Genomic DNA, 144179 nt, shown 5'->3' with positions numbered 1-144179 from the left:
AAACGAGATTAAACATGTTATACCACACATCACTGAAACAAAATACAATCATAGGATCCAATGATCCTAAAAAACACACACTCTATATTTGACCCCAAGCAGAGATTTGTCAGAAATGTTGCCATACCTTTTGTGCGTTGATAAATACCCCAAAATCACCTCAAGCTTCGAGTCTTATCGCTCAAGGTCTACTAAATGTGTCCGGTTCACTTGCAAAAATTTAAAGTGATAAGTTTTTCCATTCACTTTGCTCTAAAATGTATTTAGGCAAGAGGTTAGACCATGGAGCTGTAGCTTATCGCTTCATGAGGCTGCTAAAAGGTAGAACAAGCCCGTAGAACCCTCCAATAAGTTTTTCTCATCTTTTTGAGTTTATGATCGATTGATTAACTTTAAGACCTCGATTCAACCCATCAGTAATATGTTTCTCAACTTGTTTTCTTAGTTAAGGAGCAAGAGCATAAACTTTATCGAATTCACATGAAACGAACATCATTATCACACCCTAGCGTATGCTCAAACCCTAATAGTTTACACTTTTTGTTGTCTCTACGAAACGTAATTCCATATGCAATTCAACATTCCCACAAACATCGCAAATTCCAATAACAAATAGCATCTCTACTATGTCGATGTTTTCTACACACTCAATCTTACTAAAACTTGTTAGTTCTTGCAATTATAACATATAAACAAATAAGATGCTCAATTTTTTGAATGGAAAAATAGACTCGACAGACACTACATGCCACAAATGTAAACTCTTCCTATTGGTGGCTATAAGCACCGATATCCATTGTTCAACATAACCAAGAAAAACACATGGAAGGCATCTAGGCTTTAACTTGTTTATTGCATATTCTCCAACGAAAACACTTGCATTCGAACCTGTGTACTATTGAGTAATTTGGAGCTTTATGGAAGACTTTTTCATATGGTAAAACCATTCTAGGAGTAGGTGATGGCAGGCTATTGATTATCCAAATTAGCATAAAGAGCAAGAAAATGATTGTGAAATACTAGCGTAAGCCCAAGATCAGTTATAAATCGGTGGCATCGCTCAGCCATGTCCTCTTGCTCAGACATTTTAGGATAGGCTTTGTAGCGTGTAATCTCATTCTTCTTTAAGTTAAGATTTCTCTCCATTGACTCCTCCATAGGTTTGAAATATTTTAATTTTTTCCTCAAATTGGTTTGCAATCAATGCATGTAGCTTACAAAATTTTGCAAATACATATGATTTAGTTTTTAAGGGATAAAACCATGTCGACTGAGTGTGCTCCCAAATCTACTGTAAATATTTATGAAAGCTGTTAGTTAGGAAAAATGTATTGTCACACTTTTCTTGACATTCAAGAGAATTAAACAATTCCATTTGAAAACATTCAATATGATTTTTTTGGGCCCAATGCCAAGCATGAATATGTCCAAATCTCTCATGCCACGTGCTTCAATAAATTCATATAAAAGGGATAGAGAAGAGCACCTAATGACTACCACTTTGAATCCCATAGAGGAAGCTCATTCATCATCACCACATTCTTTGTCATTTGATTCTCTGTCACAAAACTGTTATTGTCAAGCTGAACATAGTAAAATTTTCTGATGTCAACTGCCTCAGAAAAAAGATTCATTTTAATTTCAGGATGAACCAAGACATTGTTGAGAGTAAGGGTCTGATTTTGCATTGAAGTCCCTGTTTCCCCAATGTGAGTAATGGCTATTTTATCACCATCGCAACTCAACATGGATAATGGATAATTTATTACCATTTCAACAATGACCTTCGTATTTATGCAAACAAAAAAGACTACATGCATTAGCTATGATGTGGTTTGCTGCACCAATGTCAAGGAACCAGGTTTTGTAAGTACCATCAAAAGTCCATTTTGCCTCACTACCTATGGCTAACCAATGCTAACAACTAGGGTTGGCAGCACAAGCGATTCAACTGTGATGGTTAATATATAACTACATATCTATATGAGTCATCATAAGCTACCATTAACACATCTCGAAAACTAAAAAAATAATACATTTAAAGTTAAAAACAAATTTTACCTCATAGGATGGAAGCTGTTCAATATTGGAGGAAGAAAGGGACGTGGGAGAGGGAGAGAGAGTAAACTTTCATATTGCATTCACGTAACCCTAATCTCATATTAAAAGAGATTAGGGTATTGACTACATATTTACAATTTCAGTCTACTAAAATATAAGAAAACAATAAGTAGACCATTGTCCACTTTCTAATATTTCAGAAAGACTCAAATTGAATCTAGAAAACTTTAACACTCCCCCTCAAGCTGGAGCATAGATATCAATCATGCTCAGCTTGTTACACCCTCTCAAGAAATCTCCAATGGAAAGAGCCTTAGTAAACATATCAGTTGCTTGATCTTCAGAGGAAACGTGGATCGTGCTAATGACTCCTTCTTGTACCAAGCCTCGAACATAATGGCAGTCCACTTCAATGTGTTTCGTCCTCTCATGAAAGACAGGGTTATTTGCAATGCAGGGTAGCTGTTCTGTTATCACAATACATCTTCATAGGAAGTTTCACCGAAATTCTCAATTCTAGAAGCACTGATTTGACCCATGACATTTCAATCGCTGTTTGAGCCATAGCTCTATATTCAGACTCAACACTCAATCTAGCAACCACATTCTATTTCTTGCTCTGTCAAGAAATAAGATTCCCACCAATAAAGATGCAAAAACCTGTAGTAGATCTCATATCATTTATTGACCCTGCATAACCAGCATCACTATATGCTTCTATGTCAACACATTCTCCTTTTTTGAACCATAACCCCTTTCCCGGGACTGATTTCAAGTATTTTATCACCATTAAAGTAGCCTCCCAATGAACCTTCTGAGATTTCTCCATGAATTGACTAAGCTTATTTACAGCAAAGCTGATGTCTGGACAAGTGATTGTCAAATATAAAAGTTTTTGTATTAGAGATCTGTAAGAACAAGAGTCAAAAGCCTATTATTCATCATCATGCATATGAATTCGATGATTCATAGGAAGTGTAACAGGTTTGACTCTCAATAACCCTGTTTCATGCAGAAGTTCAAGAATACATTTCCTTTGAGACATCACAATCCCTTTACTACTACAAGCCACTTCAATACTAAGGAAATATCGAAGTTGACCAAGATCTTTTGTGACAAAGTGTTTCTGTAAGAACTCCTTTATCTGAGCTATCTCTTGATTATTTTCTCTAGTGAAGACAATATCATCAACATATACAATCAATATCACTATACCAGAAGTCCATTGCTTGATAAACAACGAGTGGTCAAGCTGAGATTTTCAAAATCCACATTTAGAGACAACCTCACTTAGCTTATGGAACCATGCACGGGGACTTTGTTTAAGTCCATAGACAACCTTTTTGAGTTTGCATACCTTGAAACACTCCCCATGTCGTTTAAAATCAGGTGGTTGTTACATATAGACTGTTTCAGAGAGATCACCATATAGAAATGCATTTTTCACATCAAGCTGAAAAAGAGACCAATCTTGCTTAACTGCGAGAGATATAATTAGGTGAATAATGCCTAACCGTGCCACAGGCGAAAACGTTTCGAAGAAGTCCACCCCATAAGTTTATGTATAGCCTTTAGCCACAAGACGAGCTTTGAATCGCTCTACTGACCCATCAGAATGATATTTGATGGTGAATACCTATTTCGAGCCGACAACATCACAATTCAACGGTAGGTCCACCAAGTCCCAAGTCTCCCTAGAAAGAAGAGCATCCATTTTTTCCTGCATAACGTGCTTCCATCATGAATCTAATAAGGCTTGGTGGTGAGAGCTCGGGATAGTATGACTAGTCATAGCTCGATCAAACTGCACCAAACCTGTGCTCAAATGGTCCATAGAAGCCGAGTTAGAAATCAGATGCCTTGTGCACTATCGCTTGCCCTTGCAAATAGCAATAGGTAGATCATCTACAGAATAGTGATCATTTCTTCCTAAGTCAGTCTTATCATTAGAACTTACCTCATGAGAAGACCTTGGTGGGCGGTTAGGTGAGGGACCTTGATGTCGGTTATAGATTATTGGAGGATCAAGAAAACGATCACCTGACAATGGTGGAGAGGATGGGATCAAGTCAAGTGATACTGGGGGAATAGGAAGAGGAACAGACATGGGAAGCTCATACATAGTGGTACTTGAAGCAGAAAAATAAGGAAGAGACTCAAATAATGTAACATCCGCACTGACAATTTCTTTCTTGGTATGAGGATCAAAACATTGATAGCCTTTTTGATTGGCAGAATATCCAATAAACACACATTTGACAACTTGGGTAGCAAGTTTGTTTTCGTTTGGACCCAAGATGTGTGCAAAACAAGTCCATCCAAATGCTTTGGGAGGTATATGAAATAATAGTCAATCTGGATATAGTATTTGAATGGGGATGCATCCTTGGATGGCAAACGAGGGCAATCTGTGGGTGAGATAACATGCGGTAAGAATAACATCACCCCAAAAATAGGCAGGCATATGAGTGCAACATGAGGGTACAGGCCACATTTAAAAGTTATCAATGTTTGTGTTCAGCAACACCATTTTGCTGGGATGTGTGGGGACATGAATATTGTGGTCGAATCCCATGATTGACATAAAATTGAAGTAGAACTGAAGATTTAAATTCAAGAGCATTATCAGTGCAATATTTTTACAACACCAAACTGAGTTTTTATTTCATTGACAAATTTCTGAAGAATATAGATGACTTCAGACTTATCCCGTGACAAAAATACCCAATTAACTCTAGTAAAATAATCAACCACAACAAGGTAATAACAGAAATGTGAAGTACAGGAAACACGACTTGGACCCCAAACATCAACATGCAGAAGATCAAAGGGACTTTGACTTGATAGACTTGAAGGGAAACTACTATGTGTATGCTTGCCTAACTAGCATGCATCACTTAAGAATGACTCTGATGCTATAATATTTGGAAAAGTGCAACGAAGCTTGGACACAGAAAGATGACCCAGTCTGATATGCCACTGTAAAGGAGAAGGCTTTGACGTGAAAGAGGATGCAACAACATCTACATGGACAGAGAGTAAATAGAGCCCCTCCTGTTCATGGCTGTCACCAATCATTTTTCGAGTTTGTAAGTCCTGAAAAGAACATAAACCATGATAAAAAAAAATGTCTCTACAATGTAAATCTCTAGCCAATCGCTTAATAGATAAGAGGTTAATAGGAAATCGATGAGCATATAGCACATGTATAATGGTGCCAAAAGGTGTGAGATAGATTTCATCGCTGCCCGGAATAGGAGACAACTTGCCATCAGTCACAGTCAACCTGACGTGTTGTGGTGTAGTGAACCTAGTAAACGATAAAAACATTTGTGGCTGATTACAACAATGCCTGGATGCTCCTGAGTCAATCATCCATATCATACCTGGGTCACTGGTAGGGGCCAACAGACAGATCCAAGTCTATAGCAGTTGTATTGGTTGAGGCAAGAGTAGACCTTTGAGCAAGAACCATATCATATTCTTCCTTGCTTAATTTGAGATAATATGATGAAGGTATAGGAGAACATGTAGGAGTCTCAACCATAGCATCTGTAGACTGTGACGAAGTTTGCAGTAGATGAAGAAGACCCTTTTGACCTACTACCATCAACCATAAAAAAAAATTATACTCGAACACGCAGACCACAACCAAATGATGTGTAGCAGGTTGAACACAAACACAAAAATAGCAGACTATTTTCAGACGTGGATAGCAGGCAGCACTTTCAGATGTCGATAAGAGGCAGCAAACAAGCACAGGTTTGATAGCAGAGAATAAAAAAATGCCTTACTTCAACAAATGCAGAGAAAAGATTGAAACCTGCTGCTACGACATACCTTTTCCTGTGGGAATCCACCAAGCACCACATGACTAGACAAATCTGAACGTCCAAGAACTTCTTCCATGGCAACAAAGGTCAGATCTGATGCTTGAAACTTCTTCACCCAACGGCAAAAGACTGCTGCTACTCGATTAGCAATAGTTCACACCTCACAAAGGCTCACTTTACATATTTCACATTGACGATTTGCAGATATTTGTCCTCAAGTCAAACAACATCTTCAACCAGCAACATGGCTCCACACACAGCAACTTCTCACCTCACACTATACCTACAACTAGCAGATTAACTTTGCCCCACACGATCTTATGCAGTGACAACAAAAGGGCAGATCTGATATATCACGTCATAGATCGTCCTCCATGGAAGAAAAAAACAGATCTCTTTAGGGCAGATTTGATACATAACGTCATAGGTTTTCTTCCACGATAGCAGAAAACAACAAAAACTCAAATCTGATACATCCTGATCAGATCCACCATCTTCTCCATGTCTTCCACGACAACAACAACACATGGGTGCTGATCACGTTTCTACAAGTTAAATGTGATTAGCCCCTTTTCACCAAACAATCAACTTGCTTGTTTTGTAAACAACAAACGTGATTAGCCCCTTTCCACCAAACAATCAACTTGCTTGTTTTGTAAACAGCAGGAACCCTAGGCATGAAACCTTAGTTTGGAGGAAGAGAAGATAAATGAGATAAGGAGGGAACCCTAGGCATGAAACCCTAGATCGCACAGCCTTAGGTCTGTTGCTCTGATACCATGTTCAATATTGGAGGAAGAAAGGGACGTGAGAGACAGAGAGAGAGAGAGAGAGAAAAACTTTCAAATTGCATTCACGTAACCCTAATCGTGTTGACTACATATTTACAATTTCAGCCCACTAAAATTTGAGAAAACAATAAATAGACCCTTGTCCACTTTCTAATATTTCAGAAAGACTCAAATTGATTCTAGAAAACATTAACAGAAGCAAAAAAGAAAAAGTTAACAAGCAATCAGAGATGCACCCATTTTGTAGTTCTAACACATAGATAGACCTTCCATCTTGCCATTGAGACCTAAAATTTGGGTCGGTTCATATCATAATAAGTACATATCTTTAAGAAAACATATGTAATCATGTATTTATATGAAACCAACTACTCATAGATACCCACAAAAAACAATATTTACTAGTTGATAATTGGGAATTTCCTAGCTATTACAAATTTTCATACATTAAAAAGTATATATACATCAGAATGACATTTTCTGCATTCATCAACAATTCTACAAGCACTTCTATGAAGTTAAAATTGCTATAGCATCTGAAATTATACACTTCAAAATTCAGCTGAGTGTTAACTGTTTTTTAACCTCTATATATAACTAGGCTAACTACTGTATAATATAAGGCAAAAGGTCTATCTGAATGAATACTTTTACAAGAATGTGATGGGCTCAATTGAGGATATCAAAGAAAGTGAGTGATTATTAAGCTGATACATATGTAAGTCATGGAATCCAAATTTTCTATGAAGCAAAGAAAAACAATCAATTTATGTATGACAATTATGGACAGCCAGCTGATTGTGGTAAGAATTACAAAGATGGGAACCACAAAAGGAATATTTTGTTCACTGAAAAGATAAAAAGATGAAACACAAACACAAACCAACTACAGTTAAATAGACTAAATTTGATTATCCATTCTTGGGTTTGGTATGAGAAGATTACATGGTAATACTAACAATATTAACATGAGGGTGAACAACAGTGCCTCCCTTTCATCATTAGAATCTTCATGTGAAAGGACACCATAAAAATCTATGCTCATGGATAAATACCATTGGAAGCTTAGCTTTCACTGATCGGGCAAACCTTTTTCCTTGGACAAGATTCCATCTTGAACCATAATATGAAAACTTTTTTATTGTCTACAAAACATGCCCAATGTGCTTGAGTTTGAAAGTTGTAAATTTACAGCATGCTGAAACAAGATAAATACAAGGCTGGACAAGAATTTGGAAACAAGAAGCACTTTCAGTAATGATCCTGAGACCCATTTAAGAAAAAAATGAAGCACCTGCAATGCTGATCAAACGATCTTAAACACCTTCCAAAAGTAGAATTGAAGATAGCCAACCTTATATTGGCTACAAAATTGAAGCATTATATGGCCTACCCTATCGTAATACAAATAATTCTCTTATGTTAGCACCTAGTGATTTTAAATGCACATGCAACATGACCTGCACAAAGGAAAATTTCTAGTTCTAGATGTGTGAATTTGCTAGGCTAACTACTACACAATATATGGTGAAAGTCTATCTGAAACAATACCTTTACAAGAATGTGATGGGCTCAATTGAGGATATGGAAGAAAGAAGGAGAATTATTAAGTTGCTATGTATGTAAATCGTGGAATAAATAGAAATTTTCTACAAAGTCGGTAAAGAAGAAAAACAAGCAGCTGGTGTATGAAAATTATGGACAGCCTGCTTATTGTAGGCATAATTACAAAGATGGGGACACAAAAAGGAATACTTCGTTCATTGGGAAGATAAAAAGTTGAAATACATACCAACCATAGTTAAATCAACCAAATTTGATCATCCATTCTCGGGTTTGATATGAGGACACTATCTGGTTTGATATGAGGATTGATATGAGGAGATTATCTGGTAATTACTCACAATTTGATATGAGGGTGAACAATAGTGCCTCCCTTTGATAAAAACTTCATGTGAAAGGACAACATCAAGTCTATGTTCACGGATAAATACCACTGGCAGCTCAGCTTTCACTGACCGGTCAAACCTTTCTCCTTGGATAGGATTCCATCTTGAACCATAATATGGTAATTTTTTATTGTCTACAATAAACGTCCAATGCACTGGAGTTTGAAATTACAAATTTACAGCATCCTAAAAATAATGAATATCTTCAAGATAATAAACAAGGCTGAACAAGAAATAGGAAACAAGAAGCGCCATCAGTAATGATCCTGAGACCCATTTAAGAAGAAAAAGAAGCACCTGCAATGCCGATCAAACAATCTTAAGTACATTCTAGAAGCAGAATTGATGACAACCAACTTTATATTGGCTACAAAATTTAAGCATTATACACCTTACTTTATTGTAATACAAATAGTTACCATATGTTAGTGCCTAGTGATTTTAAATAAACATGCAATGTGACCTACACAAAGAAAATTTATAGTTCTAGATGTGTGAATATGCTTGGCTAACTACTGTAAAATATAAGGCAAAAGGTCTATCTAAACCAAGAACCAATACCTTTACAAGAATGTGAGGGGCTCAATTGAGGATATGGAAGAAAGTGAGAGAATTAGTAAGTTCTTATGTATGTAAGATATGAAATAAATAGAAATTCTCTATGAAGCCGGTAAAGAAGATAAACAACCAACTAGTGTATGACAATTATGGACCAGCTAGCTGATTGTAGGAAGAATTTAAAAGATGGGAACAGTAAAAGCCATATTTCGTTCTTTGACAATATAAAAATATGAAATGTAGACCAACTACCATTAAATCGACCGAATTTGATCATCCATTCTCAGGTTTTGTATAAGAAGGTTACCTCATAATTATTCGCAATGTGACATGAGGGTGAACAACAGTGCCTCCCTTTCCCTGATAAAATCTTCATGCCAAAGGGCATCATCAAGTCTATGTTAATGGATAAATACCACTAGCAGCTTAGCTTTCACTAATTGATTAAACCTTTTTTTTCCTTGGGAAGGATTTCCTCTCAAACCATAATATGGCTACTTTTTATTGTCTATGGTACAAGTCCAATGTGCTTGAGTTTGAAAGTATAAATTTACAGCATGCTAAAAATATTGAATATCTTCAAGATAACAAGCAAGACTGGACAAGAAATAGGAAACAAAAAGCATTCAGTAATGACGTAGAGACCCATTTAAGAAGAAAAAGGAAGCACTTTCAATGCTGATCAAACGATTTTGAGCACCTTCGAGAAGCAGAATTAATGATAGCCAATTTTATATTGGCTACAAAATTTCAGCATTGTACGCCCTACTCTATCATAATACAAATAGTTATCTTATGTTAGTGCCTAGTGATTTTAAATGCACATACAGCGTGACCTACACAAAGGCAAATTTCTAGTTCTGGATGTGTGAATCTACTACGCTAGCTACTGCATAATATATGGCAAAAGGTCTATCTAAACCTTTCAAGAATTTGATGAGCTCAATTGTGGATATGGAAGAAAAAGAGAGAATTATTAAGTTGTTAGGTATGCAAGTCTCGGAATAAATAGAAATTTTCTATGAATTCGGTGAAGAAGATAAACAACCAGCTGGTGTATGACAATTATGGACAGCCATCTGATTGTAGAAAGAATTACAAAGAAGGGAACCACAAAATGAATATTTTGTTCATTGAAAAGATAAAAAAATGAAATATAAACCAACTACAGTTAAATCGACCAAATTTGATTATCCATTCTCGGGATTGGTATGAGAAGATTACTTGGTAATTACTCATAATTTGACATGAGGGTGAACAACAATGCCTCCCTTTCCTCAATAAAGTCTTCATGTGAAAGGACATCATCAAATCTATGTTCATGGATAAATACCACTAGCAGCTTACCTTTCACTGACTAGTCAAACCTTTTTCCCTTGGACAGGATTTCATCTTGAACCATAATATGGTAACTTTTTTGTTGTCTACAATATATGTCCAACGAGCTCAAATTTGAAAGTTCTAATCTACAGCATGCTGAAGATAATGAATATTTTCAAGATAATAAAACAAAGTTGAACGAGAAACAATAACCACCTTCAATAATGATCGGGAGATCCATCTAAAAAGAAAAAGGAAGCACCTGCAATGCAATGTTGTTCAAACAATCTTAAGCACCTTCCAGAAGTAGAATTGATGATAGCCAAATCTATATTAGCTATTAACTTTAAGCATTATACAACCTTCTCTATCATAAGACAAGTAGTTATCTTAAGTTAGTGGATAGTGATTTTAAATGCACATGCAATGCTACTTACACAAAGGAAAATTTCTTGTTATGGATGTGTGAATGCTATCCAAAATTGAGTTTGTTGAGGAAACGTGCTGGTTTGCAATTTAAAGTTTTCTATATTTCGGAATTTAGTATTAGATAGCTTTCTGAATTTTTAAAATTTTGTTGGACTCTTTATGTAAAGGGTTAAACATAACCCTAATCCTTATTTAGTCTAATGGAAAAGGAGCAGCCAACGTATTCAAGACTTGTACCTATTCTATCCTTCTTCCTCATGTTCTCCTCTTCTCCCTCTTCTCCCTCTTCTCCACCTCTCAAATCAACATGGTAACAGAGCCTCAGACCTAGGACTGTGCCATCTAGAGTTTTAGGCAGCTTCCCCTCCTCTCTTTTCTCATCTCCTCATTCAAAAAAAAAGGTTGGACGTCTAAAGTTTCTGTTGCATACAAAAGATACAGTGGGATTGTTTGGTGAAAAGGGGTTGATCACGTTCTACATGTAGAGACGCGATTTGCACCCTATGTTGCCTGAAGTCTTGATGTTAATAAAGAACCTAATTGGATGAAGTCGACAAATTGCTGTGTTTCTTCAGATCTGAAGGTCAAAGTGTATCAGATCTGACTCATGTGATGTCGTTGACAAATATTTGATGTTGATCAGATCTGAATGTCGCAATATATCAGATTTGACTCGATTGATGTCATTAAAAAATTCAGACCAGAGAACGTCTGATCTGCTTGGCCATGTGGTGCAGAGTTGATTCTTAGTTAAAATGGAGCAGTTTTGTCTGGAAATCTGATTGCAGTAAGTCTGTGCATGTTGTTTATATTCAGTCTATTGTGGGTTAGTGTGATATATATCGTTGGCAAATATTTGATGTTGATCAGATCTGAATGTCGCAAAATATATCAGATTTCACTCAGTTGATGTCGTTAAAAAATTCAGACCAGAGAACGTCTGACCTGCTTGGCCGTGTGGTGCAGAGTTGATTCTCAGTTAAAATTGAGCAGTTTTGTCTTGAAATCTAGGCCTGGGCGTCGGGCCGGGCCGCCGTCGGGCTGGGTCTGGGTCGAGGACTTTTGTTATCGTGCCGAACTTGAGCGAGCCCGGCCTGAGATCTTAACGGGCCGGGCCTGGTTATCACTTCTACAGCCCAGCCCTGCCCGACGGCCTGTTAGGAACTTAGGTCATGTTCCTCCTGTGTGGCTCCCCTTGTTTCACACTTTCGCATTTTCCATCGAGGGAGGCCGGAGGCAGAGTGACAGAGTCTAGCAGATTCGCAGAGCCGCTGTCTGCGCCGCAGAGACAGGGAGAGTGAGAGTTGGAAAGACCGTGTGCCCGCCACCGTTTCCACAGTCCATACCTGATACCCAGCCAGTCTCCGGCACCGTCACTGTCTCCGCTCCACCACTGGGCCACCGGTAAAGAAATCAATGTGTTTTCTTGATGTAGGTTCTGCAGTATTCTGTATTCATACATAAATTATCACAACCCACATTTTCTTTCCCCAGATCTTGCCTCTTGGATAGTTGGATGCTGTTGGATCTCGTCAATGCACTGTAAATTTCGTTCTGCAGGTGCGCCATTTCTGTGGTGCAGGAATCCTCAAAAATGTCTTGACAAATGAAAGACATTTCTGAGTTTAACTTTAGAAAGCAAAAATAATGTGATAAATGAAAGGCATGATATTTTCATTTTGTCTTTTCTTTTTTTGGGTCAAAGTATCACAAAATTTTCGTGTATTTTTGGTTTTCCTTTATTATTCTTTTTTTGGTGTTTCTGAAAATAATGGAAATTTCTGATAATGTTGTTGAGTTAGCACCTCGGTTCCCTGGGTTACATAGGTAGGGTTTGTTTGGACGCGTGCTTTCAGTTACATAGTTATAGTACTCCATTAGCAACTTTGTCCTTTGTCTTATCATTATTAGATGCAATGGAAGGGGCAGGGTTTCCATGGTAGCCAGAGAATTGTGGAACATAACCTGGGAATTCTTCTGGTGAGAGTTTTTTTATGGGTTTAACTCCCTGTAGCATCATCTTTGACTAGGATTATTTCACTTCTATGATTTCTTGGCTGTTCTTCTTGTTGTAGCTTAATTGTTTTCTATGCATATTTTTCACAAGAGAAGCCTTTCTACAGTCTGTCCCTGCTTATAGCATTGCAGTCCTTGTCTTTTGTAGATAAACTGAATCTTGTCAGATATGGTTCATTTTTTTTAGTTGTCATTTGTTCCTTAATCTAGAAAGGAATAGGAGATAGAAAACTAGTCAAGGGTAACTAAAGGAGCAAGAAGTTATTATCATGTGGTTTGAGGGTTTTGTTGATTTCATTTTTAAAGACAAGTTGGTGATTGATATTTTTGGTTGGATCCGGCTGTTAGTCTCACATTCTCAGAGATGTGCTGATGTAATAGTTAGCTTCATATGGATGGTGGGGAATATAAGCAGATAATCCTTTTGTGGTTTTGTGGTTGATTGTTGCACAGTGGAGAACCTGGTGTTCATTCTTGTATGAATAAACCATTAGAAATTGACTATACTTTTGGCATTTAGCTTCAATGAGAATCTTTGAATATATATATGTCTCATTGAGCTTAAATTCTAAAAAAATGTTCGTTTTGATTGAGAACAGGTCAAGTTTTTTGAATTTTATGGACGTAAGCTAAACACAAGTGGTGTTGGGATTTCTTGCAACGTGGGAGGTGCCTTTTTCCTGAAAAGTAGCAAAGGGTACGTTGCATGTGATTTTTGATTTGCCTATTTGTTCATATGGTTTTTGTCTCCTTTTCATGTAAATATTATATCCTATTCACTCTTTTGTGTATAAAATTTGTATTGTTTGGCAGTTTTATGAAGTTTGAACGGCCGCATCTTATCTCCATTGAGGATCCATCTTAGCTAAACATTGATTTTCGTCATACTGAGGTAGAACAAGGAAGTATTATTATGGTGGGTGATAGCTCTGTTTCACATTATTTTACTTTTGCAGAATTTTTATGTATGTTTTTTCCTTCCAAGTCTATATCATTGGTTTTGGACTTGCAAAGCGATATCGAGATTCTGCAAGCAACCGCCACATTCTTCTATATTTCTTAAGGGTTACGTTCTTCTATATTTCTTAAGGGGAAGGTAATTTTTTCCCCAAGGCTTGAGTCTCTTTCTTTTACATAGGTTCTTCAAGTTCATATGAAGGTTTGATCCTTAAATGTTGTTTTTCCTGTATGTTATGTTTGGACCATGGTCGAAAAATGTTGGCTTTAAAATTATTTTGTTCACTATAACTGATACGGGAAACTCATTAACTGAAAGATCTTAGGTTCTACATGGACTATGGACTGTTGATGCATTGTGTACACGATATTAAGAACCTAAAATTCGTGTTGTGCTGGTTTTCTTGAACGATTTACTGTTTTGTTGTTTGCCCATTGCAATTCTATGTTTTAGTGAATCCCTCTTGTGAGAATTTTTGTAATTGGTTTTCCTATGACTCTATGTTTAGGTTGTTCGGATATCATTTAAATAGTAAGTCATGTCATCTAACATCTAAATTGATACGATGTAATGTAATGATGGTTTGAATGATGTACACGTCTGGTGCAGTAAGATGGGTTTGTTTTGATTCCTTCACATCCATACTATTGCTGACTTCTTCTCATGTATAATACAACCAGAGGCAGGCCAGGAGAGGACCTCCTAGACATGCAAGGTCCACCTCATCCTCTTCTAGATCTCCAAGCCCACACAAGGTCTGTTGCAAATTTTATTCTTTCATTGAGCTTGGATCTGAATGTTATTGTCATTCCTCTCTGCACAAGTAATGGCAACTATATGCAAAGCCTTTATTTGAGCTACCATTTTCCTTCATTTTTTTAAGAAAATATTCTCTTGTTCTTATAGATAATTTGAACTCCCTAGGGAAAACATGCAACTGATTCAGGAATTGAGCAAAGCTTCACCAGGTTCAGAAGAGCTCAAGTTCACATCAAGATATGCACAGAGTTTTAAGACCCAATGCATTGCTTGTTACCTAAAACAACAGTGGTCTTTTTCCATATCTTGTTTTAGATTTCTTGTTTAATACTATCTACTTTTTTCTTACATGTGAGGCAGACCCCTAACATGAAAAAATTCATCCTTTTTTCAATCATACCAAGGCCCGACCCGGCAAAACGGGCCGGGCTGGGCCTTGGTATGGTGGACCTGGCTAGAACCTTCATGTTGTTAGTCGTTGGACATGAAAAGTATATATTGGAAGAAGATGAACCAATTGAAAAGACAGGTAAATATGAACTGTGGGAGGAAGAAAACAACATTATTAGTGTTTGGCTTATGAATAGCACTCAACCCCACATTGCAGCAGGGCTTTGTTATTATAATACAACCAAAGATATGTGGAATTCTCTTCGGCGGACGTACTCTCAAGACAAAAACATCAACAAAATTTTACAAGTTCAGCAAGAGTTGTTACAAATGAAACAAGGTGATATGGATTTAACATAATATTTACAAAGTTGAAGTTCACTTACGAAAAAATGAACTCCTTAAAACCGCCCTATAAGTATTGTCTCAAATCTGACATGGAGCAAATGATTGTTGTTAAATTTCTTGTTGGACTATCTTCTGATTATTCTGCGGCCAAGGCTCAAATGCTTACAGGTTCAGATTTTCCTGATCTTGATGAGGCCTTCAATAGACTAAACAGATTGATTGTTACTCTTCCTCCATCCTCGAACAACTCACAGCCATCTGCCCTTGCCTCATTTGGAGGAGGAAGAAGTGGACTACACTCTTCCCGTGGTAGAGGAAGAGGCCGAGGTCCTGGAGGACATGGAAGACTTCAATGCACATATTGTGGTTGCCTTGGTCACTTAGAGGATAGGTGCTGGAACAAAGTGGGTAAACCTAACTCATCCACTTCTTCGATTGTGACATCTTCATCTAGTTCTGCTCCAAACACACAATCTATTAGTATAGCTCCTACGGCGAATCCCACTACTACTTCAGTAGATGCTGCATCTCTTAATTTAAGTCTGGCTGAAATTGATTTAATTATGGAGCATAGATGAAATACTACTCCTTCTACCTCATCGGCATCTACAACTATCACAAATTCAGCATACTCTGCAGGTAGAACTACTTATAATGGTTATTAGATAATTGATTCTGGAGCATCTAAACACTTTTGTGGAGATACTAGTATTTCAAACTTGCAGAAATTTAATTCCTTCAGCATGTTCGATTGGTGGATGGAAGACTGTCTCCAATAGAAGGACATGGAGATGTTTTATCTCTCTCCATCTTTACATGTTCATGATATGCTATATACTCCTAAATTCCCAAAGAATTTGTTATCTATAAGTAAACTAACTAAAGAGATGAATTGCAGAGTTATTTTTTACTCGGGTACTTGTGTATTTCAGGAGGTATCGACTGAGAGGAAGATTGGTGGAGGCCATGAGAGAGATGGAATATACATCTTGGATACTTCTAATAAGGAGGCGTCATTCTTAGTTGATTCTTCTTCAAGTGCTTTCCAATGGCATCTCAGATTGGGTCATCCATTATTACCTAAACTTCGACTGCTATGTCCTTAGATTTCTTCCACAACGTTTATTGAGTGTGAAGCTTATCAACTAGGCAATCATAGTCATACTTCCTTTCCATCAAGTCAAAGTCAATCTAGCCAAAGTCTAATGTTTGGGGGCCTAGTCGGGTTCCAAGTCGATTATCGTCTCGTTATTATTTGTTCATTGTTGATGATTTCTCTCGTGTCACTTGGGTTTTTTTGATGAAAAACAAAACTGAAGCTCCTTGTATCTTGAAATCTTTCATATTGAAAATAAAAACTCAATTTAATTCGTGTGTCAAGGTTGTTCGCACTGACAATGCTCTCGAGTTCAAATCTACTCATTTACTTGAATTCTATAAATCTCATGGTATTGTGCCACATTTTACTCGCCCTCATACATCTCAACAAAATGGTGTAGTTGAAAGAAAATAATGCCATTTTTTGGATGTAGCCCGCACAATCATGATTCATTCTAATATGCCTTCCAAATTTTGGGGAGATGTAATTGTGACCGCATGTTACATAATAAATAGAATGTCATCATCTTCCATAGACAACAAGATTCCAATTCAAATTCTCTACCCAAATAGAGCTTTATTTTCTTTACCTCTACTTATATTTAGGTGCACATGCTTTGTACATAAAATTGGTCTCAATCGAGATAAACTAGCTGGTCAAGCAAGTAAATGTGTATTTGTAGGATACTCTAAAAATAAAAAAGGGCATCGATGCCTAGATCCTATATCTAATCGAGAGTTTGTCAATGCTGATGTAACCTTTCTAGAGTAATCTCCATTTTTTCCTGCAAGTCCTTCACATCCAAAGTCTAAGATGCCCTCTTTTGTTCCACTTCCAATTCCTCCTATTCCACTTGAGTCCCTTCCTTTTTCATCATCACCCACTTGTTCCACTTCCTCCATTCCACGGTTTAAAGATCCTCCTCTCACATATTCAAAAAGGGTCCATCATTTAATGACCATGCACCATATTGCACTCAGGAGGTAAGTAGTTTTGAATTACGTGACATGTCTGAGTGTTCCTTTGATGCTTATGTTCCTAATGAACTACCTACTGCACTGCATAAAGGGATTAGACAATGCACAAATCATCATCTTTCTAAATTTGTTAGTACAGCTCATTTGGGAGTTCATATGTGCAAATTTATTGATGCATTGTCAGCTAGATTCATTCTTATTTCACATGAACAAGCTATGTTGCACTCTAAGTGGTACCAGGCAATGAGGGAGGAGATGAATTCTCTATCACACTTGGGATCTCGTTGAACCTCCTTCTAGGGTAGATATTGTTGGCTCGAAATGGTATTCACTATCAAGTACAACTTAGATGGTATGGTTGAGCACTACAAGGCACGCTTAGTAGCAAAAGGGTACACACAGACATATGGTATTGACTTCTTTGAAACTTTCTCTCCCGTGGCACGTCTCGACATTATACGACTCATTATATCTATTGCAGTTCATTATGGTTGGAACATGTACCAACTAGATGTTAAAAATGTCTTTCTATACGGGGATTTAACTGAAGTGGTTTACATGCAGCAACCACCCTGCTTTCAGAAACAGGGGGAGTGTACCAAGGTATGTTTGTTAAAGAATGCTACATATGGCTTGAAACAAAGTCCCAAAGCATGGTTTCAAAAGTTGTGTAATGTTGTGTCTAAGTTTCAGTTTCAGAGATCGCCTTTAAACCATTCATTGTTCACAAAAAGGACCTCAAGAGGTATAGTTGTTATGGTGATATATATGAATGATATTATTTTCACTGGTGACAATGAACAAGAAATACAAGACACAAAGAAGTATCTCCAACAACATTTTGTTACTAAAGATCTTGGCTCTCTATGTTACTTCTTGGGGACAGAAGTGACAAGAAGTAAAGAAGGTCTAGTCCATTCCCAAAGAAAATATCTTCTTGATTTGCTACACAAAACATGTATGACTAGAACTAAGCCGACATCTATTCCTATGAATTCTCGTACTCACTTGTATGATAATAAATCTGAACTTGTTGATAGCAAACCATATCGGTCTTTCATTGGAAAGCTACTATATGTAACCATTAATAGACCTGATATATCCTTTGCTATGGGAAAACTAAGCCAGTTTATGGATAAACCAAGAAAAGCCCATTGAGATACAACTATGTTATTATTGAAATTTCTAAAAGGCTCCCCTGGAAAGGGTCTATTATTTAAAAGAAGCTCTTCACTTCATATAGAAGCTTATTCTGATACAGATTATGCAGGCTCAATTGATAACAAAAAGTCCACTATGGGATTATGTATCTTTGTTGGAGGTAACTTAATCTCTAAAGGGTTAAACATAACCCTAATCCTTATTTAGTCTAATGGAAAAGGAGCAGCCAATAGATTCAAGACTGCTATCTATTCTCTCCTCCTTCCTCATGTTCTCCTCTTCTCCCTCTTCTCCACCTCTCTACTCAACAAAGTTCATTAATGTACACAAAAAGGATTTGTGATTTAATAAATGAGAACAGAATGTCATAAATTTATGAAATGCTTCCAACTAACATCGGGTATGTTTCATGTCACAAATTGACATTGGTGCAAAAGATTTCACAAGCTTGCTTATATCAAGGCTACAATTGAATGTTGTTATTATACAGCATATCAAGAAGAAGCTTTAGTTAGTTTTTACCTGATGGGCTCAAGTGACCAAACAACATATGGTGGTACTTTAGGCAAAATGTTGTTTGGTCTCTCCACAATACCAATTTAGATTGTTACCTAAACATGCCAAAAGAAATATAATTTCTAACCTAAAACACCAAGGGAAAACATTAATTTTCAACTATTAATTTTAATATGACATCATTTAACTTAAGATCTTTTTGGGCAATCATTAATAGAAAAAAAAGTGCCGTGTTCAAGAAAATAAAAATTGTGACATCAAAACCTGTCTCATAATAGCAATTAGCTGAGCTTATTTTTCGATTGCCAACACATGAAGCTTCCTAGTTGCTAAGTTGAGCAAAACTATGAGCACCTTGTATATATCTTAGTACTCAAAGCTCATAGCTCTGATCATTTACCATCAGTGCGTATGTAAATAGCGCTCCTACCATTAGATGGATTTTACAAGAAAAAGATACATATAAACTTTTAAGATCAATTTAATTAAATATAAACTGATGATTATTACGTAAAACTCTAAGAATTATTATGAGTGTTAATGTGTCTATTAGTTGCATGAATTGGTGCCATTTGTTGTGGAATCACTACCGTCCAATCAATGTTAAGGTGGTGGGGGCCGTTTTGCTTGGAACGGTGTGGGCAGTTTGGGCGAGTACCCTATTGAATTGCAAAAAGAATTCTCCTGGGATTGTGAAACAATCTGTTGTAGGAATACTTTGTAACCAAATTGCTACCAAAACAAAGTTGTAGAAAAATTTGATGGTTCAAATGGTGTTTGAGAAAAGAGGAATTCTGTAAGAAGACACACAATCAAAGGAATAATAATCAACGGCAGAGAGGAAATGGTGGTCAAGGAGATGAATAAATGGTGGGAAAAAATATTCAATTGTAGAAAGGAAAATAGAAGGATTGAGAGATTAATTACCCTTTGAATGGCCCCCCATCCCCTTCTTCCTACCATGATCGAGTCAAGCTTCAACTCACTTACTGCATTGCACAACTTATCTCTTGTATCTCCCCAATAAATTTTGGCAACCACCTTTGCCTGTTTGTGCAACCTATCAATATGCTTCTTATACAACAATAATAATGAACATACTAATTAACAACGACATTTAGTTCCATGTTAACCAACATTAATGTTTCAATTTTTGGGATATTTTCTCCAAGGGAACGAATTTAACAAGAAGCAAGAAATGATAGACCCAGGGGGTTTACCTTCTTGGAGTTGAAAATTGTGTCTAAGATGTCAAAAATCTCAGGATCAGGGGCTCCAAGTCCATATTGCTTCAATGAATTTGACTTCTTCAACTCATGCAGAGGAATGAGTAGCCTTGGTTCCAAGATGAGATGTATGCACTCTTTATTGTTGAATTATCCGCACACTCTTTTACGGTTGGTAAGCAACCGCCATGCATCACAGTCTAAAGAAAGTACTCACTATCATATTTCCAATGCCTTCCTAACAGGATGCGACACGCATCTGTTGGAGCAACATTTCACCATATATTGTCATCCTAATGTGGTCCAGTGGAACACTCGTGTCCATTCTTGAACCATGACATTTTATATGGGTGAGATTGTTTTTCTACTGCCAAATTAAAACTCTCTACCAAACAAGTGGACATCATATTTTCATGTCCCACTGACAATGACTATATCACATATACAACCTTCGCATTTGTAATATGGACAAAATATAATGTCTCCTAGGAATTTATAGGGCAAATAATGTAAACCAAGCTGTTCACATCCCATCAACCTCATAAAACTCTTCATCCTCAAGAGGATATTCACTGGCACATGGCTGATACTAACGTACCACCCTACTATAACCGCTTCTAATGAGGACCTTGGCTGAGTTACATAGTCATTTTTTGATTTTAGGCTTAGAAAAGCCAAGCCTCCCTTGTAAGATAGCAGATGTAGAGAATAGAGCCCAGTTGAAAGAACAGATCTAGTTTTTCCATCATGCTTTTGTGGCAGTTTTCAATAGTTTATTTTAACTGAGCACTTTTTTGTGCTCAGGCATATGTACACAAGTTAAGACCTGACAGAAAAAGCTAGACCTTAGTTATCAAATGGTACAAATTGGAAGTCAAATTATATGAGCTTAGTTGGAACATGGGACATAGATGGAAATACTTGTACAGGTTAAGCTAAAAATAATTAGGTGCGGACGTGGAAGTAATTTTGTTGAATGTTAGGTCTGGATGGTTAATGATGAGAGTTGTGGCTTTGAGCAATATTTAGTGTAAATAATCACTCAAGTTATACTAACTAAATCCGGTTTAATATTAACCAACCCCAGTTAAATATAATTGGATGTCACCCCAAAGGAGGGGACACTTTGGTGCGGGTAGACCCCAGCCCACCCATCTACACAAAAAAGAGATAAATCCCAAGGGTGGGATGGAAGCCTTGCTTGGGGGGGGGGGGAGAGAGAGAGAGAGAGAGAGAGAGAGAGAGAGAGAGAGAGAAGAAGAAGAAGAAGAAGAGAGCCAGGAAGTCAACTATGTGGGCAATGTCGAGAAGACGATAGAAAGAATTAGGTATAGGTGTTGAGAACTATAGATGATAAGGATGGCTAAATTTTCTGAGTTTTGTAAGGTAAATTAAGGATCTTTAAGGTTTGAGTTGGAAAAGGAGATTTCTCAATTGAATTTCATATTGGACTTCACCAACCCATGTTTCAACATCTCCTAATTTGAAAATTTTGATTCTACATTTATTGGTTTCATTTTTGTCCAACCTTGACCCTAGGTTTTGTCCAACCCTGACCCTAGTTTTGTAAGGGGCATTGGGTGGGCAAGGAGTCTTGATTAATGAACCTTCTCATCCCAATTTGACTGGCCATGGTGAAAAACTCGCCACCAAACAAGGCAAAACAAATAAAGTGAAGTACCAAATCCACCAACTTGGCCACCCATTTTTGGGCATGGTCTAGGATAGCTAGCCAAGGCCAGCCATGGTTGACTGTGGCCAGCCCACGACCAGCCTTGGCTCCAGCAGTAGCCTGGCCATGACCAAGCAAGGTTTATCCATGGCCTGCCATGGCCAAGCCATGCTTAAGCGTGGCCTTGTCCTGGCCAGCCATGACCTGGCCATGGCTTGTGGGGGAATGCCATGCCAGTGGGACTCGTGCCCAAATGATAGTTGCACCTTGCATGCACTAGTAGTAAGGCTTACCTTGAGCATGTAGAACCTTGACCAACACCCCAAAACTAGAAAACTTGTTAGTCCACCCTGCATGCAAGTTCAGAATCTTAAGAAAATGAACAATCATTGCAAGTTATTATGCCATTACCTGTTAAGAGCTCCATAGTATGTGGCTGCAGTGTCAAAGTTATGCCATAGGTGAGTGGGTAACATTCAACAAATGCCCATATAGCTAGTTATGAGCAACCACATGATAACATGGATTATAGATTCATGTAGCAGTCTTGCATTGTTCGGTTTATATGCTAGTTATAACACTGTGCACCTCTGCATCAGCCCTTGCATGTCCTAGATTGCTTGCACTATGATCACTTACGATGCTTCACATATGCACTAATTGTTCACATCATGCATTTCATGCTTGCATTGGTTTTCCATTAGTAGTCATTGTGATAATATTTGTTTATAGATACGGAAGGCATGGCTGAATGAAAAAGCTCAGCTTGTATACTGACTACTAGCAACTAGTAATTCCTAGCATTGAAGTAGCATGGATTTGATAGACATGCTATGTATTTACGGGTGATGTGCTGGCATAGACCATGTGATAAGTGATGTCCTGGTACAAACCTTGTGATAATATGTGTTATTTGATCATAATATGGTAGAGACATTGATATATAATTGTTTTTGCATTAACATGCCCTCTGGTAACTGATGGCATTTAAAATTTATTAGCTTACAGCTTCTCCTAGTAGAGGAACTAGCACACTAGTGAGGATGCCAATCCAAAAGCAAAGGTGTTTCTAATAGAAAGGATGGTGCCATTTATCTTTATGGGTCTTCTGTTATTCTTATGCTCCATACTTTAGCTTGAGGTGTGATCTCCATATGCAAATATTGCTTGTAAACATAAGTTTGTGTTTATAGTATGACCATTTCTATTACATGTGCTCTATTAGTTTGCACTGACACTTTCACATGAGTGCTTTTCTAGTTTATAGCACATTATACGTTTGAGATAGATTGTGGTCTGCACTAATTGCAAAGGTGACAGAGACCACAAGTTGGGCCCCAGTGACAAGTAAAAGGATCTACTGTCGAAACGACAGACCAAAAGCAAGGCGGATAAGGAGGTCAGATAGGAACTCTCAACTAATCGAATCAAAGACCTTAGAAATGTCCAACTTAATGATGAATGAGGAAAGACTCAAATAGTAGAGGGATTGAACAACCTCATTGGCTAGGACAACAACATCAAGAATATGTCGACTCTTGATAAACACAATCTGGAAGGGGTTAATGACAGAAGACATAACAGGCACAAGCCGCATTGAAAGCAACTTAGCAGGAGGGGACAACTGATGGTCTGGTGGTGAGACTAGGCAACCGAGCAGGAGAGGGAAGGGAGGATGGGACAATCAGAACCCAAAGTGAAGAAAACCGTGTCAACACAAGGGATGTTGGGAGGGCAGGGCAAGCAAGGGGGAGCAAGTAGGGGGGAGAAACCTGGTGGGGGTGTAAGGATAGGTGCGACTAAGTATAGGGAGCAATGCATGCAGGGAAGGTAAATAGGTGGCAATAACAGAAGAGGACCAGAGCAGGTGGGCAAAGGAGGTGGTCTTGGTTGGTAGTGGGGGCGAAGGGGGCCGGTAACAAAGGTTAAAGAGCAAGGTAAAGGCAACTGAGGGAAATGAGCTAATTAGGGGTGATATATTGACAAAGGCCAAAACAATCATGGCCGTAGTTGAAGAAAAGCGAGCAACAACATTGACCTCAAGGGGGCGACCCTCAGTCGACAAAAGCATGGAGGCACACAAATAAGTGGGGGAGACCAAACAAGATGAGTCCGCTGGTGCATAGGGTTGTGAATCATCCAATGGGTGGGCAGCCGACTATGAAGGCACAAAAGTCCGGATGTTGCCAAGAGCAGATAGAGTGGCTAGAAGCATTGGGTCGGAGCATCTCGAGGCAGTCCAACGTGAACCCCCAGCTTGCAAAGAAGAAAATGGAAGGGGCAAGCAAGGTACTTTAGGGTGCGCGGCAGAGAGAAGAGAGGGCACCACTGAGGAGGCAAGGTCGGCTTCAGCGGTGAGGGAAGAAAGGGTGGGAGCTGTGATGGCGGGAGCTTGGCATGCCAAGAGAACTGGTGTGGCTGTTCACCTAGAAAGACGACCCACGTAACCTCTACTGAAAAAGGCATACCCTGTGTGTTAGGAAAAGTAGGCTCAGGCCAAGAAAGTTGGATAAAGCCGAAGTAAATATAGCTAGCATCAAAAGTAGGTGATTGAGGGGCAGTTAGCAAAGGAATGTGAACCCAAAAGGAGGAAGTGACCTGTAAAGTCATGTCGTTGACCGATAAGTCGTTGATCATTCTGACAAGCAGGAAAGCAACAATGCAAACACGTGGAACACGTGGCAGCCCACGATTGTTCAAAGTAATACACCTTTGACACCACCATTGACCCCATCTGAAGCGGATATAAGTGATAGACCGAAGTAGGTGGCGAAGCTTGGAAGCATGATGGAAAGAGGGGACACACCAAAATGAGGGCCGGCAAACCAATGGAGATTACCTTGGGGTGCCTCTACTACAAGGAACAGTCACCCATCTACAAGAGGAGAAACTCACAGCATGCAGGTGGGATGAAGGCCTGGAGGAGGCCACTAGCGCCCTATAGCTTAAGTGAGTTGCCAAAAAAACAATTGAAAATTGTAGATTGCCAATTGATTGACAATGACAAAGTTTGATGGGCCGGCTATAAGACACACTACTGTAAAGAAGGAGAAGCTGTTAACGAAAATGATGAAAACAGCCCAATGGCTCTCTCCACAATAGAAAGTGGATCAACGGCTCTCTCCATAGAAGGTGATACTCTTGACGAAAACAACACAACAACAATGAAGGAAACAAAGCATGATTTCCTATTGGAGACGACTATGAAGAGAAACAAAATCATGTCGTTGAAAGAGACATTGAACTCTCCAACGTCTAGAATCAATGTATAAAATCAAAGACAGGAAATCTGTAAATAAAGAGTTGAAAAATAAAAAATGTAGAAAACCATCATTCCGTGGACGTAGATCAATATATGATCGAACCACGTAACTCGCCTTGCATTTTTGTCGTGTGTTAATTTCCTTTTTCGTTCTGGAAATCCTTTTATGGTATCAGAGCCATCGCTACATCGTTGAGGAACAACTTCTGTCATAGCGTCTTCTTCAAACAACAACACAATGGCATGACAGAAATAAGCCAAGACTATCTCAATTGGCTGCGACAAGAACAAATCCTTCTATGTTGGATCAAGTCGTCATTATCTGAAAATGTTCATGCTCAGATTATTGGATTGAAAACCTCGGCAGAGGTTTGGAATGCGTTGAAACATTCCTACGCCGCTCATTTGCGGTCCAGAGTTATGCAATTGAAATCTCAGTTACAAGATTTGAAAAAGGGCAATATGTCCATGGATGCATATTTTCAGAAAGTAAGGGTTATAGCACATCAATTAACTATAGCATCTAAACCTGTAGATGAAGATGATTTGGTTTTATACATTTTGAGAGGTCTTCCAGCTGAGTATCTTGCCTTCAAGATAAGCATGGGGACACGGAAGGAACCTGTTAGCCTTAACGAACTTTATGGCCTCCTACTTATGCAAGAAACAAATCAAAAGGGTCATGATGATGAATTTATGCCTACTGCGAATAATGTTTTCAAGGGGCACAATGAGCGACAACATACTTATTGTGGTTGAGGAAAATTTGTATACAAAAACAGAAATTTTCAAGGAAAAGAAGGATCAACATGTCAGATTTGTGAGAAGACAGGGCATGTAGCTAAAAATTGCTATACCTACTTGAATCTCGTCAAGAGCAAGAGCACAAATCCTCAAGCGTTTCATGCTGCCATTGAAAACTATTCAAATCAACCAGTTGGAGATGGCAATTGGTATCCCGATTCAAGTGCAACCCACCACATCACCAATGATATAAACAAACTTTCTATACATTCAAATTATCATGGGAGAGACACTTTGAAGGTTGGCGATGGAACAGGTTTGCCTATACTCCACATTGGTTCATCCATACCTACTAGAAATTTGATTTTAAATGATATATTACATGTTCCAAATATAAGTAGGAACTTGCTATCTGTTCAAAAATTTTGTAAGAATAATGATGTTTATATTGAGTTTCATCCTAACTCGTGCTTTGTAAAGGACCAAGCCAGGAAGGTACTGCAACAAGGAATCAGCCAGAATGGCCTCTACAAAATTAATCTTGCAACAAATAAAGAGGCCATGTGTAGCGAATGAGCATCTTTGGAGACTTGGCATAAAAGACTTGGCCATCCCGCTTTTGTTACAGTTAGGTGTGTCTTAAATGATTTTGATTTATGCTATGATCATTTGTTTCCTTCAACTTTATGTGAAGCATGTCATAAGGCTAAGAGTCATAAACTCTCATTTCAAGCTGTTTCTTATAAAGCACAAAAACCTCTTGAGATTGTCTACTCTGATGTTTGGGGACCTGCCCCGATCATGAGAACAAATGGTTATCGTTACTATGTTATTTTTGTTGATGCATATTCTAGATATATATGGTTTTATTTGCTTAAGTTGAAATCTGATGTTAGGGCTGCTTTTAAATCCTTTAAAGCGCTCGCTGAAAATCATACAGGACACAAGATTAAATTCTTGCATTCTGATGGGGGTGGTGAGTACCAAAGCCTACAACCATTCTTATCCGAGAATGGCATAGGACACCGAAAGAGCTGCCCACACACTCCCGAACAGAATGGGAATGCTGAAAGACGGCACAGGCACATCGTTGAAACTGGCCTGTCTCTTCTAGCTGAAGCAAATATTCCCAAAAATTATTGGACTTATGTTTTCAATTCTGCTATATATCTTATCAACCGTATGCCCATCAAAGTTCTCAATTATCTTTCACCATTGGAAAAGTTATTTCAAAAAATCCTAGATTATAATTTTCTTAAAGTCCTTGGTTGTGAATGTTATCCCCACTTAAGACCCTATGCAAATCACAAACTTGATTTCAGATCTGAAAGATGTGTTTTTCTTGGGTATGCCTCTCAACACAAAGGTTACTACTGCCTGAATTTAAAAAATAAAAGGATTTTTACCTCCCGCCATGTTGTTTTCAATGAAAAATTCTTTCCTTTCAAGGAAGAAAAGCTTAATGAGCAACCTGCTTCTAGTGATCAACATCCACCTCAATTTGTTCCCATTTTCTTAAACGTCAACCACTTGAAAGACACCAACGATCATAGAAGTGATAATGAGGAGAACCATGCCACGTCCAACCCTCAACCAAGCCTTCCCAACCATGATGAGCAAGTCAATTTGATACAATCTAGCTCAAATGAGAGCCACCAAAACCAAGACCAACCTGAAAGTGTCGAACCTAGCAGTAGACCTACCAGAACCCATAGTATGATAACTTGTTCTCAAGCTGATCAGGTCCAACCTGAAAATATCAAGCCCATCATTGAGCCTACTAGAACCCATAGCATGACAACATGATCTCAAGTTATAGTTAAGCCCAACACTAGCTATACCGGCTATGAAACCCACTCAGCTACCAAATATCCTTTAGTCCTATCTACAACATCAAATTTGGCTATTGAGACCGAGCCCAATACTCTTCAAGAAGCTCTTGTCTGTAGACAATGGAAAGAAGCTATGAAAAATGAACACCTCACTCTTCTCAAAAATCAAACTTGGAGTCTTGTTCCTATCTCTAGTGACAAACATATTGTAGGATGCAAATGGGTCTTCAAAATCAAAAGAAGGGCTGATGGTTCGCTAGAAAGGCATAAAGCAAGATTTGTAGCCAAGGGATATACCCAAAAGGAAGGGATTGATTACACTGAAACCTTCAGCCCAGTAGTCAAACCCACAACCATTAGAATAATACTCACTATTGCTTTGAGTCGCAGGTGGAAAATCAATCAATTGGATGTCCAAAATGCTTTTCTCCATGGAACACTAGAAGAAGAAGTCTACATGTTCCAACCGCCCGGCTTTGAGGATAAGAACTATCCCAATCACGTTTGCAAGCTTCACAAAGCGCTCTATGGCTTGAAGCAAGCCCCAAGAGCTTGGTTTTCACGTCTAAGCACTTTTCTTCACAAAATGGGTTTTCAAGGAGCCAAAACAGACACCTTGCTTTTCATCTACAAGGATACAAACACGGTCATGTACATTCTCATTTACGTGGACGACACCATCTTGACAGGAAGTTCAGATATGCACATCCAAAAACTGATTGCTGCCTTCAAATCAGAATTTGCAAACAAAGATCTAGGAGATCTACACTTCTTCTTGGGCATTGAAGCAAAGCATTCTCCTCAAGGCTTGTTCTTATCTCAACAGAAATACATCTTGGAACTACTTAAGAAAACAAGTATGGTGGGAGCAAAACCGATCTCTACACCCATGGCTACATCACCAACTTTGACAGCACACTCAGGTTTTTCCTTCCATGATCCAAGCCTATATAGAAGCATAGTTGGAGCTTTACAGTATGCTACAATGACGAGACCAGACATATCGTTTGCAGTGAACAAAGTTTGTCAATATATGCACAATCCAAAAAACATCCATTGGGCTGCCGTGAAGCGAATATTAAGATATCTAAAGCAAACTTTTGACCATAGATTAAGTCTAACGCCGTGTATGGAAATGGATATCTCAGCATACAGTGATGCTGATTGGGCTGGATTCCCGGATGACAGACAATCTACTAGCGGCTACGCAATATTCCTTGGGAAAAATCTTGTCTCTTGGAGTTCAAAGAAGCAAAATGTAGTATCTCGCTCAAGTACTGAAGCAGAATACAGGGCCATCGCTAATGCAACAGCCGAAGTTACTTGGATCAAATTTCTATTGCAAGAACTTGGAATAAAATCATCCTGAGAACCAATTCTTTGGTGTGACAACATTGGAGCCACATATCTAGCATCACATCCAGTATATCATTATAGATGCAAGCATGTAGAAATCGATCTTCTCTTTGTTAGAGACAAGCTTGCCAAAGGAGAATTGGCCATCAAGTACATTTCAACCAAGGATCAAATTGCTGACGTCTTGACCAAACCCTTGTTAAAGCAGACACATGTAGCAATAACGCCAAAGTTAAAGGTCATCAAGTTCAATCTCAACCCTATCAAAGACAGGATGAGATTGACGAGGGGTGTTAACGAAAATTATGAAAACAGCCCAATGGCTCTCTCCACAATAGAAAGTGGATCAATGGCTCTCTCCATAGAAGGTGATACTCTTGACAAAAACAACACAACAACAATGAAGGAAACAAAGCATGATTTCCTATTGGAGACGACTATGAAGAGAAACAAAATCCTGTCGTTGAAAGAGACGTTGAACTCTCCAACGTCTAGAATCAATGTATAAAATCAAAGACAGGAAATCTGTAAATAGAGAGTTGAAAAATCAAAAATATAGAAGACCATCATTCCGTGGACGTAGATCAATATATGATCGAACCACGTAACTCGCCTTGCATTTTTGTTGTGTGTTAATTTCCTTCTTCATTCTGGAAATTCTTTTAGAAGCCTCTAAAGGGTCTGCACGACTATGTAAGAACAGAAGGGCTGGTGAAAAGCAACAATGCCAAGTACACGTGTGTGTCCACCCACTGCTGAGGGCAGTTGCATCCAGACCTGCTCAAATCACCCAGTTAGGACAATATTTCCTTTCAACTCGACATTTTCTAGATAAATTCTCCCTATTATGAATAAAAGCTTGAGTTTGTTTGTACTTGACTTAGCTTAATTGAGTCAAATCAGCACCATGTTCTAAGAAATGAGCTCAATTTAAGTTCCATTATGCAATTGAACTTCAGACAAAGCCTAATGTATACATTTCAACCAAAATGAGTTTAACTTTACTGGCTCATAGAGTATAACCACTCATAGTTCAATTTAGGTAAGATCAATTGAAATTGAGCTAAAATGAATTCATTTCAAATCAATTTAATAGCAATTTCTTTGGCAGGCTCAGATCTAGTTTATTTTATCCCAAGAAATTCACCATTAGTAGCTCATAAAGTTAAAGCTTCTAAAACTGGCTTAACTCAACAAAACCCTGTCTTTAAGCATGATCACTCCACTTAGAGAAACCTTAGTTTCAGTTATAGCTCAATTGAGTGTAGTCAATCCAAACCAAATTCAGCATGGTGTTTCCTTAGCTTGGTTTAGCCTATCCTTATTTCAGATCGAGTTCAAATGTTCTAGATGTAGCTCAACTCAAGGCCCCTCATTCACCATGCTCAATCACTCCCACTTGTGGTACTTAGAATGACATCCCAAATCAAATTTTAACTTGATTCCCGTCAAAATTATTCTATCCTTCAACTCATCACAATCGAGCAATAAATGTCCTAAAGTTTTGACAACATAAAATGACTATTTTACCCTATTCCACCTATGTAATTACTATTGTCGAACTATTTTTTCAATTGTTTGGTCCCTGATCCTAGAGCAATGTCATATTATCTCCAGTAGGATTACTATTATCCTAAACCTAGGAAAACCCTAATCCCCTAGGTTAAACCTAGGTCACTTTTATCATTTGCCCTTAAACACTAGAAAGCCCTAGAAATGACCTCATTTGAGTGCATTACCTCTACCAACCCATTTTAAACCTTAGAGTAGATCCTAGGACCTTTCATGTTTGGCTTACTAGTGTTCCGCATTGCTGATCTTGGCTTAACCTAGCTTACCTGAGTTTTGATGGTCCCATTATGCCATAAATGGCCATTTTAGCTACATTTTCGATTATCATCCCTAACCTAGCTTAGGAGCAGCTCTTCATATGAAATCCAGCTCAACTTCAATGGCTCGGGTAGTACAATTACCTGATTTTAGTTCTACTAAGTCCATACCTTAAAAGGCAGGTCATCCAAGTACTCATTTTAGTAGTTTTAGCTCAATTCCACCACGTTTAGGTTGAGTTAACCTAGAGTAAACTTAGGACTTGTTAGTCATACTACGAATAGCTTAACCCTAGCTCAGATTAATAGTTCAAATCAAGTTTCCAAGCCATTAGGGGGTAACTCTCCCTAGTGACTACCACTATGTTTGAGGTCAATTTCATTACAATTTCATCATGTCATCTCTTGTGGAGTTGCAGATATCATCCTCATCAGTTGATCTAGCTTTCCTCAAATTTATTCCAGCCACACTATTAGTGGTGAAGCACAATTTTAATTTTACAAATTCACTAACCATATCAGACTAACTCACTCATTCATGTTCACGTCTGCAAATTATGTTAGCTTGAATTTCATCAAAATTTCTTGATTTTTCAATTGAACGAAGTTTGGGATTCATTGATCTGGGTTCTCTCATCTCAACCTATCAAAACCCTACCAAAGCCAACAAAATTCACCAAATGTCCATTTTAATCCTAGCCTTACTACTTCTATCCTATTCGCATCCAGCTATTTTTAGAAAAACTGACTTTTTAAGCACAGTGGTCAACATTCTTGAATTTTGTCTAAACTATGCTACGATCTAGGATATAATGCCTAACCTTTCCAAATTTAAGGACCAAATTCAAGAGGCTGCTATTTTAAGCAGGTTCTACAATTATTACTCACTAGACTTCAACCTACCATGGATAGACTCAATAGGGCCTACAAACCCTAGTTCCCATAATCCTACCAAAGGTAGGTTCATTAGGCTCCACAACCGTCACTTTTCAAAACCTACTAGAAATATGCTCATTGGAGCAATAGAATCATACTTGTCAAAAATTGCCTCAATTGGACCTAAAGATCCTAGTTCAAACAAAACTATCAAATTTAGCTCCATAAGATCTATGTAACCTATTTTAACTGCCTAAATTTACAACTATAAGGGTTCACCAAATTTGTTTTGTAAAGCCTCCCTAAATTAGAGCACCTTTGACCAGGCCCAACCATTCCAACAAAACTGAACTTGGCTCTGCTAGCTAAACTCAGTCACCAGCCTAGATTCAATCATCACAGGTCAGGTCATCCAAACCTACCTAAAATGATGTAATGCCAGTTCAAGACCAATCGAGCCTAGTTTTCACCCTGGCTTAAACCTAGTTCAATTCCAACCTTGGCAAGCTGAAGCCTACTAAACCGATCACCAAAACAATTTTTCTTTGACCAGGTTCAATCAATGCACCCAACTCCTAAAACCAATTGAAGTTTGAGTTTACCTGTCTAGGGTTAGTCAACCGAACCTACACCAGACCCACTGGCTATGTGGGACCTAGAAAGGGAAGCCCCCATGTCATACCAAATCTAGGTTTAGATTGATGATCTAGATCCATAATTCTATACCAAGTATTGGTTCTAGATCTTTTCTAGATCCAAATCTAAGCTTCAAGACAAAATTTAGATATTAAATCCAATATATTATCTGAAATGGAGATCCAAATCTCTTTCCAAATCAAATTGTATCTAAATCCAATGACAAGTTCTAAATTCACTAGATGCCAATGCATGTCAGTAGATGCAATTTCAACCATCCAAGCGAGGGTTTAGCTTCCTTTTAAGTGTGGTTACATTACAAAACTGGCAACAGGTGCTGCCAACCCTAAGTGGATTTTACCGGAATGCTACCCTCAAAAAACTATAAAGAGGGCCTGGCTTAGGAGTTTCCCTGGTAAGGACTTTCTCCTTTCTCTTTATTATTTCTCTCTTAGATCTCTCTCCAACTTAGGAATTCTCTAGGATTTTTAGAAGAGATTCAATCAGTAAAGTTCCCTATATTATAGATCTAGTAGAGGAAGAAAAGAGGAGGATGAGGAGAAAATAGAGAAGAAAATGCTTCGCCAAAGAAGATGAGAGGCGTCTCCAAGTGGGTATCGTTCTTTGTCTCTCCTATGCATGAATAACTCCTTACATGACACCACTTGCTCCCTATGGGGGCTTGCAGGGATCCCTTGTGTGGGCTCAACAACATCCTAGTAAGAGGTCCAGCCCTTCAAACCCCCAACCCATGTTAGGCATCCCTACAATTTAATGTTCTTATTTATATCTCCATATTTTTCCACATTTCATGATCACAGCTAGTTTGAGGACATTCTATCTGTTTCATGGGTAGAATCCTAGAATCCACCAAAATGGCTAACATCAATGCTTAAACATATTGACATTAGATGCATACTTCTGGTTAGGATCCATTTTATTTTTGGTTTTTATCATGATGGTCGTGTAGGTTATGTGAACACACTTTCTCATGTAGTAGTACTTCGTTGTTGTCTCAGGTAGACTCATCTTGCATGTAGCAGAAATTTTGTCCATTTTTCATATGCTGGAACCTTTGCTACAGGATTAGTTTCCAATGTTAAGTATGCTCTGTAATCGCAAGGATCTACTTTCATTTAGAACCACTTTTATTTGATTTGAAGTCTATTTTCCCTCTCTTATGCACAAAATACAAAAATATAATTTTGTAATTTCTTCTTTGGGAAATTTTGGACCCCAATTTTGCCAGATCTCATGATGTCATAGCTCAAGAACCAGGTGGAATCTCTCAATCCAGTAAAAGGCAAAGTTTTGCTATTTGCTAGCTTCCAATGAGTCCAAGTTTGTATGTTTTGCAAGTCGTTTTGCCACTCTTCTATCCAAAATATAGAAACCTGTTTTCTGTAATATGAAGTTTTGCAGAAAACAGATGATGAGAACTTGCATGACTTCTCGATGTTATATAGTTTAAATTTCGATATTCGAGTTCATCGATGGGAAATATCTTTATCTACATGTCTAGAGTTATCCATGCAAGTTTTATTAGATTTGGCCGTGGTTGAACCCCTTGTTTAACTTTCCACTCGTTGGCCAGTTTATGTCATATTCTACTTGTGGTATTCACAATTTGCATAGATCCTTAACTTTTGAATCCACTAGATCCAAGGCAGGATGTCACTGGACAAACCACAAAGTGGTATTGCATCTCCCATATCCCAAAAGCCACCATGTCAAGTTGCAACCATGTTCTTGTTCATTAGTTTTGGTACTTCATCAACCAGATTTTGAAGTTTATCATGCTTTTTTTATGTTCATATGCACTTGTAACTACCTCACATATATCAAGCCCCAGCTTCCAGATCTCATAGGTCTCTGCAGGGGTGTGATATTGAGATGTTGTAAACTGCATTATACTTACCCACATACTAATTTGTCCCCCTCACTGATTTTCAGCTAAAACTGAAGTTGTTTAGTTCCCCTTTTGCTCGTTCAAAGTTGTCCATTGGATCATAACTGCATTTCTGCATAGCGTAAGATGTAATTTTCTGACTCAACTTTGGTAACATTTAGGTTAGAATCTAGACATCATTTTCCAAATCCATCACTTAAGAAGTTAATTAGACATGTCTAGATGCTCCCCATGTAATTGTGCACGAAGTTGAGGTCGTCAGGCTATCTCTTTCTTGAAAGCCAGATTGTTTTCTATGATCCACTATTTTATTTTCTGTTAAGCCAGAACTTTTGTGTTTGATCATTGCACATTTCTCCATCACCTGCATAGGTTTTTCAAAACCGTTACTTCAGGGTGTTAGTTTCATATGCCTAGATGCCCTCCACGTGATTTTGCATGAATCTGAGATCATTTGTTGTCTCTTTCTCTCTCTCTTTCTCTCTCTCTCTCATGAACGAAGAATTGTTTTTCTTTAATGTTACTTTTGCTCTCCATTATGCCCAATTTTTTATCTATATTCATCATGTTGTTTCTCTTGATCGAATGTCTTTTTCAGTTCCATTGATTCATGACATCAGTTCCTTGTGGAATTTGAAGAAGATAGAGATTTTTCAAGAGATGTCTTCTTCACATATTACATGAGTTCTGCATCTACTCAAGTACCTTGCATAGATCTGGAAGCATATTTAACTGGTTCAACAGAACGACCTCGACCTCATGAAGACTTCAATACATTATCTTGGTGGAAAGCAAATAAAAATAATTATAGAGATTTATCCAAAATAGCTCTAGATATATTGGCAATTCCTATATCCACAGTTGCATCTGAGTCTGCATTCAGTACAACTGGAAGAATCATTAATGATTATCGATATTCAACCACTCTTGAAATTGTCACACAGAGTTGGATTCATGATGAAGACAATGAATGTGCAACGTAAGATGTTCATTGTTTAATGATAAATTTTAATCATTCCTTTTGTTTTTCATGATATACTAACATTATAGTTTGTTGGTGATGATGTGTTCTTTGTAGTTTTGAAGATAGGGGGCAATCTTCTTGTGACGAATGACGAATGATAATTCGATGCATGATTCACATTTCATTGTGGTAAATCTTTTGTATATGGTGTGTTTCAGTTTACTATATAATATTTGTTACACGTTATTTTTATTTACTTTGTAGACTAACCATTGAAAGTGTTTTGCAGGATAACTGAAGAAAGGAAGTCATATAATATAAGTCTTCGTGAAAGTCAAAGTTTAAATGTGTTTTGTTAAGCTATGATGTAATTTTGCTGATGGTTGACGAACAAAAGTTTCTCAATATATGTCATTGTTAGTATTGTGTATTACACTTTGTCTAATATTTTTTTGTTGGGGACTGGGGAAGTCATATTTGATTAAAAGTTTGTATGTTTTTTTTTTGTTAATGGTGTATCAAATGAAGATCATATCTTTTGCTCATTGCATAACTTTTGCTAGATGGGGCATGTTGGCTCCCTCATATCTTTTGCTCATTGTGTAACATTGTGCTTGATGGTAATGTGAATAAGCTTTATTTATAAGCTTATATTTTGGATAGCCCGGCTTGGCCCAAAAAAGTCTGGCCCATCCTGAAAAACCTCGGCCCGGGCCCTGACCCAAAAAAGCCTGGCCCGGTTAGAAATGGGCCAGGCCTTGGGCTGGTCCAATGGCATTAACAGGCTTACATTTGGTCATTTTTTTCCGACCAGCCTGGCCTGCCCCTGCCTGATGCCCAGCCCTATACACGGTTGAGTATAATTGTGTTCTTGACTATTCTAATAAATTTGTGCTAGGACTTTGGACATCCATGGACCTGCTCTTGGTCGGATTGGTTGCAGAGTAGGAGGGCCTCATGTTTAAAGCTTTAGCATCCTTATATCTGAAGTGATCTGATCAGACCTTAGGATTTTAGACCTGATTTTAATTTCACAAGGATCAGAAATCTCTATTTGGTTGAAGTATAAATGGATTATAGTTTTGCAACAAACCTTCAAAAACATGACCTCTGGTACCTTCAAACCCATGCACATATACGTAAATGTTCAAAAAAGCAAGGGCTCACAATTCCACATTCCAAGTGATATTTTTTTTATAGGTCGTGAATATTTCAGAGAGAGATAGAAATATCGTTAACATCTATTTGGTGACCATTGTGAAAAGAATTGCAGCTTGCGTAAAGTTTGAGCCAAAGTTTCAGCATCATACATTCACCAACCGAACCAAAATCTCTGTCTTTCATCTGCCTAGTGAACTCTTCAAAATAGTCATCACACTGCAGTCGACACATCTAGCTATCTTTGTGGTTTAGTGCAATTCAAAACAGTGTTAATTTTGTACTGCAGGAGCATCAGCTACAGTTTGTTTCGGGTCTTTTTACTCATGTTACTTCAAAAGAGATTTCAACATGTTGACAAGAGAGACTTCCATAATAGATAGTAATATTGAACAAAGAACGCAGCTAATGTCTTAAGAAAAATTTACGTCAGGTCTCAAGCGTTTAGTTCCATAATCTTCACACACTCAATTGATCTATGGCACCTTCAAACCATGCACACATACGTTGATCAGGTCTATCATGCATTGAATCGAACATTTGGTGTGCAACGTACGCACACCATGGGGCTTCCTCTATGTGAGAGGCAAACCCTAGGAACAGAAAAGGGAAAGTTGAATGTGGCTGCCCCGAAGGGGAAAAGCAGAAGGAGCTGCCTGACCATTGCCGTCGCCATGGAGATGGTCGTCGATCGCTATGTCAGGCCACCGGTGACGTCTGAACTTCAGGTAGGAGTGACGATGGCGAGCTGACCAGGCGGGAGGAGAGAGAGAAGAAACATGCGGAATGGAATGGCATTCGAAGACCCCTGACGGCTGTCCCCCTTTTTTTTGTCGTACATTAACCGTCCGATCAAAATAAAATTGGATGGCAGTTGAAGCAGCCGTGAGAGACGGGCTATGTATATGTATATATCTGATCGAGTCGAACCCCATTATCCAACTCAAGCCAAACTAGTCAGCTCAAGCTCAGCCCATTATAGGCCAAGTACCTAACTACTCATCGGTACTTGGCCTGATGCTCACTCTTAATCACATTTATTTTTAGATTTGGCTGGTCTTATTATATTTTCCATATTAGATGCTCGACTACTTGGCCCACTCTATTTAAGCATATCCTCTTATACTGGTGATCCATGTTGATGGTTGCGATTCTTGCTCCCTAGCCTCTTCTTGAAGCAACGATCCTTTAGGGCTTCTATAGTAATAAGCTGCCATTGACAAACATGTTTCTACAAGAGAAGATGTAAGGAAAAACGTATTTGGTTAAAATTCATTGAATTCATGCATGTGAAAGAATAGTTATGTTTCTTACACACCATGGCTGATGAATTTGGGGGGTTGAAGTTGACGAAGATTTTGTTAAAGCATAGTTCAACTGAATCAGATGTTTATCCATCATGATGGATTGATTGGTCAGGCAAATAATCATCCTTCAACCATTGTGAAACTCAAGCAAAAGCAGGTGTGAATTAAACTGGGGGCAAAATCGTCCTTGAGGGGTTTTGACCGAGAAGGGTAGGTTCACCCTTTAAATCTAGTGGTCAGCGGTCCGGCTTTTGAGATCCGTTTGGACCCACCAAATGAGGACATGGCGTCGATGGATGATCTCTCATATGGGTTTATGGTGGTAGGGTCGTGGACTGAATCCCTTTTGCTCGACCCTTGAATGATCATATCTTCGTTCGCTAGTGATTGAACTCTGGATCATCACGTCCATCCAATACGCCCGGCGATCTGCGATGACCTGTTCCAGGCGATCTCCAAAGCATCTCTCGAGGCCTCCAAGCGGCGCGTGCCAGTACGTTCACCGAAAGCCCTGGACACGAGTCGGGTAACGCTCTTCCTCCCCTTTTCAACCACCTGAGTAGGCCGAAGAAAGCAGCGCCAGGGGCTTCCCTTTCATCATCCTCACCTCACCTAAAAGCAGGTAGTCTCCTTTTCTCCTTCCCTCGTTGCCATTGGGTTATGAGATTCTCATTCCCATAGTCGGTTGCAGAGACGTTAGACGGTCCTCCTTATTCCTATAAAGACGGCCGCAAATCTCCTTAAGAAGAAGAAAAAAAGAGAATATCATTTCGTTGGTAGTCTCCAAACTCGATAATAACACTGACGATGCAATGAAAAGAGGCCGGCGAACAAGATAGAGTGACATTCCTCCTTATTCTCTTATCGCGCAAGAGAGCTCACTCGTATTTCTCTTCTTTCTTTGGCCTTGCTTTTTCATCAGTATCCCCAAGCAACCGATGGGGGCTAGTACTTCCAGGAATTCGGAAAGCGGGCATGGCGGTGGGGAGGGCCTGGACCAGGTCGGTGGGCAACTGTATGTGTCTCTTAAGATGGAGAATTACAAGCTCAATGGGGAACTCACGCCTCATGTCTACGGCTCGGTTCCTCTTGTTGGTTCTTGGGATTCTTCTAAAGCGGTGAGTAATTCATTTGGGGTGTGGCCTTAATTTGGATTCGTCATTACTCGTAGAGGAAGCAACCTCGAACTCGATTTTTTATTTTGAAGCATGTTCACTGAAATAAGTGATGCATAATTAGAGATTGGTGTTTCAGCTTCCCATGGAACGCGAATCGACGTCGATCTGGGAATTGAGTTTTGTGGTTCCTCCAAATCACGGTCCGTATTATGTAATTGAGTTGCTTCGTTTTCATTGAATTTCAATGCCTTGGATGTGATTGGCCGAAGGGTTTCGTTAAACTGTTGTGCCTTCTATCTCGTGCTTTTTCTTAAACCTGAGTTTGGTTGCAGAGACACTAGATTTCAAGTTCCTGCTGAAACCAAAATATCAGGCGACTCCCTGCATTGTTGAGGAGGGTCCCAACCGGCTGCTTACGAGAGGAGCTCTACAAGGAGACAGGAGATTGGCGTTGTTCAGAATTAGTAATGATGAGGTGTTAGAGTATCGGGTATTGATTAAGGCAGATCGCGTTTCTCCCTTTGATCTAGCTGCTAGTTGGAGGGCATATTTGGAGAACCTCCAACCTTCAACTGTTCGTGGAATACCGGATGTTAGTATTAATTCTGCTCCAGATACAAGCATCGAGGTGCGTGAAGAGGCCTCTTCCAGTCTCCTATGAACCCATTGCTGCTGTTTTAGACTTTGTTTGCCTTCAGGATTGAATTATGACAGTTAATCGAGCCAACCCAATGTCTTTTGATTCATTTTAAAGAGTTCTGATAGCCCAGAAGTCTATCTGTTATAGTTGTTCTCTATAGCTTAAAACCACATGCAATGTCTTTACTGTTTTTGATAGCTTGTGATTCAAAACATTACTTGAGCAGTAAGGCGAGCACCTGAATGCATTTGTTAACGTGGGAGTTCACCTCCTTCAGTTAATTTTCATATTGCTATTATTTTGGTTTGCTCATCTTTATCATTGGATAAATAGCGTGTTGATGGCCGTCAAGTTTGGCAAGATATTTGTGGTTATACCTGATCCGGAATTGACTGTTATGTCTTTTAGTGTAAAAATTATGTAATAAATATCCTAAAATTGCCTAACTCAGGTTCAGATTCTGATTTTTTTTCACTTGATTGACCTGCACAGGATGCAATTTGTTTAATGTGTTTGATCTTACTCTGCTGAGATGAGGCCCTGAGGGTCCTAATTTCATATCTGTTTCTTTGCTTTCAAACAGAATGGTTCTGCAGTTACTTTGGAACTCGATTTAGAACACTATGTCATTCCAGCTCCAGCAAGTGCAGCCTCCACCATGACTTATGCAGCAAACATGGCAGAGACTCCAAGGTCATTGGGCCCCTCCAGAAATTCTTCCAGCGCTGACACCACCACTACATATTCAAATGGGACAAATGAGAATAGCCAGTCTCTGTGTTTGAAGGTTGGTGCAATAGATAGTACTACGATACAATTTCTACCTGATCTATCAGAACAAAATTTGTATTCCATGAACATCATTTTCTAACAAATGGGATGTTTCAATTTGTGTTTTTTCTCTTTATTGATGCTTAATTTTTCATTTTTCTTACATAAAGTAGCTTTTCTTTTTCCAATATGTTTGAAAAATCACAATATCTTCAAAATGCACCGTATTGTAAGATACGGCCTATACACCTATGATACACTTGAACAATGTCTATCATAGGCATATCGTATAGGTTTTGCGAACCTATACGATACGTATCATACGACGGCTCAGATAACACTGGTTAAAGGCACTAAGTGCAGCCTAGGTAGTGATTTCAGCATATGCAAGACAGGTGCATTCACTGGTCCACCAGGTAAAAGAAGTAAATCAAGACTTTATGCTATGGACTAGGAAGAAAATCAGACGCTGCCTTTTCCGTTTGTCCCTCCCTCACCTCTAGTCATCCGCCACTGCTCTGCTCCTTCCGCTGCATCGGGGAGAGGTAGGAAGAGCAGGATGGATTTTGGTCCTGGTGCATCGTTGGAGATAGAGTGGATTCCGTTTTGTTCCGACCCAGATAGAGTTTATCCACCGCCCACAAGTAGCAGCAGTGTGGAGTGCATTTGACCACGCAAAAGCATCGGTACTCGGTAGGAACAATTGTATCCACCTGAACATCAGCGTCCTTTAAAATTAACATCACTGAAAGTATTTTTTTAATGAAAACCTGTTGTTATCAAGTTATAACAACAAAAACAATTAAAATTCAAGATAAGACTTGTTGAGAGTTAACATTTATATATAGGTTCTTTCTGTAAACAGTTAGGAACTGTGTGCCATTTTGGGTAAGTGTTGATAAGTCGTGGGTTGATATTATTAATCTGGGAGGTCTTTTTTAAAATTTATGTTTTATAGTTTGGTCTGCTTTTGTAATTCTGTTTACCACCCCTAATCTCTTTCAATGTAGGATTAGGATTAATACTTTGAGATTTTTTCTCTCTCATGTTCTTCCTCTTCTTCTTCTTCTCTAGACCTAAAATCAACAAGATTCATGTTGAATATTCTATAACATAAACAAATTTCAAATTTGATCAATGAACAATTAACTTCTACAGGTTATATAGCTATTAATACCTTGAGATTTTCTCTCTCTCGTGTTCTTCCTCTTCTTCTTCTTCTTTAGACCTAAAATCAACAAGATTCATGTTGAATATTCTATAACATAAACAAATTTCAAATTTGATCAATGAACAATTAACTTCTACAGGTTATATAGCTTAAAAAGAGCAAGTTGATTCAATATCATTGCTCTGCAATGTTTTATTGCCTGCAAAATTTTCTGATTCCGTAAATACCGACAATTCTGTCTCTAACTCTAGTTTCTAAAATTTAGAAACCAAGCTAATCACTGGCAACCATGGATACTCGGCATGATCACAATTTATCAGCTAACCTTGCATGTCAGGAAACTGTCTTCAACATGACAAGGAAGATATATATAAATATGCACACACACACACACAAAAACACACAAGCAGTTTCAAACAAGAAATAACAAACATTCAAACTATAATAGCATATAGATTAATTGAAATCATCAGGCTGCTGAAATTTGCGATGATTAAATTTTTAAAATCCGTTGCTAAAAATCTTTAGTGGAGAACATTATCAATGGTTTATGATGTTGCAATAGTTTGTGTTGTAGTAAGGGTTTCATGGTGCTTTTAGTGACGGATTTCAAATATTTAGCCATCTGGTAATATGGAGAGGCGATGGCCTTTCTCATCACCTCTGCGAGGAGGATGGGGGAGGTGGTTACCTCCCCCTCCTCGAAGCCCCAAAAAAAAGTACATAAATTAAAGAGAAAAAGTGCTTGTGCTTTGGCATGCCTCCTAAGCTGGATGCTCAAAGCAAGGAGGCACACCTTCTCTTTCTCTCTCTTTCTTTGACTGGTCAAATTTATACTCCTTGCTTTATTATTGTCAACGCATAGAATTTGTCGCCTTTATTCCGATTTTCAAATTATATCTGCATGGTACCATAAAAATTCAGGATATGAGAGATTGATATTTTCTTATTTTCCCATTGTAGATTCGTGTTTTGCAACTTTGTCTTACTAATTGCAAAAAAATGTGCTTCTATTAGCTTAAAGTTAGGTCTGATGACCTTCCGTTACCATTATTTATGTTTAACCTCCTGCATGGAATACCTTTTGACTTATTTTATGGTTGAGAATTCAATGGTTGTTCCAATGGTTATGTCATACCTTGATTTTTCACTTTTTTTTTTTCTTTTAACACAACGCATCAAAGTGTAATGAGACAACAATTGAAGTAGAGCTACAATTTCAAAATAAGAATTAGAGAACTATTTCATTTATGCACAAAAGATTGTGCATGAAAAAACGACTTTACATGAACATAAATGACCCTATAACAATGTTCAAACCAAAAAGACATCAATGGACCATAAAAGCAAGATGTGACACACCAGCATGGCGATGCACAAAACTCCTCCATAGGATGTGAACTAAACCTGCTGCCATGGTTTGTTGGAACTTGAAAAAGAGAAACCGTAGAAGGTTGAACCTGTTAGAATATTAGATTGTATGCATTCTAAATGTATCTATATATATACATATTTATATATATATATTACATATATTAGTTATCTAATATATGTCTTATATGTATACATATATATATATTTTATATATATTTGGATATTAGGATACTTATGTAATTTTCCCCTTTTTTATGTATTTTTATTTTCCCCTTTTCCCCCCTTTTCTTTATCCTTATTCCCTAAAGGGGACTAGTCCCAACGGCTAGAATTCTAGCCGTTGGAACTAGTCCCAACGGTTGGCTCTCTTCTTCCTTTTGTTCTCTCCTCTATATATAGTGTAGGCTCCCCTCTCTTTAACCCATGGCTTGTTAAGCCACTTATTGTATTATTGTTGAAGATAAATACATGTTTTCTTTATGCTCTTGTTAGAGGACTCTTGTGTATTGCCTTGTTGAGTTAGTGGGAGATTCAAGAGTGATATTCTTGACGTATTTGCCTAAGTTTTGGGCCTGATTTACATGGTATTAGAGCCACGTTTTGGCTATTCATCTTGCTGTCCTTCAGCGTAATGTTTCAGCTCTTACTCCTTTGGAGTCGTGAAGCACTCTAAGTGCTCGACGTTATTGCTGGCTGATTCTTGACACAAGAAGGTGCTGTTTTGCTAGTCTCTATTGGTGGTAAAGATTGAAGAGGAGGTGCTGTTTTGGTGGAAGAAGATTGTGACTGATTTCTTCAATTTTTCATCATCTCAAACATACAAGTTTTACACAAGAAGAAGGGAGACTGGTTTTTCTTATTGCCGTGGACTTCTTTTTGCGCGACAGCCAGCTTCGTCATAACGTGTAAGTGGATCTACCTTGTTGATTGTGGTCATGGATGACAAAGTCTCGTTTCTTCCATTTCCCAAACTCTCATCAACAAACTATATACAATGGACAAGAACTATGGAACATTTTATTCGTAGTAAAAGCCTTTGGGGACTAGTTGATGGGACAAAACTTGAACCACAACTAGTCCTTACTAAAGTTGTTGATGGAAGAGCTATGGAATTGGACGGAACCGAAAAAGAAAAAGTAATGACTGAATACAACAAGAAATGGGAAGAATGGAGTGTTGGTCATCACAAAATTATTACTTGAATCTTGACTTGTGTTGACAATGCTACTAGCGGGAAAATTTCTAAGTTAATACTGCTCTAGAAGCTTGGGAATATCTAAAGAAAACTCATACCATGAGAGACGTTGCTTATATGCATCATGTTCAACTCAAAATTCACAATCTTCAACAAGGAGATAGATCCATTAAAGATTATGTGGCTGAAATGGATCAATTGTATGATGAATTAAGTATTTTTGAACTACATTGGACACAAGATCTTATTCTTAGAGAAAAGCAAATACAACGTGACAAGTTTTACAAGTTTATCATAGGTCTTAGACCTGAATTTGATGGTGTTAAAACCGCCTTACTTCATCGTTCTAAAACACCATCTATGAATGAGGCTATTGCAGAGCTCCAAATGGAGGAAAATCGTCTTTGTCTTGATAAAGAGAAAGTCAACAATGTGTTTGCCACATCTAGGCCGGGAGCCCATTTGGGACCTTATAGACCTCCTCACTTCAATCGTACATATGAAAGAGTAAGAAGAAAAGTTATTTGCTATCATTGCCAAGAAGAAGGACATACCAAACCAAGATGTCCAAAACTTAGAATTTTTGACAAAAGAAGCAATGTTGCAGCTCCAAAAGCTCATTCCAACTTGATCAACTTATAAGTGCTCTTCAACCTTTTCTAAAGGGAGGAGACACACCTTCAACTTTGGGAGCTACCGTAGCATTTACTTCTACAAGTATTATTGGATTATTGATTCGGGTGCATCTTTTCATATGACTCCTTGTGGATCCCTTCTCACCGAATGCACTAAAAATGATTCTTATTCCTTTGTGAAAACGACGGATGGTACTTCTCTTGAAATTGATTTTATTGGAAACCTTGACCTAGCTTTTGGATCCAAAACTTTAAAAGTACCTCAAGTAAGACACATTCCTAAATTAAGCTTAAATTTATTATTAGTTTCTCAAATAGCCGACCTAGGTTTTGATATAATCTTCTCACAATCCAAATGTTTGATATAGGACCGAGTATCCAAGAAGACGATTGGGGAAGGTTTTAAAACAAAAGAACTCTACTACATAGACTTTTTTGACCTCTCAAGACCATCTTGCAATATTTCCAAAGAATGTGACATTCAAACTTGGCATCAAAGACTTGGACATTCCAATATAGAAAAAATGTCTCATCTTCCCTTCATGGAAAATTTTTGTCAAAAGAACTTTTATTGTAAGGATTGTATTAAGGCTAAAATGAAAGCCTTACCTTTTAATAATAGAAATTTTATTGCCCAAAAATCTTTTGATTTAGTGCATTCGGATGTGTGGGGACCCGCTCCCATTATGTCAAAAGGAGGATTGTTGTACTATGTGATCTTTATTGATGATTTTTCTAGGCATACTTGGGTTTACTTTCTCAAACACAAATCGGAGGTTTTCACAAACTTTAAGAATTTCTACAACATGATCTATACGCAATTTGGCATAAATATCAAAGTCTTTAGAAGTGATTCAGGAGGAGAATTTATGTCAAATGAATTTCAACAATTTCTAAAAGAAAAAGGGGTTGTTCATCAAAGATCTTGTCCTAACACTCCACCACAAAACGGAGTGACCGAGCGTAAACATAGGCACATTATTGAAACTGCTAGAGCCCTTCTTTTATCTAAAAATGTTCACAAAAACTTTTGGGCTGAGGCTGTTTTGACTTCAACCTATTTAATTAACAGAATGCCTACCAAACTTTTGAAACATATTTCTCCTTTTGAAAAACTTCATCATGTTAAACCTAATTACAATAGACTTAAAGTCTTTGGTTGCAAATGTTTTGTGTTAAGTGATAAAGACGATAAGCTCTCTTCCAAAGCTATTTGTTGTGTTTTTATTGGGTATTCCGAAACTCAAAAGGGTTATAGATGTTATGATATGGAAAGAGATAAAGTTTATGTTTTTAGAAATGTGATCTTTTTAGAAAATGAAGATGGTTTCAAAGATGAACCCAAGAAACTAGAACTTTGGACTAATGATATTGATGATGATGAAGCCGATAAAGTTGTAGAAGTGCCAATTGAAGAGGTCAACAATGATAATTCTACTAATATCATTCCTCCAAAAGAGATCTTAGTTTATAAAAGAAGAGATCCCCAAAATCAAGAAACTAATCAATCTCTTCCTAGGAGATCCCAAAGGCACACTAGACCTCCTCAAAGATTTATCTCTTATGAGTCTTTTTTCCCAAAATTTCGAGCTTGTATTATGGCTCATCACTCTTTTTATGAGCCATCTTCTTACCTTGAAGCTAAGGAAGATCCCAATTGGATTGAAGCCATGGATCTTGAACTTAAAGCTCTTGAAAGCAATGGGACTTGGGATATTGTGTCTCTACCAATGAGGAAAAAGACTATTGGTTGTAGATGGATCTATAAAATCAAAACTAGAAGTGATGGAACTTTAGAAAGATATAAGGCAAGACTTATTGCCAAGGCATATGCTCAAGAATATGAGATTGATTATGAAGAAACCTTTGCTCCTGTTGCTCGCATGACTTCTGTTAGAACTCTTATTGCCATTGCTTCTGTCACACCCCGACCTTTTAACCCTCAAACTATTTTTTTTTTTTCTCAAAACATAAAGCATCGAGGTGTGACTACCAAACAATTCAAATTGACGATGAGCCAAGCAATACAAAACAATGGGGCGAACTTTCATTGATATAACCATTTTGTTTCCTACAAATTCACATCTATGTGCATGACCAAAAAGCCCCAAAATCAATAACATTGATGCCTAACAAAAAAAAGACATCAATAATCCCAAAACATGACGCGCCGGCACTACAAACGACAATCCCAAAACCACCCCAGTAGGACGTGAGTGAAGCCATCCGCTCAACCTGTTGCCCCGGGTCCGCCAAAACCTGAAAAAGAAAACAACTGAAGGCTCAACCTTCGCAGTATGGCAACAAGCCAGAAAAATGCCAAACCCTCTCAAGTAAGGCTCAAATAAAGGGACAAATATCAACCCATCTATCGTCATGTCGCGTCTGAGTGCGACACATAAAAGCCACTTGATGGCAACACTAACACAACATCAGTCACATGCGAAGCATGCTTAAACATAACACTTGCATTCATATCAATCACATATACGTCAGTCACATGCATTCTGTCAAACACTTTGCATTTTCATTAACTTTAATGCATTAACAGTTCCTGTGGGTGCAACACAGGCACGTGCACACCGCGGGCGGCCTACAGCCGAGAGACAACCCCCGTGGTGGCCCATAACAGTATGGATCCATTTCACCCGCTGCAGCGGTAGAGCACTCATCCCTGGATGTGTGACGTCCAAGGTGAGATACTCAGCCTTCCCTAGGACACCCAGGTTGGGAAGGCAGAAGCCCAACGCTCCAAGCACAACACACAACAGAACCCTGGGGCCTTGCACCGCCTGCGCTCTGACAGGCGAGACTAGTGGCAATCAAGGGGGACGTCTCCCAAACACATAGCCACATCCCACTGGCCTCTCATCTCTTAGTTATTCATTCTTATCATTATAGTTACACATTCACAAGATGACTGGCTAGCACACGAGGTTAGTACACTTCCCGAGTGCACCCACACCTCCGATTACCTCCACATGAGGTCTATACGTACAGTAACAGTCATTGCTAGCCGTCATACCATACGGGTACAACTACCCTCTAAAACATCCATTTGCATCATTGCCCATGGCAATGCATATGCAACAACATACACATTCATATCAATCATCACCTCAATCCTCACATCAATCATGTCAATCACCTCTTTGAAAAATATAGCCAATCCACAGAGAGTAGTCTCGATCTGCGGTTGGCTCGTAGCTGTCCTATGCAGTTATCATTCTATGATGCTTTCTAATGCACAATTGGGGTCGAGGAGACACTCGACTCGATACCCCGCCTCATCTGTCCTAAACAGATATCAATTCTAGCATGCACATGCCAATGCGTAACATTTTTAAAACGAATGACTAATAATCTTTCTAACCCATTCATATCATGTAAGCAACATACACATACTCAATCACAAAACAGTCAATCAATTAACATCACAATCCTAGGATCCCTTGATCCTAGGAGCACCCAATTACACAATTGCCCCAGGCAGGAATTTGCCTGGAAAGTTGCCATACCTGTGGCGCGCTCACCAAATTCTTCAAAATGCCTCAAGCTTCGAACTCAAGGTCGACGGGATGAGCCCAGTGCACCTGCAAACATAAACAAGAATAAGGTTTCTACTAGATACCTACACCAATCAAACAGAAACGAACAGATACAAAAATAAAATCCTTGAGGCACGTGTCATCGCCTCAATAGGGTATCGACAGGTAGTGTCGACCAACAAGCTCTCCAATAGGCCTCCTCCTTTACGTCTTGACGTTGCCTCGAATTATCAAAGCCTTCAACCATCAATCAAACCATCACTAATTCCTTCCTCAATAACGTTCTTTAAGTAAGACATCAACCTCAAGTCACATCCCAAAACGCATATATCCCTAATTAACTTCATGATACACCCGTTCTCCGAAGTCTGCGCTACGCTCCCTACGACGGTTCCAAAACTTTCCCACAACCTCACAATCTCTACCATGCTTTCCTAAAGCTTCGAAAATTAATCCATCATGCTTAAACGATCATTAAGTACATGAATCATCACTTTCCAACGCAAATCCTAAGTTTCCCCCCAAAAAGTTTAACACAAACTCTGTTGCTAGGAAAGACCCACGGTAGTAGTGGGGAAAAAAAAACTAAAAGGGACGCTGACAGAGAGGAGAGACGGAGAGAGGAGGGGTTCGGTCAAGGGGGAAAAACGGCCGTGGGGTGAGAAGAGAGAGAAAGAGCAGGTGGGGGAGTGCAGGTGAGTGAGAAGAGGGTCGAGCGGTAGAGAACCAGCGGAAAGAGGGGAAAGAAAGTGGCGAGAGAGAAGAAGAGGGGACGTGCGGCAGAGAGCAAAACAAACAAAAGGGCATGAGTGGCAGAGCAAGAAAAATCGCACGAGAGAGAGAGGGTTTTCCCAGCCGCCGCTGCCACCTCCGTCGCCGTCGCCGTCGCCGTTCCAGCCACCACCACCCGACCGTCACTCTCCTCCCTCTGCGCTGCCACAGGAGACCACCAGAGACGACGAAGAAGGAAGGGAAAGGCGAGGGAGAAGGGCCTCGCGTCGGGCCCTTACGCGAGTGGGGGTCGGGTCCGGGTCTGGACCCTAACTCGACCCGACCCGCCGAACCAACGAGCGTTACATTCTACCCTCCTAAAAAAAAAATTTCGTCCTCGAAATTTAGCTCATACCTCAAAGCAAGAACAAGTGCGGATATCTCTTCCGCATGTCCTCCTCATGCTCCCATGTACTCTCCTTCAACCCATGGTACTGCCATTCCACTTTCACTAAAGGAATCCTCTTCGTGCGAAGCACTTGTTCTCGGTGATCCACTATTCTAATGGGCTGTTCTTCCATTGTCAAATCATCTTGTACTAGAATACCTTGAAAATCAATCACATGTGTCGGATCTGGTACGTATTTTCGAAGCATGGAAACATGGAAAACGTCATGAACGTGACTCAAATCTGGTGGTAACGCCAATCTGTATGCCACCTCTCCAATCTTCTCTAATATCTCAAAAGGTCCTACGAACCTCGGGCTCAATTTTCCCTTCGCACCAAAGCGAAAAACACCTTTTGTAGGAGAAATCTTTAAAAACGCATGATCACCCACCTCAAAAGCCAATTCTCTACGACGAATGTCAGCATAACTTTTCTGTCTACTCTGAGCAGTCAACAACTTCTTTCTTATCAATTCCACTTAGTCGGTGTAGTGTTGCAAAACTAAAGGGTTTTCGATCTTACCATCACCCAATTCGGCCCAACAAGTTGGCGATCTGCACGGTCTTCCATACAAAGCCTCAAAAGGTGCCATCCCAATACTAGAGTGGTAACTGTTATTGTAAGCAAATTCTGCCAGTTTCACATGTTTGTCCCATTCTCCTTTCCACTCTAAGACACATGCACGCAACATGTCTTCTAAGGTCTGAATAGTCCTCTCTGATAGCCCATCAGTTTGGGGATGAAATGCTGTGCTCATCTTAAGCTTGGTACCCAAAGCCCTCTGTAATTGCCCCCAAAACCTAGAGGTAAAACGCGGATCTCGATCCGAAATGATAGACTTTGGCACTCCATGCAATCTCACTATCTCGTCAATATACAACTCTACGAGACTTTCCAATGATTGACTGATTCTGATTGGCAGAAAGTGAGCGGACTTCGTAAGTCGATCAACAATCACCCATATGGCATTCTGTTGTCTTTTGGTACGAGGCAACCCAACCACAAAATCCATCGTAATGTCTTCCCATTTCCACACTGGAATATCGATTCTTTGCAACAAGCCTCCTGGCCGCTGATGTTCTGCTTTCACCTGTTGGCAAACTAAGCACTTTGCCACATATTCTGCAATTTCACGCTTCATTCCAGGCCACCAAAAATTTCTTCTCAAATCTTGAAACATCTTTGTACTGCCCGGGTGAATAGAAAACTTAGATTTGTGAGCTTCATCAAGCAACAGACGCTTCACCCCTTCATCTCTAGGAACCCATAATCTCTGCCGAAAACGCAATGAACCATCTTCATCTTGATGCCAAAGAGAATCGTTCTTCTGGCTTGCTTCCATGTTCTTAGCAAACTCTGGATCTTCCTTTTGCTTCATTACAAGTTCCTCCATCAAAGGATGTCGTATCAAGGCTGTCATCGTTGCCTTGTGCTCATCACAAATGCAAGGCTGCCAAGCTATCACATCTTGCAATAATGTCCATGAACGAGTCAAGATACTGCACATTGTCGCCTTGGCATGCCTGCTCAACGCATCTGCCACCACATTCGCCTTGCCTGGATGATACGATAAGGTGAAATCATAATTGATCCATCTTCTTTGCCTCAAGTTGAGATCCCTTTGTGAGGATATATACTTCAGGGACTTGTGATCTGTAAACACCTCGAATGTTGCACCATAAAGATAGTGTCTCCACATCTTCAATGCGAACACGACTGCTCCCAACTCCAAATCATGAGTGGGATAGTGTTGCTCATGGGTCTTCAACTGTCTTGATGCATAAGCCACTACACGACCATGCTGCATCAACACACAACCATAACCGATCCCTGAAGCATCAGTGTACACCACAAAACCGGAATGACCTGATGGAAGCGTCAGAATAGGGGCAAAAGTAAGCTTGTCCTTTAGAGTTTGAAAATTCTTCTCACATTCTTCATTCCACACAAACTTCATCCCTTTTCTCAATAGCTTAGTCATGGGCGTAGCTAATTTTGAAAAGTCTTGTATGAACCTGCGATAGTATCCTGCCAATCCCAAAAAGCTTCTAACCTCAGTTACACTACAAGGTGTTCTCCAGTCCTGGACAGCTGACACCTTAGTCGGATCGACGGATACTCCATCCTTCGAGATCACATGACCCAAAAAGTTTACCTTCTCTAGCCAAAATTCACATTTTGAGTATTTGGCATAAAGCTTATGCTTGCGCAAAAGACCCAACACATTTCTCAAGTGGTCTCTGTGCTCTGCTTCACTCTCTGAGTACACCAAAATATCATCAACAAACACAATAACAAAACGATCCAAGAACTCTTGGAAAACCCGATTCATGAGGTCCATGAACGCTGCGGGAGCATTAGTCAACCCAAAAGGCATGACCCTGAATTCATAATGTCCATACCTAGTTCGAAAGGCAGTCTTAGAAACATCTTTCTCCCGTATCAATAGTTGATGGTAGCCTGTCCTCAGATCGATCTTAGAGAAAACCTTTGCATTCTTAAGCTGATCAAACAAGTCTTTAATTCTTGGAAGCGGATACTTATTCTTGATGGTGACTTGATTCAACATACGATAATCTATACACAAGCGCATAGTCCCATCTTTCTTTTTCACAAACAGTACAGGTGCTCCCCAAGGAGACACGCTAGGTCGGATGAAGCCCTTATCTAAGAGCTCCTGCAGTTGCTTCTTCAACTCTTCTAACTCTGCTGGTGCCATACGGTAGGGTGCCTTAGAAATAGGAGTTGTCCCTGGTAACAACTCTATCTTGAACTCCACTTCTCGAGTTGGAGACAAACTCGACAATTCCTCAGGAAACACATCAGGATACTCACTCACCACGGCAACATCCTGCAATCTCATCCGTTCAGCCTCATTGATCAACACATTGACCAAGAAGGCAACGCTTCCACTATCTATCCATCGCTTAGCCTTCAATGCAGACACCATTATCTTATCAGTTCGACTGACCCTACGAGCATGAAATTCCACAGGCTGCATCTCATTAGTCAACATCTGTATCTGCTTCTTCCTGCAATCTATAATGGCATAATGCGCATACAACCAATCCATACCCAAAATCACATCAAACTCATTGAGACCGAGGATCACCAACTGTGCAGGTAGGTGAAGTTGATGGATTTCCACGTCCACATCAGGAAGATACTCACGACACGACTCTTGAGCATACATCGGACTAACAACTTTTAAAACATACGGCATTCTTCTAGCCGACACTTCGAGTGAGGTAGCAAATCGACTAGATATAAAAGAATGCGTCGCTCCTGCGTCAAATAACACTCTAGCAAAATGAGAACTGACAAGTAAAGTACCTTCAACGAGGTCGTGTGCCTGGAGCTCCTCCACAGTAGTAGCGTAGACACGTCCAGACGTCTGTCGTGCGCTAGAAGAACCGGCTTCAGGCTTCTTCAATTCTCGTTCTTTCTTCAACGGGCAATCCTTGATGAAGTGTCCCATACTTCCGCAGTGTAAACAAGCCCCAGTCACCCGATAGCACGGCTTCCCGGGGTGCACACGAGAACAAGTGGGGCACTTCTGAGAAGTCGGAGTGGCCACTGACCCCTGGGTGGCCTCACTACGGGTAGACTGGTTCCGTCTGAAAGTTCGGTCATCCCGCCTCTCATAAGGCCTTGTCCAGCCCGCAAAGTGTTGGCGCTTTACCTGTGTCCGTCCACCTTGTGAATGCTGGCCTGCTTTCTTCTGATGATCCTTCTGTGTCCTCACCCAATCTTCTTCTATGCATCGTGCCATTGTAACCGCCTCATCCAAGTCACGAGGTCTACTTGTCAACACTTTGCTTCGTAGTCCATCTCGCAGCCTGCGCACAAACTTGCCCGCTCTGGCCTCATCGGTAGTTTAAAGGTGTGGGCAATACACCTCCAAGTGCCGATATCTCGTAATGTACTCTTCTAAGCTCGACTGATTCTGCTGCAAATCTAGAAACTCTTGCATTTTCTTGTCCCTGGCATACACCGGAAAGTATGTGCTGAAGAAGGAATCTCTGAACTGCTTCCATGAGATTGACCCTTGGCCAGCGAACCGAATCTCACTAGTTGATTGCCACCAATTCTTGGCATCACCCTTCAACAAATAGGAGCCATAGTTCACTCTATCTTCTTCTGGCACCTTCAGAAGCCCAAAAATACGTTCAACCTCTTCAATCCAGTCCTTTGCCTTGTCATGACTGCCCCCTCCTGAAAAGATAGGCGGCTGCATCGCCATAAACTGCTGATAAGACACTGTCGTTGCCTTCTCCCGAACTGGAGCACTGGTGTCCCTCGAAGGAGATGCGTTACTCCTCTGATTACCGACCATAGACTGCATTAACGTGGTCAGCGTCTGCAACGTGGTCAGCAAGATAGTCTGCTGATCCACTGGCGGAGTCTGTCTCGGTGGGGTTTGGGCACCCCCACCCAGCTGGGCATACTGGGGCTCTGACGCACTGTCACCCCGCGGAGTATGTGCATCAGAATGGGTTGGGCTGGGCTCTCTATGTGCCTCTGAAGACGGCCCAGCTCGCTTCTTACCCCTACGATGATATTCCATCTGTACAAGCAAGATCCTTAATTCTCAAATCACGACCAATACCAAACTCACAAGTCAAATCACAACGTGCATTAGCACGAAGTTCAAAACACAGATCACATTACATACCTATACTTGAAAAATCAAAACTACAATAACCAACTAATCAAACAAATGCGTACCTGGGCAACACGGCTTCACAGATAGACTTTAACTCACATCCATAATGGGGTTTTCCATGGCTCTGATACCAAAACTATCACACCCCGACCGTTTAACCCTCAAACTATTTTTTTTTTTTTCTCAAAACATAAAGCATCGAGGTGTGACTACCAAACAATTCAAATTGACGATGAGCCAAGCAATACAAAACAATGGGGCGAACTTTCATTGATATAACCATTTTGTTTCCTACAAATTCACATCTATGTGCATGACCAAAAAGCCCCAAAATCAATAACATTGATGCCTAACAAAAAAAAGACATCAATAATCCCAAAACATGACGCGCCGGCACTACAAATGACAATCCCAAAACCACCCCAGTAAGACGTGAGTGAAGCCATCCGCTCAACCTGTTGCCCCGGGTCCGCCAAAACCTGAAAAAGAAAACAACTGAAGGCTCAGCCTTCGCAGTATGGCAACAAGCCAGAAAAATGCCAAACCCTCTCAAGTAAGGCTCAAATAAAGGGACAAATATCAACCCATCTATCGTCATGTCGCGTCTGAGTGCGACACATAAAAGCCACTTGATGGCCACACTAACACAACATCAGTCACATGCGAAGCATGCTTAAACATAACACTTGCATTCATATCAATCACATATACGTCAGTCACATGCATTCTGTCAAATACTTTGCATTTTCATTAACTTTAGTGCATTAACAGTTCCTGTGGGTGCAACACAGGCACGTGCACACCGCGGGCGGCCTACAGCCGAGAGACAACCCCCGTGGTGGCCCATAACAGTATGGATCCATTTCACCCGCTGCAGCGGTAGAGCACTCATCCCTGGATGTGTGACGTCCAAGGTGAGATACTCAGCCTTCCCTAGGACACCCAGGTTGGGAAGGCAGAAGCCCAACGCTCCAAGCACAACACACAACAAAACCCTGGGGCCTTGCACCGCCTGCGCTCTGACAGGCGAGACTAGTGGCAATCAAGGGGGACGTCTCCCAAACACATAGCCACATCCCACTGGCCTCTCATCTCTTAGTTATTCATTCTTATCATTATAGTTACACATTCACAAGATGACTGGCTAGCACACGAGGTTAGTACACTTCTCGAGTGCACCCACACCTCCGATTACCTCCACATGAGGTCTATACGTACAGTAACAGTCATTGCTAGCCGTCATACCATACGGGTACAACTACCCTCTAAAACATCCATTTGCATCATTGCCCATGGCAATGCATATGCAACAACATACACATTCATATCAATCATCACCTCAATCCTCACATCAATCATGTCAATCACCTCTTTGAAAAATATAGTCAATCCACAGAGAGTAGTCTCGATCTGCGGTTGGCTCGTAGCTGTCCTATGCAGTTATCATTCTATGATGTTTTCTAATGCACAATTGGGGTCGAGGAGACACTCGACTCGATACTCCGCCTCATCTGTCCTAAACAGATATCAATTCTAGCATGCACATGCCAATGCGTAACATTTTTAAAACGAATGACTAATAATCTTTCTAACCCATTCATATCATGTAAGCAACATACACATACTCAATCACAAAACAGTCAATCAATTAACATCACAATCCTAGGATCCCTTGATCCTAGGAGCACCCAATCACACAATTGCCCCAGGCAGGAATTTGCCTGGAAAGTTGCCATACCTGTGGCGCGCTCACCAAATTCTTCAAAATGCCTCAAGCTTCGAACTCAAGGTCGACGGGATGAGCCCGGTGCACCTGCAAACATAAACAAGAATAAGGTTTCTACTAGATACCTACACCAATCAAACAGAAACGAACAGATACAAAAATAAAATCCTTGAGGCACGTGTCATCGCCTCAAGAGGGTATCGACAGGTAGTGTCGACCAACAAGCTCTCCAATAGGCCTCCTCCTTTACGTCTTGACGTTGCCTCGAATTATCAAAGCCTTCAACCATCAATCAAACCATCACTAATTCCTTCCTCAATAACGTTCTTTAAGTAAGACATCAACCTCAAGTCACATCCCAAAACGCATATATCCCTAATTAACTTCATGATACACCCGTTCTCCGAAGTCTGCGCTACGCTCCCTACGACGGTTCCAAAACTTTCCCACAACCTCACAATCTCTACCATGCTTCCCTAAAGCTTCGAAAATTAATCCATCATGCTTAAACGATCATTAAGTACATGAATATCACTTTCCAACGCAAATCCTAAGTTTCCCCCCAAAAAGTTTAACACAAACTCTGTTGCTAGGAAAGACCCACGGTAGTAGTGGGGAAAAAAAAACTAAAAGGGACGCTGACAGAGAGGAGAGACGGAGAGAGGAGGGGTTCGGTCAAGGGGGAAAAACGGCCGTGGGGTGAGAAGAGAGAGAAAGAGCAGGTGGGGGAGTGCAGGTGAGTGAGAAGAGGGTCGAGCAGTAGAGAACCAGCGGAAAGAGGGGAAAGAAAGTGGCGAGAGAGAAGAAGAGAGGACGTGCGGCAGAGAGCAAAACAAACAAAAGGGCATGAGTGGCAGAGCAAGAAAAATCGCACGAGAGAGAGAGGGTTTACCCAGCCGCCGCTGCCGCCGCCGTTGCCACCTCCGTCGCCGTCGCCGTTCCAGCCACCACCACCCGACCGTCACTCTCCTCCCTCTGCGCTGCCACAGGAGACCACCAGAGACGACGAAGAAGGAAGGGAAAGGCGAGGGAGAAGGGCCTCGCGTCGGGCCCTTACGCGAGTGGGGGTTGGGTCCGGGTTTGGACCCTAACTCGACCCGACCCGCCGAACCAACGAGCGTTACAGCTTCTGTTAAACATTAGACTATTTTTCAAATGGATGTTAAAAATGCTTTCCTAAATGGTCACCTACAGGAAGAAGTTTTCATGAGTGCTTTTCATGGTTTTGATCTACCTCAAAACAAAGTTTTACGACTTAAGAAAGCCCTTTATGGTTTGAAACAAGCTCCCAAGGCCTGGTTTGACAAGTTTAGTAGTGTCATGTTTAATCAAGGTTTTCAATCTTGCTACTCTGATACTGCCATGTTTGTAAAAACCACCTCCGTAGGTGTAATTGTTTTATTATTGTATGTTGATGATATGGTTATTACTGGGAGTGATGATGAAGGGATTATAGAGGTAAAACATTTTCTTAACAAATGCTTTCAAATGACTGATTTGGGAAGACTAACTTATTTTCTTGGAATTGAAGTTGCTTATAGCAAACAGGGTTACCTTCTTTCTCAAATGAAGTTTGCCAGTGAATTAGTTGACAGAACAGGTATCTCAGATGACAAAGTTGTGGATACTCCAGAAGCACTGAGAGTAAAAATGAAAATTGATGATGGAGAGATATTGGAGAATCCCACTCCTTTTCAGCAAATAGTTGGCGCTCTCTCTTATCTCTCCATCACCAGACCTGACATTGCTCATGCCGTACATGTGATAAGCCAATTTCAACAAAGACCCACCTCAGTGCACATGGGAGCGGCAATGCGGATTGTCCGTTATGTGAAAAACACTATCAACAAAGGACTATTTCTGTCTTCCTCTTCTACATTAGAGTTAGTTGCTTATACAGATGCTGATTGGGGTGGAGATCCCAATAATAGGCACTCCACCACTGGTTTTTGTGTGTTTTTAGGTGATTCCTTAATTTTCTGGCGATGCAAGAAACAACATAAGGTGCCACTATCATCAACAGAAGCTGAGTATCGTGCGATGACAACTACAACAATGGAGATAGTGTGGCTGAAGAGCTTGCTGAAAGATATGGGAATTCATGTCAAGGATCCGGTCAAGCTTTGTTGTGACAACAAAAGTACAATTTATATTGCTAGCAATCACACATTTCACGAAAGAACGAAGCATATAGAGATGGACTGTCATTATGTTCGTGAAGAATTCCTTCAAAAGAACATTGATCTCTCCTATGTTTCTTCTGAATATCAACTAGGCGACTTCTTCACAAAGGCTCTTGCCGCTGCCAGATTTAATTTTCTCCTTAGCAAACTTTCGGTTATCACACCATAAGTTTGAGGGGGGGTGTTAGAATATTAGATTGTATGCATTCTAAATGTATCTATATATATATATTTATATATATATATTACATATATTAGTTATCTAATATATGTCTTATATGTATACATATATATATATTTTATATATATTTGGATATTAGGATACTTATGTAATTTTTCCCTTTTTTATGTATTTTTATTTTCCCCTTTTCCCCCCTTTTCTTCTTTATCCTTATTCCCTAAAGGGGACTAGTCCCAACGGTTGGCTCTCTTCTTCCTTTTGTTTTTGTTAGAATACCGTGTAATAGGGAACCGGGTCCGGATATGGACCCGGTACCCATAGGCGCGGGAACCGAGGACGGGCTCGGTTCCCTAGGCGGGTCTCTTTTCCTCCCTCTTTTATTCTAATCACTTATTGTAATTGTTGATTAAGTGAATTAAGTTTTCTCTCTCCTAGGGTTTCGGTTTTGCCCCTAGGTTAGAGCTTCCCCGTGGTTTTTCACCTCGTTCCGATGTTTTCCACGTAAATCCTGTGTTTGTTTTTTCTTTCTCTTCTTCTGCTGCGTGTTTCTACATGGTATCAGAGCTAAAATCGTGCTGTTTGGCTTCTTCGTTCGTGTGTGATTTAGGGTTTTTTTTTTGGAACCCTAAGTTTGACCTTGCTGGAGTTCTAAGTCCCGCCGCCGACGCAGCTCGCCGTCCCACCGCCGCCCGCCGTCGCCTGGCATGCGCCGCCGCCGTCCGCCGGTCTGACACTGCCCGACGTCGCCTGGGTGCGCCGATGCAGCTCGTTGTTCGACGCCGCCCGCTGTCGCCTGGCCTGTTCCCCGCCCTGTGCCTGCTTGCCGGAAATCCCGCTGCCCGTCCTCCATTGTAGGCAAAGTGCCACAGCGCCCGGGTCCTCCTCCTGCGTTTTTTCTGGTATTCTCTGACTGGTGGATTTTTGTTTGTGGTCGTTATGGCTGAAGAGATGACCTCCAAGACCGATGTTACCTTTGACACGGGCAGCAATTCCAAGAGCGAAAATTTGCCTGTTCAAGTCACCTCTATTCGGCTGAACAAAAACAATTATCTCTCTTGGTCTGCTGCACTTGAAATTGGGATCACTAGTCGCGGTCGTCTGCCCTATATCACTGGGGAGAAACCTGCGCCTAGTAAAACTGATCCTGGATGGGCGACTTGGGCGTTGGAAGATAGTCAAGTTAAGGTTTGGATTATTAGTTCTGTTTCTGCTGATATTCAGCCCCTTATTTTGCGAAAGTCGAGGATGTATGGCCGTAAAAAGAGAATCCTGCGTACATACCAGATTAAACGCAACATTTATTCTCTTAAACAGGGTGACTTGTCTGTGGCATCCTTCTATGGAGCCCTGAAGACTAAATGGGAGGAACTGGACTATCATGTGAATGATGACTGGAATTGTGGTTCTGATCATGAACAGTACTGGCAGAAAGAATGGATGGACCGCACTTTTTTTTTTCTGGGAGGTCTGCGTGATGAGTTTTGTTGATAGATTGTGGGTTTCGGGTCCGGATCCATACCCGACCCGCCTTGTAGCCCGTTTTGGGCTCTACTTAAGTCATGTAACCCTAATCCTTAAGTGTTAATGATAATCTTAAGAGAGAGAGAGTCTGGCTGCTAGTGGGCACCAACTCCTCCTCATTCGTGGTTTTTTCTCCCTCGTGTTGAGGGTTTTCCACGTTACATCGTGATCATTGCTTCTCTTCTTCTTCTTCTTCTTGTTCGTATCTCTACATGGTATCAGAGCCGTGAAGTTCCGGCGTTTCTGGTTGTCTTTTGCCCGTGTTAGAGGAGAATCGCCCGGCACTGTTCATCGTCTCGCCCGTGCCCGACGCTCGTGCCCGAGCGTCGTCTGTCGTCCCGCCGCCGTCTCCGCCCAGCGCCGCCCTGATCAGCGCCGCTCAGGATTCCGCCGTCTCCGCCTAGCGACAACCGGCCCAGCGACGCCCTGATTAGCGCCGCTCAGGAATCCGCTACTTCCGCCCAGCGACACCCTGCCCAGCGGCGTTCCCGTTCAGCCGCTTCCGCCCAGCGTTGGCCTGCCCAGCGGCGTTCCCGTTCAGCCGCTTCCGCCCAGCGTCGGCCTGCCCAAACGACGACCTGTCCAGCGGCGGTCTTTTTCCGCCCAACGCCGTGTCCTTTTCCGGCGCCGTGCCGCTCTGCCTGGTCTGTTTCCGCCCAGCGCCGCGCCGACTGCCTGGTCTGTTCCCGCCCAGCGCCGCGCCGCTTTGCCTGGTTCCGTTTCCTGCTCTCTGTCCGTTTTTTGGTGTTGTATCGTGTGATTGCTTCTTGCTGCCCTTGCTGCCTACTGGTCTGTGATTATGGCAGCCTCTTCCTCGTCAACCGTCAACACCAATCCCACTGAAATAGGGGTTTTTAGAACTGAGAATGTTCCCATGCAGGTCATCACTCTTCGCCTCACCAAGGATAATTATTTCTCGTGGTCGCCTGCTATGACCATGGGGATTGCTGGCCGTGGTCGCATGGCCTATATTGATGGGAGCAACCCCGAACCAGCAAGAACAAGTGATGTGTGGCATACTTGGTTTCTTGAGGATAATCAAGTGAAAACTTGGATTGTCAATTCCGTTTCCGCCGATATTCAGCCCCTTATCCTTCGGAAGAAGACTGCTAGAGACATGTGGGTGGTTCTCGAGCAAATGTATGGCCAAAAGAAGACCGCAATTCGTACTTACCAAGTAATGAAGACAGTCTATGGCATTCGACAAGGGACCTCGTCTGTTGCAGAGTACTATGGGGCTTTGAAAGCCAAGTGGGAAGAGCTTGACTATCATTCTGATATTCCTTGGCATTGTCCCCATGATCAGGCGCTCTATGTTGCTCATGAATGGGAAAACAGGGTGTTCCTATTTTTAGCAGGTTTAAATGATGAGTTTGAAGGTGTTCGAAGTCAGATTTTGAATTCAGGGGAGGTGTCCAGTATTGAAGATGTGTACTCCTGTGTTGAAGCGGAAGAACAGAGAAGGCTTGTTACAAAAGAAGGGAAGAGGGAACTTGTGCCCTATAACGAGAGATCTGCTCTCGTGAGTCGTGGTCCTGGCGGCCCATCTAGGTCTCTTCGCCGGTGCACTCACTGCAAGAAGACAGGTCACACTGTGGATTATTGCTGGGATCTTCATCCAGAAAAGAAGGGGAACAGAGGGAGATCTTTGACTGGGAGAACGCCCGTGTCTGAGGTGCAAGCCTCTAGTGGAGAAAAAGTCTCCATTTCTGCTGACCAGCTTCGTGAACTAAGGGCTTATTTGGGCAGGCTCGATGTCAACAAGACTGAGACCTCAGAGGGAACTACAGCTAATCATGCTCTTGCAGCTATTGGCAATCAAGGTAACTCTTCTGTGGGGGAATGGATTGTCGATAGTGGTGCTACTCATCACATGACAGGTAATCCAAAATTGTTTCATGAGTATAAGTTGTCCTCGGGAAGGGAACGTGTTTCTCTTGCAGATGGTTCCTCTACCTGTGTGGCAGGCGAAGGCACTCTGTCCTTGTTGGACAAATTTCATGTGCAGGGCGCTTTACATGTTCCCCAGTTTCCTTTAAATCTCTTATCAGTCAGTAGACTTACTAAAGAATTGAATTGTGAACTTATATTCTCTGCCGATCGTTGTGTTTTGCAGGACTTGGTGACAGGGAAGAGGATTGGGATTGGTTTAGCTTCTGATGGATTATATCGTCTTCCCATACGTGTGGCTACTGCTCTGTTGACAGCGATCCGCAAGACAGATAAGAGAAGAGAAGATTGTCTTCAGTCTTTTATGTACTGGCATGAACGTTTTGGGCATTTACCTTTTGGGATTTTGAAACATTTGTTTCCAGACTTGTGTTCCTCCTTTGATGTGTCTTCCATTTCTTGTGATGTTTGTCAGTTTGCCAAACATGTGAGGGCTTCGTACCCTCTTTCTTCTAGTTGTGCTAATGAAGCTTTTTCTCTGATTCACTCTGATGTATGGGGACCCTCGGGCATTCATACCCGTCAAGGTTTCCAGTATTTTATCACTTTCATTGATGATTTCTCTCGTGCTACATTTATATACTTGTTAAAAGACCGCAGCGAGGTTCCTCGAATCATCGAGACATTTATTCTTCTTGTGCATACCCAGTATGGTGCGAATGTTAAAACTTTCAGGTCCGATAATGCCCGTGAGTACATGTGTCGGCCTGTTGAGGAGTTTCTTAGACAACGGGGGATTGTTCACGAGACATCCTGTAGTTACACCCCCCCTCAAAATGGGGTAGCTGAAAGGAAAAATCGTCAACTTCTTAATGTCACCAGGGCTCTTTTGTTTCAGAGAAATCTTCCTAAACACTATTGGGGTGATGCAGTTCTTACTAGTGCCTATCTTATTAACCGCATGCCCAATCGTGTTTTGAATGGTAGGACTCCCCACTCGTTGCTTCCTGGCAGTCGTCCACCATTTCCTCTTCCTCCTCGTGTTTTTGGTTGTGTATGTTTTATCCATGATCACAGTCCAAATGTCAAGAAACTTGATCCTAGGTCTATCAAAGGTGTCTTTGTTGGATACTCCCCTACGCAAAAAGGATACAAATGTATTGATCCTATTACTGGTCGAGCTTATGTTACGAGGGATGTTACCTTCTTGGAACATGCCTCTTACTTTGGTGAGAATCCTCTTCAGGGGGAGCAGTCTGTGGGCAGGGAAGAGTATTCTCAGAGACAGGAACTTCAGTTTATAGATTTTTTGGACTACAAGAAAACAGAATCACTTAATACTGTTGATGTGCCTGAGAAGGAGGAAATGGGTGACAATAGCATTGAGAAGGAAGGCCCTCAGTTGTTTGGACAGTTCTACTCTAGACGAGGTACTCGGACAGAGGTGATGACTTGTGATGCTAGATCTACTTCCAATCCCAATGCCACTCCTTCCCTGGATGAACCAAGTCCTACCGAGGAGACCGTGGAGACCCATGATGAGGTTGAAAAGAAGAATGACGATCTTCCCATTGCCCTGAGAAAGGGTGTCAGGTCATGTACTCAACACCCCATTGGTAATTTTGTTTCTTATTCCAGACTTGGGAAAGATTACAAGTGCTTTGTTTCTACTCTTTCTTTGGCTGTGATTCCCAGGACTGTCGCTGAAGCTCAAAGTGACTCCAAGTGGGCCGATGCAATGAAAGAAGAAATAGATGCCCTAAGAAGAAACTTGACATGGGAAGTGGTGAAGATTCCTGAAGCCGCTCACCTAGTTGGATCCAAATGGGTGTATACCATCAAGTACAAACCAGATGGGAGTGTTGAAAGATATAAAGCTCGACTTGTGGCCAAGGGGTTTAGCCAGAAATATGGAATTGATTACTTGGAAACCTTTGCTCCTGTTGCGAAAATGAAGACTGTGAGGGTGGTTATATCCCTAGCTGTGATGAAGGAGTGGAAGATGTATCAACTGGATGTTAAGAATGCATTCCTCAATGGTGACCTCGAAGAAGAAGTATATATGCATATGCCTCCAGGATATGAAGAACCAGAAATGTGTTGTAAGCTAAAAAAGGCATTGTATGGCCTTAAGCAATCGCCCAGAGCGTGGTTTGAACGACTGAGAAGAGTGATGATACGTCATGGATACAAACAAGGAAATGGAGATCACACTCTGTTTGTGAAGAAGAAGGAGAGCAAGGTTACTCTCCTGCTCGTCTACGTAGATGACATGATTGTTACTGGAGATGATGAGGAGGAGATTATCAAGCTAAAAGGGTTACTGGCTACAGAATTCGACCTCAAAGATCTTGGAAAACTAAGGTATTTTCTTGGTATGGAGGTTGCTAGGTCTAGTACTGGTCTTGTACTAAACCAAAGGAAATATACATTAGACCTGCTGGAAGAAACTGGTAAATTGGGATGTAGACCTACTCCTACCCCTTTTGACACTGGGCACAAGTTGAGTCTTAGAGATGGAGAGCCTCTCTGTGAAGAAGACAAGGGAAGATATCAATGTTTGGTTGGGAAGCTAATTTATCTTACCCTCACGAGACCTGATATCACCTTTGCGGTGAATGTTTTGAGCCAATTCATGCATGCGCCAACCGATGCACATCTGAAGGCTGTGGACAGAGTGCTATGCTACCTGAAGAAAAATCCTGGTAAGGGACTCCTGTATGTGAAACAAGAGACTGTGGAAATCGAGGGCTATTCTGATGCGGATTGGGCAGGTTGTGGTGATACCAGACGATCCACTACAGGGTACTGTGTCTACTTGGGAGGAAACCTTGTTGTATGGAGGAGCAAGAGACAGGATGTTTGCTCTAGATCCAGTGCAGAGGCAGAATATAGGGCAGTTGCTATGGGAGTGTCAGAGTTATTATGGTTGAAGATATTGTTGACTGACATTGGAATAGAGATTGAAGGACCTATGAAGATGTATTGTGATAACAAGTCTGCAATCAACTTAGCCAACAATCCTGTACTTCACGACAGAACAAAACATGTTGAAATTGATCGTCACTTCATTCGGGAAAGGATTGATGCGAAAGAGTTGATCTTACCTTACATGAAGTCTGAAGACCAAACTGCTAATGTTCTGACGAAAGCTCTTCCTTCAGCTTCATTTGAGAGGAATGTATCCAAGTTGGGCATGTTTGATATGTACGCCCAACTTGAGGGGGAGTGTTGATAGATTGTGGGTTTCGGGTCCGGATCCATACCCGACCCGCCTTGTAGCCCGTTTTGGGCTCTACTTAAGTCATGTAACCCTAATCCTTAAGTGTTAATGATAATCTTAAGAGAGAGAGAGTCTGGCTGCTAGTGGGCACCAACTCCTCCTCATTCGTGGTTTTTTCTCCCTCGTGTTGAGGGTTTTCCACGTTACATCGTGATCATTGCTTCTCTTCCTCTTCTTCTTCTTGTTCGTATCTCTACAAGTTTGAATCCATTAGGGGTCAAATTCTCAACTGTGACGAGACCCCTGGAATTGAGGAGGTGTATGCCTGGGTGGAATCTGAGGAACAACGCCGTCAAGTGATGCACATTGACTCTAGTCATGGTAGTTCACCCTCTGCTTTTGTTAGCCGTGCTCCAGGGACTGGGCAGCGTCCTATTCGACGTTGCAGTCACTGTAACAAGTTGGGACACTCAGTTGATTTTTGTTGGGATCTTCATCCTGAGAAGAGGCTTACCCGTGGTCGTCCTCCCTCTGGTAGGCGGGGTCCTCCTGTGCCTGATACGAGCTCTCCCAGTGTTGAAAAACCGAAGCTTTTCTCTGACCAAATCAAGGAATTACAAGCTTATATCAGCTGGTTATCTACTACTAAGGAGGAAGCCTCCACGTCTGACGGAGCTCAGTTAGCCCAAGCTCTTGTTGCCACAAGTGATCAAGGTAATCCCTTACTTGGTGATTGGGTAGTTGACAGTGGAGCTACTCAGAAGGGATATAAATGTATTGATCCTACTACCTCCAAAATCTATGTCTCCCGGGATGTTACCTTTCATGAACATGAGGCGTATTTTCTTGTGAATCCTCTTTAGGGGGAGTGTATAAGGGACAGTGTGGAAGAGTATTCTCCAAAGCAGTTTATTCAGTTTACTGATTTCTTGGACTACTAACTTAGTCACAGTGTGGAAGATACAGTTAAAGATGATAAAGACAGTCATGTGGAAGGGGGCCCTGTGGATGATCAGCCCACATCCCGTGATCATTTGTTTGGGCAGGTTTACACTAGAAAGGAGAAAGATGTGGTTGAGACTGTTGATGTAACCAATCCCAATCCTGTGAGTTCCCCGAATGAACCAAGTCCAATGAATGAAGAGCTTCCCATAGCCCTGCGCAAGGGGACCAGGTCATGTACTTCTCACCCTATTCAGAGATTCGTCTCATATTCAAACCTCAGTAAAGAATACAAATGCTTTATTACCACTCTGTCTATGTCTGTGATTCCCAGGTGTGTGGAAGATGCTAGAGAGGATCCTAAATGGCTACAGGCTATGACAGAGGAGATTGATGCCTTGGCAAAGAACAACACTTGGGAAGTGGTCGATATTCCTAAGGGGACTCACTTAGTTGGTTCCAAGTGGGTGTTTAGTGTGAAGTATAAACCTGATGGCACTCTGGAACGGTATAAAGCTCGTCTGGTTGCAAAGGGGTTCAGCCAAAAATACGGAATTGACTATCTTGAAACCTTTGCTCCTGTTGCAAAACTGAAGACTGTGAGGGTCATTTTGGCACTTGCAGTGCAAAAGAAGTGGGGCATGGACCAGCTTGATGTCAAGAACGCCTTCTTGAACGGCCATCTAGAGGAGGAGGTCTATATGAGCACGCCTCCCGGATATGCTCAAAGTGGAAAATGCTGTCATCTCAAGAAGGCCCTGTACGGCTTGAAGCAGTCCCCTAGAGCATGGTTTGAAAGACTGAGGGTGGTAATGAAGATAAATGGGTACAAACAAGGAAATGGTGATCATACCCTGTTCATTAAGCAGAGAAGTGGCCTGGTGAGCATTCTTCTTGTGTATGTTGATGATATGATTGTCACAGGTGATGATGAAGAAGAAAAAAGGAAGATGAAGGAGAGGTTAGCTGCTGAATTTGACCTTAAAGATCTGGGAAAATTAAGGTACTTTCTGGGAATAGAGATTGCACGATCAGAGACAGGGCTTGTTATGAGCCAAAGGAAGTACACTCTGGACCTCCTGAAAGAGACAGGTAAACTGGGATGCAGGCCCTTTCTAACTCCAATGGAGTCAGGTACAAAGATAAGTATCAAAACTGGTAACATCCTGGATGAGGAAGGAAAAGGACGGTATCAGAGGCTGGTTGGTAAGCTTATTTATCTTACTCTTACTCGCCGTGTATTACTTATGCTGTAAATGTGTTGAGTTAGTTTATGCATGCTCCTACTGATTGTCACTGGAAGAGTGCAGAAAGAGTGTTAGGGGTACCTGAAGAATAACCCAGGTAAAAGGTTATTGTATACACGGCAGGACAAACTTAATATTGAAGGATACTTTGACGCCGATTGGGTTGGTTGCACGGATACGAGAAGATCTACCATAGGGTACTGCATCTTTCTAGGGGGAAACCTGGTGGTATGGAGGAGTAAAAGGCAGGAGGTCTGTTCTAGATCCAGTTCTGAGGCTGAATACAGGACTTTGCTATGGGGGTTACAGAGATGTTATGACTAAAGATTCTTCTAGCAGATATTGGAATTGAAATTGAAGAGAAGATGAAAATGTATTGTGACAATAAGTCTGCGATTAACCTGGCAAATAATCTCGTCCTGCATGACAGAACCAAACATGTGGAGATAGATCGCCACTTCATACGGGAGCGCATAGATTCAAAGGAGTTGATCCTTCCTTATATGAAGTCTGAAGATCAAATTGCAGATGTTCTAACTAAAGCCTTATGTACATCTCAATTTGAAAAAAATGTTAGGAAGCTTGGTATGTTTGACATGTATACCAGGCTTGAGGGGGAGTGTTAGAATACCGTGTAATAGAGAACCGGGTTTGGATATGGACCCGGTACCCATAGGTGCGGGAACCGAGGATGGGCTCGGTTCCCTAGGCAGGTCTCTCTTCCTCCCTCTTTTATTCTAATCACTTATTGTAATTGTTGATTAAGTGAATTAAGTTTTCTCTCTCCTAGGGTTTCGGTTTTGCCCCTAGGTTAGAGCTTCCCCGTGGTTTTTCACCTCGTTTCGAGGTTTTCCACGTAAATACTGTGTTTGTTTTTTCTTTCTCTTCTTCTGCTGCGTGTTTCTACAGTTCTCTCCTCTATATATAGTGTAGGCTCCCCTCTCTTTAACCCATGGCTTGTTAACCCACTTCTTGTATTATTGTTGAAGATAAATACATGTTTTCTTTATCCTCTTGTTAGAGGACTCTTGTGTATTGCCTAGTTGAGTTAGTGGGAGATTCAAGAGTGATATTCTTGAAGTATTTGCCTAAGTTTTGGGCCTGATTTACAGAACCTACAAAATATAACGACAAACCAGATAAATCCTTAGCCCTCTAGGGTAAGGGTTAAGATCTGGAAATGAAGTATATAAGGCATCTTAACCACAACTACACCTAGATGGATACATATATTATCTTAATATGTCAATGCAGTCCCTTCTATATACCACAACTCAGTGTTATCCGTATCGTATAGGTTTAGAAAACCTATACGGTACGCTTACGATACATGATACGCTTGTGTATCATAAGAATATCGCCCGTATCGTACGATACGATCGATACACCTTTGTATCATACGATATGGGGGAAAACACAAGATTCGTTATGTTTTAAAGTTTAAACACTCCTCCCTTTCTCTCTTCTTGTGTTTAAACTTTAAAGACTCCAACAGACGTGGGAGGGAGAGATTTTGCCCATTTTCATAAAAAATAACTGAGGATTCATTGATTTGGGAGATATTATCGTTGAATCATGAAAGATGATAACTATATGCTTTGAATTTATGAAATTGTAATGTAATTTAAGTCCTAAGACTCTAAGTCCTAAGATTCTATAAAATTTTCAAGTTTAAAATTGTGAAGGATGCTTATTATGTTATTTTGAATCTTTGATTTCTTATTGTTGAATGTGTTGTTGATACACATAAATATTCTTCATGTATGATGATCTTTTTTATATTTAAATACATTTTTCTTGATTACTGATTTATTGTTTATTTTTTTGGATTTTTTATGATTTTTTTCTATTTTTTTTATCTTCAATATTTTTTTAAATTAAAAAATTAATTTTACGATACGCTACGCTACATTAGCGATACGTTACGATATGGTGTATAGGTTGGCCCAACCGGTATGCGTTACGCTACTCTTTTTACAACATTGCAACATATAGGATCTAACTAATCGTCATATATTTAATTGGTAGTCGCAATCAATTTGTTCACATTCTCATATTCAATTTACAGCTCCTGTGGATGCAAAACACAAATACGTGCATACCACAGGTGACCTCAGGTTGGGAGACAACCCTTCATAGTGGTCCAAAACACTATAGATCTATACTCCCTGAAGCGGCAGAGCAGTCTACTAGGGAACGTATTCTAAGGGCATTTTGCTCGGCCTTCTTAAAACACCCAGGTTGGGAAGGTGGGAATCCAATGCTCCTAGCACACTACATAACGATACTCTGGGACCTTGCACCACGTGCACTAGGAGCATGCAAGATCAGTGGTGAAGGTGGGATGTATTCCAAACATATTGTCTTGTTCAACTGGCCTAAACAAATTAACATTTCTTAGGACTTAATGGTGTGAAAAACATACATATTATGATTGGCTAGAACTCAAGGTTGACTCAACTTCTTGAGCCCAAACCAACCCCAAATTGCATTCGTAAGAAGGTCATGCATCTAGTCATTACCCTTGGGGCTAGCTGAATGACACTCAAAAGGTACATTTACCCATTTAATGCATTCAATACACATAAAATCACAAAGGAAAAAGGGAATTCCACACAATTCAGTTCACACAAAACCTTAGGGAATTTCACACAATTCAGTTCACACCAAACCTTAGCTGAACTACGGCGAGTAGTCTCAATCCATGGTTAGCACATAGTTGTCCTAAGTAGTTATCATGCTAGGTGCTTACTAATGCACAATCGAGATGGAAGAGGTATTCGACTCGATATTCCACACAAAGCTGTTCTAAGCAATCTGTCCTAAGCAATTACATTTCTAGCATGCACAATATTTGAAGTCAACCAACAATTTCATACAATCATTCATTCGTCACATAGAACACCAATTTACACACCATTCAAAAAGGGGAATGTTCACATGATCTAATGATCCTATTAACCCCCACTTAGGAGTGGAGAACTCAATTCATATTTGGCACTAGGACTAGGTAGGGATTTGTCTGGAAGGCCATCATACTTGACGTGCGTCTCTACGAACAACAAAAATCACTCGAGCTTTGTATCATGTTGCTTAGGGTTGGCTCGATGTTCTTGGTTCACCTACTAAACTCAAAACAATAAGTTCTCTACACACTTAATTTGCCATTAATATCTACTTAGATAAGAAGAAACTATCACGTCAAAAGTTGAGGTTTCAAGAAGGTGCCGAGAGATTGAATCTTCTTGTAGGAAATTTCTTCAAGCTCTTCCACATGGTTTTGGAGCAGACCGATCTAAATAAAAAGATCTTTCAATCAGCCTATTGTTTGGATACCTCTCGAAAATGTTGTACGTGTCACCATATTGTACGATACATACTGTTGCTTTTCAAATTTACGATACGATACACCACCTATATTGCAGAAAGGTTGTGTATCGTATGTGTATCAAATATATCATGCAATACACAGCCTATATTCCACAATATTGGTCATTTTTTAAGTAATTTTTGAAACATGCCCTCCCTCTTCATTTGTGAACATATCTAATAGTTGGAAGGAGGGGAAGGTTGTGACAATTTTGAAAAGGAATAATCGGTTTTACCATGAAATTGTCGATTTGAAGGCAGATTTATGCATGGATGACTGATTCTTGTTTAGAGAAAGTGAGTTTATATCTTCTACAAAAGATGAAATTAAAATAAAGACGACAAAGATTATGAAAGAAGCTGTTTTCATTTGTTATTTGGATTAAAATTGAGCAATTTCGTCTTGTGATGTGATGTATATGTATGTAAAGCTTGTTTTTTGATGTGTTATGGATCTTATGACTTATTTATGAGTTATTATGTAGATGATCTTATAAATTTATGTTTCTTGATGTCTTAGATCATGCTATGTTACTATATGATACTACGACTTATTAATGTTTGTGAAGTAACTTCATACTTAGTAATAAGCCTGTCATTAGCAACATGTTTTTTTCATTAAAAAACTACATTCTTTATTTTTCTAGATTTTATTATTTGTTTTATGTTTTTATGATTTTTTTTATTTTTTTGAATTAAAAAAATAATTTTACGATACACATATGATACAAGGTATCTATAGGCCGGACTGATACGACTTACAATACTCTTTTGACAATGTTGCCTCTTGACTCTTCCTTCTAGTTGAGACTTGAATTGAAGTTATCAATGTTGTTCTGGTTCAATGAATCATGACATCTTACCGACAAGTATGTGTTGCTATGTGGTAATATATATGTATATATATGTGTGTGTGTGTGTTTATATACTTCATGGAGTCTCTTCACCTAAATTGCCACATGCTCACATGAGTCTTCGCCCGAACTCAATCCAAACATGAGATGCCCCATCCTATCGATCACAAGTAACACATTAACATTGCCAACCACAGTTTACACTGCTTGCTAGTCCCAAATGGTTATGGGACCGTACAATTAGGGTCGCTAGGTATGAATTTGCTCAATAGATTACTAACCACCAAATCAAATAATTAGAACAAGTTTAGACTGCTAAAGTCATATTGAGACATCACCATTGAAACAACCTGACCCACTCCTGGGCTCGGACCCCTGGTTTGGCGGATCCCAACCCACCCCTAGCAGTTTCGGCTCCAACCCTAAAAAGGCTAGGAACCAGGACAATCATTTATGGTAATGAACCCCTTTATAAACCCTTGAAGATCCCTTACAATCTTTAATACGAGACTAAATTTTCGGGGGTGTTACAATCCGCCACCCTTAAGGCACATGCGTCCGTGCGTGTGGGACCCTAGGTTCGAGTGTTGAAACGGCTCTGATACCACTGAAACAACCCGACCCACTCCTAGGCTCGGGTCCCTGGTTTGGCGGATTCCAACCCGCCCCCTAACAGTTTTGGCTCCAACCTTAAAAAGGCTAGGAACCAGGACAATCATTTATGGTAATGACCCCCTTTATAAACCCTTGAAGATCCCTCACAATATTTAATACGGGACTAAATTTCTAGGGTGTTACAACCATTACATTAGCCTTCTCATTAAAGATCCAATGATGATGCAACATTAAGTTCACTAACATCTGTATATAATCAATCAGACCAACAAGGAAAGAGAATCTCTTTCATACACTTGAGCATGTTACTAAAATTCATGTTGACTGTTTAACGTGCAAGTCAACACAAGTTCTCTCACCCCATCTGCAATGTAGCATTCATACAAAAGATAGCATGAATCGATAGCCCACTAAATTAGTCCTATACCGTCCCTTATATAACAAAATTTCTATCATGCTCCTTAAACACATAACTTTTAGTCCAACATACTGAAATGATAATGGTCAACATTTTCAAGACACACATCAATTAAAATTAGGTTGATCAGCCTTGCTTACCACTCTTATGGAGCTCTAGCTACTGTAGGAGGGCCTCGTAGTCACCGCAAATGCCCCTCTAGCCACCATTTGCATGGTGTGCTGTTGTTGTCTCCAACTCCCTTACTTGCTGGAAAAATGAGAAAATCGTATTTCCCAAGCTGCCAAACCCAAAAGCAGCACCAAGAGATGATGAGAATGAGAAAATGAGAGAAAGAGGGAATGTGAGGGTGAGAGTGGGAGACCGGGTGAGCGTGAGGGTTCGTGAGGGAGTGAGTGGGTGAGAGAGGATGGGAGGGTGAGAGTGGGAGACCGGGTGAGCGTGAGGGTTCGTGAGGGAGTGAGTGAGTGAGAGAGGATGGGAGGGTGAGAGCGTGAGATTGGGAGAGGATCTGAACAAGGGTCAGAGCAAGAGAGAGCTCATGGGAGAGTGAGTGTGTCACACCCCGACCTTTTGACACTCAAACATTTTTTTTCTAAACATAAAGCATCGAGGTGCGACTACTCTACAATTCAAATGTGAAGGAACCATGCCATTCAAAACAATGGGGCGAACTTTCATTTATATAATCATTTCAATTCATACAAAATCACATCGATGTATAACAAAAATGCCCCAAACTATATAATTGATGCCTAACAAAAACAAGGCATCAATAAAACCAAAATAAGACGCGCCGGCACTACAAAAGACACATCCCAAAACCTCCCCAGTAGGACGTGAGTGAAGCCATCTGCTCAACCTGCTGCCCCGGATCTGCCAAAACCTGAAAAAAGAAACAAATGAAGGCTTAGCCTTCGCAGTATGGCAACAAGCCAGCAAAATACCAAACCCTCTCAGTTAGGGCTCAAATCAGAAAACAATTCTTAAAATCATTCATCATCATGTCGTGTCAGAGCACGACATGTACAAGCCACTCAATGGCCACAATACACAATTCAATCACATGCTTTCATATCCATCACATGCACAACAGTCACATATACAATCATCTACATTACATTTTCATTAACTTTAGTGAATTAACAGTTCCTGTGGGTGCAACACAGGCACGTGCACACCATGGGCGGCCTACAGCCGAGAGACAACTCCCGTGGTGGCCCATAACAGTATGGATCCATTTCATCCGCTGCAGCGGTAGAGCACTCATCCATGGATGTGTGAAGTCCAAGGAGAGATACTCAACCTTCCCTAGGACACCTAGGTTGGGAAGGCGGGAGCCCACGCTCCAAGCACAACACACAACAGTACCCTGGGGCCTTGCACCGCCTGCGCTCCGAACAGGCGAGACCAGTGGTAAACAAAGGGGACGTCTCCCACACACATAGCCACATCCCACTGGCCTCTCATCTCTTAGTTATTCATTCTTATCATTATAGTTACACATTCACAAGACGACTGGCTAGCACATGAGGTTAGTACACTTCACGAGTGCACCCACACCTCCGATCACCTCCACTTGAGGTCTATATATACAGTAACAGTCATTGCTAGCCGTCATACCATACAGGTACAACTACCCTCCAAATCATCCATTTGCATCATTGCCCATGACAATGGATATGCAACAACATACACATTCATAACAATCATCTCATTAATCACATCTTTTGAAAAACTTAGCCAAACCACAGAGAGTAGTCTCGATCTGCGGTTGGCTCGTAGCTGTCCTATGCAGTTATCATTCTATGATGCTTTCTAATGCACAATTGGGGTCGAGGAGACACTCGACTCGATACCCCACCTCATCTGTCCTAAACAGTTATCAATTCTAGCATGCACATGCAATTACGTAACCTTTTCAAAACAAACGACTAATAATCTTTCTAACCCATTCATATCATACAAGCAACATACGTATACTCATTCACAAGGAAATCAATCAATTAACATCACAATCCTAGGATCCCCTGATCCTAGGAACACACAATCACACATTTGCCCAGGCATGGATTTGCCTGGAATGTCACCATACCTGTGGCGCGCTCACCAAATTCTTCAAAACTCCTCGAGCTTCGAACTCAAGGTCGACGGGACGTGCCCGGAGCACCTGCAGACATAAACAAAAGGTAAGACTCCTACTAGATACCTAAACAATTCAAACAAATACGAGACAAAATCCTTGAGGCACGTGTCATCGCCTCAAGAGGGTGTCGACGGGTAGTGTCGACCTACAAGCCCTCTAAAAGGCCACTTCCCAACTTCTAGCCGTGCCAACAAAAGTCAAAACTCAAAGCCATCAATCCATCTATCACAAACGCCTTTTTCCAAACTTTCTTTTTCTTAATCAAGGCGTCAACCCCAAAGGCACATCCAACTTACGTACGCTTTCCCTGTTTAACTCCAAGACGCACCCGTTCACCAGAACGTGTGCTACAAGCTCACCAAAACCATCCTAAATCTTCCCCACAGCCATACAAACGCTACCATGCTTCCCTATTACTTCGAAAATCAACTCATCATGCTTAAAAGATCAACAAACACATGAATCATCGCTTCTCCATCATAACCCCACATTTTCCCCAAAAGCAAAATCGCTAACATGCATCTCAAAACATCAATTCTAAGCCCTAGCATGCACAAACAATAATTATACATGCTCTAAAAGATAATATTCAATAATTTGGGCTTGATTATGTCTCGCTCACCCTAAATCAAGAATCTGAACTGCTGCAACGCCTCCGACAGTCACCTCAAGCGATCAATCGGTCCCCGAACGGCAAAAATCGTGCTAAACCTCCACCACCAACACTGCCTACTCGCTGCTAGGAGGGGAAAAACACGTTTCCCAAGCTGGAATCCTAACAAACAAAGCTGAAAACCGTGAGGGAGTGCTCGATTGGGATAAGGGGAAAAACAATTAGAAAAAAAAATGGGGAGAACGAGCTCACTTAGGGTACGTGAGGCAAGGGAAGACAAAGAGAGAGAGGTTCAGACAAAAAAAAGGGAAGAAGGGCAGTGAGGGGAGAGGACGAGAGAGAAGAGAGAGTCGGTGGGAGAGTAAGGAGAGGGACCGTGCGGGAGAGGGCTATCGGAAAGGGGGAAAGAGAGGGGCGAGGGAGAGGAAGAGAGAGAGAGCATTCGGTAGGGAGGGCAAAGGAACATGAGAGTGGCGGAGAAGGGAAACAAAGAACGAGAGAGGGAGAGAGTTTTACCCAAGCGCCGCCGCCTCAGCCGCCGTCGTCGCCGCTCGCCGCCGGCACCTCCCCCGTCTTCTTCTTCTTCTTCTCTGCGTGGATCTCCCTAGCGGCAAGAACGGCAACGAAAAGGGGGAGAGCGAGATGAGGACGAGGGAGAACAGCCCTCGTCGGGCTCTCCCGCGGGTAAGCTGCGGGTCCGGGTCCCGACCCGACCTGCCCAAAAAAAATAACGACCGTTACAGAGTGAGCAAGAGAATGCGGTAGAGAGTGATAGAGCAGCAGGATGAGCGCGAGAGTGAGGGGTTGGAGAAAGCAAAAGAGAGCTAGGGAGAGAATGGGAATGAGGGAGAGAGTTTGGATGAGAGGGAGAGAATAGGAGATAGAGTGAAAGAAAGAATGAGAGCGATCGAGAGGGAGGACGAGAAAAACTGGGAGAGAGATTATCTCCCCTCTTGTCTTCCGTTGCCTCCTTCTCCCTCTGCTGCCACCTTCTGTCCATCCTCTGCTGCCGCCACCTCCTCCTCCTCCTCCTCCTCAGCTCCTACCACCGCCTTGTCCTTCCGTTGCTCTTCTGCCTCTCTCCTTCCTTCTTCCTTTGTTCTTCTTCTTCGCTTCATCAGAGATCTGAGAGGAACCCTCAAGCCGTCTGGCTCCTCTCAGCACAGGTAAGGTCCTCAGGTATGGGTCTGCACCCTGATCCGGATCCGCCCACCTGTAATGAAAATTGGTGTGGTTACAGGTTAAATATGATGGTTGATATGTTGTTGTTTGTGCGTATATTTCATAATTGCAACTGAGGCTTTGACCAGTGCTTCATATAACATTGACATTCTTTTTGTCCATGAATCTTGTATTTCAGTTTCAATTTTAGTCAGATAAGTGTTTCATTGGGTTCCTATTTTTCTAATCTAATTTTACTTGCCTTCTTGTGATATAAGAACGAACACTGATTTAAATAACAAAACTTGTTTGTTTTTCATTGGTAATAGATCTGAGTGCTCAATCTGTTCTTCTAAGTTAATAAAATATTCTTTTTTTCCATCAAATTTGTTTATGAACAATATGAAACACCTTTTATAAAAGGAACATTTAATATCAGCACTCACATGTTTTTGATGTAGGACATGGAGGCCACCATTTCAGACAATCCGATAGTTGCTGCTGCCCCTGGCATGGTTGATAAGTCAGTAGGAGCAGTTTCACCTCTTCGAAAACAAGATGGGCAAAGGGGATTCCTTGTGGATAGGGGTGTTGGTTCCCCCAGGCATGCTAGATCATCCAGTGCAACTATCATCATGAGCGGAGATCTTAAATTGGATTCACAAGTCAAGGTTGGTGTGTGCCTGTTGAAAACTGAATTTTGTTGTATATGCTCCTTGGTTTGCTGATATGTCATCTTTTAAATCTATTTTAATTATTCCTTATTTCATTTGTAACAATGTCCTTTACTATCAGACTTAATGCAGTTTTGGTTGCATACTCCTCTGGTATTCTTCTAATCCTTCCATTATGTATTCAATCTTTCGAAGACTATGCCGGCAGCTGCAGGAGCTGTTGCAGCAGCAGCTATAGCTGATCAGATGCTTGGACCAAAAGAGGACCGTAAATTGGCTATTGTTCTGGTAATCTATGATTCTATTGTGTGTGTTACAGAATCTTCTATTCTGAGAAGCTGCTTTGTTCACCAGATTGATTTCACTTTGGTTGGAGACTTTTGCACATTATAAAAGATAGATTTTTGTGAATGATTTATTTGGTATTATATTAATGACAATAGATTTTTGACTGTTAGCTTCAATTTCTCTGTCAAAAATTGAAATTGGTTCTACTTTTTTAATTTCATGTTTATTTTTGCAGTTATTTGTTTGTCCTATTAGTTAGGTGGAACGGAATACGTATGTGAAACAGAGCTAGTTTCTTTATAAGCAGTGGCCATTGCTTGACTGTCCTCAATAAGGGGGCTTGTAATGCACACAATACATCTAAATATGCCCATGAAAGTGGGAAAGTGGTATTGTGTGCATTACAAGATTCCTTATTGAGGACTCCTTATTGAGGACAGTCAAACGTTTGTAGCAAATATAGTTTGTATAGGTCGGATCAATAAGGAGTCCTCAATAAGGACAAACGTTTGTGCTTGAAGAGCATTACAGGGAGTTGACTATAGTTCTAGTACCAGTACAAATCATCTAAAAGGAAGATTTTGCTACTTCAGGAAGAGTTTTTCATGTTGAATACTGATAAGAGCTTCAGCATCTCTCACTTTATTTTTTCTTAACATTTTTAATCTCTTTCAACTTTTTTTGTTAGTTATTATATCCACATAGGAAGCAGTATAACAATACTTGCATTAGACTTTGTTAATAGTGTTGTGTCAAGATAGCAACAGTTTGAATCCAAAACCATTCCTAAATCTATCAAATCGAACTTCAGGAGTGTAAAGTAGTGTTGTGTCAAGGTAGCAACTATTCTTCCCTAAATTGTTCAAATCAAACTTTAGGAGTCTGCTTAAGTCCATATAGGGCTTTTGCAAGTGAAAAACCTTACAAGAAAGAATGTTCATGTGAATGGACTTTCTATATATACTTCGTGTTCAAGTTTCCATTAAAGAAATGCATTTTTAATGTCCATATATATTCCATCCTTTAACGAATAAAATAGAAACAAGAGTTTCTAATAGTGCTCATTGTAGATACAGGTGGAAAATTTTTTCATAATCATATTCTTGTGAATACTCTTTGACAAGAAGTCTAGCACTATATACATAGAAGTGTCCATCACATTCTATTTAGGCTTTGTAAGCCGATCTACCCCAAATAACATTCTCTTTTGGAGAGAGATCTTGTATTTCTCAAGTCTAAACTTTGTTAAGGGCATCTAATTCTGTTTACATTTTGTTCTTTCATTCATTAAATCCGTGGCTTCCTTTAGGCAGTGTTTGATAGCCCAGGATGTTACATCCGGGGCTGATTTAAGATCTGAGGATCCCAGATCCTCGAATCTTAAAACCCAAGGTTTTTAAAAACTTCGTTTGATATCATTGAAATGATCTCTCTCTCTCTCTCTCTGTGTGTGTGTGTGTGTGTGTCTTAAAAACTTTGTTTGATATCATTAAAATGATATCATTGAAATGATCTTCTCTCCCTCTTTTGAAATCACGTTTATATAAGGAGTTTCATGAGAAAACTTGGACGCAAAGCTAAATTGATCCGACCTATGCAAACTATATTTGCTACAAACGTTTGACTGTGTATAGTCAAGCAAAAAAATCTTTTAAGACAGATCTTCTCCAGTGGTGAATGGGCTGCATGTATACATACCTACAAAAAAAAAAAATTTCTTGTGCAATTATTGGATATTTATTTAATAATGAATTTTGGGAACCATGCTTTAAGTTATTTAGATCAATATGCCTTTGATCAAAGTCCTATCGTTAACAGCGAAGATAGGCTTGACATGGGGTATCTCTTTAAAGCTATGGATAAAGCAAAAGAGGCCATCAAAGAAAATCGAAAGGGGGAAAAAGATTATGCATACCTATTTGGAATATCACAGATAAAAGGTGGTCTATTCAACTTCATCGACCCCTGCATGCAGTAGCCTATCATTTAACTTACGTCATGAGATATTCTACCACATTAAAAAACGGAGAGGTCATGCATGATTTGTTGGACTAAATTGAAGTATTACTTATCAGTTATGAAACCTAGTGAACAAGATGCCGTCCATCCTGAGATGGAAATATATGATAATTGTCTATGTGATATGGGAAGAAAAACAACTATTCAAGACCAGACAACGATATATCCAAGTATTATACATGAAATTTCAATTTGCTTTAGTCATATATTTGTTGTTTCTCTTAGTATACCATTTGTGTTTAGATTCATGGTGGAATAGGTTTGGAAGTGATTGCCCAAACCTCAGAAATTTTGCAATGAAAATTGTCAGTCAGATGTGCGGTGCAAGTAAATGTGAAAGAAATTGGAGTGTCTTTCAACATATCCAAAATAGGAAGAGAAATAGGCTGGAAGCTTGGAACATAGAAGATTGAATGTCTTTGTTTATGTTTGATATAACATGCAGTTGAGATAAAGGTACAATAAGTTAATATAGACTTGTTTCATAAATTATGTACACTTTTTTTATAATTTAACAAATCTCTGCTTATTTATTTTAGGCAAAATACGAAAAAAAAAAAGCATTAGCAAGAAAACATAGATCTTAGTTTTATCCTAACAGCTTGGAGAACCATGATGTGCTGGATTCCTAGGTTGAGGAAGAATTGGCCACAATATTTATGAGGTTATTGAAGGAGTATAGGATGTTGATGAAGGAGAGCCTGTACACAATGTTAAATTTGTACGCATGGAATCGGGTCTGTTGTAATCAGATTAGGTTAATGTTATAATAGTGATTTAGGATTGCAGGGCCACTTAGCGCCGACTGCACCTTTGCTTCCATCAACTTCTTTTCTATCCTCTATTCTCAATCATTCTTGTTTTCATCCGGAGAGACACGAACTTCTGAAGATTCTTACACACAATGACGAAGATATCGAGTTTAAAGACGATGATGCGATTGCAAATGATGATTAAAATGAAGAAGATGAGAATGAGAATGAAAATGAAGATGAACAATTTGATCTTTGGATGTTTAACACTTTGAACTTATTTTTAATGTGTATGGTTTATGATGTTATGATTATATTCTGTTAATTGATAAATGTTCATTGTTATAAGCCTGTATTCATGTCTGACATTTTTTTTATAGAGAACTATTTTTCTTTATTTTTCTCTTTTTTTTTGTGATTTTTTTAATGAATAAAATTACCATACATTACAATAAGGTTATGACTCATTACAATACAGTGCATCCATTGGTCTAATGATATGCATTTTACAACATTGCTTTGAATATTTTCTCTTTGTAAGTTATGGTGATTCTAACAACTTCTTCCTTGAACATTGGTAAGATGTGCATGATTATGAATAAGAGTCGTCTCACATTCATTACCATTAGCATTACTATCCAAAAAGCCATCATATTTAGATACCAACATTGAGAAAGAATAAGAAGGATCTTCTTTGGTTTCATTAGTTCCTTTTTCATTTTCAATAAAATATATGTTTCTTGATACACATAATTCATTAGCTTTGAAATTATATCATCCATACCATTTTTCTTGTCGAGATACCATAGAAAAGCACACTATTGATTTCGATGAAATTTTTTCATGCTTGTTAGCAAAAATGGAACTACAATAATAAAGCGTTCTTAGCCCTTTTGTAATAGACTCCATTTTGTAGAGTTTTGAGAAGGAGAAGTATTTTCCAAAGGATGAGGGCTATGTCACATGGGTGTGGGTGTTGGTGCAGGTACGAATGCGGGTGTGGGAAACATCAAATTTCAAAAAATATGTAGGTGCAGGTGTATATTTATACTATGTTGTGTAGTTTAATAGCCTTATTTATCTATATTTACACTTAAGTGCTAAGCTGTTTGTATTAGCACTAGTCCAGTCAAGTGCACATTTAGTGGTCAGTTTTGGCCTAGTTCCACTTACCGCACTAGATGTGCTATTTCGAAGAAACATCGACACCAACACCAACACCAACACCAGCATCAGGTTGACCACAGGTGCAGCACCTGTTCAAGCACACCCATGTGAGATAAGATGAGGTGGTCTTCCAATAAGATGAAAACATTTTTAGCAAGCAACTTTGGCCTAAAATGTTTTCTTAGGAGATATCTTTTGATATAAGCAAAATTATTGTGGTTTATGTAGCACGAAGATGACTTTTTTGATCACACCATTTTGTTGAGGGTATAAGGACATGATATTGTATGAAAGATTCTTTGTGCTTATAAATAGTTTTCATAGTTCCTTTGATGAATATTCTCTTCTGAACTGATTTCTAGGAATTTCATAGTTTGATTGAACTAAATTGATTTTTTTGACAATGTTGTGAATGAGTTTAAGAATTAAAAAACTCAAGACTTAGGTATAAGGAAGTAGGTTCAACAATATATAGTGTAATCATCTATAAAGATAACATAGTAAGATAAACCTTCTCTTAACATAATAGAATTGGGGCTCCAACATCGGAATAGGCTCTTTGGTAAAAATTCTCTATTGTTGAAGCAAGGTCTTTTCATGTTTCTATGAATACAATCTTGACGTACAAAATTCTCGGGATAGATATTCGACTAAAGCTAGATATGAAAGCTGGTTCACATATCTAGTTCACATTAGGATGGCCAAACTTTTGGTACCAATTTCTTCCTGATTTACAAAATTTCAGAAATGCTTTATACGTGATATCCAAGTAGTTCATTTAGTAAAGATCTCTTCTATGTCTTTCCCCATTAAGTCCCCTGGATCGACAATCCTGCACCTAGTAACCTTTTTATGAGAACAAGATACCTAACCTAACGGAAGGAATATTCAAGTTCGGAATATATCTAATATTTTGTATTGAAAAATTCTTTAGAGCTTTCAAGACGTTTACCAAAATTTAAACATTTCAGCATCAAGAGTGGAGCCATGTGCAGCAAGAACAATTGAGACCATGGAATTTGGATCTCATTTCGATAAAATAGTCTTTTGGTGTCATAGAAAATGCATAATGATCCACAACTGGGAAGGAGACAAATTACCATGGCAGGGGTAGCATGGAAATGGTACTTAAGTCTTTTTGTGGGAAATAAGATGGGTGGGGAGACCAGTTAAGCCCCTTTGTAGCAAAGAGGAGAGAGGACAAGTGGTTTGCCAGTCTCTAATGGCTAGAAGCCATTAGCAATAGTCAACACGTATAATAATATACATAGGGAACTACATAAAAAAGTAAAAGTGCAAGCATATAATATATATATATATATATATATATATATATATGCTGGATGTTGCTTGGTGGCTAAAAGTTACAAGTCTGTTGCTAAAAAACAATTCTCTTAGGAGCATTAGTGATGTTTGATTATATATATATATATATATATATATATATATATATATATATATATATATATATATATATATATATATATATATATATATATATATATATATATATATATATATGGCATTTTAAGCGTGTAATTAAGAACTTGTAAAAAATCTAATGTTCAATGATTAGATCATTTTTAGCTTTGTTGAGATGAGCTTGAGAGACAAAGAGAGTGTTAATTCTCATTAACCCTAATCCCATTTATAATAAGGATTTGGGGGCAGCAGAAAAAATTGCACATTCAGTCCAAGAAAAATTATAAAAGATCTTAGACTACCTCCCATGTTAACTCTAATAAACCCACAACTTAGATGTTTACTAAAAAACTCCTCCACTACATTAACTTGCAACACTTCTCTTCCAGCTAGAGCATAGACGTCAATCATGCTTAGCTTGTTACAACATCTTGTGGAATCAGTAATGAAACGAAACTTGGTGAACACGTCAGCTGCTTGGTGCTTTGAAGACACATGAATAGTTAATGTAATTCTTATTTGAATTATGTCACATATAATGATAATTGACCTCGATATGCTTGTTCCTGTAATGAAATACATGATTGTTGATAATATAGGTGGCCGCCTTGTTGTTGCACCTCATCTTCATGGGAATTTTCACATGAACTACTATACTGATAAACATAGCTTTTATCCAAGTCATTTCTGCAAGTGTTTGAGCCATAGCTCTATGCTCTTGCTCAACACAAGATCTGGCCTTGTCACAGTCACATAAAAGAGTTTCCCAATCAAAGATCTGTATGTTTTGTTATCCATAGGATCTGATTGATCATCGTGCAAAAACAATCGTGGGTTCATGGGAATACGAGACAGTTTGGCATTGAGCATACTTGTCTCATGTAATAAATCGAAACATACTTTCATTGTGAGAGGATCATAGCTTCATTTTTACTGGCTACTTCAATTCCTAAAAAATATCTGAAGGGCCAAGATCTTTGGTGACAAATTTCTTCTACAAATATTTTCTTTGTATTTGAAATTTCCTGTTCATTGTCACCAATCAATATGATATATCATCAACATAATCCACACTCGCTTTGTCTCCCAAATTCATGGGGTTGGTGCATGTATACTGTTTTTGTAACGCTCGAACGTTATACACAACTAAACATGAAAAGGAAATAGAGATATTTTTTTTTGTTTGGTGTGTAGTGGAAGCAAAATAATCACACACCTACTTAGTTGGCGTAGGCCCGATCTATCTATTGTGTACATATAACTTGTTGTGTAATTAGCGCACGACACAATCTATCCTAGCAGTTAATGTTGCTAATGAAAAACACCTATTAATAAAAACATTACTTTTATGCATATGTCGGAGAGCCACAACTCGCAAGTCTTAGTTTCAAACAACTATAAAGTTGTACAAGTATGTACAAACAAAAGTGCATAGAGGAAGTGTACATGACATTGTCGCATTTCTTCCCAGCAATCCCCCATCCTTTTAGCCACCCAATCAACGAGCATCATCTGTTACATAGTGAGAACCTAATGGAGGCAGCTGCTGAGTACAATGAAAATCATAACAAGGTCTCTAATGTATCATTTGAGTGTAAAGTTTGTGTATTGTATTGACTGTTAAAGTTATAGTGAGTATCAACGCTGGATATAAGATCACTCTAGCACTGGTTATAATACTCGAATCGTAGTTCAAAAGGTTCACTAAGTTTGGCTTGCCGATTTCTTCGGCATCCCAACAAAGTAGATTGAATTTGAGTCGCACAAAAACCAATCACATCGGTGACAATAGAGAAAGTAGATAAATGAACGAATGAGTAAATGAATAAATAAATAAATAGACAATTCAGAATGTCATGAATTTTTATGATGCATACATACACACCCGCTTGAGTAAAATCATATGATGCCACCCATTTCGTTGGCGTATTTAGGGCAGATCATTGTGCAACTTACGGTCTCAAACATTGAGTCATTTGGAATATTGGCATAATTTGGGGTAACCACTGGCATGACTCACATCTTGTTGAGCTCAACTGCATTACTACAGTAACTGCATTCCTCTCTCGCTACCTCACAATGGGGATGTGCTCTTCCAAGTAACCTGGGGAAGGAGCACTTTATCAATCCCTGCATCCAGGATAGGTTCTGCTCACGGATCCCCAGACCCCTGCGCCACCCAACCTGACCCATTTTATGTTTTATAATTGGGTTTGACTCTTTATAGTCGCATCATGTGCCGATCTCAGACTTTTTATTTTCGATATACTGTGCCACTCTTAGACTTTCCCTTTAGACCATCAACCCAGAAATATAAAACTTATCAATCCCTGCATTCAGGATAGGTTCTGCTCACGGGTCCCCAGACCCCTGCGCCACCCAACCTGACCCATTTTATGTTTTACAATTGGGTTTGACTCTTTATAGTCGCATCATGTGCCGATCTCAGACTTTTTATTTTCGATATACTGTGCCACTCTTAGACTTTCCCTTTAGACCATCAACCCAGAAATATAAAAGTGACCCTTAGGCCATTGCCCACATCAAAATGATAACTCAGGCCATGAGCAAACATTGTGTAAAGTAAATAAACAACCATCATGCTCAATCAATTCAATGCAAGAACATACTTTCACCTCTATCATCACTACCTGGCTTACATTTTCAATTACGTTCATTTTAGAGCTAAAGCATATGTTTATCATTAAACAACTCACTTTAAAACTCAATTATGCGTCTGTATCATCAACACAGCTCGAGTTCCTATATGAGTGTGGTGTGTAATTCCAATATCAGATATAACTAAATAACATGCATGTATGCATAAACATGTATTCAAAGAATCAAATGGAACTAATTTAACTTAAACCATTTGCTTAATCTTGCGAATTAATTCAAGCCGCTAAATCTCAACTTGGCTAATCTAAGGAATCTGTAAACATGTGATTAATCTAATTATGTATTATGATTAATGAATCTTAACTTAAAACTCCGTGTGGTTAATCGCTCGCCCGACTTCATCTCAACCTTGGGCACGGCCAAGGTGGTCTAACCAAAGCTGGATCGTAGCCGACCAAGATCTACTAATAATCATGGCCGACTAAGGCTAGCTGGGTCCCACGGCCTAGCCTAGATCATTATTAAGTTTCATGATACAACAAAGCGGTGTGCGGTTTGGGCTAAAGCTGTAAGTCATGAATTGTTTTTTATGCCAAGAAGCAGTATGTTACAGTTTTTGTTTGGTCACCATATAAAAAAACATTTTTGACATCAAGTTGGGACATACTCCATCCAAAATGCTTTGCACCGGTCTAATAGTGCCAAGTCAGCCAACAAGAAAAGAAGTCTCAAAGAAGTCCACTTTATAAGTCTATGTGTATCTTGTTGCTACGAGTTGAGTCATTTAAATGATACTTGATGGCGGTTACGACCATTAGGGTCCTAACTGATGTCATTCGAGGAACATGATCAAAGGTTTTGTCATATTCTTGAACATACTCCTTAGCAACTAATCTAGCTTTATACCTTGCAAGCTATGTCACATAGGTACTGGTGCCGGTGCGGATACGGGTACAGACCATTTTTAAAAAACTTGGGTGCGGGGGTACGGCCGTACATACACATGCACATATACATATATGTGTCACAAAATTTCAAATAGAATAACATATTCGCACATATATATATATCAAAAAATTACAAACAGAATAACATATTCATAAATCATAATCCAAAATTTATCATTCTTGATTCTCATTCTCCTCAGTCGCAAATTTACAGCTCAACTGAGGCCGAAGAAAATCACGCGTGTATAGGAGCATAAGCACAAACAAAAGAACAACATAAAATTTTACAGAACAAGTTAAAGGAGCTAGCGAAGCAAAAAACGAATCCCAACACTATGAAGCAAGAATGAAGAAAAAAGAGGGAAGTGGGACACTAAAATGAGGGTTTCGAAAATTTTAACGTTAAAATGGTTTAAAAAGTTAAAATGCAAAATCGTTAACATTAAAATCGGACAAATTTGGACTCAGTCAACTTTGACCGAGTCTGAAAAAGGTCAAAAATGACCTTGGGTGCGTTGACTGCACCCGGTGAGGTCAACGCAGTACCCTGCCGTACCCAGGGCCTTACCCGTACCCGTGTCGTACCTGTACCATGCGGGTACTCTTCCTTAGGAGGAGTACCCGTGTCACAGAGCTTGCAAGTGATCCATCACTTCTAGTTTTAACTCTATGTACTCATCTACGTCCTGTTGTCTTTTTTCTTGTAGGAAGAGAACCAATTCCTTAAGTTTTATTGTTTCCAAGGACTCTAAGGTCATTGCTCATAGCTTCTATCCGATGTTGATGGGTCTTGGCCTCAAGATAGGAGAAAGGTTCATCATAAGAGTGAATAGCCAATAAACAACCCCTATGTTTTGACATGAGTAGTGCTCTGCTCATGGGGGTGACTATAAATGAAATAGATTGTATCAGTATGCTGAGACTGTGCAATCTCTTCTTTGCTCAATTATATTTGAGGTCTCTCTGTTTCAAAGGCTAATGCTGGGCACTTTCCTTTTGAAGACGTCATTGGGCTCAGTAACTTGTTGGGTTGTCTTGAAATGGGTGTGAAGGCTGATACGATGCTTCTCCTACAGCAAAACATGCTCAATGGCCAGTCAGTAGCTATTTTTTCATGTGTACACAGTACACCATGAGGACAAAAATGGACTTAGTCAACTTTGACCGAGTCCAAAAAGGGATGGATATGGCCATGGGTGCATTGACCACACCCAATATAGGTTTGACTGTGCCCAGGCTGTATCCAAGGGCATACTTGTACCTGTACCTGTGTTGCACCCATGTCGACACGAGTACCTCATCCAAATAAAGGTACCCATGTGACAGCTTCTAGATTCAAGCAGGTCTAAGCTATTTTGTCCAATCGGGACCATAAGTACAGCCTCTGGTTGGTGTCATAATAGTTTGTTCTGCTCTAAAGGCCATCTGTTCTCTAAATGTGCAATTATTAATGCATAATGAATGAACAAACTTTTCTCTTCTGCTATAAAAGTCTTTTGATATTCAGAGGTGTCTAGCTATGGTTTTGAGTCTTTTGACCTTACTGAACATGAAGCATTTCCGAAGTTATCTGTTAAACATTATGTATGTTCTTGAGTGGTTGAAATTTGGATAGGTTGGGTGGGATCATTGGTTTGCTCAGTTCCAAATGAATGGTAACATAAACTTTTTATTGTGTATAGGTTGGGTTACCAGCACGTGGAAAGACCTTTACAGCAGCGAAGCTTACTAGGTACCTTCGTTGGTTAGGTCATGAAACCAAGCATTTCAATGTTGGCAAGGTGATTTGGTTAACAATTTTATTTCTACATGTCCTCAAAATGTTACATGGTTCTTACTGATTATTTTCTTTTTTCTGTTGGCTCGTCAATAGTACCGGCGTCTCAAGCATGGAGCAAATCAAGTAAGCTCTTATTGTTTTACTTTTCATTGCCATGAAATGGTTCTAGATTAGTTATATGTTTCTATGCAGTCACAACTTGAAAAATTCATCAATTAGCAGTTTATTTCACTGTAAGCATCAATTTTTTTTATCCATCACATGTAAATATTGCATGGCTAAAGGCAATTACATGCCATTTTATTTCTTTCCTATACAATTCTTAAAGAGTCAGGATGAATGGAAATTGTGTCTTCAGACAGTCACTTTAATTAGGTGCCTGATGTACTCTGACACAATTACAGATAAAAGCATTGTATCAGAAGTATCATACATCTAAAATAGAAGTACATTGTGAGAAAAACAAATTTCCAAATGAAAAACCAAATGTTTATTATGTTTGTTTATAAGTTACAACTACGCTGTATTAGTTGTTATGATATCCTATAGAGCAAATGAAGTAATGAGAAGCAAGTTAAATAAGAGAACGAGTGTAGCAGGATAGTCCATACCCTTTCCTCAATCAATGACAATAGGCAGTTTGAAATCAGAGCTAAGATGGTCCTGACCATAATGGAAGACATGTTCAGGAGAAAACGAAAAAAGGCCCATGTATACATTGCTTATGTGACGCCTTTATCCCTGACTTGCCAACATTTCTTGGAGGCCTGGTTCGTTCATGGGGATGGTGAGATTGTTAACTAACTGGAAGTTTTTATAAATGAATGACAGAAAACTTTTTAGCTTCACTTTCTTCATTGTAGGTGCAATATATTTGGTCTTCTTATGATACACTGGATCTATATCCATTTTAATGGTAGTTTAATCATTACAGTAAAACTCACAAGTTCCTATCTTATAGCCCTTTACAGTGCTCTCTCTGTGGACTAATCTCACTGTAAAACTCATCAACAGGCCAAAAGCAGCCCAAGAACAAAGAACTTATCACTCAAGATATATTAACTCAAAAAGCCTATCATGGCTTTCGACAACAAGTGCACTAAGGCAGTGTGTCAAAAATCTTATAGTTTACCATAATTAAACAGGAAGTGTGTACTAAGGCATTGTATTCTCTCTTCTGTGCACCTTCGTTTGTTGCATTTTGCAAACATTGCATTGCATTTTCCTACAGGCAGCCTTAAGTTTACAAAAACTCAGAACACTCGATATTTTTCATGGTTTCCCTGCTCTACTTTCCAGGGGACTCATATGGGACCCTTGTAGCAGTTTAACCCTTTTATTTCAAGCAAGTAGTGCCATAAATCCTCAAATAGACATCTCTGACCACATGGTAGAAATTAAAATGAAAAATTCATGTCTCACTAGAGCTCCATGTTAATGACCTATAGGTAGCTACTGATTTCTTTCCTCATTACCGATATTATGTTGAGCTTAACTTTCACATTTAGCATTCAATCATGCACAAGTTCTTCATTCTGCATGCATATAAAATTGTATGTCATTGGACTGAAATCTCTTACAAAGATGCTGTACCAGCTAACAATCGTAATTCGTAAGTACATGCACTGGATATGATAAACTTTTGATGTTAATGTTAAGGCCTGTAAATGGTTCTTCCTTTTGGAAGTTGAAAAAAATGGTTATTAAATGTTGTTTTAGTTAATGCTGATGATTTTTAATAGGTCCTTATATCCTTAACTGCAGTCGGCTGATTTTTTTCGAGGAGACAACCCCGAAGGGATAGAGGCCCGGAATGAGGTATCAATTACAAGCTTCTAAAGCCCTTCTCTCTCCTCTCATTTCACCAAATTTCAATGGCAGTTTGATAAATGGTTCTAGTGGTTGAGATAAATATGATCATTGCTAAAGGGTATATGCTCATAAAGAATGTGAAATATTGGCTTTGGTTGCTGCTTAGTCATTCATAGTTTATGTCTAGTAAAACGGTAGCTGATCTTTCTAATTTAAACATATTTTACTCCATTCCTGCATTGGATCTAATGGGCAATATGATAATCATGGATCAATCCTATGGTTGCTTTAGTTGCTTAACCAAAATTTTCTTTGCAAGGAAGAAATTTTGCTATCAGTATCTGTAGCTTTTTTTTCTTTTCATTTGCTGCACTTGCAAGATTAGGACTTGATGGTGTATTATTAATTTATTAGGATGACATGAATCGGAAGTGGTCTTCATGATGTAAAAATGCAATCGGTCAAGCTAATGCAATGACATAAATACAAGGAGAATAATGGTCATATGAGCTAGAAGTGAGGTCACAATATTGAATGGTGTCACCAATATTGCTTCTTTTTTGAAAAAAACCTGATATTTGTGTTAAAAAGAATTAAAATGAAAAAACCATCTTTTCTACTTTGTTTTTTTTTTAAAAAGCACAAAATAACGCATTTTTTTAACGTTTTGAGTGCATTTTTTGTGTTATTTTTGCTTTAAAGTTTTAAAGTTAAGTCAAATTATTTATATTCATTTATGTCCTTATTAAAACATGATGATGTGTTCACATCATCAGGCAATTTTAACATGCTTCAGATATAGCCCATGTTATTCATGTCATATCTACTGCAAAGCTTGCCGGGCTATGTCACATAGGTACGGGTGCCGGTGCGGGTATTGGTGCGGGTACGGGTACTGACCATTTTAAACTTGGGTGCGGGGGTACGGCCGTATATATATATATATATATATAAAATAAGAAATACTAGAAAATATGTATCAAAATAAAGAATATACATCAACATAAACAAATAAATTACATAGAAAATATACATCAACATAAACAAATAAATTACATAGAAAATTATGTAGCCCAGACATTAGCTTTGTTGTTGAGAAACTAAGTCAATTTATGGAAAAACCTAGAAAAGTCCATTGGGATACTGCATTGATGGTTTTGAAATATCTAAAGTCATCCCCGGGCAGGGGCCTCCTTTTCAAGAAAGGTGAATCTCTAGAAATTGTTGCTTACAGTGATGCTGACTATGCAGAGTCTGTTGATGACAGAAAATCTACCACAGACTTCTGTATCTTTGTTGGGGCAACCTAATATCATGGAGAAGCAAGAAACAAAATGTAGTTTCGAGATTAAGTGCAGAATCTGAATATAGAGCAATGGCTCAAACGACTACTGAGATGACTTGGGTTAAGTCTATGCTAACAAATATGAGTATTTAGGTTCCTCTTCCTATGAAAATGTACTGTGATAACAAGGCTGCCACCTATATTGCAAATAATCTAGTATTTCATGAGAGAACAAAACACATAAGGTCGATTGTCATTATGTTTGGGATCTTATACAAAGAGGTGTTGTGTCTACAGTTCATGTAGCTTCTGAAGATCAGGTGGCAGATATGTTTACTAAGGCTTTTCCTATTGGTGATTTCTCTAGATGTTGTAACAAGCTGAACATGAGTGATATCTATGCTCCAACTTGAGGGGGAGTATTGAAAGTAGAAAGTTTATATTTAAGTGTGGTAGTTTTCTTATTATTTAAAAGTTAGAGTCTTCTTTAGTCATTTATATCTTTATCTGTCTCTCTTGTGTAAAGACTCTAGTCGACCCCTATTCTCTCTTTAAATAAGAGATTAGGGTTAGCAATGAAGGCACGATAGTTTATTCTCACTCTCTCTCTCTCTCTCTTTCTCTCGTTCTCTTTTGTTCCCTCTCTTTTCTCCATCTTCTGCAACAAGAATTATGAGCGTCCAATAACCAACAATCTACTACAGGCATGTGTGTGTTTTAGTGTGATCCTTTAAATTAATACCTTATATTGGGAAAAAGCAACAGAAAGTTTGTCTCTCCTCCACTGATGCCGAGTGTTGTGCAATAGCAACCACAGTTAGGGGGATTGTTTGGGTGAAAAGACATCTGAAAGACATGGGTGAACATCTCCAAAGCCGACCAAGTGGTGTCGTAATAACAAAAATGAATCTGTATAATCATCAATTTCATATTTACGAGAGAACCAAATATATTGAAATGGATTTTCACTATGCTCATGAAAAATTTCATAAAAAGAACATATGATTGCCACATGTTCTTCAGAATTCCAAATTGAGCTTATTTCTTCACTAAGACATAAGGTAAACCTAGATTTTTGTTTCTTCTTAACAAACTTTGATTGTCACCCTGTATAGGGGAGTTCTAAAATTATATATATATATATATATTGTTGTATTCTATATATTTTCTCGTTTGTGTACTTTTTGCAGCTTTTTGTAAATGTATTTCTTTATCTTTTATTTTTTTTGTGTTTGTGAGCTGGCTTCTTCTAGTCACTAGAGGATCCAATGGGTAGATTTATAGCTGTTGGATAGCTTGCAACTGCTAAGAGAAGCTGCACCTTCTCTCTATAAGTTGGGACTTCTGTTCCTCATAAATTATGCTTCATTAAAGCACTTTGTCTATCACTGATTGAAGGATTTATAGCTATTTTTGCTATGCCTTTGTGTGCACTGTGCTCCTTGTGTTTCTTGTGGATCTTGTGAGTGATTTTGCCTTGAGTTGGTTTGATGTACTTTTATAACTGTTGAAGGTTTTCAGTATTCGGGTTTGGGTCTGGACCCGATCCAGTGAGCTCTGGTTTGGGGAGTACTTATATCATTGTAAACCCTAATCTTGCGAGTTAATGAAGTTCTAAGAGAGAGTGAGTCTGGCGGCTAGTGGGTACTAGACCTCCTCACCCGTGGTTTTTTCCCTCTCGTTGAGGGTTTTCCATGTTACATCCGTGTTCGATCTTTATTTCTCATGTTTTTACTGTTTCAACAATAACTATATTTCCAAGTTTACTGTCAGTCCGTGCTCAGTCCCAACAAAGACTGTGACGACCCAAAATTATCATTTTTCTAAACCATTTTATTGAAACAATTACACTAGTTTGAGAAGAACCTTGGGTATGTATGTTGTAGTCTTGTAGATGGAAGATAAAATGTCTACAAATTTATGTTGCCAAGAGCAGAGTTGTTGGAGCAGCGCTCCAGAACCAAAAAGCGAGATACTCCCTGAGAAGTCACTTGCAGTTTTCATATCGCTCTTTAACATATCTTAATCCATTAAACATGTCCACTGTAACATAAAAGCACCAAATGATATATTAGAGTTTGCTTGAGCATGATATGAATTTCCTCAAAATAGTGCAAAAGATCATGGTCTGAATTTCCTACAAACAAATGAAAAAACCAGAAGAGCCTTAATGGCTGTAGAAACAAAATGTGCACGAGAGTAGAAGAAAGCACACAGATGTAACGTGGAAAACCCTCGACTCGAGGGAAGAAAAAGCACGGGTGAGGAGGTCTGGTGCCCACTAGCCTCCAGACACTCTCTCTCTTCAACACTTCATTAACTTAAAGATTAGGGTTTACAGAAGTATAAGTAGTCCTAATTAGGACAAACCGGATCGGGTACGGATCCGGACCCGAACAACAAAACCCGTCAACACTCCCCCTCAAGTTGGGCATACATATTAAACATGCCCAACTTGGATACATTTCTCTCAAATGGAGTTACACTTAAGGCCTTGGTTAGGACATCAGCAGTTTGGTCTTCAGACTTCATGTAAGGTAGCGTTAATTCCTTAGCATCAATTCTTTCTCTGATGAAGTGACGGTCGATCTCCACATGCTTTGTTCGATCATGAAGAACCGGGTTGTTAGCCAAGTTAATTGCAGACTTATTATCACAATACATCCTCATAGGCCCTTCAATCTCTATTCCAATATCTGTCAGTAAGATCTTCAGCCATAACAATTCTGATACCCCAGTAGCCACAGCCCTATATTCAGCCTCTGCACTCGAGCGGGAACACACATCTTGTCTCTTGCTTCTCCAAACAACCAAATTTCCCCCCAAGTAGACGCAGTATCCTGAAGTAGATCTTCTGGTGTCAACACAGCCTGCCCAGTCTGCATCAGAATACCCTTCAACTTCAATGGATCTTTGTTGCACATATAGAAGTCCCTTTCCGGGATTCTTCTTCAAGTAGCACAAAATTCTATCTACAGCCTTCAAGTGCATATCTGTAGGTGCATGCATGAACTGGCTCATCACATTTACAGCAAATGTGATATCAGGTCTAGTCAGAGTGAGATAAATCAGTTTGCCAACTAGACGTTGATATCTCCCTTTAGCTTCTTCACCCAACAGTTCTCCATCTTTGCTACCAAGTTTATGCCCAGCATCTATAGGAGTAGAGGCTGGTCTGCATCCCAGTTTTCCTGTCTCCTTTAGTAGATCCAGGGTATACTTCCTTTGACTAAGTACAAGAGTTGTACCTGATCTAGCAATTTCAATACCCAGAAAATACTTCAGCTTACCAAGATCTTTTAGATCGAATTCAGTAGATAGTAAACCCTTTAATCTTGCTATCTCTTCCTTATCATCACCTGTAACAATCATATCATCAACATAAACCAATAGTAGAGTAACTTTACTCTCTCTTCTCTTTACAAACAGGGTATGATCTCCATTTCCTTGTTTGTAGCCATGTTTCTTCATAACAAGTCTGAGCCGTTCAAACCATGCTCGGGGAGACTGTTTCAGCCCATACAAAGCTTTCTTCAATTTACAACATTTTCCAGGCTTCTCAAAACCTGGTGGCATGCACATGTACACTTCCTCTTCGAGATCTCCATTGAGAAAGGCATTTTTTACATCAAGTTGGCACATCTCCCAACCCTTCAGCACCGCCAATGAAATAATAACTCTAACAGTCTTCATCTTTGCAACAGGAGCAAACGTCTCTAAGTAGTCGATCCCATATTTCTGACTGAACCCCTTGGCCACCAATCGTGCTTTGTACCTTTCAATGCTACCATCTGGTTTGTACTTAACAGTGTAGACCCACTTCGACCCAACCAAGTGGGCTGCTTCAGGAATATCAACCACCTCCCATGTCTGATTTCTGTCTAAAGCTTCCATCTCTTCTTTCATTGCATGAGACCACTTAGTGTCACCTTGAGCCTCTGTAGCATTCCTGGGAATCACAACCACAGCCAAGGAGGATACAAAACATTTATAGTCAGTGCTCAATCTAGAGTAAGATACGAAGTTACCAATAGGGTGCTGGGTACATGACCTGACCCCCTTTCTCAAGGCAATAGGAAGATCCTCCTTTTCTTTTCCAACATCTTGCTTCTGAACACGACTTGGATCATCCAAGGAAGAAGTAGGATTGGGATTCGGTGTAACCTCCTCATCATCAATCACCTTGTCAGTACAAGCTCTTCTCCTGGAATACACCTGTCCAAACATACGATTACCCTCTTGTTCTGTCACCAAAGGATGCTCTCCCTCCTTCTCCTGTTCATGTACATCAGTAGTCGTCCCCTCTTCATCTTTGCCATCTTCATCTTTGCCAAGCACCTTGGCAACAGGATTCTCTTCACGCCTGTAATCCATAAAGTCTGTAAACTGAATTTTCTGTGTGGGAGAATACTCTTCCTTAGACATTAATTTCTCCCCCTGAAGAGAATTCTCACCAAAATAGGAGACATGTTCCAAGAATGTGACATCTTTGGTAATGTGAAGACGACCAGTGGTAGGATCTAGACATTTATAACCTTTTTGAGTGGAAGAATACCCAAGAAAGACGCCCTTAATAGATTTGGGATCAAGTTTTTTCACATTGGGGCTGTGGTTATGTATGAAACACACACATCCAAAGACTCGAGGAGGAAGATGAAAAGGTTGACTACTCCCTGGAAGCATAGAGTATGGAGTACGACCCTTTAGCACACGACTGGGCATGCGATTAATCAAGTAGACACTAGTAAGGATTGCATCACCCCAATAGTATTTTGGGAGATGTCTTTGGAACAGTATGGCTCGGGTGACATTGAGCAACTGACGATTTTTCCTCTCAGCAACCCCATTTTGAGGGGGTATAACTACAGGATGTCTCATGAACAATCCCCCTCTTTCGAAAGAATTCTTCAACAGTGAGACACAGATATTCACGAGCATTATCAGACCGAAAAGTCTTGACAGAATTTCCATATTGGTTTTCCACTAGGAGGATGAAAGTTTCAATAATGTGAGGCACCTCACTACGATCTTTCAACAAATACACAAAGGTACATCTTGAATAATCATCTATAAAGGTTATAAAGTATTGAAAACCACCACGAGAATGAATGCCCGAAGGCCCCCACACATCAGAATGAACCAAGGAGAAAGCTTTATTAGAACGACTATTTGAAATTGGATAAGAAGCTCTAACATGCTTCGCAAACTGACACACATCACATGATAACATGGAAATGTTTAAACTAGAACATAGTTCAGGGAACAAATGTTTCAAAATCCCAAATGGGAGATGACCAAGGCGTTCATGCCAAAACAAAAATAACTGACGACACTCTTCCTCCTTCTTCTCTGTTCTGCTGACTGCTGACATAAGAGCTGTGACAACGCGTATAGGAAGCCGATACAGCCCATCAGACACCAAACCAATCCCAATCCTCTTCCCTGTCACCAAGTCCTGCAAAACACAACGTTTTTCAGAAAATATAAGCTCACACTTCAGTTCCTTGGTAATCTTACTAACAGATAACAAATTTAAGGGAAGATGAGGAACATGTAAGGCATCATGAACTAAAAAATTATTTAACAAGGAAAGACTCCCTTTCCCTGCCACTGAAGTAAAGGAACCATCGGCAAGGGACACACGTTCCTTTCCCGAGGATAGCTTGTAGTCATGGAAAAGCTTGGGGTTGCCAGTCATGTGATGAGTGGCACCGCTGTCAACAATCCATTCACCCATAGAAGAAGTACCTTCTCCCCCTGAAACAGTCAATGCCTGATTGATCTTCACCTCATCTGGTGTATCTGCCTGACCAACATCAATCTTGCTCAAATATGCTCGTAGCTCACGAATCTGCTCTGCAGAAATAGAACCTTTCCCATCACTCAGACTTGTTGCAGACGATACAGGCTTCCCACTCGAAGACCTCCCCCTACTATCCTTCTTCTTTGGATACAGGTCCAAACAAAAATCCCTAGTATGACCAAGTTTTTTGCAATGAGTACATTTTCGGGAAGAACGAGGAGTTCCCACAGGGGCACGGCTAACATAGGCAGACTGTTCTTCCCCCTTTCGTCCACTAGAGAGCAGCCTTCTCTGTTCTTCAGCTTCAACACGGGAATAGACATCTTCAATACTAAATGATTCGTCAGAGTTAAGAATCTGACTCCTTATATTTTCAAAGTCATCATTCAGTCCGGATAAGAAAAGGAATACCCTGTTTTCCCATTTATCAGTCATGTACTGCATCTGGTCGTGAGGACACCTCCATGGAATATCAGAGTGATAGTCAAGGTCCTCCCACTTAGATTTTAATGCTGCATAAAAGTCTGCAACCGAGAGAGCACCTTGTCGCAGGGAATACACATCCTTCATAAGTTGATACACACGAACTTTCCTTTTCTTTTGGCCATACATTTGCTCCAAAATAATCCACATATCCCTTGCAGTCTTCTTACGAAGAATGAGGGGTTGGATATCCGGGGACACTGAATTGACAATCCAGGTTTTGACCTGGTTGTCTTCAAGAAACCATGTATCCCAAGCCAGACTATCTGCAGCAGGTTCAACCTTTCTCCCATTCACATAGGCAATGCGTCCTCGCCCAGCAATCCCCATGGTAATTGCAGCAGACCATCGGGAATAGTTCTCCTTGGTAAGTTGAATGGTGGTAACCTGAACCGGTACATGATCAGTCCGCGCAGACACAACATCAGGCAGAGTAGTGTTGACTGAAGAAGAAGACGAGTCAGCCATGATCACGAGGTAGAAGTGGCTGCCAAAGAACACACACAGCAGCAGTAACCGAGAGAAGAGGTGAGATGACGCAGTCGGGGATCAACGGCGGAAGCGGCGGGAGCTGCGGAAGCAGCAGGACGCGGCGGAAGCAGAGGGCCGCGCTTGGCAGCGCGCGCCGAGAAGAGGCGACGGCGTCGGACGTCGGCGTCGGTGGTCGGACGTCGGCGTCGGCAGAGGCGTCAGCAGAGACGTTGGCGTCGGCAGTCACGACACCAGCGACGCAGCAGCGGTCACAGCCACGGCGGGGCAGCGACGGAGGCAGTCACGCGGCCACGGTGCGGCGACAGCGGCGGTGGTCACGGTCACGGCCAGGACAGCAGCGGCGCAGCAAGGGCAGCGGCGGCGGTGGTGGTAGCGACGGCGACGGTGGTAGCGGCGGCGGCAGTCAGGGTTGGAACTTCACAACCATAGAACAAAAAACAGATTTTGTTTTCTCCAAGTCCGACGGCTCTGATACCATGTAGAAACAAAATGTGCACGAGAGTAGAAGAAAGCACACAGATGTAACGTGGAAAACCCTCGACTCGAGGGAAGAAAAACCACGGGTGAGGAGGTCTGGTGCCCACTAGCCTCCAGACACTCTCTCTCTTCAACACTTCATTAACTTAAAGATTAGGGTTTATAGAAGTATAAGTAGTCCTAATTAGGACAAACCGGATCGGGTACGGATCCGGACCCGAACAACAAAACCCGTCAACAATGGCAAAGATTGAATCATCATATATATGAGAAAAGAAAAAAATGTACTTCTGAAGAACACAACGATAAAAAATAACTCTGATCCAGGAGGAAGTAGAAATAAAATGTTAGGAGGATAAGTTCAGAAGTTGAGAGCGATACCTCTTGGCAAGGGCGGCATGCAGAGTTGCTGGATAACATGCTGCCTTTGCTGGCAGTTTGTGTGTGTGTGTGTGTGAGAGAGAGAGAGAGAGCTTACCAAAAGAGCTGACATTGCGAGAGACTGTCATTGTATATGAGAAGAGAGAGAGAGAGAGATAGGGAGAGATGCATGGGATAAGGGCTTTTGCCTAAACCCCCTTTCTTGTTTGTTAAAGATGTATGTGTTATATTTACTATGTTTTTATTAGGAAAAGGACTTAGAGTTGGTCAATGTCGATCGACTTTGATTTCTGGACCGAAAGCGAAAAGGCCAGGTGCACAAACCTTCAGTCTTTTGATTGAGTCTGGCTCATTTTTTATCCAAATCAATTTTGAAGAAAAATATTTCAGTGTATGGTTCACTGCACCTGCTTGATTGACTTGCTTTTATGCCTCACCTGCTCTACCTCGGCTCAGGTGTGGCTGCCAGTTTTGTGAGTCCATGTGGTTTAGGTTATAGATCTTACCTTTCTTTTTCCGGTACTATTCAAACTTCTATTTACATGCAGTTTGTCTTGTAGGGACCATTTCCTTCTTGAGCTTATTGACAATTTCTCTTCTCTAAATGTTGTAATTAGGTGGCAGCACTAGCCATGGAGGATATGTTATTATGGATGCAAGAAGGTGGTCAGGTAAAGTTCTTTATGTTATATCTGAAAATGATTTACATGCCTGCTGATATTTAGTCTATAGGTTGGCATATTTGATGCAACAAACAGTACAAGAGGGAGAAGGAATATGCTGATGAAAATGGCTGAAGGAAAATCCAAGGTTTGTTTATGATTAATTCATGGTCTTGTATTGGTATTCGTTCTCTATATGTGAACAGATATATAACATATTTTTGCACATATGATATTGTTAATGATTTTTTTAATTTTTCTTTTTAAGCATATACACTTAATTTTGTTGTCATACTTGAAAGGAACCTCCATATGATCTCCTTTCGACTTCAGGAGTAAAAAAATATTGTTGCTTCTATGTTCTCTAGTAATTTGTCGTTTTGCACTCTTGGTTCGTAATTGAAGTGTGTGCTGCATTGCTAGCTAGAACCACAATCTTCTCTCTATAGGCACTTCAATTGTGTCATGCATTTTATGTATTTTTGCTTTTACAATATTTCAAATTTTCAATGCATTCAAAACTTCATGATTTTTATGCCTTTGAAATATCTAACTCATTGAATACAACAATAGTTTACTAATTTTGCCTTGGATTATTCAACATTAAAAATTGTTAGTATGTTGAACAATTGATAAAATGATGCCTCGTGAGGATGTGATATTTTCAAAATGTAAGGTGCTGCTCGAAAATGAACCATGGAGAGGTATACAAGGCCAATCACTAGATCACTCACACAATGTGCACTAAGGCACAATCAAAAGATAGGTAAAATAATAATAAAATGCTTGCAAAAACATTGAAATAATAGGAGGGGTATCCTCTCCATATATACTGCGAGCAAGGGGAAAGCTAGATGTTCGCTAGCTCCTGTTGGCTCTAATGGAGCCACTAGGACTAGCAATATCTTTAGTTTCAATTGCAATCAGTCCTCCACATATATTGTCACACCTGATTTTTCACCTCTCCCTTTTTTCTAGAACATTTTTTCTAGAACCCAAGACATCAAAGTGCAACACGCAGCAATCAAAGGAGAACTATGATTTTAAAATAAGAAAGAGGGCCAAATATTTCATTATGCACAAATAAACTGTTTGTACAAAATGACTTTACAAAATAACCCCATAACAAAACAATGATATTCTAAAACTGTGATGTCCATGGACCACCAAAAACAAGACACAACGTGCTGACACAACAATACACAAAACTTTCCAGTAGGATGTGAGTTGCACCTTCCAATCAACCTATTGCCATGGTTTTTTGGATCCTAAAAAAAAGAAACAATGGAAGTCTAAACCTTTAATTTAAACTATGACGAGAAACTAGAGAAACCCCTAATCCTCTAAGGAAATGGCTCTAAATCTAGAAACTAAGAAGACAACCATCATGAGAGAACACACTTTACAACTTTATACAATTTGGCTCATGACAGCATTCTATCTTCATTTAGGAAACTTAGCACACAATTTGTTAATTAGTACACTGATTTATTCACATTTCCATTTTCCATTTATAGTTCCTATGGATGCAAGGCATAGATCCGTGTGCACCACAGGCAACCTTAGGTCGGGAGTTGCTCAGCCTTCTCTAGGACACCCACACTAGGAAGGCGAGAACGCAATGTTCCATGCACAACACACACACAGATAGAGTCATTAAATGATAATAGTCCGTATTAGCCCCACCGATGACAAACAAGGAAATGCTTGTTGCATTGGAGGCTTTCAAGAAGCAGACGAAAGAGGCACAGAAAGCCATGGGCGACCGCATGGATGGCTTTAAATGCAGCTGTAGCAAGATGGGCTAGAGGTTTTCAGAGTTCGACTCGAGTGTTCAAACGATCTTGAACGAGCAGCAGACCTTGTCCTCCTTGCTGAGGGAGATGCTATCTAGGCCTGAGCGACCTTCCCCCAGTGTGAATCAGGGGAGCGATGCATCAGGAAGTTGAGAGGCGCGCACCCCCTTCCAACCACCACCAGGATTCGACGCAACAGGTATGCCTTACGAATCTTGTCCATTTGGAGAAATGGCCGACAGAGGAGGGGAATTCCACCTAAGCCTCTGAAATCCCAAGATGGAGTTTTCCAAGTTTTCAGGGGAGGACCTGCTCAATTGGGTTTTCCATGCCGAACAATATTTCGATTGTTTGGCAATTTTGCCTAAAAACAAGGTTTCCCATGCTGCGGTGCACCTTGGAGGGGCGGCTATCAGATTCTATCGATGACTTATAGGTTAGTCACATAAAACACGTTTTTTTCGGAAAAAAACGTGATAAATTAACTAGCCATTTAAAAATTTTAAAAAATGCATTTTTTGAAAAAAACATTGAAAACGAAAAAAAACGTTTTTTTTCTCTTTTTTTCAGTTTTTTCATTTTTTTCAGTTCTTTTAATGTCAAACATTTTTTTTTTCATTTTCTATTTTTTTATTTGTTGCAATTCTACTTATCTTTTGATGTTTGTGTTATTAGTTTCTCACTTATTTTATTTTCCCCTCATTTTTAGTTTTTTAAAATTTTTAAAAATTTACGGTATTTTTTCCATATCTTTTTCGTTTTTTTCAAGCTCGTCGTATTATACCTGAGAAAAACCTTGCTGTTTAAAAGTCTGAGGCGTTATTTGTGACTACAATTATAGCACAACTAGGGAAACTGATCTGGTCAGACTTGGTGGCTGCCATGACCGTGCGTTTTGGGCCCTCTACATACTTGGATTTTAATGTCAAACTGTCCAAGATACAACAGAAGGATTCCATCATAGAATATCAGGCCGAATTTGAGGAAACGAGTAACATGGTCAGTAGGTGGCTGGTGGAAGCTCTGGTTGGAACTTTTGCAGGATGTTTGAAAGATGAAATCAGAGTGGTCGTCCAGTCCAACAGACCTCAATCACTACTGGAGGCATTTGAGTATGCCAGGTGTTAAATACTTTTAGAAGTTGATTAGAGGTTTTCTGAAATTTTAGAAAGTTAGAAGGGTCCACTTTATTGTTTTCTTATTTCTAGTGGACTAATTTTGTAAAGTTGTTACTACCCTAATCTCTTTTAATATGAGTTAGGGTTACACGCTCCTTCCCTCCTTTCCTCCTTTCTCATCTTTCCCGTCAGCTAGGGTTTCACGTCTAAAATCCCTACTGATTACCAAAGAAGCAATCAAACTGGTTGGTGAAAAGGGGCTAATCGCGTTTAACATGTAGAGACGTGATTAACACCCTGGTGTTGTTGTTGATGATGTTAAGTTGCAGAAAAAAAAAAATCTGATGTCGTTGTGAATGTTGCTGCCATGGAAGAAGGTCAGGCCATCGACAAGGGTATGCTGATAAAATCTGATGTCGTTGTGTATGTTGCTGCCGTGGAAGAAGGTCAGGCCGTCGACAAGGGTGTGCTGATCTGCTTGGTTGGGTGCTGCCTCGTGGATCTTCACATTTAGAGGTATGTTTTATTGGCAGCGTTGAAATCATATGGAGGGGGAACATCGTTGAAGTCAAGTAGTGTAGACAGGTTTCAGATTTTTTTTTGGGCAGCATTGTTGGAGTCAAGATTAATTTCAGTTTGCCTCGTTTTCCAGCATAGTTGACGTTGAGTGGAGCTGTCCAACCTATGCATGCTAATATCTATATCTAATATTGCTGCTTGATATCTACATTTGACAGTAGTTATCTACGCCTGAAACTAGCCTGCTATTCTCTGGTTGTTTTTATATTGTTGCACGTCTGGTTGTGTTCATCTTGTTGCATTTCCTTTTTGGCTGTGATCCACGTATTCTATAATTTTACTATGGCTGACAGTGGTAGGTCAGAAGGGCCTAATGAATATAAGATGGCAGGTAACTCATTCTCCTATGGAACCACAATCAAACTTGATGGTTCAAATTATGAAATTTGGTCGAGGGTATTTATGATGTCGGTGGCTGGTCATAGGAAGAAATATATTCTTGAAGAAGATGAACCTCTTGAGAAAAAAGGAATATATGCTACTTGGGATGAAGATAATAACATTGTGATGTCATGGATCATGAACAGTGTAGAGTCCTGTATAGCTCCAACGATTGCATACTACACCAAAGCTAGAGATATGTGGTCTTTCCTGAAGAAGACATATTCACATGCTATCAATGTTATTAAGATCTTGCAGTTGGAAGAAGAACTTTGTAACATACGACAAGGTGATCAAGACCTATCACAATATTTTGCTACGCTGACTGCTGCATATGAGTGGTTAAAAGCTCTTCATCCACCGTGCAAGCACTGCTATGCATCTCATTTTGAAACTGGTATGGTGGCAAAGTTTCTATTTGGGTTATCTTGAGAGTACTCTGTGGCAAAGTCTCAAATCCTCACAGGCAGTGATCTTCCAGAATTAGCAGACACATATAATAGGCTGAGTCGCCTTGCTGTCACTCTTTCTCAGCCTACGCATGACACACCAGTCTCCGCACTTGTGATATCAAGAGGAAGGGGTCATAGTTCTTCTGCTGGCATGAGAGGTCGTGGTGCAGAACGCGGCAGATTTCAGTGCTCTTATTGTGGCAAGCTGGGTCATTTAGAAGACTGATGTTGGGACAAACATCCTCATCTTCGTTTTGCTGGGTCATCAGGGCGTGGTGGAGGGAGAACCATTATAGGAAAGGAGCCTTCTTCATCTAATGCACCTTCCTCACAGGCTACAGTTTCTATGGTTGAGTCTCCTACCTCTGCTCCATCATACTCTCTCAACTTAAGTAAGGAGGAATATGATCTAGTTCTTGCTCAGAGGTCCTCCCCTGCATCTACCAGCACTGCTGCAGTAGAGTCGGCTTTCACTGTTGGTGCCCCTACCACTGACCCGGGTATGGTATGGATGATCGACTCAGGAGCTTCCAGGCATTGTTGTAATCAGCCACATATGTTTCTATCATTAACCAGGTTCACTACACCACAACACGTCAGTTTGGCTGATGGCAAATTGTCACCTATTTTGGGCAGCGGGGATATCTACCTCACATCTTTGGGCACCATTACTCATGTGCTATATGCTCCTAAATTTCCTGTTAATCTGTTATCTGTTAAGCAATTGGCTAGAGACTTACAATGTAGAGCCATTTTTTTATCCTGGTTCATGTTCTTTCCAGGACTTGCAAACTGGGAAGACGATTGGTGGCGGCCATGAACGGGAGGGGCTCTACTTTCTCTCTACCTCAGTCAATGTTGCTGCATCATCATTCACATCGAAGCCAACTCCTTTGCAGTGGCATCTCAGACTGGGTCATCCCTCTGTGTCCAAACTTCGTCGCATGTTTCCAGATATTCCTGCATCAGAGTCTTTCCTATGTGAAGCATGCCAGTTAGGCAAGCATACACGTAGTAGTTTTCCCTCGAGTCAGAGTCCATCTAGTCAGAGTCCTTTTGATCTACTTCATGTTGATGTTTGAGGTCCAAGTCGGGTTTCTTTTCGTTCATGTTTCTGGTATTACCTTGTTTTGGTTGATGATTTTACCAGAGTCAGTTGGGTATTTTTGTTACGAGAAAGGTCTGAAGTCATTTGTATTCTTCAGAGGTTTATCAAGGAAATAAAAACTCAGTTTGATTCCATTGTAAAAAATATTAGCACTGATATTGCTCTCGAATTTAAATCTTCTGTCCTACTTCAATTTTATGCCGATCATGGGATTCGACCACAATATACATGTCTCCACACGTCTCAACAAAATGGTGTCGCGGAACGTAAACATCGTCAGCTTCTAAATGTGGCTCGTACTCTCATGTTACACACTCATATGCCCGTCTACTTTTGGGGTGCTATTCTTACAACTTGCTATCTCACTAACCGATTGCCCTCGTCTGCCTGCCATTCAGGAACGCATCCCCATCCAATTACTATACCCAGATCGGCCATTATTTCATATACCTCCCAAAGTATTTGGATGCACCTGCTTTGCACACATCTTAGTTCCAAATAGAAACAAACTTGCTGCTCAGGCTATTAAATGTGTGTTCATTGGTTATTCTGCCAATCTCAAAAAGGATATCGATGCTCTGATCCCCAGACCAAGAAAGAGATTGTCAGTGCGGATGTTACATTCTTCGAGTCCCGTCCATATTTTTCCACTTCGTGTTCTACCATGTCTGAGCCTCCAGTTTTTATTCCTCTTCCTATTCCCCCAATTTCACTTGAGTCTTTGCCTTCTTCTCCACTATCGTCTTGTGATCATTTCCGTGATCCTCCACTTGTCTATACTCGTTGTCAAAGTCCCTCTCCCAACCGTCCACCAACATTTTCTCATGAGGTAAGTTCCACTGTTAAGACTGACTCAAGTAGAAATGATGACTTCTCTGCAGATGATCTACCAATCGTCATTCGCAAGGGCCGACGGCAGTGCACCATGCATCCGATCTCTAACTCTGTTTCTATAAATCATTTGAGTACAAGTTTGGTGCAGTTTGATCGAGCTATGTCCAGTCACACTATCCCATCATCTCACCACCAAGCCTTGTTAGATTCTCAGAGGAAGCAAGCTATGCAGGAGGAAATGGATGCTCTTCTCTCTTGGGAGACTTGGGACTTGGTGGATCCCCCACTAGATTGTGATGTTGTTGGCTTCAAATGGGTATTCACTATCAAATATCATTCTGATGGTTCCGTCGAGTGATTCAAAGCACGCCTTGTTGCAAAAGGTTATACACAGACTTATGGGGTTGACTTCTTTGAGACATTTTTACCAGTGGCAAGGTTAGGTACTATTCGCTTAATTATCTCTCGCAATTCAGCAAGATTGGCCTCTTTTCCAACTTGATGTGAAAAATGCATTTCTATATGGTGATCTCTTTGAAACAGTTTATATGTGTAGAAACACGCAACACACGAAGGAAGAAGAAAGGAACACACGGTATACGTGGAAAAACCTCAGAAAGAGGAAAAAACCACGGGGAAGCTCTAACCTAGGTGCACCACCGCAACCCTAGGAGAGAGAAAATCTATTCACTTAACACAACAATTACACGTAAGTGAAGAATATATAAGAGGGAGAGAAAGAGTGCCGCCTAGGGTACCGAGCCAGCCTCGGTACCCGTGCCCCATGGGACCGGGTCCAGGTATGGACCCGGTTCTCCATTACAATCTATTTTAACAATATGCAACAACCACCTGGTTTTGAGTGTCAGGGGGAGTGTTCTAAGGTATGCAAACTCAAAAAGGCTACCTATGGACTTAAACAAAGTCCTCGCGCATGGTTTCATAAACTAAGTGAGATTCTATCTAAGTGTGGTTTTCAAAGATCTCAACTTGATCATGCATTGTTTATCAAGCGCAACACATATGGTATAGTGATATTGATTGTATATGTTGATGACATTGTTATCACAGGAGAAAGTAATCAAGAGATAGCTAAGACAAAGGAGTTTCTACAGAAACACTTTGTCACAAAAGACCCTGGTCAACTCCATTATTTTTTTGGTATTGAAGTGGCTCGTAGTAGTAAAAGGGTTGTGATGCCTCAGAGGAAATATGTTCTTGATCTTCTGCAGGAAACATGATTATTGGGGGTTAAACCTGCCGCACTTCCTATGAATCCTTGAATTTATATTCATGATTATGAATCAGAGACTTTTGACTCTCGATCTTATAGATCTCTGATCGGGAAACTTTTATATTTGACCATCACTCGTCCAGACATTAGCTTTGCTGTGAATAAGGTAAGTCAATTCATGGAAAAACCTCGAAAAGTTTATTGGGAGGCTGCCTTAATGGTGGTAAAATATTTGAAATCAGCCCCGAGAAAGGGGTTATGGTTCAAAAAGGGAGAAAGTGTGGACATAGTAGCATATAGTGATGCTGATTATGCAGGGTCAGTAGATGACATGAGATCTACTACAGGTTTTTGCGTCTTTGTTGGAGGGAATCCTATTTCTTGGAGAAGCAAGAAACAAAATGTGGTTGCTAGATCTAGTGCTGAGTCTGAGTATAGAGCTATGACCCAAACTGCGGCTGAAATGTCTTGGGTCAAATCAGTGCTTCTAGAATTGTGGATTTCAGTGAACCTCCCAATGAAGATGTATTTTGATAACAGAGCAACAACTTATATTGCAAATAACTCTGTTTTTCATGAGAGGACAAAACACATTGAAGTGGATTGTCATTATGTTCGGGACTTGGTACAAGAAGGAGTCATTAACACTATTCATGTCTCTTTTGAAGATCAAGCAGCTGACATGTTTACTAAGGCGCTTCCCATCGGCAATTTCTTGAGAGGATGTAACAAGCTGAGCATGATTGATATCTATGCTCCAGTTTGAAGGGGAGTGTTAAATACTTTTAGAAGTTGATTAGAGGTTTTCTAAAATTTTAGAAAGTTGGAAGGGTTCACTTTATTGTTTTCTTATTTCTAGTGGACTAATTTTGTAAAGTTGTTAATACCCTAATCTCTTTTAATATGAGTTAGGGTTACGTGAATGGAGATTAGAATGTTTTCTCTCTCTCTCTCTCTCTCTCTCTCGTCCCTTTCTTCCTCCCATAGTGAACACCAGGATTGCGGAAAAGAAGGGGAAGCTGTTGGGCATGCTGCACCGAGAGGGTCGTCAAAGTAAAGCCCCTAAAGCGTCAGAGCCACCAGCGGGCAGTCAGCCCAGAAAAACAGCAAATACTGGTGAAAAGGCTGAGCCCAGACCAGATTAAGGACATGAGACACCAGGAGCTGTGCTTCCAATGTGATGATAGCTGTTCTCCAGGCCACACGTGGAAAAATTATGCACGTACTTAGTGGAAGAACTGTCCAGTGAAGTGCAGTACGAAGGAGAGGATCCAGCGGAAAAAGGGGATGAACATGACTGGACTGAGACCAATCTACAGGAAATATCTTTTCATGCCCTGGTGGGAGAGGAAGCACCACAAGTGATGCACATAGAAGGGAAATTAAAAGGACGCAGGGTTAGCATATTAGTGGACACAGGTTCCATGCATAATTTCGTGAATGAACACACAACCAAGATTTGTGTTGTGTAAAATAGTAGGACAGCAGGGTTTTAAAGTGCTGGTGGGCAATGGTGATTCCCTTGAATGTAAAGGCAAATGCCCACAAGAACTGCTGGAAATCCAAGGACATCTATATCAGGTAAAAATTTACCCACTTGCAATGGGAGGAGTAGACTTGGTTTTGGATATTCAGTGGTTGAAGCAGCTGGGATGGGTTGAATGGGATTTTGTGGAATGAAAATGAGATTTGGTGGGGATGGAGGTGAAAGAACAATACAGGCTGTAACGCTGACCAGCTCAAAGGGTCAGCTGGATACATTGAGTGCCAAAACTGAAAGCACAGCAGCAGGGTTACATATTCTACTCATGTTAGTAGTTGGGACATCAGAACCGAATGAGAACAACTTGTATGTGGGTGTGCCACAGCCATTAAAAGTTAAAACCACTTCTACAGGAATTTACTGACACTTTTGCTGAACCTACTGGGTTAGCCCCAAAAAGAAGTCTAGATCATCAAATAGAAGTGGAACCAGGGTCAAAACCAGTTAACTTTAGACCCTGCAGATACAACTATACTCAGAAGGAGGCCATTGAATGATTGGTGAAACAAATGCTTTCAGAAGGAATAATTCAGCCCAGCAGAAGCCCATACTCTTCCCCGCATTATTGGTAAAAAAGAAGGATGGGTTATGGAGATTTTGTATGGATTATAGGGGGTTGAACAATATAACCATGAAAAATTGATATCCAATTCCGGTTGTGGAATAACTATTGGATGAATTAAAATGGGCTACGGTATTCTCTAAACTTGATGTCCAGGCAGGATATCATCAAACTAGGATGTCTCCCCAAGACATTCCTAAAACAGCCTTCAGAACCCATGAAGGCCAGTATGAATTTAAGGTTATGCCCTTTGGGTTTACCAACACACCAATAACTTTCCAAGCCCTTATGAATGAGCTTAGTTGTTAAGGCGTCACCCAGGCGTGAGTCCACACCTGTGAGTCCACACCTAGGCGTTGCCTAGGCGTGAGTCCACACCTATCAACTAAGTCCATCACCTAGGTGACGTGTTAGAATGGCACCTAGGTGCGCGTAGGCTGGACTAGGCACTAGCACGCCTAGTCCATGGGAAGGTGAAAAGTCACCTTCCCTTCAAATTAAGTCATGTAATTTTATTATACACTGTTATTCCGTATATACTTGTATTATATGCAGTTATATTATATAATTTCTGTTCTTTAAGTACAGTTCGCTGTACGTTATTTACATATTCTATATCAACTCATCAAGTACAAGTTCCAGCCATACGTTAAGTACATATTCTATAAAACCAATGAATTTCTGTATATATCTTATGTGTTCTAAAGCATATTTTGTGGAACCTATGCCAGCCTTCTTACCCATGTTAAAACCTAGGTGTATGGTAAAATGACCACCAGTTTCTCTTGTGTAGTGCATGTCTAGTAATCAGAGAAGTACGTGTGGACCGCACTTTTGCAACCTGAACACAGATTTATTTTATCATTTGTGAGGATGTTTTGTGTGTTATATGCAATTTATATGTTATATGTACAATCTGTTGTAAACTTGTAATGTATATTATATGTACTGATTTGATATGATTTTTGATTGAAATGATTCAAATGAAATAGTCTATAAGGTCTATAACTGAAATAGTCTATAATGCAAGCATTGTCCAGTATGTAAACAAGAATGATGTGTTTTCTTTTGTGCATCAAACTAAGGCATCGGCTAGAACAGAACAGCACAGTTTTCCAGTATGTAAACAAGCTGAAAATGTACTGTTAATCTGTTATGTAAACAAGAACAGAACAGTTTTTCATATTTTACTTTTTGGCTTTACTTACAAAGTATAATCCTTCAATTGGAACAGAACAGAACGTTTTTTCAAGTTTTATTCTTGGAATAGAAGCTTACAATTCAGTCAGTAACTACATAATTTTATTATGTAATGGTTAACATAACTAACCCACCCCCCCCCCCCCCCCCCCCGGTCGCTTTTTTTGCCTAGGCCTGCCTACTGCCTGGGCGCATTGACAACTAAGTGAATGAGAGATTCCACCTTTGTTTGCGAAGGTTTATCTTGGTGTTTTTTGATGATATATTGATTTATAGTTCTAATATCCGGGAACATGTGCAACAGTTAAAAGGAAGTTCTTAGCAGGTTGAGAGAGCATAACCTGTATGCCAAGGCTTCTAAATGTTTATTCGGTAGTGACCAACTCACTTATTTAGGTCACATTATACCAAATAATGGTGTACGCATGGAAGAAGACAAGCTGGCAGTCATCAAGGAGTGGCAGCTACCCAAAGACTTCAAAGGCTTGCTGGCCTTCTTAGGGCTTGCAGGGTACTATCATTGATTTGTGCAGAATTTTGGACTCATAGCTGCACCCTTTACGAAGATGCTGAAGAAAAACCAATTCAAGTGCAAGAAGGAGGGGAAGGAAGCATTCGAAAGACTTAAGTCGGCCATAATAAGTGTTCCAATCGCACTACCTGACTTCAAGAAAGCCTTCAATCTTGAGACTGACGCATCAGAGCAAGGGGTGGGTGCAGTATTGATTCAATAAGGCAACCCTCTAGCATTCTTCAGCAAGGCCATGGGTGAAAGTTCAAAGGGAAATCAGTTTATGAGAGAGAACTGATTGCTATTGTCCTAGCAGTCCCCAAATGGCACCCTTACCTAGTGGGGAAATAATTTCAGATTTACACAGACCACTTCAGTTTAAAACACTAATTGCAGCAGAAAATATTCAACCCTACACAACAGAAATGGATAATTAAACTGTTGGGCTATGATTTTGAAAGATTGTACAAGAAAGGAGCTGAAAGTGTGGTTGCAGACGGACTGTCAAGGCAGTGTGGGCAGGATCAGCAAAGTGAGGAACTATATATCCAATTGAATACACTGCTACTTCCCACAGTAGACCTTTGGGCTCAGTTAGAATTAGCATATCAGCAGGCTAAATCTGTACATGAAATAAAAAAGAGGCTACAAACGTCACAAACACAGACATATGGTTATAGATGGAGCCAGCCTACTTACATTACCAAAACCGGATCTACGTTCCCCCTGATCTGGTCTTACAAAGACCATATTTGTAAATTTCCTTGACAGCAAAGAGGCTGGTCACCAAGGGGTAGATAACACTTATCAGTGGGTTAGAAGAACCTTTTATTGGCCTGGCATGAAAAGGGAAATCAGGGATTATGTGCGTGCTTGTCCCATTTGCCAAAAACGTAAGAACTAAATGTTGAAACCAGCAGGCTTGCTTCAGCCACTTCCAATCCCAACTTGCATTTGGGATGATTTATCCATGGATTTATAGGACTGCCAAGGTTGAAGGGAAGGTCTGTCATTTTGGTGGTGGTTGATCGGCTATCCAAGTGTGCACATTTTATCGCCCTAGCCCATCCTTTCACTGCACCAGATGTAGCCAAAGCCTTCCAAGAACAGGTGGGAAAGCTTCATGGAATGCCACACTCAATAGTGAGTGATAGGGACTCACTCTTCTTGAGTAAGTTTTGGCAAAGTTATTTTACTGCAAGGTACCCAGCTTAAGATGAGCACAGCCTACCATCCTCAAACGGATTGTCAAACAGAGGCAATTAATAGAACCTTAGAAACATATCTAAGGTGCTATGTGGAGGCGCAACCCCACAATTGGACAGAATTTCTGTCTTGGGCTGAATTCGCCTACAATACAGCTCCACATGCTGCTACTAAGATGTCTCCTTTTGAAATTGTATATGGAAGGAAGCCCCCTGATTTAAGACGTTTCCAAAGTTAGTCACAACAACTAAAGGAGGTGGAACTACAGCTGCTCACTAGGGACCAGGTACTAAAGGTGATTAAAGAGAGACTGGCAGCTGCCAACAATACGATGGCACAACAGCATAATAAGCATCGCATGGATAGGAATTTCAAGATAGGAGAATGGGTATATTTGAAGACATCCCGCACGGAAGGTCCATCAAAAGAGGCCAGGTGACAACAAATTTTCAGCTCGCTATTCTGGGCCTTATCAGATTATCCAGAGGACAGGGCCGACAGGCAAGGTTGTCTACAAACTACTGCTGCCAGAGGATTTGAGTGTGCACCCAGTGTTCCGTGTGTCCCGTTTTAAATCACACTACCCAAATGTCTCACCACCTGATGCTATCATAAATTTACCACAACACCAACAGGATGCAGTCACTCCCTCCAGGATTTTGCAGAGAAGGTCCACCGAGGGGAAAGGGACTTCCAATACTGATTGGCTGGTCGAATGGCAAGGGCCCGAGTCTCCTTTGCCCACTTGGGAAGACTCTACTGAGCTCCAACAACATTTTCCAGACTTTGCGCCTTAAGGACAAGGTGTTGCTTGCAAGGGAGGGGTGATTGATAGAGTTATTAAATGATAATAGTCTGTATTAGGGTATACAATAGAATAAGGGTGTCTTTGGTCGGGTCTGGCTGTAATGCACTCGACTTATGATTTTTTTGTTAATGAAGGATTAGGGCAGGGTAACCCTAATTTGTGGGCATGAGTCTCTCTTAGTGCTTGGTGTGAACTACTTTGGCAGGTGGTGCCTACCACAATGATACTGTGAGGCCTTGTACCGCCTGCCATTCGAGTAGGCAAACCAGTGGCGTAGGCGGAATGTATCCTAAACGACTTGCCTTGCCAAACTGACTTCAAACTTAAATTAGAATTCCTTATGAGTTAATGATGTGGGCAACAAACACATTATTTTAGGCTAGAAAACAAGGTTAGCTCAACTACTTTGAGCACAAATCAACCTCAAAATACATTTGTTTGGAGACCACACATTCAGTTGTCCTTAGAGTTAGCTGAAACATACACAAAGGGTATCACTGTAGCTTTCAAGACAATTTGAGGTCTGTATTAAACATGTATAATATAGGGTCCATATGCACACCTAGTAGATTGTGCAAGTAAAATACGAATTTCACATACTCGATTCATTCAATACTCATCAGTTCACAATCACAAGGGAAAGAGGATTATACATTGTTCATTTTGCACCAATCACCAGTCAAACTACAAAAGTAGTCCTGATTCATGGTTGGAACGTAGCTGTCCTAGGCAGCATGCTAGGATGCTTACTAATGAGCAGTCGGGGTCAAGGAGTCAAGCTCCATTTGATAATTTGCCTAAGGTTGTCCGAAACAGCTATTCACTAGCATGCATTTGTAGGACGTAGACTAAATCAAAATGGAATAAAACATACCACAAGTTATTCAAGACATTTCCCCCTTTCCTTCAAACATGACACTTTTCAACTTACTGATCTTTGATAAGGGAACCCTTTGTGGTCCCGCAACCTAAAAAATGCTTACATAAGAAAAAAGGGTTCAATGCTTTGGTTCCACCTGGGAGGGACTTGCCTGATCAGTCGCCATACCTGATGGATGTTTCCAAAAACGAAAGATCACTCGAGTTTCAAATCTTCCCGCTTAAAGTCCGCTCAATGCTTTGGTTCCACCTGCAAAAACTCAGAACCAAAGTTCTCTACATACTTAATTCACCATCAGTCTCTATCTAAGTAGAAAAATGCTATTAGACAGGTAATTGGGGTTTTTGAGAGATGCCGAGGGGATAAATCTCCGACCAAGGTATTCTTCAAGTTCTTCCACTCTCATGAACTGAGGTGGCCTGATCTAGAATTCCAACTCTCTTTTTGAGCCTTATGGTTAAGTACTTTCTGACTCCCATTCATAGTTGGGACTTGAATTGAGGTTCTGAATGCCTTTCTAGTTCAACAGATCATAACATCTTACCGGCAAGTACGAGTTGTCATATAATAATAGATATGTATTTTCTTTACTTCATGGAGACTCTTCGTCCAAATTGCCATACATCCACATGAGTCTACACCCATACTTAAGTGCGATATGCTCCAATTCTGTCAATCACAAGTAACTCACAAGTAACACAAAAATTACCAACCAAAGTTCGCACTAATTAATTGCTAGTTTCAAGCGGCTAAAGTTCAAATAAATCGATGTCATTAGGTATAAACTTGCTCAACTTAATTGCTAAAAACCAATTCAAATAATTAGCGACAAATTTAGGCTGCTAACGGCTGAAACATCACCATTGTAATTAAACTTTCTCATTTAAAATCTGATGATAATGCAGCACTAAGCTCACTGATTTTCCATACAATCAGTCAGACCATCAAGAAAAGAGAATTTTTTTCACATACTTGAACAGCTCTGTGTTAAAATTCTGTTGACAGTCCTTTTAAATCACAATTTCCATCATCTAGGAACGCCCTTAAGGCAGGAAAAAGAGCTGGGGCGTGGCATGGAGTAGTTAGAGACCACTTAAAGGCATGTCATTTTCACTAAAAAAAAAAAACTCTCTTTAACGATGTAAATTTTTCATGTCATTTTCACTAAAAAAAACTCTCTTTAACGATGTAAATTTCTGTTGTACATTCAGAAATCCACCAGAACCTAACATTTGGCATGAAGAAAACAATAAATACACACACCATTGGAAATAACATCCCATAAGAATGCACAAAAATCAACTCAGCCTACCTGGTTTTGTTCCCTAACCGCAGCTGAATTCCGTCCTCAGTTGAAAACACAAACAGCCACAATTCAGACTAAAATAAAAATAAACAAGGAGAAAGGGAAGGCTTAAATTCCACTCTAGACCAGTACCCAACACACAATTCATCCAGATCTACCTCCCCATGATGCAGGAAAAAATTTCATCATTAGTTTAGTAGACTTCAAGAAAGATAAGGCGGTTCTCCAAGCATTCATCATTCTGCAGTCCTGGTGAATTCAATGAAAACAGAAAAAGCAAATTTTCAATGAAATCAGAACATATAGCATTGTTAACAACGCCATATTGGTCCAACTCGTAATCCTGAACTTGAAGCTCAACATAATATCCCTGCATGATAAAGAAAGAAGATGTTCAAATTAGCATTGGGTCATCCTGACTTTGGATGTGTTGTGAAAATCCCTATAACTGTTTATATTGGATAACAGGGAATTGGAAATTTTCAGGGATATATAGAAGAATGAAACTGAAGAGAGAAATGGGTGCATGGCTCTTTTAGGCTTTTTCAATCTCGATAATGATGGCCACCTTCTTTATTAGTTATTGTTTATATTAACTTGAAGTAAGAGAGTTAATTTCTTTTTTAATTGATGGCAAGTTCCAAACGCTCATGCAACAAAATGGCAAGGTTGGAAATATTTTTTCATAGTAGATTATATGATCTACCCTGATCTAAAAAGTAACTTTACATGTGAGATATTTTCAATCATCAATCACATAGATCAGACAACTTATAATCAACTCATAGTATCTGTATTTGCTCAATCAACATACAGCAACCTCAAATATATCATTTACCTAATACATAAAGGTTGAGTAAATATAAAAATTATATCAAGTGATTTATGAGGTATTTTTGATCATATTGATTGGTGGTTGACAATTTGTCATGCATAAAATTACTTTCTAAGTCATAAGTTTAGGTCACATAATTATAGCGTGTCAAATAAGTTTAGGTCACATAATTATAGCGTGTCAAATAAGTTTAGGTCACATAATTATAGCCTGCATATCTCAGTATCTTGAAAAACAGGTTGCAGAACGTGCTAATCTTTAAAGCTCGTATATTGTTGGTTGTCTAAACATTATTTCTATCAAAAAAATCATCTTGAATATGTATATGTAATATCTGATTGCAATGATGCGATCTCTAGCTATGATTTCAAGGTACTTCTGGCACGAAAATACTAATATATGTAGGAACAGTACATTAGACTTGGTGCTTGTGAGATTTATAGACTTGTTTTCTAGAACATAACTGTGTCTTTTGGTCTAGGTTTAGGAAGGAAAAACTGGTATACAAGCTACGCCGAGGACCATTGATTTATGAATCATTCTAAAACCCATCTTAAGCATTAAGCAAATGCAGGTTTTCATGTCCTTTTGATTTAATAATAGTCGATTTCAAAATAAAAGAATACCACCACCAGTGCAAAAGCAACTTGTCGATTTAAGATCATGTATGAGTTCATTTTTCTCATGCATCTTCAATTGAAGAGATGTGTTTGCGATAACATGTCCACACTGCATCAACAGTATGCCCAAACCAATGCCAGGTGCCACTGTATAGATATCCGCTCTCCTTGATTCTGGTGGCAAAGCCAACACCGATGTAGTTATCAGCTTCTCCCTCAACACTTCAAAGCTCTCTAGCCACTTTTGATCAATGTTTGTAAAATGTATAACATAAACGATATTGGTTGGTCCACTCCAAACTTAGATATGTAACCTAATTTATGGTAGCATGAATACAATTTTTTATTATTTAAAATAAGAAAAATCGCAAAATGTTAAACAATTACAAAATAATTAAAAAAAAAGGAAAACACAACTTTATGAAAAAACATGAATAAACATAAAAGGTTGGCAAATATGTGTTACGTACAACATGCATACTTTTATTCAAAATAATCAAATTGACCACTTAAATTATTCAGAGTGCTTAAGTGTGCATCAAAACAAATAAATTTTTATTATGTAATGCATACTGCTTGGAGTCTTTATACAACCTATGGTCGCAAATTTTTGAAGTTTGATTTTTTATTTTTGAGAATAAAATTAGGATCTTATAACAGAAACCTCTATTTTTATTGCATGAAATCAACTCTAATTTTGTGTTTAAACTTTAGATGAATTGGAATGGATTTCACCTTAAATATCATATTCAATCTTAAAAAACTTATATCACTTTAAATTGAAATCCTATGACACTCTTTTATGTATTCATGGTGTAATGTAAGTTACACCCCAAGATCATACCATAACAGGCAATATATATGGTGTAATGTAAATTATACATGATAAAGCATATTTACACCCTCTAAAATTAGTTTCAGAGGTTCTCCTTCATAGTTACATTATGTAACATAATGTATTGCATGACACACTATGTTATGTACAACACTATTTTTTATCCCACTCAAATGAACTGCCTTTATGAAACATTTAGCCACATTCTGTTACTTTTATTGTGCTGTCAGATGTATCTTACTTTGGCATGCACTTTATAAAGCTTTGCAAGTTTTGCTATGTACTGCTTCGGCTTACACATGTACACTGTTCAACTGTTCACATACTATAGAATACTTTATTTTCGGAAGCTATATCATAAAAGTGAAAAGTATAGTCCTAACATCTTTTGTTTGTTTCAATTTGCTTACAGATCATATTTTTGGAGACAATTTGTAATGATCAAAAAATAATTGAAAGAAACATACGCCTTAAAATTCAACAGAGTCCTGACTATGCTGATGAGTGAGTTATGACCTGCCATTATTTTCCCCTTGTGTGGCATGTTGGTATAATATTTTGGAGGTCCAAGGCTTCCTAGATGTGCAAAAAAGTGAAAACTGTTCAATTGGCTATGTTTTTTGCAGGCCAGATTTTGAAGCTGGATTGAAGGACTTTAAAGAACGTTTAGCCAATTATGAGAGGGTATTGTTGTTAATTCTTTTAATGGAGTGATAGAGCATCCTGATGAATTAATGAACCAACTGCAGTTGCAACTATTATTTACAGGTGTATGAACCTGTAGAAGAGGGTTCATATATCAAAATGATTGACATGGTCAGTGGTCAAGGTGGACAAATACAAGTAAGCTCTTATTCCTTAATATCCTTAATGTGTTAGTTTTGTTTGATTTTTGCATCAAACTGGTGCAGTTTTTTGATGAATAAAAAACATGAAATGCTAAAATGCATCTGAGTATGTAAAAAATAGGCTGCATAGTTAATAAGAAATGCCAAAAAATCTAACAAATAGAAAAAGACAGCATATGTAATGTGGCATCAGAGCTTTCATGGATTATCAGATCAGCCAACAGTCATCAATTCGGTCTGCCTTTTTTTTTTATTGTAAAAATGGAAATAATCGAATATTATGTCTTAAACACATAAAAATATAAAATATGTAATGAGAATTGAGTTTTTATAGCTTACCGATCAAGTCTTGTTCAATGGAAGTGCCAAAAGGACCTAGATGATAAATGAATGCAGAATGTGCAGTAAGAAATCAGAGTTTTAGGGTTTACTATATCAACCTGCGACCATCAAATTGGTGTGAAGAATAGTAAAAAATGGAAATGCTAGAAAATATGTTAAAGATGAGGGCATATTACTTGAAGCAACAAACATTTTCTCAATGCTAGGGTGGATCAAGTCACCATCAAGCATTTGAATTGTTGGATAAGAATAAAGAAGAAGACCATACAAGCACCTTGACATGCCTTTTTCCCTCTGCTTTTGGATCTTTGATATTTTCTGAATACAAATTGTGTTTTGGGAAACAACCCCGGGAAATCATGCTGCAAAATTGCTTAGTACAATATTACTGACTCTGACTCAAAGGGTCCTTTAGATATATGCCTTTGTGTGTCAAGAACAAAATTATTCCTTATGATTGCAGAGTATGAAAACATTTATGATGTTCAACAAGCATTATGCTCGAGTATTTCAGCTCTTTAAAGTTCCCCTTCAAATGAGATTTATTTTTACCGATTGCAATGCTCAAACTTCAATGCTTCTAGAGTTGCCTTACTAATAATATAATATTTTTTTTTATGGACAACACTATATTCTAGTCACTGCATATTAAAATTTAAGAATCAGAATTGCAAATTTTGCACACCAGGCTGGTCATGAGTCATTTTGTTCTCTTCTTTTAGATCCTTGGGTTGTCAGATGGGTCTAAATTTCCACTTTGGAATGTCACATGTAGAATGGGTATTGATAATAGTATTCAATTTTGAAGTTTTGACCTTCTACAATGGGAATATGTACTCATACAATGGTTCAAAGGGTGTACCAACTGCAGCTCTGTTATCTATTATCAGTTGTGGTCCCTTAAGAAGTTATTTACAATCTATTTTGAATTTGCTGACTTCAGCCACCATTATGTTGATATTTTGAAATATCATGAAGGTATCACCCAAATATTATGGAGCTGTGTCACGCTAGCTCTTTAAGTAGGCACACCATCTATGTTACACCTACATCAAGTGCCTGTAGGTGTGGCACATGTCAACTGCATTTAACTACATCCATGCATCGGACTTCACCTTTACTCAGATTGGGTGTTGTCAAGTAAATCAAATTCATGAACTCCTTTTTGTAAAGAATCTATCGATTATGGTTTTGGCACGTGACATTTTCTTTGATGCTTTACAACTGTAATCTTTCTTCACGAGCTATTTTCGTGTTGATCCTGTTATCATCCCTTTATGGACCTGAAAAATATAAATATTGCAGAGCTCATATTGGAAAATACACATGAAAAATATCACATGCTAATATATTGCTAATTGAGCATAACTGTGGATCTCGTAGGTGCTGATTTTTTTACTTTACATTTAAAATTTGTCCTTAATTTCTAACTGTGCAATCTTGATTTTGGGTGTGGCGAATTAGGTGAACAATATCAGCGGTTATCTTCCTGGCCGAATTGTCTTTTTTTTGGTATCTTCTCAACTTTCCATTTGTTGTTTTCTGCGTATTTGCATGATTGATTGAACATATGAATTAATGAGTCTAATGTTCAAATATAATTTAAGAATAAGCAACTTTGAGCCGTACGTCAGCCATTAACTGGATCATGCAGTTCCCTAGGTGGCAAGCCGGGTTGAAGTTACAGAAAACAAGCTAAAAATGGAATTTCTTTGGATTAACTAAAGCTAAATGAACTTCTTTGAAACTATAAATAAATGTATCAGTTCAACAAAACAAATTAAATGCCAAAGCTGTCTGTCACCTTAATTCTGAATGTGAAACAAAGTTGCAATTCAATTTCATTAAATGAATAAAAAAAATCTAACGATTTGTCCTCAAGTAATCGATCAGCAGCCTGCACTCAATCTGATCTCAGTCTGCTCTTCATGGCTAAAAAGCACCTGAAACTAAAAAGAAACAAGAAGATGCAAACCAAACACTAAACCTAATGCTAAATCTATCTAATCTAGGACTACTATTAGGTTACTAAAAAGATAAAATAGACAGGCTATCTAAGCTAACTGTAGAAACACACACCAAGATGGAGAGAAAGAGAAGGAACACACAATATACGTGGAAAACCTCAAAGTGAGGTGAAAAACCACGGAGAAGCTCTAACCTAGGTGCACAACCGCAACCCTAGGAGAGAGAAAATGTTATTCCACTTAATCAACAATTACACCATAAGTGGGATTAAATAAGAGGGAAAAACGCCTAGGGTACTGAGCCACTCTCGGTACCCGTGCCCATGGGACCGGGTCTGGATCCAGACCCGGTTCCCTACACATGATATGTTAACACTCCCCATAAAAACACTGCTAAGAACCCAGATGATCAGATTATAAATTAACAAAAAAACAAATTAATATTAGTTCATAAAATGGGAGACTCAATCAATCTTAAAACTGAAAGCAAAAGTTTTGCAAACTAGGAAAAAAATCAGTAGTGATCTATATATCCGAACTATGATAAAGACTGAATGAGAGGCATAATTTAACCATTCTAATTAATGAATTTATCTATTGAGCTATCTAACCTAACTGATTACAAAAAGAAAGACAATATATAAATGACCTAACTAAGAAAATCCGAAATTCAATAGAAATCCGAAATTCAATAGCAACAGCAAATAATTGTCAAGTAGTTAACCTAATTCTAAATATCAAGCGATGCAACATAAAATGCAAGTAATAAGTCAACTTACTACCAGAAGATCAGCTGACTAAAACAAATTAACAACCATGTCTGTACTGGCTTTCAGTCAAAGTAAGGGCCAGTTATCAAAAATCAACTTAACTGTCAAATTGTCCAGGTACAGATTGATTCCCAAAAGAAAAATTTACCAGCCAGATCCAAGATAAAAACTACACAAAAGTAATCCTAGATGGTTCATAACAAAATAAGACACTAAAAGCTGAATAGAAACAATTCAAGAAGTGATGAACAAAACCTAGAATAAGAAACATGCCAAACAATAATCAAATTAATGAAGAACAAAACTATCCATCTATTCTACAACCTGAAGTAAAATTTAGATCAACAAAATAAATCTAAAGCAATGCATTAAAAATAATTAATCTAACCCTAAACTAGCCCTAAATCCTAAGGAAGATCAGGGCCAATCAAGCAAAAAAGATCAAGCAAAGATGAAAATAGATTAATCAATTGAATGAAAGCAAAACTCTTTTTTATGCTAGATTGTCATTCATACAAGTAAACCTAAAACCCTAATTCTTACATCTGAAATTTCACTAATTAAATCCTAATAATAATAAGAATTCAAAGATCACAGAAACTATGAAACAATGAAAATGTGTTAATTTAATCAGAAGTTTTAAAAGTGAAATCCAAAGCTACAAATTAAACAAGAGCAATAAAAAAAATTTATTTCGAACGTGTTAAAAATCTAATTTTTCTACATGATTTGAACTTATTACCATAGAAACAAATCATAAGAGCATTAGATAAATAAACTAGTCTAGCCACTGCTCCTGACCCTTGCAGTTTGGCAAGGGGTGTTGTGGCCTGAACTGGACTGCGAGGGTTCGGCTATAACCCTCATTGTGCATCACTTGACAGACAGCGAGGGTTAGGGCTGATGCCTTTGCCATCCAGCCGGTGCCCTGACGCCCCTTGCTGGATTACGAGGGTCGAGGCGTCCTCACGCCAATCCTCCTCCTCCTGTGAGGTTTGGCCCGACCCTCCCCATCCCGGCCACAAGTGGCGGCCCGATCCACACCATTTGGTGAGGGTCGGGCCTGACACCCTCATTGTCCAGCAAGGGCCACAATACCTCTTGCTGGATGGCAAGGGTACTCCTAGCACCGTTCTAGTGAGAGTGCTAACACCCTCACCGGACAGCAAGGCTGGGGTCGGTGCCGCCAGCCCCTATTATCTGGCGAGGCGATTTCAGTGTCACCCCTCATTGGGAGGGAGTTTTTTTTTTTTAAAATTTTGAATTAAAGAACTAGTGTTTACAGATCCAGTGAAATTCAACAGCATCCATACAGCTCCACATTAGATCTGAGTAGCTTCGTATTCTGGTCTGAATAAATTAGAACACAGCAACACAACACCACAAAAGATATCAACGAAGACATGACCTTATATGTGATCTGGAAAACTTCACAAAGCTCAAATCAACAAAAAAGTCACAATCTACCCACTCGACAGCCTCTAAATCATAATCGCCAGGCAGCAGACTCTAAATTGCATAGTGTTGATTGTACATACTGGGCTGCAAATGAAGCTAGGAAACAGAAGACATGCACTCAAAATTTTTTAAGCTTCTTGAGCCTGAGATCTGAGGTATAATCCTTTAGGCTTGACCATCCTCTTCTAGGAACTATCGGATTATGATCCTCAGGGTTGTTTCAAGTATGTTGGAGCAACAGTAATTGTTTCTTTTGTGCCTCTAGTCAAGAACCTTATGCTCTTCCTGAAGCAGTCATAATGGAGGAATTAATTTCACAATATACTTCACATTCTGCATTATTTCAGTTTGATATGAAAAGAATCACCTTGATAGTACCTTTGAAAGTTCACTTAATCATACCATGACAAATTTCTGTAAACACATTTAATAAAACCTGTATGTTGCTGGATCAAGTATCTATAAAGAAACATGGCTGTTGAATGGTTAATATAAGCTAAAAAACAGAACATTTCATCCTTCACTTTGGCCTTGAATATTTTTGTCAGCCACTGCTAACCATGGTAAACTGTTACAAGAGGAAAACCCACATACACACGCCACACACTCAGCCCTAATCTCCAGATTAGGGTTTCTCCTCCCAGAGGAACATCCGATATGTTCTGCGGTAACCTAATTACAGCTGTCCAACCCTTATTTATACCCATATTTAGAACCTGACTCATTTTGCCTTGTGGAAGCAAATCCATGGTCAACGATTCCATGGTTTGTCTTGTCCATCAGGGGCGAATTCTGCGCATCATCTTCCTCAGCTCTTTCTCCACTCCTGCTGTACTCTTGGTCAAGGTTCTTACCGTGTACTTCATTCCACCAATTCTGCTCATGTTCTTCTAATTGCCATAATTTGGTCAATCATTTGCTCTATTGTCTCCAGTGTGGGTTTGTGCTTAGAAGGTGCCCAACTTGGTCCTGGAAATTGCAGTCCTCCCTTCCCCTTCTGGTTTCACACTTAACCACCAGTAGCCGTTATCTGGTCTCTCAAATTCTTTTTCTTTAAAAGACGGAAACCCACATACACATGCTGCAAACTCAGCCTAATCTCTAAATTAGGGTTTTTCCTTCCAGAGGAACATCCGACATGTTCTGCGATAACCTAATTATAGCTGCCCAACCCTTATTTATACCTGTTCCTGGGTCAGTCTAATGGACCTGACCCGCAACCCAGGACCCGGTCCCTAACAATTTTTAATGCTAATGGTTTGTTGTTATGGGCATATGTTGCATTTGACAAGTTTTGATTCGTGATTCCTCTATGCTATTTCATACTATGACAGTTGTGAATGTCTGATCATGTTTGTAGGTTTGACTCATTGGTACAAATCTATTTTTCCTTTTACTTCTTTTGGTTTTATAGGTAAATACCCACCTCACTCCACGTCCAATTCTTCTTACTCGACACGGTGAAAGTGTTGACAATGTCAGAGGACGAATTGGGGGTGACTCTGTCCTAAGGTTATATTTACTCTGTACTTCTATGTTTAATTACTTTTTAATGTTATATATTTTATTTAGAAGCATGAAGTGTGTTTTCAAGATTGATGCTACTAGTACATGCTTGAATATGTATAGAATGTCTTTCCTTTGCCTTATAGAATTCATAGCAAAGAAGTTAAATGTCACTTGATCCATGACTTAGCCTACCTTACAGAGTGTTACATAATGTTTCATATTCTGCATTTATATTCGAAAATTGTGGACCAATGTTACTAAATCACCAGTTGCATGCACCCATTAGTGGCAATAAAAGGACTGAGATGCTTGCAGCCAACTCAAATCAGCTTGTTTGAAGTTTGCCAATTATTTCTAAGTTCTCTGCAAACTGGCAATCAGCGCCTTGTTTAACATATACCTCAAGCCTAACTTGATAGGACCCACAGTTTGGATGAGTCTAGATCTTGTGCTGGGTTCAGGCCCTGCTATAGTATGTCAAGATTTACCTGAGTTTCAGAAATGTCATCTATAGCCCATGGATTGATATGAAATGTTCACTTGGTCAAAGGATCCCTCACGAAATCCTTACAAAATATCCATAATCATACTACAATATAGAGTTGGTGATGAGGATAGAGTTGGCATCACCCTTTATTAGTACCGAAATGGCCATAACGTCCTAATTTATTGAGATGTGTGGTTTCTGCCTGCTTTCTCTTCTTTCTCAATTCTTGTCTGCTATGAGCTATGTCTCATGGGTATGAGTGCTGCCAAGGGTATGTATGAGGACTGAGGAGCATTTTAAAAAAGTGTGTGTACAAGGACATTGCCATACATACACACACACACACACACACACATATTGCTGTACACTTGGGTATGTCTTTTACCCAAGTGGTCTGGTTTTTACCAATTGTCCTCTCTCTCTCTCTCTCTCTCTCTCTCTCTCTCTCTCTCTCTCTCTCTCTTGCTCCTCCATACAACAAGGTTTCCTCCCAAGTAGACACAGTACCCTGTAGTGGATCGTCTGGTATCACCACAACCTGCCCAATCCGCATCAGAATAGCCATCGATTTCCACAGTCTCTTGTTTCACATACAGGAGTCCCTTACCAGGATTTTTCTTCAGGTAGCATAGCACTCTGTCCACAGCCTTCAGATGTGCATCGGTTGGCGCATGCATGAATTGGCTCAAAACATTCACCGCAAAGGTGATATCAGGTCTCGTGAGGGTAAGATAAATTAGCTTCCCAACCAAACGTTGATATCTTCCCTTGTCTTCTTCACAGAGAGGCTCTCCATCTCTAAGACTCAACTTGTGCCCAGTGTCAAAAGGGGTAGGAGTAGGTCTACATCCCAATTTACCAGTTTCTTCCAGCAGGTCTAATGTATATTTCCTTTGGTTTAGTACAAGACCAGTACTAGACCTAGCAACCCCCATACCAAGAAAATACCTTAGTTTTCCAAGATCTTTGAGGTCGAATTCTGTAGCCAGTAACCCTTTTAGCTTGATAATCTCCTCCTCATCATCTCCAGTAACAATCATGTCATCTACGTAGACGAGCAGGAGAGTAACCTTGCTCTCCTTCTTCTTCACAAACAGAGTGTGATCTCCATTTCCTTGTTTGTATCCATGACGTATCATCACTCTTCTCAGTCGTTCAAACCACGCTCTGGGCGATTGCTTAAGACCATACAATGCCTTTTTCAGCTTACAACACATTTCTGGTTCTTCATATCCTGGAGGCATATGCATATATACTTCTTCTTCGAGGTCACCATTGAGGAATGCATTCTTAACATCCAGTTGATACATCTTCCACTCCTTCATCACAGCTAGGGATATAACCACCCTCACAGTCTTCATTTTCGCAACAGGAGCAAAGGTTTCCAAGTAATCAATTCCATATTTCTGGCTAAACCCCTTGGCCACAAGTCGAGCTTTATATCTTTCAACACTCCCATCTGGTTTGTACTTGATGGTATACACCCATTTGGATCCAACTAGATGAGCGGCTTCAGGAATCTTCACCACTTCCCATGTCAAGTTTCTTCTTAGGGCATCTATTTCTTCTTTCATTGCATCGGCCCACTTGGAGTCACTTTGAGCTTCAGCGACAGTCCTGGGAATCACAGCCAAAGAAAGAGTAGAAACAAAGCACTTGTAATCTTTCCCAAGTCTGGAATAAGAAACAAAATTACCAATGGGGTGTTGAGTACATGACCTGACACCCTTTCTCAGGGCAATGGGAAGATCGTCATTCTTCTTTTCAACCTCATCATGGGTCTCCACGGTCTCCTCGGTAGGACTTGGTTCATCCAGGGAAGGAGTGGCATTGGGATTGGAAGTAGATCTAGCATCACAAGTCATCACCTCTGTCCGAGTACCTCGTCTAGAGTAGAACTGTCCAAACAACTGAGGGCCTTCCTTCTCAATGCTATTGTCACCCCTTTCCTCCTTCTCAGGCACATCAACAGTATTAAGTGATTCTGTTTTCTTGTAGTCCAAAAAATCTATAAACTGAAGTTCCTGTCTCTGAGAATACTCTTCCCTGCCCACAGACTGCTCCCCCTGAAGAGGATTCGCACCAAAGTAAGAGGCATGTTCCAAGAAGGTAACATCCCTCGTAACATAAGCTCGACCAGTAATAGGATCAATACATTTGTATCCTTTTTGCGTAGGGGAGTATCCAACAAAGACACCTTTGATAGACCTAGGATCAAGTTTCTTGACATTTGGACTGTGATCATGGATAAAACATACACAACCAAAAACACGAGGAGGAAGAGGAAATGGTGGACGACTGCCAGGAAGCAACGAGTGGGGAGTCCTACCATTCAAAACACGACTGGGCATGCGGTTAATAAGATAGGCACTAGTAAGAACTGCATCACCCCAATAGTGTTTAGGAAGATTTCTCTGAAACAAAAGAGCCCTGGTGACATTAAGAAGTTGACGATTTTTCCTTTCAGCTACCCCATTTTGAGGGGGGGTGTAACTACAGGATGTCTCGTGAACAATCCCCCGTTGTCTAAGAAACTCCTCAACAGGCCGACACATGTACTCACGGGCATTATCGGACCTGAAAGTTTTAACATTCGCACCATACTGGGTATGCACAAGAAGAATAAATGTCTCGATGATTCGAGGAACCTCGCTGCGGTCTTTTAACAAGTATATAAATGTAGCACGAGAGAAATCATCAATGAAAGTGATAAAATACTGGAAACCTTGACGGGTATGAATGCCCGAAGGTCCCCATACATCAGAGTGAATCAGAGAAAAAGCTTCATTAGCACAACTAGAAGAAAGAGGGTACGAAGCCCTCACATGTTTGGCAAACTGACAAACATCACAAGAAATGGAAGACACATCAAAGGAGGAACACAAGTCTGGAAACAAATGTTTCAAAATCCCAAAAGGTAAATGCCCAAAACGTTCATGCCAGTACATAAAAGACTGAAAACAATCTTCTCTTCTCTTATCTGTCTTGCGGATCGCTGTCAACAGAGCAGTAGCCACACGTATGGGAAGACGATATAATCCATTAGAAGCTAAACCAATCTCAATCCTCTTCCCTGTCACCAAGTCCTGCAAAACACAACGATCGGCAGAGAATATAAGTTCACAATTCAATTCTTTAGTAAGTCTACTGACTGATAAGAGATTTAAAGGAAACTGGGGAACATGTAAAGCGCCCTGCACATGAAATTTGTCCAACAAGGACAGAGTGCCTTCGCCTGCCACACAGGTAGAGGAACCATCTGCAAGAGAAACACGTTCCCTTCCCGAGGACAACTTATACTCATGAAACAATTTTGGATTACCTGTCATGTGATGAGTAGCACCACTATCGACAATCCATTCCCCCACAGAAGAGTTACCTTGATTGCCAATAGCTGCAAGAGCATGATTAGCTGTAGTTCCCTCTGAGGTCTCAGTCTTGTTGACATCGAGCTTGCCCAAATAAGCCCTTAGTTCACGAAGCTGGTCAGCAGAAATGGAGACTTTTTCTCCACTAGAGGCTTGCACCTCAGACACGGGCGTTCTCCCAGTCAAAGATCTCCCTCTGTTCCCCTTCTTTTCTGGATGAAGATCCCAGCAATAATCCATAGTGTGACCTGTCTTCTTGCAGTGAGTGCACCGGCGAAGAGACCTAGATGGGCCGCCAGGACCACGACTCACGAGAGCAGATCTCTCGTTATAGGGCACAAGTTCCCTCTTCCCTTCTTTTGTAACAAGCCTTCTCTGTTCTTCCGCTTCAACACAGGAGTACACATCTTCAATACTGGACACCTCCCCTGAATTCAAAATCTGGCTTCGAACACCTTCAAACTCATCATTTAAACCTGCTAAAAATAGGAACACCCTGTTTTCCCATTCATGAGCAACATAGAGCGCCTGATCATGGGGACAATGCCAAGGAATATCAGAATGATAGTCAAGCTCTTCCCACTTGGCTTTCAAAGCCCCATAGTACTCTGCAACAGACGAGGTCCCTTGTCGAATGCCATAGACTGTCTTCATTACTTGGTAAGTACGAATTGCGGTCTTCTTTTGGCCATACATTTGCTCGAGGACCACCCACATGTCTCTAGCAGTCTTCTTCCGAAGGATAAGGGGCTGAATATCGGCGGAAACGGAATTGACAATCCAAGTTTTCACTTGATTATCCTCAAGAAACCAAGTATGCCACACATCACTTGTTCTTGCTGGTTCGGGGTTGCTCCCATCAATATAGGCCATGCGACCACGGCCAGCAATCCCCATGGTCATAGCAGGCGACCACGAGAAATAATTATCCTTGGTGAGGCGAAGAGTGATGACCTGCATGGGAACATTCTCAGTAAAAGCCCCTATTTCAGTGGGATTGGTGTTGACGGTTGACGAGGAAGAGGCTGCCATAATCACAGACCAGTCTAGCTACGGGTGAAGCCCAGTAGGCAGCAAGGGCAGCAGGGAGCAACAGCACAATACAACACCAAAAAAGGCAGAGAGCAGGCAACGGACAAAACGGAGGACGCCTAAACCTCACCGGCAGAAGAGACAGCAACAGAGAGGCAGCGCCGGAGAAAAAACAAAGCAGAACGGCGCGGCGCTGGGCGGAAACAGACCGCCAGAACCAGGCAGAGCGGCGCACCAGCGGAAGCAGACCGCCGGAAAAAAAAAACACGGCGGTGGGCGATGCGTCGGATGACAAAGAGGAACGCCGCTGGACAGAGCGTCGCTGGGCAGGCCGACGCTGGGCGGAAGCGACTGAACAGGAACGACGCTGATCAGGGCGTCGCTGGGCCGGTCGTCGCTAGGCGGAGACGGCGGAATCCTGAGCGGCGCTGATCAGGGCGGCGCTGGGCGAAGACGGCGGCGGGGCGACAGACGAAGCTCAGGCGTCGGGCACGGACGTCAGGCACGGGCGTCGGGCACAAGCGTCGGGCAAGGGTGTCGGGCGAAGCTCGGGCACGAGCGTCGGGCACGGGAGATGAACAGTGCCGGGCGAGACGATGAACAGTGCCGGGCGAATCCTCCTCCAACACGGGCAAAAGACAAACCAGAAACGCCGGAACTTCACGGCTCTGATACCATGTAGAAATACGAGCAAGAAGAAGACGAAGAGAAACAATGATCACGATGTAACGTAGAAAAACCCTCTACACGAGGGAGAAAAAACCACGAATGAGGAGGAGTTGGTGCCCACTAGCAGCCAGACTCTCTCTCTCTTAAGATTATCATTAACACTTAAGGATTAGGGTTACATGACTTAAGTAGAGCCCAAAACGGGCTACAAGGCGGGTCGGGTATGGATCCGGACCCGAAACCCACAATCTATCAACAATATATATATATATATATATATATATATATGTATACGGGTATGTCTCTTACCCTAGTGGCCTGGTTTTTACCAACTTTCCGTGGGTACAGGTACAAACACAAAACTTTAGACAATGTGGGTATTAGGGTAACAGCAGTATATATATATATATATATATAAACTGAGTTGGAAAAAATTAAATCAAATAAAATTAAGCAATTTGGATTAGCTTTGATTTGAAAAGTACCCAAGTGTGTCCAAGTACCCACTTTGTGTATGGGTATGGTAGCACGGCTACCTGGACTTTATTGAAGTACCCATGTGACTTAACATTTCATAAGTTGAATGTGACTTCGGTGTGTACAATTTAACTTTCAAGTTTCAAGTGAAGGCTTGTACACACTTTCAATTTGTATGTTTGGTGGACTGAAGGTTCTTTCTAGCTTTCTTTAGTATGGCTTGTATTTTATGAGCTTCAACATGAAGATTGGAATATATGTTAAGTTCATATTCACAAATAGTGAAATGTTTATCTTTAATATATCTATCGGTTTTATCAACTTGATCATGCATTCTTATTCTTTTACTTATTTCGAACAGTGAAGCTGGAGAACTTTATGCAAAGAAACTTGCTAATTTTGTGGAGAAGCGGTTGAAATCTGAGAGAACTGCTTCAGTAAGTTTCCTATTCATATTTTGTGGAGAAGTGGTTGGAACCAGTTCCCTTGTCATTTTAGACTTGCCTTGGTCTCTTTCTCTATGCATCAATGGCTTAAGTTTTTACAGAATTCAACATATCACTTAGCAGTGTGAGTTCACTCGTTTTCTTTGTATGGATCATCTATACATTGGAAATGATCACTTTACATTTTTTGTTCTGTTATTGCTGCACATTTTCTGTTCTTGCTTTGCCAACTGCAGTTAAAACAACTGTAGAGTGTTAAATTTGCAGACTTTGTGATGCATGCAAATGTGAGTTGTGGGAGCCAGGTTGGTTTATCAACTGTGGAGCATATTGTTTATTCACTATATCTACCCAGTGAGCGAACCATAATTCATCAAACTCATGCGTAGTTGTCTGTTGATCTGACTGAGTCAACCATGTCTGACTTGATTGTGTCACAGGACCCATTGAACTTTTCCACAATTAACTAGTACTTCTGGCTGTCATTGTACATTTCTCTTCAAAGAAATTAATCCTGTTGTAAAAGGAATTTTAGTTCTGTAGGGGAGCCTCTTTCTTGTGCCTAATGTTTGATTCTGTGCAAGATCATGAATTGGTTTAGTAGGTTGTGCCTCTCTCTCTAGCTTGAATTTTTAGTCTCTGTTTATATTATTTTATGATGACTTTTCCATAGACCAATACTTGGCTATGGGATGAGCTATCTATGCATCCATACTTGGAATCTCTTACTTATCTGAATGCATAAATTTCATTCTCAAGGACATTGGAAAACATAGAAATGAAGTTGCATATGTTTCTTCCTATTCTGATTATTCCTGGTCACCGGACCCCTACTAATTACTAACAAACTGTCCATGCTGGTTGTTGCACTGTGTATGTTTTGCCACCTCTGCATACAGCAATCATGCTTCAAGTACATAACTTCGTCTGTTTGTCATCCAGATATGGACTAGCACTCTTCAAAGAACAATCCTTAGTGCAAATTCTATTGTTGGTTTCCCCAAGGTATGCTCAAAGGTTCAAAATTTTGTTTTCTTATTGTTTCAATTGCTTGTTTGTGTTATTTCTTGTCTCAAAATTTTATTCAAAGCATGCAGATACAATGGCGTGCACTGGATGAGATCAACGCAGGTGTATGTGACGGAATGACTTATGAAGAAATTAAGAAAAACATGCCGGAAGAATATGAGTATGTCCTTGTGCTTCTTCCTGTGAAAATTTTTTGTTCTAGATGATCAAGCTTTTCTAACCAGTTTGCTGGATTCCAACTTTTCAATTTTGTTGCATATTTTCAGTTAGCCACTATAATATCTCATCCACCTGTTGTTTGAAACTGTTACCTCCCCTCCTTGGCCATTTATTTTTCCTGTTAGAGTTAGTTGCAAAAATTGTTTGATCATGTTTTGTTGTTACAAGTCCACATCTACCATGCAGAGTGGCAAATAGTTTCTGTTTGGATCTGTAGAAAATTGATTTGCAAAAGAAGGATGCTTCCTTCTGGATGAATCAATGTACTGAATTTCGACATTCATTGCTAGTTATTCTTTCTTGCATAAGCAACCAAATCTTCTTTGCATGTGATTACCCTCCAGAAAATGAGTAGCTAGTATTAGCATTATCCAACTTTTTGGTACGTTGAAGCTGATGTTTTAGGCTTGTTTCACTCTCATCATGTGGACTGTCTTTTAAGCGACCAGGCCACTTCCAGGATAAAGTCTCATAGGAAAGGTTCTCTAGGCTTTGCGACTGTTTTGTTTGACCTCTTCTTTCATGCATCCACATGAGAAATTTCAAGGTCTAACCTTGTGAAGGATTACTTTCTATCTCCTGCTAGACAAACGGCACTTATATATTTTTTGTTCCAAAAACAATAAAAACCTCCTTTGCACTCCAAAAATACAGCCTTTCAAGGGGCCTGCTGTTTGCACATTAACAATGATCGGAACCCTTTCCCTAGTTACTAAGCTAAGTCACACGGGTGCGGGTGCGATACGGGTGCGGATACGGGTACGGACACGGCAATTTTCACAATTCTCGGATACACGGATACGGCAAATATAATATTATCAAAAATTATAAATTAAAAAAAACATTAAATTAATAGTTCACTATTAAAGTCACAAACAAAACATTGTTTATCACACAACATTGTTTATCAATATCATCATTCTATTAATTTATCAGAAAAACAGAAAAAAAAACCCCAAAGAGAAAGGGAGAAGAGCTCAACTTAACTTAAAATCTGTTTTTTTTTTGTTCGGATCGGGTCTAATCCAGACCCGATCCAAAACGTATCCATGCCATATCCGCACCCGTATCCCCGTATTGACACGGATACGTGGGCCAAATAGGCGTATCCGTGTGACTTAGTTACTAAGGAATGACTGTCTTTGCTTCTATCCATTTCCACTGTTCAGACAAGTTATCTGCAGCAATTTCTCTCAGGCAGTCATGTTAATTTTTCAGAGCTCGCAAAAAGGACAAACTCAGGTACCGATATCCTCGAGGGGAATCTTATCTTGACGTCATTCAAAGGTATGTAGTTTATATTTACCTGGTTGACCTGGCACCTTTGGCACAGTCTAAGTTTGTTTCTTTCTGTTCCTATTATTTGCTTTCATTGAAAATTTTATTCAAATCATTAATGCAGGTTAGAGCCTGTAATTATTGAGCTAGAGCGTCAACGAGCTCCAGTGGTGGTGATCTCACATCAGGTGAAATAATTAAAGTTCGTAACTGTTGTGAGGTCGTGAAGAAGGAAATAAAATTGATTTAGAACATTTTTTTGGGTGCAGGCTGTGTTGAGGGCATTATATGCCTATTTTGCAGATAAGCCGCTGAAAGAGATTCCTCACATTGAGGTAATAACATGAATGAAATTCTGAAATGCGATCTAACATTAACAGGTATTGTCCTTGCTATTCATTGTAGGTCCCACTGCACACTATTGTTGAGATTCAGATGGGAGTCATTGGTGTTCAAGAGAAGCGTTACAAACTCATGGATTGAATACGAGATTCTGGTTGATTCTTCATTCATTACCAAAATGTAAATATGGAAGAAGGAAATGTTGGTACAAGAAATATTTGTGCGCCAAAAGTGCCTCATATTATTCTTGTCATTTTTTTTTCCCTTCAGGGGAACTTGTATCTCTTCCTCCTAACCATGCTAATATATTCCCAGTTGACATTATCCTTTTCTTTGAGTGCTGGAATTTGCTGCGTCTATTATGGTGGCACGACAATAATCTATCACACTATCATATGCATCAAGTTCTGTGTAAATTGCACAATTTTCTGATGCGTACACCACGCTATGTAGGGATGATGTTGGTTTACGTTGTAATATTGGAGTATTAGGCGATTATTCGCAATTGGTAAGGCGCACACAACAATGTTGCTCACAATTGTTAAGGCACACAACAGTCTTATTCTTAACAGTGGTTGCAAAAAGTCACTTGTATCTTGGTCAAACCATATTCTGAGCAAGTTTGGGAGAAAGCCTTGAAGTCGCACTTGAAAATGCATTAAAAAACTCACATTTAATGTAAATCGACACTTAAAAAGAAGAGAAATAGTCAAGGCCTTTGTAGCTGCCGAAGAAAAAGGTGGTAGATGGTGGTGAAGAAAGACATTGGAGTCGGTGACAATTCTGAATTTAACAAAAAATAGTGGGATCATTATAATAGATGACCAGTTCGTGACCAACATCAAACCATGCTACTACAAAGTTTTACTGTTCAAACTTGTAGGCATTAAGAGCTAGGGCCTGAAGAGTGGGGGAGACGCCGCTTTATCCATTTGGTGGATTTTCATGCACAGTTTGGTGGCTCTGCAGATGAGATGACGGCTAGATCATCCAAGCTACAACATAGGACTAGGGAGGTGATGACTGTGTGCACAATAGGACTCACCATGTTCACCGACAGGTAAGACACCATGAACTTTCCAGTTCTTCAGCTTTTTAGGATGTGGGGCAACATCAAGATTTGGTGTCTTTCACTTATCTTAGCTGGTCTTGCTTTCTTATACAAATCATTCTCACGCTTTGTCATGAGAGACTCTAACATGTTAGGAGACTACCTCTGGTTTTTACAGGACTGGTTCTATACGCACATCATCCAGGAAGGTCGAGCCTTCAGACCTACAAGCAACAACATTCTCTCATTACATTCATACGGTAGATGTTGGACGAGCATGTCGTAGAGCGCATCATTTGGGACTAGTACTATAGGAAGGAGCAATTGACTTGTTACATTTATCACAACAAGAGGACAAATATTTTTCTTTTAGGACCATTCTTTGTTGTCCTCTATCACCCAGAGCTGCGTGTGACATAGTTCTCTAGGCATCAGATGGATTTCGACATGATCAGAAGAGACTTCAATATAGTGGCAGACTTCGACTTGGACAGCAAGGCATGGCAAGGTGCTCGTAGCCTGGCTACCTCCAGCTGGTCTTTTCTAGCAAATGAGATTTATGTGTGCAGGGAGTCTGCTTATTTGTCCCCTTCCTTTTTGTCATTGAGTCGATGTCTTTTTATAAAAACACTTCTAATTCAATCATACTCTTCTAATTTTTCAATAAATGCATGATTTTCTCCTCTCATTTTTACTCATCTAATTTTTCAATGAATGCATGATTTTCTCCTCTCATTTTCCAAAACATTGTCATTTTTTTTTTATTTTTTTTTTTGAAAATGAACATGTCGTTTTTAGGTGAAGTAGTGGCATGATTTTTCTATAGTTCCATGTGCTAGATCCAAGGGCGAGGAAGAGAGAAAACCCGAAATCCAAGAGATGGAGGATTCACAGGTCGATCCAACTCTCATGTGGCCATTCAAAAGATGATCCAGTAGATGATGAACAATGGAACATCAGCTGGGCCAAGCAATAAGAACTCAGAGGGCTCTATCAAGGCTAAGGAGCCACCCACATGGCATGTGACAGACCCCATACGGTCTAGAATAGAAGAAATAAAAAAGACCGTCAAGCACGTCCAGATTAGAGGCAAGAAAACTTATTCAAGAGAAATTTTTGGGAAGATCTAAACGATGAGGACCTTGATGGATTTCCGTGCAAGTTTAGCAATTTCAAGGGTACTAAGAATCTTCGTACCCATCTGTTGTTCATCTTTGTTGAATGTGGGAAATTTGAGGACAATAACAGTGCTTTGTTTATCTGCCTCTCACAAAGTTTGGAAGGGGATGCCACCCAATGGTACTTCAAAAACATTGACCTTACACAATGAGATATTTCGATGAGGTAGCCAATGCATTCATCAAAATATACGAGCTAAATCTTTTAGTTGTGCCAAGTATCGATGCCCTCAGCAACATCCAAAGATCTCAAAGAATCTGCGAGGGACTACATATAGAGGTGGCGTATGTCCAGCTTAAAACTCTGTGCAACTTAAAACTCCGAACTCTGATGCCCAAAGTACTTGCACTCACTATGATCCTTCGAGAGTTTTAGGAACATAGTCGCCACCACCTCATGCAACAATGAATGCAAAAATTTCTATGATTTGACCAAAAAGAATGAATGTATTAAAACAACAATAAAAAATGGTGATCTTTGGTCAGATGTAGGCCAAGAAAGAGGACTATAAGAAATCAGGTAACAAGTTCATGCCCTCTTTGTAACAAAAAGCTCTACCCCCAATGCACGGCCCAATCGACCTAGCCAAAAGCAGGGCTATAAGAACAAGAAAGAAAAACCATAGTCGTTTAGGGAAAACAATGAGAAGAACCCAAGTTGGACGTATGACGGAAAGTTCACTCCATTAGAGCAGAACATAAAAGAAATACTTGAACGTCTCCTAGTAGAAGGCTTTTACAAGCTGCTTCATGTATCAGATCCCCCAAAGATGAAGGGAAAAATGAGAGATCAATGTTGCAGATTTTGTACTGCATTGGGCCACATCACCGAATATTGTATATCACTCAAGCACATACGTTTACACCCTAAATTTTTTCAAATGGAAATTTTGAAAATTTTCATAAAATATCTCACACTGAGTCGATATCTACCCAACCCAATCCTAGACCCAAGTGTAGGAAGCACTTGCAAATTCAATTTACAACAATGAATTGCAAAAATAATTTTTTTTTTCGAATTTAAACAATATTTCAAATTTGACAAATTCCAAAATTAAAATGTGAGATTGACCCAAATCGAAGTCCAAAAACTCAAATTTTCAATCGAGATTCAAATTCTCATTAGTGGGAATCGAAATCTCCTCTCAATCCTATTCCAGCACAAAGAGAGAAAATAAGTCGGCATGACTTTCTCTTTCTCCCTCTCTCTATTCACTTTCTCAGATTTATTCAAGGAAGATTCAACCCAAGAAAAATCTAGGAACGGTTAACCTACAGAGAGGATCTTTTGAATTTTCCTAAAAACTATCGAGTAGTTAATCCAAAAATTTACTCTCTTTAAGAAGCAAGAATCTCAATTTGGATTTACCTCGGATCAATCCCGATCGAGCTGATCCATTCAAAGTTAAAACGAGCTGAAAACTCTTCTTGATGTGCTACAATCAAACCTATTCTGGGGCAAATCAAAGAATTGCTCGAGACTAGATCGACAATGATCTAGATCAATCAAGCAAAGAGTTGTTCAAGCGAGATTACACTTTTCAACATTTTCTAAATAAATCAATCGGTTTTTCAAAATAAAAGAAAAAACAAGGAGGCATCCGAGGAATATGTTTTTTCTCATCCTCTTTTGGAATTTCCCTAAAGACAAGACGGAAAAGTCTGAAAAAGATCTGCCCCTCCCCTAATTTCAATTTCAAAGAGAATAAAACCTGATTTTAAAAATTAAAAGAATTTTAATGGCAGCCCAGCTGAGCGCGCCATTCTAGCTGGTTCCAAGAGAGGAAACAAAAAACTCTGGTTAGGCTAAAGGGGAACCAGCCATAAAAACGTCCTCACTTTTCCTTCTTTCTTCATTGGAACTAAACAAGCTGGTTGAAGACCAGTTTTCTTGCAGCTGAAACGAAGAGAAAACACAGCCACACTTACATGATCTTCAAGCTAAGCAAGCAAGATAAGGAAGCAAAAGAAGAGGAACTGATTGACAAGGGAAGAGACGTCCCCTGCATGCAGCTTCAGCTTCCTCCCTATGCCAAACTCATAGAGATTGCTCCTTGATTTCTTTGGTTTTCAAGAAATTTGTGCAGCACCAAGTCATTATGACTTAGTGTCTATAAACCCCGAAGACTAGCTAAGGACTCTCTAACCTCTCTTGCACTAGCTAAGAAGTTCTTCACTCCCTAGCAACAAGTAGCTATAAGGAGGATGTCAAGCCTTGTGCGTTAACTCATCCAGCTGATCTTCCCACCAGCCAAGATACCTAGCTACAACAGCAACCTAAGAAGAAGACACCAGCCTTGGACGCTTGCTCCTCCAGCCCAAGACGTCACTTGCGTGGCGTCAACTTGAGCTCTGCCCAAACCGCGTCAGCCGAAAAAATTCCCAAACTGCTCCAGCTCTAGCCAACCTTTGCCTCCAAGTTGCATTCGAAGTAGGCGTCCTCAACTTGACTCAAAACACAAGTCATCTAGGCAGCACCCTGCTCTAGCCGACTCTTCCCTGCTCAAGGTGTCACAGCCTAGCCGAGCCCAGCCTAGGCATCCCTGCTCAAGGCATCTTAGCCCAGCCGAGTTCCAACCTAGGTGTCTCTGCTCAAAGCGTCTCAACCGAAAACCTTTCCAGCCTTGGCGTCCCTACGCTTGACCCGACTCCAAATCGCTTAGGCTATACCTTGCTCCAGCCAACTTCAGCCCTCTGGCCAACCCTTGCTCAAGCTGATCTCTACCTTAGCATCAATCCCAGCCCGGTGCCCCTATTCTGCCCTGTTTTAGGCATCATTACAGATTGTGCTTGCCTTGATCCTTCCAACAACTCAGGTCAGTTGCTCCAATAACTTGCATGTTATTTAAAAATATAGCTGTGGATGTCCGAGTTATCTCAAAAAAATGAGGATTGGACCTCGTTTAGCAGCCACAAAGGGGCTGGCGGGTTACATGGCCAGACTGCCCCCACCATGGCCTGCTTCATAGCAGCCATGGTGAGATCGTTGCTTCCATCTATCAAGTTAAAAACCAGAGTTCAAATGCCCTTGGTTTTTTGACTCCTTAATGCTTAAATCAATGGGTTTATTTCTGCTATCCTATTAAAATCAGCAAGTCAACTTTTATCTTGCAAAATTTTGGTGATTCGTCACCATAATCCACACCCTAACCAGTCCCACAGTTTGGGATCTTCACCAAGCTATCTCATCCAACAAGCGGTGGACTCTTTGTCGTCATAAAGCGACAACTTGTATACATGCCTTTTTCATTCAAATCATCATGATTGTGGTGTTATGTTTGATATTTTCTTAAGTGTTATATTGCTGAAAATGGCAGACATTCCGTTATTGCATCTTCATGGTGAATGGTAAGGACATATGCTTGCGGGCTGGGCTGGGATTTTCTCTATTGTAAAAGCTAGGAACGATGTCTACCTGTTTTGCCTTCTCATACCAAAAACGAGTAGAAATCAACTTGTAAAACCAAATCTCATTTCTAAACCAAACTCAAAAACCAATGCTCTATCCTAGAGGAATTCACAAATGAGTTTTTCCTCATCAAAAGAGAAGTTTTTCTCAAAATCCACATACATCCTAAATGATGGGTTTTGATCATTCAAGCCCGTCTTCACCAAAATAAGACATTAACTCAATTTGTTTTGAAATCCCATTTCCAAATCCAGAATTTCCAAAATTTAAGCCCATGGATCTCCAAAACTTTTCTTGATATAAAGAATAATCTTAGAATGTCCTACACTTCCCACCTCCAAGACGGACCTATGTCCATGTCAAGATCATATATTATGCATAGGGTGAAAGAGGGTGAATCATGGATGTGCATGCAATTTACAAATGCATGCATGTGCTCACTTCACAAATGCACCCACTAACATTCACAAAATCTAAGTGAGTCAAGCTAGAGTTGCTATCATGACCAAGTCATATTGCCACAAAAACATGAGCATCTCATTCATTTTGATGCTAAAACACAAAATTTCCAAAATAGTTGTAAAACCAACATTTTCAGAATCAATTTTAAATCCATCATTGGATTTTTCCCAAAATTAAACTAATTTTCAAATTCAAATCCAGCAAATTTTCATGTTCTTGTTTAAAACTCCCAAAAACAAATTTCTCAAATCAATTCGATTCTCCAAAACTACACTTGGAATCCTAAAATCCAATTCTCAAATCTCACCAATCAAAAGAGATCAAGTTTTCCCAATACTTCCAAAAGCCAAGTTCAAAATCTTAAGATGTTGGTCGATTTCCAGCTGTTCCAAGCTTAGAAATTTCAATCTCCAAGATCCAAAATTCTATTTCTCAACTATCAAATTAAATATTTTCAAAATCAGCATTTTTATTTTAAAGACAAATTCCAAGGATTTCCAAATCTCCAATTTTTGATGCTCAATTCCAATATCTTAATTTCGAAACAAAATTTCTATTCAAAAATCCAGCTTCAATTCCCAACTCTGTTCAAAATTTAATTTCAAAATCCTCAATTCTATCCAAGATCCAAATTCTCAATTTTCAAAACTCAAATTTCTAGACCAAATCAAAGTTCAATTGGCAAAATCTGGGATTCAAAAATCCTACTCAAAAAACAATCTCTTAATTTCCAAAACTTCTGAAATACATAAATATTCTCAAACAAATCCAAGTTTTGAACTCTAAAATCCAAATCCAATCCCTACACGTGCATGTAGGAAAAATAACTTGTTAAAGCTTGAGAAAACCTATACCTTGGATCGATTACCCGTGCCTGTGGCGGCAAGAGAAGTCAATCATCATATCAATGAGTGAAGCCCTTTCTCCTAAAATTTATTTTTGAACAAAACTCAATTTTTTTTTTGCTTCTTGCATGCTTTTCCCTCATACATATGGTGGGAAGATCAGGGTGTGAATGGATGATGGCACGCCTAGTGGGACACAACATCATTTGTCTAGTTTATCAAGCACAAGTTACTTTCTAAAAATGCCACACATCAAGTGCATGAAACCTTCATGACCACACCTATCGGCATCATGCATGCTCCTATGCATCTAAGACAATTTGAGCTGAAAAATCTTGCTCCCTTAGTCCTAACCTTACCCCACCTCAATCTAGGGATTGTATGAGGCCTATGTTTACTTTTTAAGTTTCAAAACTCATCTCTTACGAATGTATGTAATAACAAAATTTATTTCTGTGTTCAAAATTTCAAAAAACCTATCAAATCCCAGTCAACATGTTGTCAGGCTATATTTGGGACCCAGTCTAAGATATAACCTCACAACTAGATCAATTAATTGGATTAAAAAATCCCCCCATTAATACCGAAACAGACAATAGTCACCAGTATATCAGTGAGTGAACAAGGAGGAACAAAGATCCCCAAACCCTGGATGAACATGACAAAGGGCCAATGCCATTGATCTTGGTATAACTCAAGCCATTAAGGGCCTAAGACAAATTTTCTAAACAACAGAATTCCTGGAAATGATTGTTTCTTTGCTTCTTTACACAAAATAAGATTTCATCTCAGGTTATATCAATCCCATCAAATATCTAATAGAGTCGACTTTTTTGTGTGTAGATGGACTTCTAAGACTCGAATACTATCTTACCTTATGACCATATTATTTTTGGTGAATGCCAAGGCCCATCTGCCAGAGTCTACCTACCACAATGGTACTTGTCATGGTACCCCACCTTTAAATGTATGTTTATAGACCACTTGGAGAATTGTGGGCTCAAATAAGCGGTCAACTTGGCGACCTAACCTATCAATGGTGGCTTAATCCACACAAATACAGAAGGATGGAATCCAAAAACCAACACATTTTGGTTTTCATGAGGTGAAATGATCATGTCCTTAGATGAATTTTCCAACATCATGGGACTTCCTAAACCAAAAGGAGATGCTAGAGGGCAATTTGAAAGTCAGTTCCTCATCCACCAAGAAGAAGTCAAAACTATAGAGGTGATACATATACTCACTGGATAAAGAAGTTGTCCACTTCTAGAATAAGATGGATATATTTCATTCAACTGAAGAGTCTTAGCAATGAACTCTCCCAATATGTTGAACCAACCAACCTATCCATTACCATATGACTAATCTTCTTCCATAACAAAGAGGAAAATATGGATCTCAGAGTCGACTCTTTATAAAATGGAGACGCATTAAAGTCCACCATTGATCAATAGCCATGGCAAATCTTGGCTTCCTATACAAAGGGTTGTCCAACTTTTCCATCGAAGATGTAGACTACATTGAAGGATGCGTCTTTGCCTCACAGTCTTGGTTCTATACGAATGCAGACTACAATCTAGCCATTTTTATAATCCTAATAAAAGATTGTCTAGTGTGGAACATTATCGAAGAAAAATGGAGGAAACTAATAAAGAAAGCATCATATGGGATTTCTTTGATAGAGATATCGAAAAATCACGATACACATACAATCCAGATAGAGATTTCCAAGCCTTGGGACCCTATTTCATAGTGGAGTACCATTCAAAGTGTTGTCTCTATCAATTCTCGCAGAGGCAAAAGCAGGTTCATGAGATCAAATCTGAAAGAGCCATCATAGAGTATGAGCTAGATACTCCGGAGAGGTTCGAAACATAAGCCCTAGCCCAACAATGATGGGGGCATTTCACACAGATCCACCATGTCCTTGGTTCAGCCATGGGTCCCAATTATGCAAAATTGTGGGAAGATACCCATCCATTGGCACCCGTAGTTAGGGCCAAAATCTAGTCTAAATGCATTGTAATCAATCAAGTTTGTAAAATGACATTGTCTCATATTGATACTACAATGATGAAGCAAATATTTGTTTCATTAAATGTCTCTCATCCAGTCATTTTCTAAAATTTCTAATCCCTATCATTCTTTTCTTTTTCTCACTCAGGTGAACATCCATTGGATGGTGGAAACCAGAAGTCAAAGAAAGAGGAGGATAACATCCAGTGGATGATGGAGATGAATCTTGCAAAATCCTTTGTTGAGCAAGCCGACGTAGACAAAATCTGAACTAGTACCCTTATGTGGTCGGAATCAACATTTTCTATCAAATATTTGTTTTAATATATGCTTTTACTTTGTGTTTTCTCCATTCCATGTTCATTGATTGTTCGTGATCTGTGCTTAATGTCAATTTGAATACTTCATCATGAACCAATCAGCACTTCTGCATGCATACATTGCTTTTCATGGAATCAAATTCAGCTCACAAATGAGAAAACAGTGAACAATTTTCGGTTGAAATACGATTTTAGTATAACCTTTTGTGTTTTCAAGAAGAGAAGGGCCTGTATCGATCTCCCCTTGCTCCACCTCACCCATATTCGAGATCACTATTGAGAAAAGCATTCTTAGCATCGAGTTGGTACATCCTCCACTCTTTCATCACAGCTAGGGATATAACAACTCTAACTGTCTTCATTTTCGCAACTGGAGTAAAAGTCTCTAAGTAATCAATCCCATATTTTTTACTAAACCCCTTGGCTACATGACGAGCTTTGTATCTTTCAACACTTCCATCCGGTTTATACTTAATGGTATACACCCACTTGGAACCAACCAAGTGAGCCGCCTCAGGAATCTTCACAACTTCCCATGTCATGTTTTTTCTCAAGGCTTCCATTTCTTCTTTCACAGTATCAGCCCACTTGGAATCACTTTGAGCTTCAGCAACGGACTTGAGAATCATAGCCAAAGAAAGAGAAGATACAATTTGGTAAAATTTCATAATGGTCTCAAAAAGGACATTTTTATAGAGTTTTGGTCTAATTCTTGAGTTTGAGCTGCAGTAGCACTCAACCAAGACCCAACTAGGCTCAGTCCAGAAATTGTGGGAGCAGGCTCAGTTTGGTCTCTAGGATCAGGTAAATTTTTTCCTCTTCCTTCGTTTCTTATTTGCAATTTAGTGCTTTTCTTTTTTTTTTCTTAGGAGCATGCTTAGACTTTTCTTTTTGCTTTCTGCTGGCTTAGTTTAGTTTATTTATTGTTTAGCTCCTAGGTTTACTTTATTTGCTCTAAGAATGTAGTATTTTAGCTTATCTGCTTTTATAGTACAAAATTTAAATTAATGTTTCTAGGCTAGGCGCAAGGGTCATGTATGCGCCTCTCGTCCCTCTCTTTCTTTAGTTCTATGCTTTCTATTTAATTAGTTTTCATCTTAAATCATGCATATAGTTTATGTTTTCATTCTTTAATAAACATGCATTACACAATTATTTAAACATACAAATTAGTCACTTCTCACCCATGTGCACCCTTGCTGGACACTGAGTTGGGCTAACCCAGTAGTATGCCATGAGGCAGTAGCCCTAACATGTGAACAACTAGAATGAACCCAGTCCTCATGTAGGACTACTTTCCAAAACATAGCTTTTCTTCAAGTGATTTCAAAATCAACTTCTTCAAAAGGATTTAAAAAACCCTAGATCATATAAATGTGGAGTCTAACCCTAGATCAGCTTGCTAAGATTTTAGCCAGACCGGTCTTAAAGCCTACCATCCAAACCTCTAAAACCTATAATTAGGACCTAGCCGATTCCCC

General features: G+C 39.8%; 2 protein-coding genes and 1 long non-coding RNA gene across 4 annotated transcripts; all 3 read left to right on the top strand.

Annotated features, from left to right (window-relative positions):
• Positions 1-12168: 12168 nt before the first annotated feature.
• On the top strand, positions 12169-13033 carry LOC126410095 (uncharacterized). Its single transcript, XR_007573489.1, has 3 exons — positions 12169-12345; positions 12436-12501; positions 12853-13033. It is a non-coding gene; the product is annotated as an uncharacterized LOC126410095 (long non-coding RNA).
• A 15454-nt stretch (positions 13034-28487) lies between these two features.
• On the top strand, positions 28488-29270 carry LOC116255208 (uncharacterized mitochondrial protein AtMg00810-like). The gene has a single exon (XM_031630990.1). It carries the CDS (start codon positions 28488-28490, stop codon positions 29268-29270), a length of 783 nt encoding a protein of 260 aa, XP_031486850.1.
• Positions 29271-38277: 9007 nt separating this feature from the next.
• LOC116254252 (6-phosphofructo-2-kinase/fructose-2,6-bisphosphatase) lies at positions 38278-133751 on the top strand. Of its 2 annotated transcripts, none has more exons than XM_031629500.2 (24): positions 38278-38558; positions 38859-39054; positions 39191-39254; positions 39387-39682; positions 40278-40481; positions 76764-76973; positions 77172-77264; positions 87873-87971; positions 88064-88093; positions 89735-89788; positions 99321-99374; positions 99436-99513; positions 117586-117677; positions 117800-117857; positions 117942-118016; positions 119828-119875; positions 123973-124070; positions 130462-130537; positions 131489-131551; positions 131644-131735; positions 133013-133081; positions 133197-133260; positions 133342-133407; positions 133478-133751. In XM_031629500.2, the coding sequence occupies exons 2-24, from the start codon at positions 38875-38877 to the stop codon at positions 133553-133555; spliced, it is 2241 nt and encodes a 746-aa protein (XP_031485360.1). In that variant the 5' UTR covers positions 38278-38558; positions 38859-38874; the 3' UTR covers positions 133556-133751. The 2 variants fall into 2 exon arrangements, with proteins under 2 accessions (XP_031485360.1, XP_031485357.1); XM_031629497.2 differs by having other exon boundaries at positions 38628-39054.
• The last annotated feature ends 10428 nt before the right edge of the window (positions 133752-144179 follow it).

Source organism: Nymphaea colorata, chromosome 5 (genome assembly GCF_008831285.2).
Source record: "Nymphaea colorata isolate Beijing-Zhang1983 chromosome 5, ASM883128v2, whole genome shotgun sequence".
Classification (NCBI taxonomy): Eukaryota; Viridiplantae; Streptophyta; class Magnoliopsida; order Nymphaeales; family Nymphaeaceae; genus Nymphaea; species Nymphaea colorata.
This window is presented reverse-complemented; position numbering and strand designations above follow the sequence as displayed.

Excerpts from the sequence above, each read along its gene's own strand:
- LOC116254252 (XM_031629500.2), top strand. The coding sequence starts at position 38,875 with ATGGGGGCTAGTACTTCCAGGAATTCGGAAAGCGGGCATGGCGGTGGG. Across the intron at positions 39,683-40,277 it reads CTCCAGATACAAGCATCGAG|AATGGTTCTGCAGTTACTTT; the intron begins GTGCGTGAAGAG and ends GCTTTCAAACAG. Across the intron at positions 77,265-87,872 it reads GTAAATTGGCTATTGTTCTG|GTTGGGTTACCAGCACGTGG; the intron begins GTAATCTATGAT and ends TATTGTGTATAG.
- LOC116255208 (XM_031630990.1), top strand. The coding sequence starts at position 28,488 with ATGGGTTTTCAAGGAGCCAAAACAGACACCTTGCTTTTCATCTACAAG.